At 43.0% G+C, this 144,179-nt stretch overlaps 5 protein-coding genes and 1 non-coding gene across 15 annotated transcripts; 2 read left to right on the top strand and 4 right to left on the bottom strand.

Annotated features, from left to right (window-relative positions):
• Positions 1–32,453: 32,453 nt before the first annotated feature.
• LOC112224769 (neurotrypsin) lies at positions 32,454–65,262 on the top strand. The gene is made up of 14 exons (XM_042306016.1): positions 32,454–32,739; positions 46,167–46,209; positions 55,499–55,741; positions 59,410–59,548; positions 59,691–59,869; positions 59,973–60,120; positions 60,255–60,433; positions 60,507–60,648; positions 60,878–61,101; positions 61,203–61,344; positions 63,098–63,385; positions 63,473–63,595; positions 63,790–64,061; positions 64,244–65,262. The coding sequence occupies exons 1-14, from the start codon at positions 32,602–32,604 to the stop codon at positions 64,864–64,866; spliced, it is 2,883 nt and encodes a 960-aa protein (XP_042161950.1). The 5' UTR covers positions 32,454–32,601; the 3' UTR covers positions 64,867–65,262.
• On the bottom strand, positions 46,262–50,000 carry LOC112224311 (E3 ubiquitin-protein ligase TRIM21). Its single transcript, XM_024387801.2, has 2 exons — positions 49,804–50,000; positions 46,262–49,169 (listed from the first exon to the last, which is right to left on the bottom strand). The coding sequence occupies exon 2, from the start codon at positions 49,165–49,167 to the stop codon at positions 47,515–47,517; it is 1,653 nt and encodes a 550-aa protein (XP_024243569.1). The 5' UTR covers positions 49,168–49,169; positions 49,804–50,000; the 3' UTR covers positions 46,262–47,514.
• On the bottom strand, positions 50,421–52,635 carry LOC112224312 (E3 ubiquitin-protein ligase TRIM39). Its single transcript, XM_024387802.2, has 2 exons — positions 52,491–52,635; positions 50,421–52,299 (listed from the first exon to the last, which is right to left on the bottom strand). The coding sequence occupies exon 2, from the start codon at positions 52,295–52,297 to the stop codon at positions 50,657–50,659; it is 1,641 nt and encodes a 546-aa protein (XP_024243570.1). The 5' UTR covers positions 52,298–52,299; positions 52,491–52,635; the 3' UTR covers positions 50,421–50,656.
• LOC112224820 lies at positions 53,876–53,928 on the top strand. Its single transcript, XR_002949501.1, has one exon. It is a non-coding gene; the product is annotated as a U7 small nuclear RNA (small nuclear RNA).
• Positions 65,263–75,608: 10,346 nt separating the features above from the next.
• Positions 75,609–113,386, bottom strand: LOC112224310 (calcium/calmodulin-dependent protein kinase type II subunit gamma). 10 transcript variants are annotated; one of them, XM_024387798.2, is made up of 23 exons: positions 113,143–113,385; positions 109,165–109,259; positions 105,689–105,748; positions 97,738–97,792; positions 97,578–97,643; positions 96,734–96,806; positions 91,173–91,275; positions 90,503–90,586; positions 89,888–89,982; positions 89,384–89,506; positions 88,779–88,862; positions 87,729–87,771; positions 85,814–85,873; positions 83,404–83,444; positions 83,128–83,211; positions 82,712–82,750; positions 82,580–82,625; positions 82,298–82,381; positions 80,359–80,508; positions 79,967–80,042; positions 79,780–79,874; positions 77,939–78,175; positions 75,609–77,856 (listed from the first exon to the last, which is right to left on the bottom strand). In XM_024387798.2, exons 1-22 carry the CDS (start codon positions 113,208–113,210, stop codon positions 77,943–77,945), a joined length of 1,857 nt encoding a protein of 618 aa, XP_024243566.2. In that variant the 5' UTR covers positions 113,211–113,385; the 3' UTR covers positions 75,609–77,856; positions 77,939–77,942. The 10 variants fall into 10 exon arrangements, with proteins under 10 accessions (XP_024243566.2, XP_042161942.1, XP_042161941.1 ...); XM_042306008.1 differs by lacking the exon at positions 83,128–83,211 and having other exon boundaries at positions 113,143–113,386; XM_042306007.1 differs by lacking the exon at positions 85,814–85,873.
• Positions 113,387–135,947: 22,561 nt separating this feature from the next.
• ptcd1 (pentatricopeptide repeat domain 1) lies at positions 135,948–144,127 on the bottom strand. Its single transcript, XM_024387797.2, has 8 exons — positions 143,226–144,127; positions 140,381–140,521; positions 139,429–139,647; positions 139,137–139,238; positions 138,303–139,058; positions 137,242–137,358; positions 136,661–136,843; positions 135,948–136,513 (listed from the first exon to the last, which is right to left on the bottom strand). Exons 1-8 carry the CDS (start codon positions 143,715–143,717, stop codon positions 136,328–136,330), a joined length of 2,196 nt encoding a protein of 731 aa, XP_024243565.1. The 5' UTR covers positions 143,718–144,127; the 3' UTR covers positions 135,948–136,327.
• Between the last annotated feature and the right edge of the window lie 52 nt (positions 144,128–144,179).

The following is a 144,179-nucleotide window of genomic DNA, read 5'->3' as shown; positions in this document are numbered from 1 at the left end:
TTTTTGTTAAAACGTCATTTAACTTTTAATAACATAACAAAAACGGCATTCATTTTCATATTTCATCTATTGTCATTACTACCATTTTGGCTGATGAAACATATTGTCCCACAGTCCATTTATTGCATGTTACTGTTCTGAGCCCATCATACATTCCCTTCCTCCACAGTGAGAGGACAAAGGGATTTTGTCTGCTGCCTTAAGATTTACAATGGGTGTGAGGTGTCATAAAAAAAAACACCTCCATACCTCTGGATCTCTCCCCCTCTGGCAGGTATGAGAGATGTCTCTTGTAGGAATGTGGTCCACTGTAACCTGACCCGAACAGGCCAGTCATGACACCAGTAAAATACTACTTGAGTATAATCCTAAAAGTATTTGGTTTTAAATATACTTAAGAGCCTGCTTGGTGTTAACATCCACTTCCTCATTCCCCTCTACTCCCACATGAGCTGGTACACAGAGGAACATCACAAATACCCCCCCATCTGTCTCATCCTACACAAGCACTGCGAGACCGCATACAATACATCCTGTCTGCTCCGAGACACAAATTAATTTAAGCTCATCAGCGCTGCACAGGAGTCAGAGCAGATGACTACCCTGTCTAGCCACACCTCCACCCACTCTGCAGCCCCGAGTATGGCCATCAACTCCATTGTGCAAACAGATAAATTATCAGTTGCTCTTTTTGTCACTGCCACCTTCGACACAGGAACACTAAAAGCTGCACCTGTCCTCCCTGTTTTACAATAAGAATATATGAATATATTCCAGAAATCTTAGTATTGTGTTCTTAAATGGTCACTTAAAACTGAACCTACTCCTTCCTCAACAGCTCTTATCCTCTCAAGCAACTCCAGATATATCACTGGCTGAGGGAGCAACCAAGGTGGAATAGTGTTGGGGTTTGTTTCCTTGTTCCTTGTCAATCATTGGCTCATTGATGAAATTAGCATTATGACAATATCTTTAATGAAATCATTCAAAAACCTTTATTAATGCAATTGCAGACAGAAGTTGACAACAGATATATAACGCATGTTTCCGAGTATGTTCTGCATCAAAGAAAAGGTCCCAAGTGTTTTTTATTAAACCCCAAGTCCAGCCCTAGTGATGTCACTGCCTACGTCATTATCTTTTACTCATGAGACCAAAACCATGTCTACTCAACACTAAAACTCTTGTTTATATAGCTATCAAAAAGCTTAGCAGTAAATGTCCAAGTTGATTTATAGTGGAATTTCTGAGTAATCTCTTCTCTTACACTCCCCTGCAGAGTTCTGTCTTCACAGTCACACATTTCTCAGAGGGGTCTCTTTATAAGAGCAAAGAGACTATAAAACAACTGTGGAACAATACTAAACCACTACAATTAATATTGTTAATCTGTAGTATAGGACCCTATTAATGTAAGGAGGGCGGGGTCTTATAAAAAAAAAATTATGATCATGTGTACTGTTATAGCAACACAATGGTTTCGGGAACATAAACTCGCACACAGTAACTCATATACTCAATCCTAACATTTTTTCTGGCAGTACCAGATCCTCAATGTTTAGTAGCACTGTCAGGCTATCTGGAGGCACTTTGCCTCAATAAGAGTGCCTCCTTTCAGGTGATTCTTTATTTCTTTCATGTTAACAATTTCTCCTGTAATAACTCCCTTCACCCATTGCCGTCCAGCTTGATCCGGCATGCTACTATCCACCACACGTTTACATACCTGCTTGAGTTTGAGCACCTTTAGCAGACACGACCACTCCTACTTTACCCACCAAAACCCTAGTCAACTCGATCATACTCACAGCCATGACTCCACCCTCGTCCTTAAATTTCACCAACACCTTATATCCACTTCTCTCAGTACAACACTGCGAATCCGAACCTCCCTCATCACTCCTCTCCTCCGACAAGACCTGCAAAGGCTCCTCAGGCTTCCTCCTCGTCTTAACTTTTACTCTCACTACTCTACATCCACCTTTTTCCACTCCACCACTACACTCCATGCCGTCCTCCTCAACTCCTAACCCCCCTACCTTTTCATCCATCTCTGCTCCAGTCACAGCCCAGTGTTGCTCAAGCACCTCCACTGGATTTCACGCTCCAAAACAAAAACCAGGCAGCCTTGTGCATGATTACTCTCATTTGTCTTGCCTGCGCAGTGGGTTCACCTGAACCAATTCATGATCAGCTCGCCCACCACACAATAACACTTAGGAGATAAATGCCGATAGGCAAACAGAATGAGAGACAGAAAGCACATTAGCTAGCTGGCAAAAATGTTACAAATATGCTTGGTTGTTGTTGTTGTTGTTCTTCTTCTTCTTCTTCTTGATTGGGTTGGTGGATCCCATCCAACTTAAAGGTGCATACACTGTCACCTACTGCACTAAAGTGTGAGGCCAGTCACAGCCTACCTACACAATATTGTCTTCATTATTCATGTTCCTAAAAGAAGAAAACATGTGCACCACCAACTAACCCTACGCCTATATACCACTATTTCATTATAATATAAATCACCACCCCATTAACTCTTCTGTCGTAAAATCTCATACACACAGGTACTTCTCTGCATTTGCCACCTACAATTAATAAAAACCCACTACCCCATTCCACTACTTTGACCCAATCTGCTCCTGCCCATGCCACCAGCCTGGGAGGACGGGACACCACCCCTCAACACACCCTGTAACTCTTCTTAATAAGTAAAATCTAGTACACCCAAATACTTCTCTGCAGTTGCCACCACAACATCTATTTTCTGTGATTTACTTTCCATTCCTGCACACTAAGAAGCCAACCTTACTGTAGCATAACTCACTGTTACCCTATCCCTCTGTACTGGCACAAATCTGTTACTTACTGGGATCCTCTCAACATAAGCACCCCAACAATTGACACACACAACTTTATCCACCAAAACTACACAATCCTCTGTGCCATGCCCTCCTTCACACTTCCCACATCTGGGAATCTCCCTCCTACACACTGCTGCATCATTAGCATAAACATTGTACCTGAAACACCGTAATGGGTTCGGGACAAAAGCTTTCAAGGTATAACTGACACATCCTAACTTGTCTTTATCTGGTAAAAACTCTGTATCAAAACTTAGCAGTACAGACTGTGTCTTCTCTGTTTTACCACACTCTCCACCGGGTCTGTGTGTGTGTGTGTGTGTGTGTCTGTGTCGGTTGTTAAAAATAAGAGATTTGGAGCTTTACTGATCAGTTACCATACCAACTGTCTTAGCCGTGGCGATTGGCTCATTTCAATGGGACGGTTTGGGGATGGGGAGCGTGAGCGGGGGGGGGGGTAATGGGTAGACCTGTGATACACACCCTAACCTCATAAAAACTTCAGATGTGTGTGTGTGTTAATGTGTTCTGTGCTCACTCAGCTTGTGTGTTAAGTGAAGATAATCTTCAAAGCTCTTGCTATTATTACCCAGTGACTATATCCATCAGAATATGACAGAAGCCGACTCGTGGCCTGATTCCACCCGCCTAACTCTAATTATTCAGTCTAATTCTAAATTATATTTCTAATGTATTCTACACATGTGATTAACCCTGGTCACATCCTACCCTGTCTAACAGTATGAGTGGTATTGTTCTGTTGTAGGTTCTCAAATCAATAATAGGAACTGGAGATAGCTCTCTCAACCAGTCAGATATGTAGTAAAGCCCTTGTGTTGCCATGACAACCGGGTGTTGGTAAAATCAGTACTGCACCATGTGGCTCTTGTAAAGCAGGCAAAGTTGAATTACAAGACAGGTATGTAACAACAGGAACATAAAGACATGGACAGGTTCTCTCTCTGTGTGTGTGTGTGTAGGGTTAGGGAATAACGAATTAGCCTACATGTACAGTACCAGTCAAAAGTTTGGACACACCTACACATTCAAGGATTTTTCTTTATTTTTACTATTTTCTACACTGTAGAATAATAGTGAAGACATCAAAACTATTAAATAACACATATGGAATCATGCAGTAACAAAATAAGTTTTAAACAAATGAAAATATGTTTTATATTTGAGACTCTTCAAAGTAGCCACCCTTAACCTTGATGACAGCTTTGCACACTCTTAGCATTCTCTCAACCAGCTTCACCTGGAATGCTTTTCCAACTGTCTTGAAGGAGTTCCCACATATGCAGAGCACTTGTTGGCTGTTTTTCCTTCGCTCTGCGGTCCAACTCCTCCCGAACCATCTCAATTGGGTTGAGGTTGGGTGATTGTGAAGGCCAGGTCATCTAATGCAGCAATCCATCACTCTCTTTCTTGGTCAAATAGCCCTTACACAGCCTGTAGGTGTGTTTTGGGTCATTGTCCTGTTGAAAAACAAATGACAGTGCCACAATGCAAACCAGATGGCATGGCGTATCGCTGCAGAATGCTTTGGTAGCCATGCTGGTCAAGTGTTCCTTGAATTATAAATCAATCACAGACAGTGTCACCAGCAAAACACCCCCACACCACCTCCTCCATGCTTCATGGTGGGAACCACACATCCAGAGATCATCCGTTCACCTCCTCTGCATCTCACAAAGACACAAGATTGGAACCAAAAATCAAATATTTGGACAGATTTCCACCAGCCTAATGTCCATTGCTTGTTTCTTCTTGGCCCAAGCAAGTCTCTTCTTATTATTGGTGTCCTTTAGTAGTGTTTTTTTTGCAGCAATTCGACCATGAAGGCCTGATTCACACAGTCTCCTCTGAACAGTTGATGTTGAGATGTGTCTTTTACGTGAACTCTATGAATCATTTATTTGCGCTGCAATCTGAGGTGCAGTTAACTCTAAGTAATATGTCCTCTGCAGGTAACTATGGGTCTTCCTTTCTTGTGGCGGTCTTCATGAGAGCCAGTTTCATCATAGCGCTTGATGGTTTTTGCAACTGCACTTAAAGAAACTTTCAAAGTTCTTGACATTTTCCGGATTGACTGAAACATTTCAGAACAAATACTAGTCTAATAAGACATGGGATAGATGATGAATTTTGGCAAATAGATTTATTCATAGACTAATACACTTGAAACAAATAGCCAAACCCGAAAACTAAACTGACAACAGAGTGAAGAGCAGAAATCTCAACTAGTAAGCAAGTCGCAGCAATGGAGAATTGAGTGTGTCAAACCACCATAAAAAATCAAATGAAACGCAGCCTGACGTGATCATTGACAGCTGCCTTGAAGGACACAAATAAAAAATGCTTTCTGCAACTTAGATCAGTGACATTTAGGCTAAACTGACAACAGAGTGAAGAGCAGAAATCTCAACTATTCTGGCAGGGGGTAGATTTTTGGCACAACCCCCGGAACAAAAAGTGAGAGCAAGAAGGGGTGACCTGCAGAGCTCTGAGGTACCATGGGGAAAAAAATCACTTTATAATGAAGCATTGCATATCATCGCATTTGAAGGTAATGGAATAGAGCAGTAGCCTAGAGTAGAGGCACTTACAGACGTTGCACACATGGGGAACATTTTTAATAGCCTAGGATCCCGGAAAAAAAATGTGTCCTTTTATCAAAGCAGCACAAATGAGTGACACTGACAAACAGAATCTGAGATCAATAAAAAACGATCATCAATAGCCTAGGCCTAGGTGTGTAGAGACACCCATATTGTAGGCTACAATATGAGGAGGAAATTACAGTCCTAAAAATGCCTGCCAGTTTCACTGACTCACCACCCAATGATGCACAGCTAACTCATGCATTCGTGCCAAAGGCCCATCTCTCTCATTTATCTTATTTTGGTAGCCTACAGCATAAGGATTAGTCTTCTATTTTCAGCAGGAGCCATTTGCTCTCCAACTTGTGTTTTCTTGTGATTGTAGGCTATTTGAAATATTGCAAATGGCCTTTTTTGTCTGCATGCAGTTCACCGACCGATTTGTCACAAGTTTCCGCCTGTAGGCTATGTCTTGTTATTGGGCTACAGTCAATCCACACCTAGGCACATTTTTTAAAAGAAGCTATTGATCCTTTGTGGCTAAATTATAGGCCTTCGTACGGTGTAGTAGGCTATTCTGAATTATTTAATTTCTTTCAGAAGAGACAGCAGTAATCTAGTTTTATAACTTTGGCAAATTTATCAGGGGTACTGCAGCTCCTCCAGAATACGTTGCCCGGCTATGATTCTATAGGCCTAAGAAAATAAATGAAGTTCAACACTGGAGAGATGAGAGTTGCAGGCTCATGTCTATCAGAGCAAAGAGAGGGGGAGCGATCATTTAAGGTGAATCTCATTCTAGTTCTGCGAGAGATACAGTTGAACTTCTCACACAGCCACGACCACGTGTTGGTCTCAAACATAGGGTTTGTTGTGCAAACCATAAGACTGGGCACAAATTAAGAGAAGAATTAAAAAAGACTCAACTCAAATGAACTCTAATCGCTTTTATTCGTATTTTGACAATACAAAAAGTGAAAATTATTTTTCAAGCGTGAGAGGTACCGGATCCGGCCAATCAAGTTCCGGAAATAAAACAGTCATAAAAGGAGAGGAACAGGATCTGGCTCAAATTAAACACTGTTGATAGGGACTATCTACATTCGTACGAATCCCACTGCTGCTCTCACATTTAGCTATTTGCACCTTAGGCATTGTGGTTGTTGTGGATGGCTGTTCACAAGTGTATAGCCTATTTGTATTTTAACACAATAATGGTTGAATTCAAGAAGTTTAAGCTGCCTATCAATCATTGTTTTTGCGAACAGTGGACAGCCAGTGAAAAACAGCGCAGTTACAAGTTCGAGGGAGTTCCTACCTTCTAAACTCCTCCGTGGTATTGTGCTCCATACTGTCAAAATGTATTGCTCAAGTTTATTGCTCAATCTAATTCGCACTGGGGGAAAAAATCCTTAGGCCTAAAGGACTCGCACACTTTTGATAGACTGTAGTTGCTACATCCATTTTTGGACTGATAAATGAATGATATACCTGTATACCCATTGATTCTTGAAGAATATAACTTATAAATGCCTCATGAGCTTAGTTCAACTGCTCAACTTCGTTCACACCATGGTAACTGAACATTTAAGCTTGTTTTTCCTCCAATGTTTGTAAACATTGTAAATGTAAACAAATACTGTATAGCCTCAAAACATGGTTATTAAAACAATAATTTTGATATCATTTGATATCCTTGCATCCATGGCTCTGTCTATTAATCTGACAGTGGTTACATTTCTCCAGGCCCGTGCCTGGAGGTGTCTTCTGTAGACAAAAACAACAAAACACATTTTGCTTCAAAATTCATGAGGAGTCCTATGCCCTGAAGTCTGTGGATGAAACAAAATCAGGAAAAAACACGAGTAGTTTTACTAATCTCTCTCTCTAAAAAAAGTTTCCATACTTTAATTAAAGGGGAGATCAAGCTGATCCTAATTGTTATAGGCCTATTTCTATTTTGCCCTGTTTATCAAAAGTGTTGGATCAACTGACTGGCTTTGTCACGGCCTGACCTTAGTTCCTTTTTTAAGTCTCTGTTTTAGTTTGGTCAGGGCGTGATTTGGGGTGGGCATTCTATGTTTTGTAGTCTAGGTTTTTGGCCTGGTATGGTTCCCAATCAGAGGCAGCTGTCGATCGTTGTCTCTGATTGAGAATCATACTTAGGCAGCCTGTTTTTCCACTATGATTTGTGGGTAGTTGTTTTCTGTCTCTGTATCCTTACTAGACAGAACTGTTTCAGTCTCGGTCATTCGCGTTTGTTGTTTTCGTCATCCAGTGCTCAGTTTCTTTATTAAATGTACCATGGACGCTTACCACACTGCGTTTTGGTCCGATCTTTCATACTCCTCGTCAGAAGAGGAGGAGAACCGTTACAGGCTTTCTTCATGTTTATAGTATTCTCTCTGGTATGGAATCTGGTTTCCGCTCAGGTTATGGATGTGTCACGGCAACCTGAAAGGTCCTAAATTATGTCACCATTGCCCTTGATTTTAAGCAATGTTGTGCTGCTATTTTTATTGACTTGGCCAAAGCTTTTGATACGGTAAATCATTCCATTCTTGTGGGCCGGCTAAGGAGTATTGGTGTCTCTGAGGGGTCTTTGGCCTGGTTTTCTATCTACCTCTTTCAAAGAGTGCAGTGTATAAAGTCAGACAATCTGCTGTCTCAGCCACTGCCTGTCACCAAAGGAGTACCCCAAGGCTCAATCCTAGGCCAAACGCTCTTCTCAATTTACATCAATAACATAGCTCAGGCAGTAGGAAGTTCTCTCATCCATTTATATGCAGATGATACAGTCTTGTACTCAGCTGGCTCCTCCCCAGATGTTTTGTTAAACGCTCTACAACAAAGCTTTCTTAGTGTCCAACAAGCGTTCTCTGCCCTCAACCTTGTTTTGAACACCCCAAAAACAAAGGTCATGTGGTTTGGTGAGAAGAATGCCCCTCTCCCCACCGGTGTAATTAATACCTCTGAGGGTTTAGAGCTTGAGGTAGTCACCTCATACAAGTACTTGGGAGTATGGCTAGATGGTACACTGTCCTTCTCTCAGCACATATCAAAGCTGCAGGCTAAAGTTAAATCTAGACTTGGTTTCACACCTCTTTCACCCCAGCTGCCAAACTAACCCTGATTCAGATGACCATCCTACCCATGCTAGATTACGGAGATATAATATATAGATCAACAGGTAAGGGTAATCTCGAGTGGCTAGATGTTCTTTATCATTCGGCCATCAGATTTACCACCAATGCTCCTTATAGGACACATCACTGCACACTGTACTCCTCTGTACACTGGTCATCTCTGTATACCTGTTGCAATACCCACTGGTTGATGCTTATTTATAAAACCCTCTTCGGCCTCACTATCTGAGATACCTACTGCCGCCCTCATCCTCCACATGCAACACTCATTCTGTCAGTCACATTCTGTTAAAGGTCCCCATAGCACACACTTCCCTGGGTCACTCGACTTTTCAGTTTGCTGCAGCTAGTGACTGGAACGAGTTGTCATGTTGTGTTGCTACTGTACCATGCTGTGTTGTCATGTATTGCTGCCATGCTATGTTGTTGTCTTCGGTCTCTCTTTATGTAGTGTTGGGGTGTGTCTCTTGTCGTGATGTGTGCTTTGTCCTATATTTTTATTTTATTTTTAATCCCAGCCACCATCCCCGCAGGAGGCCTTTTGCATTTTGGTAGGCCGTCATTGTAACTAAGAATTTGTACTTAATTAACTGACTTGCCTAGTTAAATAAAGTTTCAATAAAATACAAATAAATAAATATATAACCAAAACACAGGAGGTTGGTGGCACCTGAACTGGGGAGGATGGGCTCGTGGTAATGGCTGGAGTGGAATGGGTGGAATGTTATCAAAAACATCAAACAGATGGTTTCCATGTGTTTGATGCCATTCCATTCGCACCGTTCCAGTAATTATTATGAGCCGTCCTCCCCTCAGCAGCCTCTACTGACAAAAAGGATTATATTGCTTGTTATCACTTGCTTCATGTGTGGAACCAATGATGTATATAAAACCTAGATGACTTTCAGGGGCGCTGTATTAAAGCCACCACGCAGCCATTTTGGTACTTCTACTCCATTGTAAAAATGCATTTATTAATGTCTACATTACTTTTTGCCAAGTACATTCTATTACAGATGCCTTATTAATGCATACTTTTAAATTATGTTTTGTGAACTAAATATATACACTACCGTTCAAAAGTTTGGGGTCACTTAGAAATGTCCTTGTTTTTTAAAGAAAAGCACAATTTTTGTCCATTATAATAACATCAAATTGATCAGTGTAGTGTAGACATTGGTAATGTTGTAAATTACTATTGTAGCTGGAAACGGCATATTTTTTCATGGAATATCTACATAGGCGTACAGAAGCCCATTATCAGCAACCATCACTCCTGTGTCCCAACGGCATGCTGTGTTAGCTAATCTAAGTTTATAATTTTAACCTCTAGTGACTCCCCATCCCGCATGAGGGAGCGTAATCATCGACTGAAACTAATTAGCATAACTCAACGGACATAAATATTCCTAGAAAATATTCCTATTCATGAAAATCACAAGTGAAATATATTGAGACACAGCTTAGCCTTTTGTTAATCACCCTGTCATCTCAGATTTTCAAAATATGTTTTACAGCCAAAGCTAGACAAGTGTTTGCGTAAGTTTATCGATAGCCTAGCATAGCATTTTGTCCAGCTAGCAGCAGGTAACTTGGTCACGGAAATCAGAAAAGCAATCAAATTAAATTGTTTACCTTTGATGAGCTTCGGATGTTTTCACTCACGAGACTCCCAGTTAGATATCCAATGTTCCTTTTTTCCCAAAATATTATTTTTGTAGGCGAAATAGCTCCGTTTGTTCTTCACTTTTGGCTGAGAAATCGCCCTGAAATTGCAGTCACGAAAACGCCGAAAAATATTAAAAATTGTCTCCATAATATCGACAGAAACATGGCAAACGTTGTTTATAATCAATCATCAAGGTGTTTTTCAAATTTCTATTCGATAATATATCCACCAGGACAATTAGGTTTTCAGTAGGACCGATTGGAATAATGGCTACCTCTGTATTTTACGCGTGAATCACTCTGGGAGCATCAGGTGGCCACTTGCGCAATGTAGCCGCTTACGGGTATTCTTCAACATAAATGCGTAAAACTACGTCACAATGCTGTAGACACCTTGGGGAATACGGAGAAAAAGTAATCTGGTTGATAGACCATTCACTGCTCAATAGGGACGCATTGGAACGCAGCAAAACATGAGGCACTTTCGGATTGGATTTTTCTCAGGCTTTCGCCTGCAACATCAGTTCTGTTATACTCACAGACAATATTTTTACAGTTTTGGAAACTTTAGAGTGTTTTCTATCCTAAGCTGTCAATTATATGCATATTCTAGCATGTTGTCCTGACAAAATATCCAGTTTACTACGGGAATGTTATTTTTCCAAAAATGAAAATACTGCCCCCTAGTCACAAAAATTAAAAGGAAAGAAAACCCTTTTGCAATTATGTTAGCACAGCTGAAAACTGTTGTCCTGATTAAAAAAGCAATACAACTGGCCTTCTTTAGACTAGTTGAGTATCTGGAGCATCAGCATTTGTCGGTTTGATAACAGGCTCAAAATGGCCAGAAACAAAGAACTTTCTTCTGAAACTCGTCGGTCTATTCTTGTTCTGAGAAATTAAGGCTATTCCATGCGAGAAATTTCAGAGAAACTGAAGAACTCGTACAACGATGTGTACTACTCCCTTCACTGAACAGCGCAAACTGGCTCTAAGCAGAATAGAAAGAGGAGTAGGAGGCCCCGGTGCACAACTGAGCAAGAGGACAAGTACATTAGAGTGTCTAGTTTGAGAAACAGATGCCACACAAGTCTTCAACTGGCAGCTTCATTAATAGTTCCCGCAAAAAACAGTCTCAACGTCAACAGTGAAGAGGCGACTCCAGGATGCTGGTCTTCTAGGCAGAGTTGCAAAGAAAAAGCCAAATCTAAGACTGGCCAATAAAAATAAAATATTAAGACGGGCAAAAGAAAACAGACACTGGACAGAGGAACTCTGCTAAGAAGGCCAGCCTCCTGGAGTCCTCAACTGGCAGCTTCCTTAAATAGTACCCGCAAAACACCAGTCTCAACGTCAACAGCAAAGAGGCGACTCCGGGAAGAGTACTAATGCTAACACTGCAACACTAGACACTTTAATAATGTTTACATATTTTGCATTACTCATCTCATATATATATATATATATATATATATATATATATATATATATATATATATATATATATATACTGCATCCTATTCTATTCTACTGTATCTTAATCTATGCCGCTCTGACATTGCTCATCTACAGTTGAAGTCGGAAGTTTACATACACCTTAGCCAAATACATTTAAACTCAGTTTTTCACAATTCCTAACATTTAATCCTAGTAAAAATTCCCTGTCTTAGTCAGTTAGGATCACACTTTATTTTAAGAATGTGAAATGTCAGAATAATAGTAGAGAGAATGATTTATTTCACATTTGATTTATATCATCACATTCCCAGTGGGTCAGAAGTTTACATACACTCAATTAATATTTGGTAGCATTGCCTTGAAATTGTTTAACTTGGGTCAAACGAGCTGGTGTAACTGAGTCAGGTTTGTAGGCCTTCTTGCTCGCACACTCTTTTTCAGTTCTGCCCACACATTTTCTATAGGATTGAGGTCAGGGCTTTGTTGTCCTTAAGCCATTTTGCCACAACTTTGGAAGTATGCTTGGGGTCATTGTCCATTTGGAAGACCCATTTGTAACCAAGCTTTAACTTCCTGACTGATGTCTTCCTGACTGATGTCTTGAGATTATTATATCCACATAATTTTCCTTTCTCTTGCTGCCATCTATTTTGTGAAGTGCACTAGTCCCTCCTGCAGCAAAGCACCCCCACAACATGATACTGCCACCCCCGTGCTTCATGGTTGGGATAGTGTTCTTCGGCTTGCAAGCCTCCTCCAAACTTAAAGATTGTCATTATGGCCAAACAGTTCTATTTTTGTTTCATCAAATCAGAGGACATTTTTCCAAAAAGGATGATCTTTGTCCCCATGTGCAGTTGCAAACCGTAGTCTGGCTTCTTTATGGCGGTTTGGAGCAGTGGCTTCTTCCTTGCTGAGCAATATAGGTGTCGGTATAGGACTTGTTTTGCTGTGGATATAAATACTTTTGTACCTGTTTCCTCCAGCATCTTCATAAGGTCCTTTGCTGTTGTTCTGGGATTGATTTGCACTTTTCGCACCAAAATATGTTCATCTCTAGGAGACAGAACACGTCTCCTTCCTGAGTGGTATGACGGCTGCGTGGTTCCATGGTGTTTATACTTGCAGGCTATTGTTTGTACAGATGAACGTGGCACCTTCAGGCTTTTAGAAATTGCTCCCAAGGATGAACCAGACTTGTGGTGTTCTTCAATTTTTTTCTGAGGTCTTGGCTGATTTCTTTTGATTTTCCCATGATGTCAAGCAAAGAGGCACTGAGTTGGAAGGTAGGCCTTGAAATACATCCACAGGTACACCTCCAATTGACTCAAATGATGTCAATTAGCCTAACAGAAGCTTCTAAAGCCATGACATCATTTTATGGAATTTTCCAAGTTGTTTAAAGGCACAGTCAACTTAGTGTATGTAAACTTTTAACCCACTGGAATTGCGATACAGTGAATTATAAGTGAAATAATCTGTCTGTAAACAATTGTTGGAAAAATGACTTGTGTCATGCACAAAGTAGATGTCCTAACCGACTTGCCAAAACTATAGTTTGTTAACAAGAAATTTGTGGAGTGGTTGAAAAACGAGTTTTAATGACTCCAACCTAAGTGTATGTAAACTTCGGACATCAACTGTATGTTTCCGTGAACTTGATCAGTGATTTTTTTTCCAGACGTTTAGAACGTTTGCATAGAAATTATATGTGACATGCAACAATTCCATTGAACTGTCTTGTGTTTATAAAAACAGCTTGACTTTGTCACACCTTAAAAATATGTATTTTTTGCAAAAACATAGAATTTCGAGTAACAATGATGTGGTTGAAGTGTTTCCATTATCCTATTAGTCAAATTGTGCATTAATAAAGTGGTGAAACCCTGCCCACCTATCTTTCATGTCTCAGGTAGGCTGTAAAAGCCAGCATGGAAAGAAAGCAAGAATTGACTAATAGCTTATTTGTCATATTCTAATAATTCTCATGTGCCTACTTGTACTCACGTTGACCTAGATCTGAAGCAGTTGGATGAAGAAACTTAAAATATAATTCTGAAGCAATTTAGGCATTCTTGACAGTCTTTGTATTGAAAATAAATGTTATTTTATAGTTAAATAAATATATTTTTCAAGCAGTACCCATTTAGAATTAAATGTGGAGTGGAGCTTTATAGTTACGTGAAAATATCACTTGACCCACATTTTTATTTATTTTTTATTTCACCTTTATTTAACCAGGCAGGCCAGTTGAGAGCAAGTTCTCATTTACAACTGCGACCTGGCCAAGATAAAGCAAAGCAGTGTGACAAAAACAACAACACAGAGTTACACATAAACAAACGTACAGTCAATAACACAATAGAAAAATCTATGTACAGTGTGTGCAAATGTAGAAAAGTAGGGAGGTAAGGCAATAAATAGGCCATAGAGGAGCAATAATTACAATTTAGCATTAACACTGGAGTGATAGATGTGCAGATGATGATGTGCAAGTAGAGATACTGGAGTGCAAAAGAGCAAAAAAAAAAAGTAACAATATGGGGATGAGGTAGTTGGGTGTGCTATTTACAGATTGACTGTGTACAGGTACAGTGATCGGTGAGCTGCTCTGACAAAGGTTAGAGAGGGAGATATAAGACTCCAGCTTCAGTGATTTAAAAAAAATCATTCCAGTCCTTAGCAGCAAGAGAACTGGAAGGACAGGTGGCCAAAGCAGGTGTTGACTTTGGGGATGACCAGTGAGATATACCTGCTAGTGGAGCGCATGCTACGGGTGGGTGTTACTATGGTGACCAGTGAGCTGAGATAAGGCTGGGCTTTACCTAGCAAAGACTTGTAGATGACCTGGAGCCAGTGGGTTTGGCGACGTATATGTAGTGAGGGCCAGCCAACGGGAGCATACAGGTCGCAGTGGTGGGTAGTATATGGGGCTTTGGTGACAAAACAGATGGCACTGTGATAGACTACATCCAGTTTTCTGAGTAGAGTGTTGGAGGCTATTTTGTAAATGACATCACCGAAGTCAAGGATCGTTAGAATAGTCCGTTTTACGAGGGTATATTTAGCAGATGAGTGAAGGAGGCTTTGTTGCGAAACAGGAAGCCAATTCTAGATTTAATTTTGGATTGGAGATGATTAATGTGAGTCTGGAAGGAGAGTTTACAGTCTAACCAGACACCTAGGTGTTTGTAGTTGTCCACATATTCTAAGTCAGAACCATCCAGAGTAGTGATGCTAGTCGGGCGGGTGGGTGCGGACAGCAATCGGTTGAAGAGCATGCATTTAGTTTTACTAGCGTTTAAAAGCAGTTGGAGGCCACGGAAGGAGTGTTGTATGGTATTGAAGCTTGTTTGGAGGTTTGTTAACACAGTGTCCAAAGAAGGGCCAGATGTGTACAGAATGGTGTCATCTGCGAAGAGGTGGATCAGAGAATCACCAGCAGCAAGAGCGACATCATTGATATATGCAGAGAAAAGAGTTGGCCCAAGAATTGAACCCTGTGGCGGCGAGGCAAGACTATTGAGTCTGTCGCTAAGAATGCGTTGATTGACAGAGTCGAAAGCCTTGGCCAGGTCATGAAGACAGCTGCACAGTACTGTCTTTTATCGATGGTGGTTATTATATCGTTTAGGACCTTGAGCGTGGCTGAGGTGCACACATGACCAGCTCGGAAACCAGATTGCATCGTGGAGACGATACAGTGGGATTCGAAATGGTCGGTGATCTGTTTGTTAACTTTTAGAAAGATTTTAGAAAAGCAGGGCAGGATGGATATCGGTCTATAACAGTTTGGGTCTAGAGTGTCTACCCCTTTGAAGAGGGGGATGACCGTGGCAGCTTTCCAATCTTTGGGGATATTGCCATTAGGGAGAGGCATGTGTAGCCGGGTGATAATAGTGTCCAATGAGTAGCACTAGATGAGTCAGGGAGCCAATTCCGTAGTCGCTGCTAAGCTAGGTGAGCTGGAGACACGGCGATTCAGACAGCTAGCATCCGGCGACATGGTAACAGGAAGAGCCTGTTGAGACCACCTCGGATGGTAACGTCGGCAGATCAGTCGTGATGGATCGGCGGGGCTCCGTGTCGGAAGTACAGGGTACAGGCCAATTGGCAAAAGAGGTAATGTAGCCCAAGAATCCGATGATGGATCTCTTTAACTAGCCGGGAGATGGGCCTAGCTCAAGGCTTGCTCAGGGCTAACTGGTGCTTGCTTCGGGACAGAGACGTTATCAAGGAGTAGTGTTGGGGTTTGTTCCTTGTTCTGTGTCAATCATTGACTCATTGATGAAATTAGCATTTAGACAATATCTTTAATTAAATCAATCAAAAACCTTTATTAATGCAATTGCAGACAGAAGTTGACAACAGGAACATAGCACGCATGTTTCCGAGTATGTTCTGCAAAATAGTAAAAGGTCCAAGATATTTTATTAAGCCCGAAGTCCAGCCTTAGTGATGTCACTGCCTACATCATTACCTTCTACTCATGCCTACACAGCTAAACAAACAAGAGTTTCAGTGTTATCTAAAGGCTCAGCAGTGAATGTCCACTCCCTAAGTTGATTTATGGTGGAATGTCTGACTAGTCTCTTATCTTTTCACTCCCCTGCAGCGTTCTTTCTCAGTCACACATCTCTCAGACTGTTTATGAGGCAGAGACTAGAAAATACTGTGGATCAATATTAAACCTTATAATGAAATATATATATATATATATATATTGTTAATCTGTAGTCTTGGGCCCTATAAATGTAATTGTCCTGCTGTGTAGGCATGTTTTACTATGAATACAACATAAACATAATCAATTATCATAATACATAAAACATTTGGTACAGCCCCTATCATGGCCCCAAGGTGAACCCGACAGTAGCCACTCGGATAGCAGCTAGCTAGCTGCGATAATCCGGTGTAAAGGTTCAGAGATGCGGAGATGTGGTAAAGAAAAAGCAGTCCGATATGCTCTGGGTTGATATTGCGCTGTGCAGACTGGCAGGAATTTACCGAGTTGAGGCTGGCTGATGTCCGAGTTAATGGTGAGGACCGCTAGCAGTGGAAAACTGACTACTAGCTAGTAGCTAGTTAGCTGGCTAGAGCCTCTGAAGGGGATTCCGGTTCTAAAGTATAAAAATAGCAGATCCGTACCACATTGGGTGAGGTGGGTTGAAGGAGAGCATATTCAGTCCGTAGATGGGAAGTGAGATTAAGCGAGAATAAAATATATACAAAATATATACGAAGAAAACAATATATACTTGGGACAAGACAAAGACACAAGTCTGACTGCTACGCCATTTTGGAACAATTTTTCACATAGGCATACCTTCAAAATTATTCAGCTATCCTAATAAAAAAATGTAAACACTGTTTCCATCATCATCATCAATAAATAAAGTTTGACAAAAGACAAATCTACCCCGTAGAACGGATAAAAAAGTATTCTATCTCTAGAAAATTTCTCCTACACGGCTGTTTCCATTACACATGTCGCAATTATCTTTTTTGCAACATTGCTTTTGACAGACGAAACCAGGGTCCATGAAAACCTGCCTGACTGTAATTCAAAGTTACAGTCAGGGATGGGCAAGAAACTACAAATTATAAAATACAATTACAAAATAGCATTAAGATCAATATGTCAATATAAAAGAAGTAACTATCTGGCCCAAACAGTAACAATATTCTCAAAGTAACGGTTACCGAAATGTTTTACCGTGATATGTTGTTGTTTATCTACCTTAGTTGAATGCACTGACTAAGTCACTCTGGATATGAGTGTCTGCTAAATGACCAGAATGTACTGTAAATGTATATGTGAAAATGAACATACCAAAATTAACTGCATAGCACACTGGGTATTATTATTGACCGTATTTCAGGGCAGAGCTCATTGGAATCATACTCAGCATGCTTTGCAATTGTTCATTTTTACATTGAACAAAAATATAAATGCAACATGCAACAATTTCAAAGATTTTACTGAGTTACAGTTCATATAAGGAAATAAGTACATTTAAAATAATTTATTAGGCCCTAATCTATGGACTTCACATGACTGGGCAGGGGCGCAGCCATGGGTGGGCTTTTGAGAGCATAAACCCACCCACTTGAATGCAAACCAATTAGAATGAGTTTTTCTCCACAAAATGGTTTAGGACCTGATCTATGGCTTTCACATTATTAGTATTTTATTGTTCCCAGCACAAGGTGCACCTGTGTAATGATTATGCTGTTTAATCAGCTTCTTAATATGCCACACCTGTCAGGTGGATGGATTATCTTGGCAAAGGAGAAAAGGATCAACACTTTAAATGTTGCATTTGTATTTTTGTTAAGTATATTATACTTTTAGATAAAGAGAACAGACTACTGGAATGTGTGTTAGAATAATACTATTGCATCCATGTTTGGTATCTAATATGCACCTTGTTCTCTGAAGTTAACTTTGATTCCATCTATATGGATGTGTGATATGTCTTCAGAAAGTATTCATACCCCTTGACCCATTCCTAATTTTGTTGTGTTACAGCCTGAATTCAAAATGGATTAAATATATTTGATTCACCCATCTACACACAATACACAATAATGACAGATTGAAAACATGTTTTTCTCAATTTTAGCAAATGTATTGAAAATTAAATACAGAAATATCTAATTTACATAAGTATTCAAACCCCTGAGTCAATACGTATTCAAATAAGTCTCTAAGAGCTTTGCACACCTGTATTGTACAATATTTGCACATTATTATTATTATTTTAAATTCTTCAAGCTCTGTCAAGTTGGATGTTGATCATTGCTAGAATGCCATTTTCAAGTCTTTTCAAGCCACAGATTCTGAAGTAGATTTCAGTCAAAGCTGTAACTAGGCCACTCAGGAACAGTCAATGTTGTCTTGGTAAGCAACTCCAGTGTATATTTAGTGATTTAGGTTACTGTCCTGCTGAAAGGTGAATTTGTCTCCCAGTGTATGTTGGAAAGCAGACTGAACCAAGTTTTCTAGGATTTTGCCTGTGCTTAGCTCTTTTCCATTTCTTATTAGCCCCCCCAAAACCTCCCTAGTCGCTGCCGATGACAAGCATACTCATAACATGATGCAGTCACCACCATACTTGAAAATATGACGTGTGGTACTCAGTGATGTGTTAATGCTTTGTATTCATGACATAAAGTTTGTTTTCGGGACATAAAGTAATTTTTTTGCCACGATTCTTGTAGTTTTATTTTAGTGCCTTATTGCAAACAGCATGCATGTTTTGGAATATTTTTATTCTGTACAAGCTTCCTTCTATTCACTCTATCATTTAGGTTAGTATTGTGGAGTAACTACAATGTTGTTGATCTATCCTCAATTTTTTCCTATCACCGCCATTAAGCTCCTGCACTGTTTCAAAGTTACCATTACCATGGGGAAATCCCTGAGCAGTTTCCTTCTTCTCCGGCAACTGAGTTAGGAAGGACGCCTGTATGTGGGGTACATGGATGAGGTAGTCATTCAAAGATCATGTTAACACTCTGTTATTGCAATTTATGTGATTTATTATGCACATTTTTTCTCTTGAACTAATTTAGGCTTGCCATAACAAAGGGGTTGAATACTGATTCAAGAAATTTGAAATTGTTGCATGTTGTGTTTATATTATTGTTCAGTATATATATCTACTGTAGTTTATCAAATTGGTATATTTATGACATATTGGCCTTACCCAGGCCTCCTTTTAAGCACTCCATAATGTTTAATCTGTAAGTGTTACAAAGGAAATATTGCTCATATAATATTTGCTTTGTAGGTCTGTAATTTGTGTACTATTTTGATTTCAATAAAACATACCTTACATTAATTAATTAATTAATTTGGCTTATTTTTCCATATATATTTTTTGGACATACACTGCATTTAGAAAATATTTAGACACTTTGACTTTTTTCATATTTTGTTAGGTTATAGCCTTATTCTATAGTGGATTAAATAATGTTTTCCCCTCATCAATCTACACACAATACCCCATAATGACAAAGTGAAAACAGGTATTTAGAAATGTCTGCAAAAAACAGAAATACCTTATTTACATAAGTATTCAGACCCTTTGCTATGAGACTCGAAATTGTAACTCAGGTGCATCCTGTTTCCTTTGATCATCCTTGAGCCGTTTCTACAACTTGATTGGAGTCCACCTGTGGTAAATTCAATTGATTGGACATGATTTGGAAAGGCACACACCTGTCTACAGTCATGGCCAAAAGTTTTGAGAATGTCACAAATATTAATTTTCACAAAGTCTGCTGCTTCAGTGTCTTTAGATATTTTTGTCAGATGTTACTATGGAGTACTGAAGTATAATTACATGCATTTCATAAGTGTCAAAGGCTTTTATTGACAATTACATGAAGTTGATGCAGAGTCAATATTTGCAGTGTTGACCCTTCTTTTTCAGGACTTCTGCAATCGGCCCTGACATGATGTCAATTAACTTCTGGGCCACATCCTGACTGATAGTAGCCCATTCTTGCATAATCAATGCTTGGAGTTTGTCAGAATTTGTGGGTTTTTGTTTGTCTACCCGCCTCTTGAGGATTGACCACAAGTTCTCAATAGGATAAAGGTCTGGGGAGTTTCCTGGTCATGGACCCAAAATATCGATGTTTTGTTCCCCGAGACACTTAGTTATCACTTTTGCCTTATGGTAAGTTGCTCCATCATGATGGAAAAGGCATTGTTCGTCACCAAACTGTTCCTGGATGGTTGGGAGAAGTTGCTCTCAGAGGATGTGTTGGTACCATTCTTTATTCATGGCTGTGTTCTTAGGCAAACTTATGAGTGAGCCCACTCCCTTGGCTGAGAAGCAGCCCCACACATGAATGGTCTCAGGATGCTTTACTGTTGGCATGACACAGGACTGATGGTAGCGCTCACCTTGTCTTTTCCGGACAAGCTTTTTTCCAGATGCCCCAAACAATCGGAAATGGGATTCATCAGAGAAAATGACTTTACCCCAGTCCTCAGCAGTCCAATCCCTGTACCTTTTGCAGAATATCAGTCTGTCCCTGATGTTTTCCCTGGAGAGAAGTGGCTTCTTTGCTGCCCTTCTTGACACCAGGCCATCCTCCAAAAGTCTTTGCCTTACTGTGCGTGCAGATGCACTCACACCTGCCTGCTACCATTCCTGAGCAAGCTCTGTACTGGTGGTGCCCCGATCCCGCAGCTGAATTAACTTTAGGAGACTTTTTTTTTTTTGAGACTTTCTTGGGCGCCCTGAAGTCTTCTTCACAACAATTGAACCGCTCTCCTTGAAGTTCTTGATGATCCGATAAATTGTTGATTTAGGTGCAATATCTTTGCCTGTGAAGCCCTTTTTGTGCAAAGCAATGATGATGGCATGTGTTTCCTTGTAGGTAACCATTGATGACAGAGGAAGAACAATGATTCCAAGCAACACCCTCCTTTTGAAGCTTCCAGTCTGTTATTCAAACTCAGTCAGCATGACAGAGTTATCACCAGCCTTGTCCTCGTCAACACTCACACCTGTGTTAATGACAGAATCACTGACATGATGTCAGCTGGTCCTTTTGTGGTAGGGCTGAAATGCAGTGGAAATGTTTTTGGGGGATTCAGTTCATTTGCATGGCAAAGAGGGACTTTGCAATTCATCTGATCACTCTTCATAACATTCTGGAGTATATGCAAATTGCCATCATACAAACTGAGGCAGCAGACTTTGTGAAAATGTATATTTGTGTCATTCTCAAAACTTTTGGTCACGACTGTATATAAGGTCCCACAGTTGACAGTGTACGTCAGAGCAAAACTCAAGCCATGAGGTTGAAGGAATTGCCCATAGAGCGTTGAGACAGGATTGTGTTGAGGCAGAGATCTGGGGAAGGGTACCAAAACATTTCTACAGCATTGAAGGTCCCCAAGAACACAGTGGCTTCCATCATTCCTAAATGGAAGAAGTTTGGAATGGGCAGACCTGGCAGCCCGGCCAAACTGAGCAATCGGGGGAGTAGGACCTTGGTCAGGGAGGTGACCAAGAACCCGATGGTCACTCTGACAGAGCGCTAGAGTTCCTCTGTGGAGATGGGAGAACCTTCCAAAAGGACAACCATCTCTGCAGAACTCTACCAATCAGGCCTTTACGGTAGAGTGGCCAGACAGAAGCCACTCCTCAGTACAAGGCACATGACAGAGTTTTCCAAAAGGCACCTAAAGACTCTCAGTCCATGAGAAACAAGATTCTCTGGTCTGATGAAACCAAGATTGAACTCTTTGGCCTGAAGTGTCACATCTGGAGGAAACCTGGCACCATCCCTACAGTGAAGCATGGTGGTGGCAGCATAATGCTGTGGGGATGTTTTTCAGCAGCAGGGACTGGCAGACTAGCCAGGATCAAGGGAAAGATGAACGGAATAAAGTACAGAGATCCTTGCTGAAAATCTGCACCAGAGTGCTCAGGACCTCAGATTGGGCTGAAGGTTCTCCTTCAAACAGGAAGGCACAGCCAAGACAACGCAGAAGTGGCTTCGGGACAAGTCTCTGAATGTCCTTGAGTGGCCCAGCCAGAGCCAGGACTTGAACCCAATTGAAAATCTCTGGAGAGACCTGAAAATAGCTGTGCAGCGATGCTCCCCATCCAGCCTGATAGAGCTTGAGAGGATCTGCAGAAAATAATGGGAGAAACTCCCCAAATACAGGTGTCCCAGGCTTGTAGCATCATACCCAAAAATACTTGAGGCTGTAATCGCTGCCAAAAGGTGCTTAATTCAACGAAATACTGAGTAAAAGTTCTGAATACTTATGTATATGTGATTTTTCAGACTTTTCTTTAATCTTAAAACGTGTTTTTGCTTTGATGTTACGTGGTATTGTGTATAGATTGATGAGGATTTTTTTTATCCATTTGAAAATTTGGCTGTAATGTAACAAAATGTGGAAAAAGTCAAGGGATCTGAATACTTTCAAATATACTCTATAGCCATATCAAAGTTCCAGAGTGGCATCTTTGTTAGTTTTAGAGTTCTGTCAGGAAAATGGGGATATTATAGGATGGCAGGCAGCAGCCAGTAATGGGCTGTGTGTGCGTGCGTGCGTGCCAGTAATGGGTTGTTAAAAATAAGAGATTTGGAGCTTTACCGATCCGTTACCATACCAACTGCTTTATCCGTGGGGATTGTTTCATTTTGATGGTTTGGGGAAGGGGAGTGTGAGCAGAGGAAGGAGGGAGGGGGGATTGGAGCCAGAGCCTCTGGGTAGAACTGTGACACACACCCTACAACAACACCATCAAACCTCATAAAAGCTTCAGATGTGTGTGTGTGTGTGTGTGTGTGTGTGTGTGTGTGTGTGTGTGTGTGTGTGTGTGTGTGTGTGTGTGTGTGTGTGTGTGTGTGTGTGTGTGTGTGTGTGTGTGTGTGTGTGTGTGTGTGTGTGCGCATGTGTGTGTGTGTGTGTGTGTGTGCGCATGTGTGTGTGTGTGCGCATGTGTGTGTGTGTGTGTGCGCATGTGTGTGTGTGTGCGCATGTGTGTGTGTGTGTGTGCGCATGTGTGTGTGTTAAGTGAAGCTAATCTTCAAAGCTCTTCCTTTTATTACCCGGTAACTATATCCACCAGAATATGAAATAAGCCTACTCGTGACCTGATTTTACCCACCTAACTTTAATTCTACAGTCCAATTCTAAAATATAAATAAAATGACATATTCTACACAGGTGATTAACCCTGGTCACATCCTTCCCTGTCTAACACTATGAGTGTTATCGTTCGGTTTTATAATCTCAAATTAACAATAGGAACTGGCGATAGATCCGTCAACCACTCAGACGTGAAGTAAAGCCTGTGTTGCCGTGACAACCGGGCATTTGTTAAATCAGCACTGCAACTTGTGGCTCTTGTGCAGCAGGTACAGTTGAAGTCGGAAGTTGACATGCACCCTAGCCAATTACATTTAAACTCCGTTTTTCACAATTCCTGACATTTAATCCAGAAAAGTAGTAGAGAGAATGATTTATTTCAGCTTGTATTTCCATCACATTCCCAGAGGGTTAGAAGTTTATATACACTCAATTAGTATTTGGTAGCATTGTCTTTAAATTGTTTAACTTGGGTCAAACGTTTTGGGTAGCCTTTCACAAGCTTCCCAAAATAAGTTGGTTGAATTGTGGCCCATTCCCCCTGACAGAGCTGGTGTAACTGAGTCAGGTTTGTAGGCCTCCTTGCTCACACACGCTTTTTCAGTTCTGCCCACAAATCTTCTATAGGATTGAGGTCCATTTCTAAACGTAACCATGTACACACGTAATAGGAGCCACATGTAAAATGCCCCTTGTGGACATTAGGCAAATTGCAACATCACTTAGCCTGAATTTAAACAACTCTCCCCCTTCCCTCCCCCACCCCATACAATAGATTACAGTACCAGTAATTACAGTAATGGCATTGGTACCAGGAAACTTTTTTGTTTAATGTAGCTTAGTGGCAGCCAATTACCTGTAAGTGAGTGTAAAACAATGGTAATCATGATAATATTTCCCAGCATTCACTACTTGAGGTTGATTTTTAATATCTGTTATTTTGCATGTACGTGGATTAATCTTAAGCTACACAAATGTAAATAGCATACATGTTTCAAAACTAATCAAAGCAGTTATATTTTTTTGTTAGTGAAATGGTTGTTTCAGTTTAAATGGTTTAGTCACCTCACAATGTTTCCAACCCTGATAGTCATGTTGAGTGCAGGTCGCAGCTGAATAAAAACATTGAAATGTGGGATATCATAACTCTTTCTGGATTCCAATAGGAACCACACATCACTTTGCAAGCCAGCATAATGTGACTTTCAGGTAGGGTTGCAAAATTCTGGTAACTTTACCAAAATTCCAAAGTTTTCCAGAAATCCTGGTTTGAAGTTTTATGGAAACAGAAGCAGGCTAAAAGGTCAGTTTTTGTTTTATTTTTATGTGTGAGTTTTGGGAAAGTCAACTGAATTTTGCAACCGTACTTGCAGGCCTGGGGCCTCATTTATAACTGTTGAGTACATTTCACACTAAATATCTGCATGCGCCATTTCTGAAAAGACAGTGCATGTTCAAAACTTGGCACAGGCCATACATACGCATGTTCCAGTTTTAAATCAGACCCATCTATATATATATATATAATCTAATGTATATATATAATATATTCAAATATGTATAAATATAACATTATGCCAGTGGTGTAAAGTGCTTAAATAAAAAAATACTTGAAAGTACTACTTAAGCAGTTTTTTGGGGGTATCTGTACCTTTACTTTACTATTTATATTTTTGACAACATTTATTACATTCCTAAAGAAAATGATGTACTTTTTACTCCATACATTTCCCTGACACCCAAAAGTGCTCGTCACAATTTTGAATGCTTAGCAGATGGAAGACAGGAAAACGGTCCAATTTACACATCAAGATAATATCCCTGGTCATCCCTACTGCCTCTGATCTGGCGGACTCACTAAACACAAATGCTTTGTTTGTTAATTAGGTTTGAGTGTTGGAGCGTGCCCCTGGCTATCCGTAAAAAAATAATTAAAGTGAAAAGGGTGCCGTCTGGTTTGCTTAATATAATGAATCTGAAAAGATTTATACTTTTACTTATCATACTTCAGTGCATTTTAGCAATTGCATTTACTTTTGATACTTAAGTATATTTAAAACCAAATACTTTTACTGAAGTAGTATTTTACTGTGTGACTTTCACTTGAGTCATTTTAAGATGTCTTTCTAAGGTATCTTTCCTTTTACCCAAGTATGACTGTCACGCCCTGGTCTTAGTATTTTGTGTTTATATATTTATTTGGTCAGGCCAGGGTGTGACATGGGGTTATTTTGTGTTGTGTTGTGGTATTGGGGGTTTTAGTAGGTATTGGGATTGTGGCTGAGTAGGGGTGTCTAGCATAGTCTATGGCTGCCTGAGGTTCTCAATCAGAGTCAGGTGATTCTCGTTGTCTCTGATTGGGAACCATATTTAGGTAGCCTGGGTTTCCATTGTGTGTTTGTGGGTGATTGTTCCTGTCTTTGTGTTTTGTATTTCACCAGATAGGCTGTTTCGGTTTTCATTATTTCATTTCGTTAGTTTTGTAGTTTCTGTATGTATAGGTTTTCCTTCATTAAAATATATCATGAAGGCAAGGCAAGGCACCCTGGGAAATATTTGAGTAAGGCTTTACACTGAGCAGTGTGTTCATTTAACACTGTTCCGGTGTATACAGTATATGAGTCCAGACTCCACACTTTCAGTGTTGTTTTAAAACTCTCAGTGTTATATCTTTTTTTAATTTAACACTGGACAATTAAAGTGGGCCTAATAGTCCAGAGGCCAAAAAGACTAGAAAATATGAATCCTCATACAACCACTCCGTAGAGTGGTAGCAGGACAAGTGCGCAAGACAAAGAGACAATTACTTTTCCTTCAATTTATACTCATCTGAAGGTGTGACTTTTTCAAACCAAAACTGACCAATCAGACCATTCCCAGTTAGAGTAACATCAAACTAGCCCAATCTCCACACAGGTCACAGCATCCAAAGGTTTGTATGGGGGTTGAGACCAACGCAGATGAGGCAGAACTCCTATGGACAATAACACCTCTTGCATACGGTAGATACCAAGCATGGATGCAAGAGTATTACTCTAACACACATTCCAGTAGTCAATTTTCTGGATTAGTGGGAAATGACTAATCAGATGAGGGAGTGTGATGAGGTGTATGCCGACCGGTTTGCAGGGGCAGACGAGAGACATGCAATTCTTTAATCTAGTGATCCATTAATGATGTGGTTATTTAGTAGTTATAATAAAACTAGGGCTGCTACAATAATTCATCGAGTTAATGGCATTAGTTAATCGTGATTTTAGAGTCTGTTCAAATTTGCCATTTAAAAAGCAGTGCATTGAGATATAGGCATACTATGTTTTGATTGTAAGGGGGAAAAAGCCCTAAATAATCTGTATCAGAATGTTTTTAATGGCATTTTCATCGTAAACATCGTAAACAGCGTGCGCGCACACACACACACACACACACACACACACACACACACACACACACACACACACACACACACACACACACACACACACACACACACACACCCCAGTACGGTTAAAGCTTCAGGCATTCTAAATGAGTGTTCTCCCAGTTTCTGGAAGAAAAAAAAGCTGTCTTTATGGATACAAAGAACAAAGAGATTTTAAACCTGTCCAACAATGTTATGAATTCCACAGATGTCAAAACAACAGATCAGCCAGGTTTGATTTCATGCAAAATGTATGACAGCAATTAGATCTAACCTACATTATGCTACTTATCCATGTTCTTCAACATGAACAAGCCGCTACTACTACAATTGGAATAATTTGCCTAAATCTTTTGACCTGAGAACTACAACAAAAACAGTAGCTAAATGCAATAGATGTCCTGTTCAGATTTAAATAATTGTGGGAAGTTGCACCTTACAAATTGGAAATGAGCCCATTTACCAATATGTTGGTTGAAAGAAGCTGGTTGACAGAATGCCAAGAGTGTGCCAAGCTGTCATCAAGGCAAAGGGTGGCTACATTGAAGAATATAAAAAATAAAATATATTTTGATTTGTTCAACACTTTTTAGGTCACTACCTGATTCCATGTGTGTTATTTCATAGTTTTGATGTCTTCACTATTATTATACAATGTAGAAAATATTACAAATAAAGAAAAACCCTTGAATGAGTTGGCGTGTCCAAACTTTTGAATGGTACTGTATATACTGTATATATACTTTTTTTCCCCAAAAGTTTTGAGGTCCAAATGGTAGCTCACTAGTCCTAACTACACGCTAACTAGCTAGCTTTATGCAATACATATAGCTAGTTAGATACAAACAAGTGTCTGTGACTTACCAGGGATGAAGTGCTTTGAACACACAAAAATGTATCGCGTAACCAGAGCCTAAAGCTTTCCATCATTCCATTCGCTTAACCTGATCCTTGGGCAGTTGATAAAACTTAATTTGGTGGTCTTTTTTCCTACTATTGTTTAAACAAAATGGTACTGAACAGCTTTTCAGCATCTTAAAAGCAGGGTAGGTTAGCTAGTTGAAGAAAGTCTATTGGAATCGGCTCTTGGTGTACATTCCATAAGACAGTCTATCTGCTCATGCTAACATTTTTACGTGTTAAATGAAAGTGTTTTTAGGTATGATGTAGTTTGTTGATTAAGACGACATGGAAGTATGTCGTACTCGGTATAAACAGTCATACGAAAATGACTCACCTTTTAGCCAGGTAAATTTCTATGGCAAATTATCCATCAAAACTAACCTGCTCAGGGGCAGGCTAACTCCACTTACCCTGAATGTAATGGCTGAGCCACTAGTTGAGGACCAATGAAATCAGATTCCCTCCCTCTTGCAAAGATTGAGTTATCATCCCCTTCATTTGAGGAGACGATTGATTAAATGTTTTATTAATCTAATGTTTTTTGTGTGTTCAAAAATAGTAATGTTAAAATATATCACGTTACACATTTAGTAATGACAATGCATCTTAAACTTCACACACAGTAACACTTTTGGATGAGTTAATACAATTATTTAGTTGATGGGAGTGGGGGAAAAAGCACAGCAAAGTCAACATTAACCATTTGTATTTTTATTGTCTGAAGAAATTGCTGTTACAATATGTTCTTGTTGCCATCTGATGCACATTCAAATGGCATAAAAAAATCAACACTGAAAAGCGCTCACTGTCCTCTGCCGTGCCCTGATTCTATTACTGCTGATGATACAGTATCTGGAAATGTGCATGTACAACCTGGCCCGTCTACTATTGCTAGTCCCAATTCTGACTTGTGCTCTCGTAACAACCTGGGTTTTCTGCACATTAACACTAGAAGCTTATTACCTAAAATGTATCAATTGAAAGTGTGGGTTCACAGCTCCAATCCAGATGTGTTGGTCATTACTGAGACATGATTAAGAAAGAGTGTTCTGAACACTGATGTTAACCTTTCTGGTTATAACCTTTTTCGACAAGACCGATCTTCCAAAGGTGGTGGAGTGGCAATCTTTACGAGGGAACTCCTTCAGTGCAGTTGTCTACACCAATTCTGTCCCACAAAAGTTTATTAGCTGGTTTTAAGCATTAAGCTTTCAAATAGCTCTTTGTTGACAGATGCATCGTCCACCATCAGCATTGGCCTGTACCCTACCTGCCCTATGTTCTCTCCTGGCCCCTTACACTAAGTCTGAATTTTCCTGCTAGGTGACCTAAACTGTGACTCCCTAAATCTCTCTCAGATTATTACCAATCCAAGGTATGACTCGAAATACCCAGAAAAGGCTACTCTCTACTCTCCTCACAAATAATCCTGACAGGTATCAGTCTGATGTTTTGTGCAATGACCTTAGTGATCACTGTTTTACGGCCTGTGTTCGTAATGGCTGCTCAATTAAACGACCTGTCCTAATTTGTCATAGACACTTGCAGAAAAACGAATGAGCAAGCCTTCCTTCATGACCTGGTCTCTGTAAATTGGTATAGACTCAGCTTGATCCCCTCTGTCGAAGACGTTTGGCTTTTAAAAATATTTTCAGTGGTATTGTTAATAAGCACTCCCCCATAAAGAAAATGACATTTAAAAACAGCCCTTGGTTCGACCGTGATTTGTCAGAGTTACTCCACCTCAAGAACTGACTCACCAATAGATTGATGTTTCAGCAGTGTCTCAATGAAGAGTTTGGCATTCGAGTAGCCATGTGTGACATGCACACGTGGTTACAAGCCTGCTAGAGTTAGCGGCAGGCAGACGAGCAATATCCACAGTCGCAATACGGATTAAGCCTGAGCTGTAATGTGAAGCTAACTGAAGCTGTTTAGTTTAATAAAACCCTGAGGAGATATAGCTTGCTTCTTAGAATACCCCTCTGGTCAATGGCAACCTTTATCAAGCAAGACACATTTGGGATTTATCAAGTAAGACACACTTGACATCCTCGCACCGACATTGTGTGTTGTGCTTTGTTTTTTTTGCGGCTACAACCATTCTTACAAACAAACAAATCTAATTTGTACTGAAGTGATAACTGCAAGGATTGCCACAAGGATTACCACACTACACCAGATCATCACTGGCAAATTGTGAATTAATGTGTGTGTGATCACGACATAAGTGAAAGAACTTGAATTCCATTCCTAACCTCAATATGGCACCGCCCAGTACTCGTACAAAAAAATCTTTCTGAGGAGAACTATGTTACTGCTGAAACCTTATGAGAGACCCTTGCCCAACAAAATACTATGAAGAAATGATAAACAGACAGGATGTAACGGTCATCGGTGGAAGAAGGTGAGGACCAAAGCGCAGCGTGGTACTTGTTCATGTTATTTAAACTGAACACTATCAAACAAAGAAACAGAAAACCACAACCGAAACAACTCCGTCAGGTGCAAACCACACGAAACAGAAAAATAATCACCCACAACTCAAGGGTGAAAACAGGCAGCCTAAGTATGGTTCTCAATCAGGGACAACGATTGACAGCTGCCTCTGATTGAGAACCATACCAGGCCAAACACAGAAATAACAAATCATAGAAAAAATAACATAGACTGCCCACCCAACTCACGCCCTGACCATACTAAAACAAAGGCATCACAAAGGAACTAAGGTCAGAACGCTACACAGGAGGCCAACTTCCAATCTTTTATGCAGATTGTGTTAGATTCTGCAAACAACCAGATTGACGTGCTAGTCAGGGAAGTACAAGACCTTATTAAGACCCGTGTTTGCAAACTCCCAAAAAGCCATTAATGAGCAAAAATCAACGGGAAAAAAGCTCAATTACAATGAAACTCAAGTTCACAGTCTTGTCTCGACACCTAAAAGGTGTTCACCGAAATGTCTGACTGCCTTGAGAGACGTTACATGGAGAATCAAAGCAGGCACAACAACATTGTAATTGAGTGAATCGTGTCTGATCATGTGGCTGAAACACGAGCTGACACAGAGAGCAAAGTGCGGGGAGATGTTAACAAGCAATCTGAAGCTGGACTCAAAAACCATTGAAATTGAACATATGCATAGAGGAATGGAAAATTCCGATGGAATGCTGAAAGACCACTCCTGGTGGTGGTCAAACTGCTGAGGTTCAAGGACAAGCAGCTAATCCTCTCCAAGGCCAGAACATTCCTGAAAAACACACCCGTATGCATCAACAAGGACTTCTCCGACAGACTGCATAAGAAGAGAGTAGAGCTGCTCCCTGCTATGAGGGAGGCCAGCTGTCATCAGCGCGGATCCCTTTGTTGTTAGGCCCGGAATGATGAGGAATCGCAGAGAGTGGAGAGATCATGGATCCCCATCTCAACAGTGGTCATGAAAACATGACTCTGTATTCGGACTGTGTATCTCATTGTCAGTGATTATTATCAGTCACTTAATTTCATCGTAACTGATATCCACAATATTAACTCTTGATCGTGTCTGACAAATCACTACTCATTGCTTCCCATTACTGATGTGATTTATAATTCATGTTTCTACAATCTATGTGTGTTGAACCATTTTCCATCTTCTCAATGAGGAAGAGTTTGGTGTAGCAATGTCTGGAACATCTAGATGGAATATAAATTACACCAAATGCTACACATTCCATTGACCAATTCAAGATTGATTTGATAAGAGAAAATGACTCCCATAGTAATACTTTTTGATCTGGAAGTGACCCTGACATAAATTGTTTTTCTGGAATAAAGAGTCTTTTGTCTACCTGTAAGTATTATCTTGAGAAAGATTTAATTGCTGACATCACCCAGAAAAATATATTTTGACAGACTGCCTTATTTCTTTTGCATATAAATGCCTCCATTTTTTAAATAATCTTATCCTTGAATTATGTAGCATTATTTACAGTTTTTATATTCTTGGAGTTACAGAGACATGGTTGGAAAAACAGCCCCAGACCATTATTCCTCCTCCATAAAATTTTACAGTTGACACTATGCATTGGGGCAAGTAGCATTCTCCTGGTATCCTCCAAACCCATATTTGTCCATCGAGCTGCCAGATGGTGAAGCTTGCTTCAACACTCCAGAGAACGCGTTTCCACTGCTCCAGAAACCAATGGCGGTGAGCAATACACCACTCCAACCAACGACTTGGCATTGTGCATGGTGATCTTAGGCTTGTGTGCGGCTGCTTGGCCATGGAAACCCATTTCATGAAGCTCCTCATTCAAACGGTTCTTCTGCTGAAGTTGCTTCCAGAGGCAGTTTGGAACTCGGTAGTGAGTGTTGCAATTGAGGACAGACAATCTTTACGCGCTATGAGCTTCAGCACTCGCCGATCCCGTTCTTTGAGAACATGTGGCCTACCACGTCACAGCTGAGCCGTTGTTGCTCCTAGATGTTTTCCACTTCGCAATAACAGCACTTGCAGTTGACCAGGGCAGCTCTAGCATGGCAGAAATTTGAACTGACTTGTTGAAAAGGTGGCATCCTATGACAGTGCCACGTTGAAAGTCACTGAGCTCTTCTACTGCCACTGCATGTCTATGGAGATTGCATGGCTGTGGGCTAGATTGTATACACTTGTCAACAACGGTTGTGGCTGAAAGCTGAATCCACTAATTTGAAGAGGTGTCCACATACTTTTGTATATATAGCGTAGATGTATGTGTTTGTTTCTGTTCAGTAGAAGAGATGTGTGTGTTCTTCCATCACATCGAGAGAGATAGAGAGCGCGCGAGCGAGAGGGAGAGAGAGATAGAGAGCAAATGAGCCAGAGACAGAGCTCTCTTGGCATCCGCTGTCGAGTCCGTTCGCGGCAGAGAATAGCGGTCTTATGGGACAGAGATGGGAGAGGTGTGCCGTTTCTTTATCAGCCTATGACACTGACACAGCGGCCAGGATGGATCTAACCACCCGGAAAATGATGCTTCTGATCGGTCTCAGCTGCCTCTGGCTCCAAGTGCTTTCAGAGGTAAGCTACTATGATCACTTGCTGTATGTGTTTAATGGCTATAATTGCGTTCATTTTCAAGGTGCTCCTTATTTTCTCACCATTTCATGGCAAGCATGTAGCCTATGTTTACTCTTGCGGTTATCTTGGGCCGGGTCGAACTTACAAAACTGATTTAACCTAGATGAAATTAACCTGGAGAAATAGCTTACGTTAAATAAAACAACAATGCTCCTTTTTCTTTTCAAGGTGCGCCCCATTTTCTCTCCACCGACATAACGGTCATTATAGGCTAGGTGCTACACACTAAAAACAAATGGTTCAATATAGGGCCAAGTAAAGGTCCTTTGCTTATAACCATAGCAATACCCTTTTGGTTCTATATGGCACCTTTTTTGAAGGTTCTATAAAGCTCTGGAACAGCTGGGTGTCTAATTGAGAACTTCTGACTTAGTCAACCATTCTCAATCGGTCCAAAATGTTCTAATGAGTCACCACCCCCACCACCCCACATGTTAATTATCACTAAAAGGGTAAAGGACCCTTTTTGAACTGCAAATAACCATTGACGGGCTTAAAGGGTTGTTTGGGTCAGTATGGTTCCATATATAACCATCACTGTTCCCAAAGAACCCTTGAAGAATCCTCATTTTTCAGTGTGTAGCCTACATGTCATCATGGTTGGAATCACAGTATTATGGAACATCGTATATACGTTCAGTTGCGTTTTTTAATGATTTCCTATTTCAACAATACTTTATTTTAGCCTATAGCTCGGCTACGTCAAGGGGTAGAGACTAATGTGCTGGACAAAGCAGTTTGAATGTAGGTACATTCATTCCTTATTGGCGAGCGCGCGCACACACACACACACACACACACACACACACACACGGTTCCCTCATAATGGGCTATCACAGGAACTCGCCCCAGTGATGAACGGTAACACCACGCGCTATTGCCCTTTGTCGCAGCAATTCAATCAACCTCCCTCAGCCTTCCAACAGCGCATCTACACCATTTGCATCTACAATATGTATGATGTTGGGTTGTGGCCTGTTTATATTATAATCATAAAGCCTTATTGAGACGCAATGTAGCCCTATTGCCTATAGGATATGCTTAACTGTTGGGCCATATTCGAGGTTCTCCTTTCATACAGATCATTCAGAGTGGGTATTATATTACTGTCGAATGAATCTCTCAACGTGCATCTTTTAGATAAGGAGATTGGATGGAAATGGGGGGAGTGATGTGAGGTGGATTGTTGTTAGAATGGACACTAAAAGGCTTATTTGGGAATGGTGGGTGATGGTTCTGACTATTTGAGCCCTTCAATGGTTCTTTGCCGTTAAGAAAAGTGTTCTTTGCTCTTTTAGCGATAATTAAAATGTATGGGGCGGTGGCTCATTAGAATATTTTGGGGCGGGGTTTGCTCGCAGCTCTTTTTGTGCAATCGTGAGTGAGTGACATTACAGTTGACATCGTGTGTTGAGTTACGGGAATTTACGTTGAAAAAGTCTATGGTCAGTGACAGTTTCATGTATTGCCTCGTGTCAACTAAGAACAGTTGACTGATTCAGTGGTTCTCAAGTCTCTCCTCAGGGACCCAAAGCTGTTGTACAGTTAGCACGTAGTACTCAATTTGTTAATTTAAACAATAATAGGAATTTCAACAATATAATATGGCTAACCAGGATTAAAAGAAATGATGGTTCTTCAAAAGGATTGAAAAATGAATTTTGAGATTAGCAAAAATTCTTTAGAGAATCATTCTCCATAGAGATTATATAATGAACCATCAAAAAGGGTTCTCTTTATCCCCCAAAAGGGCTGTAACCATAGCAAACCTTTTTTTGGGGTGCTATATATAACCTTCTATTCATGGTTATTTATAGAATCTTAGGAATGGGTTCTTTATAGCACCATAAATCCTATAGTCCACAGGCTGTCATTGTATACAAATTTGTTCTTGATTTACCGGGACAAATAACGGTAAACAAATATTCCATTTAAAACCTAATGGTTTTGGTTCTTTATAGACCTTCAAAAAAAAGGTTATACATAAAGCAACTGCTTAGCAAAGACTTTTAGCTAACCCTTTACCTTTATTTAACTGGGCAAGCCAGTTAGGAACAAATTCTTATTTACAATGACGGCCTAGGAACAATGGGTTAACTGCCTTTGTTAACTGCAGAACAACAGATTTTTACCTTGTCAGCTCGTGGATTTGATCTAGCAACCTTTCGGTTTGCTAGGCTAACATGCTAACCACTAGGCTACCTGCCACCTCAGGTAGCCTAATTCTCCTAACCTGTGACGTTAATGCTGCTAACCTGCCATGAAAGGTCACTTTCATCCGTAGCTGTGTATCATAGTCAATACCTGTGTGGTGTGTATAGGCCATGGCTGGTTGTGAGAGGGTCAGGGTCATGGGTGAAGCCATGTTTCATCCAGACCAGGGACATTAGAAGTAGATCACCTCAGAGGCCAGATCAGCTGTGTAAACCATATGTTACAAGACACTGATTATTTGTCAATATTGTAGATTGCAATTCTCTCTAATCATCAATGCTGAGGAATTATAAACCCCTTTGGTTCCTCAAACCCTATGAGGCATATATCAATTAAATGGTCCATCAATTAATCAGTGAATTCATCTATTTTAATGTTTTATTTTTTCTGAATAAATCAGAAGGTTTGTAATGTATTATTTATGAAACCATGTAGATACGTGAGTGTTGAGTGTGGTGTTAATGTAACAGAGCTGGTTTGGTGAATCGTGAATCAAGTGAACACGTCCATGTGAAGAGAAACCTTGCCGTGAGACCTGAAGACTTGTCAATTCCCAGAGCTATTACTTGAGCTCCTTTGGCTTGGCTGACAGTCTTGTGGTGCATATCTCTGTGTGTGTCTGTACCGGTTCTGTGACCCCGTCTCTGTGTGGCTGTGCAGTCACCTGTGCCGTGCAGATTGAAGGCTACCACTATGTTCCAATACCAACACAATTTTACCGTTCAGAATGCATGCTCGATATACTGATTCATTCAAAGTGGTGTGCTAGTGTGGATATTGGAACAGATCGAGACTGTGGTGCGGTAACATCTGAATGCTTCTCTGTCAGTATGATAACCGTGACATTGATATGAGTGGAGATATCAGCATGTTAGATTTTCATCAGAAACTCCTGTTCACTGTATAGTATGATTAACCAGAGCAATGCCAAAGCACCCAGGACTGACTTTGGGGAAACTGTGCGAAATAACTAAATGCTCAATGTAAATCTGTGTGTGTCAGAGGCAAAGCAACGGAAGGGCCTTGCCCATAGGGTTGCCAACTGTCCCGTATTAGCCGGGATGTCCCTTATATTGGGCTAAATTGGTTTGTCCCATACCTGACCTCCCTTGTCCCGTATATTCATCCAATAGTAGCGTAAACGTGCCAATTCCTGCAAAGTTATTTCTGATGTTGTTCGGTCGGTTTGGCATATCAAGGAAATATGGATAAACCCGCAAAAAACAAAAGACTGCAGCTACAACAAACAACGGGAAGCAAAAAAGACGTGGGTTAAGGCTGTCAGTGGTGACTTGGCCAAAGCTTTCTGTACTTTATGCCGTCAGGAATTCTCAATTGGCCATGGAGGGGAGAGTGACCAAACTCCGCATGCATCCACAGAAATGCACAAGAAGGCCACGCTAGCTAAAGGTGCTAGCAATATCGGCGAATTCTTCGTGACGTCGACTGCGGAGAATCTTGTTTCTCATGATCTGTCAGGTTCCTTCAGGTTCCTTTTGGCAAACTCCAAGTAGTCTGTCATGTGCCTTTTACTGAGGAGTGGCTTACATAAAGTTCTGATTGGTGGAGTGCTGCGAAGATGGTTGTTCTTCTGGAATGTTCTCAAATCTCCACAGAGGAACTCTGGAGCTGTATCAGAGTGACCTTTGGGTTCTTGGTCACCTCCCTGACCAAGGTCCTTCTCCCACGATTGCTCAGTTTGCCCGGATGGCCAGCTCTAGGAAGAGTCTTGGTAGTTCCAAACTTCTTCTATTTAAGAATGATGGAGGCGAATGTCTTCTTGTGGACCTTCAAGGCTACAGACCTTTTTTGGTACCCTTCCCCCCCAGATCTGTGCCTCGACGCAATCATGTCTCAGAGCTCTACGGACAATTCCTTCGAACTCATGGCTTGGTTTTTGCTCTGAAATGCACTGTCAACTGTGGGAACCTATATAGACAGATGTGTGCCTTTCTAAATCATGTCCAAACAATTGAATTTACCACAGGTGGACTCCAATCAAGTTGTGGAAACAGCTCAAGGATTATCAATGAAAACAGGATGTACCAGAGCTCAATTTCAATTCTCATAGCAAAGTCAGAAGTTTACATACACTAAGGTTGGAGTCATTAAAACTCGCTTTTCAACCACTCCACAAATGTCTTGTTAACAAAATATAGTTTTGGCAAGTCGGTTAGGACATCTACTTTGTGCATGACACAAGTAATTTTTCCAACAATTGTTTACAGACAGATTATTTCATTTATAATTCACTGTATCACAATTCCAGTGGGTCAGAAGTTTACATACACTAAGTTGACTGTGCCTTTAAACAGCTTGGAATATTCCAGAAAATTATGTCATGGCGTTGGAAGCTTCTGATAGGTTAATTGACATAATTCGAGTCAATTGGAAATGTACCTGTGGATGTATTTCAAGGCCTATCTTCAAACTCAGTGCCTCTTTGCTTGACATCATCGGAAAATCAAAAGAAATCAGCCAAGACCTCAGAAAAGAATTGTAGACCTCCACAAGTCTGGTTCATCCTTGAGAGCAATTTCCAAACACCTGAAGGTACCACATTCATATGTACAAACAATAGTACGCAAGAATAAACACCATGGGACCACGTAGCCATCATACCGCTCAGGAAGGAGACGCGTTCTGTCTCCTACAGATGAATGTCATTGTTGTGTGTGAACAGCATAGAACCTTGTGAAGATGCTGGAGGAAACAGATACAAAAGTATCTATGTCCACAGTAAAACAAATCCTAAATAGACATAACCTGAAAGGCTGCTCATCAAGGAAGAAGTCACTGCTCCAAAACGGTTTGCAACTGCACATACTTTTTGGAGAAATGTCCTCTGGTCTGATGAAACAAAAATATAATTGTTTGGCCATAATGACCGTCGTTATGTTTGGAGGAAAAAGGGGGAGGCTTGCAAGCCGAAGAACACCATCCCAGCTGTGAAGCACGGGGGTGGCAGCATCATGTTGTGGGGGTGCTTTGCTGCAGGAGGGACTGGTGCACTTCACAAAATAGATGGCATCATGAGGTAGGAAAATTATGTGGATATATTGAAGCAACATCTCAAGAGGAATCTCAGTCAGGAAGTTAAAGCTTGGTCGCAAATGGGTCTTCCAAATGGAAAATGACCCCAAGCATACTTACAAAGTTGTGGCAAAAGGGCTTAAGGACAACAAAGTCAAGATATTGGAGAGGCCATCACAAAGCCCTGACTTCAATCCTATAGAAAATATGTGGGCTGAACTGAAAAAGCGTGTGCGAGCAGGGAGGCCTACAAACCTGACTCAGTTACTCCAGCTCTGTCAGGAGGAATTGGCCAAAATTCAACCAATTTATTGTGGGAAGCTTGTGGAAGGCTACCCAAAACGTTTGACCCAAGTTAAACAATTTAATGGCAATGCTACCAAATACTAATTGAGTGTATGTAAACTTCTGAACCACTGGGAATGTGATGAAAGAAAGAAATGCTGAAATAAATCATTCTCTCTACTATTATTTAGACATTTCACATTCTTCAAATAAAGTGGTGATCCTAACTGACCTAAGACAGGGAATTTTTACTAGAATTAAATGTCAGGAATTGTGAAAAACTGAGTTTAAATGTATTTGGCGAAGGTGTATGTAAACTTCCAACTACAACTGTATATAAATGAGGTATTTCAGTGTTTTTTGGTTGTTGTTTTTCCCCCCAAAATAATTACCTCATTATGTGGTGTTGTGTGTATATTGATGAGGGGAAAAATAATTTAATCCATTTTAGAATAAGGCTGTAACGTAACAAAATGTTTTTAAAAAGTCAAGGAGTCTGAATTATTTCGGAATGCACTGTATATTTAGTTCATTTATCAGCTGCTCTCATCACATCGTAGTACCATTACATTTCTGATACCAATGCAAGGTGAAAGGGGGCCACAAAATTGTGAACTGCTGTAAAAAAAATTTTTTTTATAGAATAAAAAAAAAAAACATTTTGACAATACATATTACAGTTCTCGAAAGTTTCTCATTTTAAAACAATGTAGTTCATCCCAGCGTTATACAAATGACAAAATACTCAGAAGTAATTTAAATATAAATTTAAAATGCATGTAACAAAAATGCTGCCCATATCTGGCAGCAGCGGCCTGTCTGCCAGGGTCTAGGACTTTTGCACTGAAATAATCACTTCAGGCCCCATGTGATCACTATCATAACTCTGTTATGGATGCTGAATTTACCTTGTTCATTCAGAAACTGCACCGAAAAGAAATTCCCATCCCTTATTGAGGTTTTGGACAGCTGCAGCCCTGACATTTTCCCTAACATCAATAGACTACTAAGGGCCATCATTGCCCTTCTTATGACTTCATGTAGTGTTGAGAGACTCTTCTAAACTACAAACCAGATCAAAACATCCATCAGATCTTGCATGCTGACTGCACATCTCAACAATCTAGCACTGTTGTACTTTGAAAGGGAACACAGTAACTCTTGTTGTTGACTGTCATGAAATAATCTCCATCTTTAACCAAGCCTACACACTACAACACGTGGGTTCCTCAAGGGAAGGGTGATGGTTCTATTTTATTTTTTATTATTTCACCTTTATTTAACCAGGTAGGCAAGTTGAGAACAAGTTCTCGTTTACAACTGCGACCTGGCCAAGATAAAGCAAAGCAGTTCAACACATATAACAGCACCGAGTTACACATAGAGTAAAACAAACATACAGTCAATACAATAATACAGTAGAAAAATAAGTCTATATACAATGTGAGCAAATGAGGTGAGATAAGGGAAGTAACGGCAATAAATAGGCCATGGTGGCGAAGTAAATACAATATAGCAGTTAAAACACTGGAATGGTAGATTTGACAGTAGATGAGTGTGCAAAGTAGAAATACTGGGGTGCAAAGGAGCAAAAATAAATAAATAAATACAGTAGAGGAAGAGGTAGTTGTTAGTGTTTCCAGTTTCAGAGATTTTTGTAGTTCGTTCCAGTCATTGGCAGCAGAGAACTGAAAGTAGGAATTGGCTTTGGGGGTGACAAGTGAGATATAAATGCTGGAACGCGTGCTACTGGTGGGTGCAGCTATGGTGACCAGCGAGCAGAGATAAGGCGACTTTACCTAGCAGGGTCTTGTAGATGACCTGGAGCCAGTGGGTTTGGCGACGAGTATGAAGCGAGGGCCAGCCAACGAGAGCGTACAGGTCACAGTGGTGGGTAGTATATGGGGCTTTGGTGACAAAACGGATGGCACCGTGATATACTGCATCCAATTTGTTGAGTAGGGTGTTGGAGGCTATTTTGTAAATGACATCGCCAAAGTCGAGGATCGGTAAGATGGTCAGTTTTACGAGGATATGTTTGGCAGCATGAGTGAAGGAGGCTTTGTTGCAAAATAGGAAGCCAATTCTAGATTTAACTTTGGATTGGAGATGTTTGACGTGAGTCTGGAAGGAGAGTTTACAGCCTAACCAGACACCTAGGTATTTGTAGTTGTCCACATATTCTAAGTCAGAACCATCCAGAGTAGTGATGCTGGACGGGCGGGCAGGTGCAGGCAGTTATTGGTTGAAGAGCATGCATTTAGTTTATTTGTATTTCAGAGCAGTTGGAGGCCACCCACGGAAGGAGAGTTGTATGGCATTGAAGCTCGTCTGGAGGGTTGTTAACACAGTGTCCAAAGAAGGGCCAGATGTATACAGAATGGTGTCGTCTGTGTAGAGGTGGATCAGAGACTCACCAGCAGCAAGAGCGACATCATTGATATATACAGAGAAGCGAGTCTGCCCAAGAATTGAACCCTGTGGCACCCCCATAGAGACTGCCAGAGGCCCAGACAACAGTCACTCAGATTTGACACACTGAACTCTGTCAGATAAGTAGTTGGTGAACCAGGTGAGGCAATCATTTGAGAAACCAAGGCTATTTAGTCTGCCGATGAGGATGTGGTGATTGGCAGAGTCGAAAGCCTTGGCCATGTCAATGAATATGTCTGCACAGTATTGTTTCTTATCGATGGTGGTTAATATATCGTTTTGTACCTTGAGCATGGCTGAGGTGCACCCATGACCAGCTCGGAAACCGGATTGCATAGTGGAGAAGGTACGGTGGGATTCGAAATGGTCGGTGTTCTTTTTTAAAACTTGGCTTTCGAAGAACTTAGAAAGGCAGGGTAGGATAGATATAGGTCTGTAGCAGTTTGTGTCAAGAGTGTTCCCCCCCTTTAAAGAGGGGGATAACCGCAGCTGCTTTCCAATCTTTGGGAATCTCAGATCACACGAAAGAGAGGTTGAACAGGCTAGTAATAGGGGTGGAACCATACTGATCATAAGAACCCTTTGAGCCCTTCAATGGTTATTTGCTGTTCAAAAAAGGGTTCTTTCCTCTTATAATGATAGATAATTACACTGGACCTTCTACAAACTGGAAACAACATATTTTGAGGCCGCATTTGTTTTAGCTGGGGACTTTAATGAAGCATTTTTGAGGAAAACGCTGCCAAAGTTCTATCAACACATTGCGCTTCAAAACTCTTGAACATTGTTACTCTCCCTTCCGTGATTGCTACAAGGCCCTCCCCCGCCCTCTCTTTGGCAAATCAGATCAGGACTCCATTCTGCTCCTCCCTTCCTATAGGCAGAAACTCAAACAGGAATTACCCGTGCTAAGGTCTATTTAACGCTGGACTGACCAATCGGAATCCATGCTTTTGTTTTGATTACACGGAATGGGATATGTTCCAGGTTGCCGCTGAGAATAACATTGATGTATACACTGACACAGTGACTGAGTTCATCAGGAAGTGTATAGGGGATGTTGTTCCCACTGTGACTATTAAAACCTACCCAAACCAAAAAACGTGGATAGATGACAGCATTCGCGCAAAACTGAAAGCGCAAACGACCACATTTAATCATGGCAAGGTGTCTGGGAATATGGTTGAATACAAACACTGCAGTTATGCCCTCCGTAAGGCAATCAAACAGGCTAAACGTCAGTACAGAGACAAAGAGGATTACAAAGGGAGAACTAGCTATGCCGTGACACCCCTGCCTTGCTTCCAAACAAGCTAAACACCTTCTTCGCCTGCTTTGAAAATAACACAGTGGCCCGCTCCCGAGGACTGTGGGCTCTCGTTCTCTGTGACCGATGTGAGTAAGACATTTAAGCTTGTTAATTAACCCTCGCAAGGATACCGACCCAGACGGCATCCCTAGCCGCGTCCTCAGAGCATACGCAGACCAGCTGGCTGGAGCGTTTACTGACATATTCAATCTCTCCCTATCCCAGTCTGCTGTCCCCACTTGCTTCACGATGTCCACCATTGTTCCTGTACCCTATGCCATCTGGACGAGAGGAATACAGTACCTACGTACGAATGCTGTTCATTGACTTCGTTCAGCCTTCAACACCGTAGTACCCTCCAATCTCATCATTAAGTTTGGGGCCCTGGGTCTGAACCCTGCACTGTGCAACTGGGTTCTGGACTTCCTGACGGGCCGCCCCAAGGTGCTGAAGGTAGGAAACAACACCTCTACTACGCTGATCCTCAACACAGGGGCCCCACAAAGGTGCGTGCTCAGACCCATCCTGTACTCCCTGTTCACCCATGACTGCATGGCCACGCACCTTTCCAACTCAATCATCAAGTTTGCAGACAACACAACAGTAGTAGGCCTGATTACCAACAATGATGAGACAGCCTACAGCGAGAAGGTGAGTTCCCTGGCGGAGTGGTGCCAGGAAAATAATGTCAACATCAGCAAAATGAAAGAGCTGATAGTGGACTTCAGGAGACAGCAGAGGGAGCACGCCCCCATCCACATCAACGGGACCGCAGTGGGGAAGGTGAAAAGCTTAAAGTTCCTTGGCATACACATCACGGACAGTCTGAAATCGTCCACCCACACTGATAGTGTTGTAAAGAAGGCGCAAAAATGCCTCTTCAACCTCAGGAGGCTAAAGAAAATCGGCTTGGCCCCTAAGACCCTCACAAACTCTTACAGATGCACCATTGAGAGCATCCTGTTGGGCTGTATCAACGCCTGGTATGGCAACTGCACTGCCCGTAACCACAGGGTTCTCCAGAGGGTGTTGCGGTCAGCCCAACACATCACCGGGGGCACATGGCCTGCCCTCCAGGACACCTACAGCACCCGTTGTCACAGGAATGCCAAAAAGATAAACAAGGGCATCAACCACCCGTGCCACGGCATGTTCCCCTACTATCATCCACAAGGCAGGGTCAGGTGCATCAAGGTGCATCAAAGCTGGGGCCGAGAGACTGAAAAACAGCTTCTATCTCAAGGCCATCAGACTGTTAAATAGCAATCACTAGCCAGCCTCCACCCAGTACCCTGCCCTGAACTTAGTCACTGTCACTAGCCGGCTACCACCCGGTCACTCAACCCTGCACATTGCTCATCCAATAATATTTATATATTTCTTAATTCCATTGTTTTACTTTTAGATTGTATGAATTGTTGTGAATTGTTAGATACTACTGCACTGTTGGAGCTAGGAACACAAGCATTTAGCTACACCCGCAATAACATCTGCTAAGTAAGTGTATGCAACCAATAAAATTGGGTTTGATTTGATTAAAATGTAGGGGCGGTGTCTAATTCAAATTTTTTGGGGGATGGTTTGTTGTCTGCTCTTTTTGTGCAACTGTGATTGAGTACCATCCCAGTTGATCTAATCTGCTGTGTTATGATATTACATGTTATATATGACAAAGGCTGGTGATGGTGCCTTGTGACAGACTCATGTATGACCTCGTGACAATTGAGAACAGTTGATTAAGTCAGTAGTTCTTAGTTCTCTCCTTGGGGACCCTTAGTGATGGGGAAATTAAGCTTCCTGAAGCATTGAAGTTTTCCAGCCAATTGTGTCGAAAATAGGTTAATTACGCGAGGCTTTGAGCGACACAGTGTACACTAGTGGCACATGCTGGTGTTATAGATGATGTCCCACACCCCATAGCGCACGTGCACAGCGTAGCCTTTTTGTCTTCTACCAAACCAATACCAAACCAATCAGGTGGTTGTTTGACAGAACGAAGCTTCGGACGTCATTGATCACGTGCTTCTGATAAAGTGATACAGGTATCGGCACACTGCTTTGAAGTACACTGCTTAGCAATTTCGACGCATGCCTCGGAGCTCTGGTATCAAACATGACATCACTAGGGACCCCCAGCCATTCCAGAGCAACTTGTTAATAAACACAATTATAAAACCTATGGAATTTTAACAATATAATATGGCTATTAAACCAGAACAACAAAACCAGTATGGTTTTACAAAGAACCTATGATATTGAGAATGGTTCTATAAAGAATCTTTCTCCATACAGGTTCTATTAAGAACCATAGAAAACGGTTCTATATTGCCCCAAAAAGGGTTGTAACCATAGCGGAACCGTTTTTTTGGTTCTATATAGAGCCTTTTTTAATGGTTCTTTATCGAACCTTCAGGTTTCATTTAGAACCTTATGACCATGGTTCTTTATAGAACCTTCAAAAAACGGTTCCATATACTGTAGCACCAAAAAGGGTTCTGCTATGGTTAGAAGCCAATTAACCCTTTTTGGAATCATTTGTTTTTAGTGTGTATGCGTCTATGCCTTGTGCTGTAAAACATGAAAAACACAAGAAAGATAAGCCCGTTTACTGTTTATTTATGATTTAGCCTAGTATTGTCATGCCAAACTTGGTAGTCCAGGCCTATATGTGTTTGATTCAAAGTGAGCTACAATGGAAATCAAGATGAAGAGGGTGAAACATTTATAGATGTTATCCGGTTTTATTCAGTATCAGCAGAAACAGGGGCCTCCCGAGCCTCGCAGCAGTCTAAGGCACTGCATAGCAGTGCTTGAGGTGTCACTACAGCCCCGGTTTCGATCGTGACCAGGTGTCCTATAGGGTGGTGCACAATTGGCCCAGCGTCGTCCGGTTTAGTGGAGGGTTTGGCCCGGGGGGGCTTTACTTGGCTCATCACGCTCTAGCGACTTCTTGTGGCAGGCCGGGCGCATGCAGGCTGACTTCGGTCGTCAGTTGAACGGTGTTTCCTCCGACACATTGGTGCGGCTGGCTTCCGGGTTAAGCTGCAGGTGTTAAAAAGCGTGGTTTGGCAGGTAATGTTTCGAAGGACGCATGACTCGACATTCACTTCTCCAGAGCCCGTTGGGGAGCGATGAGACAAGATCGTAATTGGATTGCAATTGGATATCACAAAATTGGGGAGAAAAAGGGTGTAAAATACCATATATATATATATATAACCGAGTTTTAGACCGTTTCAGATGATATCTGACAGAATGCTGTGTAGTGCAGTCTCTTAGAGTCACATAAACCAGGTCAGAGTCAAGAGGAGAGAAGGAAATTGAGGAAATTCTCTGACTGTTTCTGATGATACTATATATCTTTATTTTATACTTTATTTAACTAGGCAAGTCAGTTAAGAGCAAATTCTTATTTTCAATGACGGCCTAGGAACAGTGGGTTAACTGCCTGTTCAGGGGCAGAACAACAGTACAACGCTCTAACCACGAGGCTACCCTGCCGTATATAGTATCAGCAGAAACAGTCAGAGAATTTCCTCCATTTCCTTCTCTCCTCTCGACTCTGACCTGGTTTCTGTGACTCTAAGAGACTGCACTACACAGCATTCTGTCAGATATCATCTGAAACTGTCTAAAACTCGGTTATTCAGTACCAGAGGAGGCTGGTGGAAGGAAGGAGCTATAGGAGGATGGGCTCATTGTATCAGCTGGAATGGAATTAATGGAACGGTATAAAAAAAAACATCAAACATATGGAACATGTGAACATATGGTTCCATTTATTCCATTACAGCAATTACAATACTCCTAAAGCTCCTCACACCAGCCTCCACTGTTCAGTACCCAGGTCTCTGTGTTCTGTATGCTTGTGTGTCTGTAATGTTTGTCTATGTGACTGGTAGGGATTTCACCTGCATCATCGGCACGCCACAAGACAAGCCCACTGAGCTAAAGCCTGTAACAGGCTTCGGTTCTTAGGCAAGGTCATGGGGGTCTATATATAATTGATTTGTTCTGTAACAGATATGATGTGAAACATTGACAGTAGGTTGTGTTATCTGAAACTATGTCTGATGTGTTCCTCTTCTCTCAGGTGGTAGCTGATGACAGTTATTTAAACGAGGTGCAAAACACAGGTAGGCTAACAGTCACCTCTCTCCTCTTTTTCCTGTTCCCTGATCTATTTTGTGTTCTATAAAATGTGCCATCCCTTCTTCCCCCACTCATATTCTCTCCATTCCTACTCTCACTCCTCATGTTCTTATAACCTATATTCCCCTCCTCCTATATCCCCCATCTCTATTCTCTCTCTCTCTCCCTCTCTCGCTCTCTCTCTCTCTCTCTCTCTCTCTGTGTGTGGCTGGTGGTTGTGATCTGGGTGGGGTTCTCTCTCTCTCTCACTAGCAAAGACCAGCCAATTCATAATTTCTGGCCTCAATCCAAGTGCTCAAAATCTACAGAAGCACACACACACAAGCGCCCAAATCTCTACAGTGCTGCTGATTAATTGAGGCCTTTGAATGTTGTCACATCAAGGAAAAGAAACCCTGCCTCAACATCTGGCCAATCAGACAGCATGATAATCTGTAAGGCCCTCCTTGGCTTTGTTAGCGTACAGTACATCAGTGTGCTTTATTAATGTGTAGCTGATGTTGTAAGGTATGAGTGTGTCTCGTGTTTGTATGCACTGCCGGCATGTGTGTGAGGACAGACACATACCCACCCCCATATGGCTCAGCACTGCACGTGTGAACCGTGTCAAATACTCATTGTGGCGGGGGAATGGATTATGGGAGCTGAGAGAATGAGTGTTCCTGTGGTGATGGTTCCCATAGCGATGGAGGAGAGTCTGGTTGTCGTAGCAACACAGAGTGTTGGTTTCCCTAGCAATCAGTGTGTGACTAGGATGTTATGAGTTAATTTGGGTTTAGGTCAAATCTTTTGAGATCTGGCCGGATCCATCAACTAAAAAACATGATTTCCTTCGAAACAGCACATATTTCCAAATCATACGCAAGATTATTCTAAAATGTATTTCACACATGGTCTCACCACACTTGATAGAAAAAAGGAAAAATGATCAAATAACGAAAATGATCAGGTTAAAACCCATCATAAACATCTGATGTAAAAGATAAGGTGAAAGTAAATTACAACTCCTCTGTACTTTCAGTATGTTACAAACACACAGACACACCTCACGCCACTACAATTTAACACACCATTACATGCAACTATATCATATTATATCAAAGACATTACTCCCATCAACACATTTTACAATTCCATTAATGTATGTATGTTTTCTTTCAAGTGCCTAATTGAATAACACAGTCTGACAAATGACCAAATCATCATTAGGTTATACGGTCACATCTCTGACTGACAGCATTATGAATACATATGACACTATAAGCGCTGTGACCTTATTGGATCACTATTTATTCTGTGTGATTGACAGTAGAGATGACCAATGAGGCAGTGTTTTTACCACCAGCATTACCACCCGAGTTGAAGTATGTATAGAGCTTCTCGGTGAAGTTGCAGCTAGTGAAAGAGTGGATGTGAGATCTGGCCTTTACATCATAAAAGGAGACTAGACCCTCCTCATAATCCACAAACACCCCCACTTTTTGGGGTGTCGGGGGCTTGCCGGAGAAGAAGGGCAGGTAGAAGAGGTTATCGTACATGTTTGCACAATACCAATGCCGGTGGTACCCACTCTTCAGACCCAGAGTCCAGAATCCATTCTCAGGGGTCAGTGGAAGCCAGCCCTTCCTGTTGGTGGACTTTCTAGCCACCCCTAACCTCCACCAAGTCTTCCCCTCTACCTGCACCTCATAGTAGAATCTCCCAGAGGAGAATTCATTCTTTCCCAGGATAGAGGGATTATAATCAAACCTCTCAGGGTTGTTAGGAAGTTTCTTTAGTACGTCTCCCAGTGTCACTTGTTTTCCGTCCTCAGACACGTTGAGGTATGGAAATGCTGTATCAGGGTCCAGAGTCACATCCACTGCGTACTGCTGCATCCTCTTCAGCTTGATGTCAGGCAACTTCTCGATCTCATTATGAAGTGTCTCCTCTAGTTGAGACACAACTCTCCTCACATTTTTCACATGTAGGTAGTAGTGAACACTGATCTCAGACCAGTCCTTGGTGAATGTGGGGGTGCACAGAGATGGGGAACTCTGGAGGAGGTGGAGGTGGTCCTCGGTGTGTGAGAGCTGCTCCAGCTCGGTGCGTCTTCTCTTAAGCTCGGTAATTTCTTGCTCCAGCTCGTTAATCAGCCCTTTAGCCCGCCTGCCTTCGGCTTTCTGCTTCTCCTCAATCTCCACAATGAGCTCAGCCTGGCTTCTCTCAATGGAACGCACCAGAGCATTGAAGACCTTCACGCTGTCTGCTTTCTCTCTCTCTGCAACTGTCTTGCTGAGCTCTACAGAGTCTTTGATCTCCCTAACCTTCTGCCAGCGGTCATGGATCATCTGCCGCATTTGTGCTATGGAGTTCCGCAGTTGAGCCTTCTTCTTTCCAAACTCTTCCTCTAGAGGCACGGTGTGGTGAGTCTTGTGGTCTGTCTCAGTGCAGAACTGACACACACACGTTTGGTCAGTCCTACAGAACAGCTCCAGGAGTCTGTCGTGCTTCTTACACAACCTGTCTTCCAGGTTCTCCACAGGGTCGATCAGCTTGTGTCTTTTCAGGCCTGCAACTCTCTGATGAGGCTGCAAGTGAATCTCACAGTAAGAGGTCAGACACTCCAGGCAGGACTTCAGGGCTTTAAGCTTTCTCCCAGTGCAGAGATCACAGGCCACTTCTCCGGGCTCGGCAGGGGACAAATCTCTTTCTCTGTCACTCATTCTTTTGAAATGATCTGCAACATTTCTCAGTGTTATGTTGGTCTTTAACTCTGGTCTTTTGTAGAAAGTATGCTTACACAGTGGACACTGGTTCCGGCTAGTGGTATCCCAGTATCCACTAATACAGGCCTTGCAGAAGTTGTGTCCACATGGAATGGAGACTGGCTCAGTGAACACATCCAGACAGATGGAGCACTGGAACTGATCTTCAGACAGGAAACTGCTAGAGGACGCCATTTCTGCAACACAAAGAGCAAGAGCAACCATATAATTATGTTCTGGAAGGAGTACAACCACAATTCAGTCTCCTTTTATCCAGACGAGGAAGAGTTTAAAAAGATGATGGATTCAGAAAGAATATACTTTACACTAACCAACAGTATATAATATAATACCGATAAATGAATCAGTCAGATTTACACATTTCCATCATATATTCCCGGTTTAAAGAAGTGACCCAGTAGTGATTTATAAACTATATACTGTAGTGGATGTTTGTCAGAACTGTTCTGTTCGTTCTCCTGTTTGTAGACTGTGTTTTGTGGTTGTGAACGAAATAGTTGTCATACTCTGATGCTGATCGATATGTAATGTTACTGTTGTGACTATCTGTTTTTGCGTGTCTTTCCCTGAAACATGTACAACAAAAGTGACTTCTGTGGTCAATGAAATGTAATTCCAGGAAAATGTAATAAACGGATACAATAAATCATCTTCATAAAATTCCTCTAATATTGTCGACAGAGATCATGGCTTTTAGCCAAGGGCGTAGCACGTGAATACAGCTGAGGAAAACAGGAAGCACAGCGATTCTGGTAGAAATAAGCCATACCTGTTCGGGTAAAACCTCCCTCCAACTCGATCAGTACTTACTTGAGTTTGCTTGTGCCTTCTATTTCTCTATGAAAGGTGGACTCTGTGCAGGCTGCAGCTGTGTTGCTATCTTCGCGAGCAGGAACGTGCTTGTTACCGTGTGCAGTTTCCTGCTCTCAATTGAACTCTGACTTCAGCAAAGTGTCATCTCGTAACTCCTCCCTGCTCCTACTTCCCTATAGTAGGGAAGGTGTGTCATTAGCTTTAATCGTCCATAGTTATTTGCTTGAAAGTATACTGAAAAACCAAAAAAAGGTTCAGAAAATGCTCATTAACTCGTGGAGTACAATGGAACGGGGGATGAAGAGAAAGAAGGAGAGGGAAGTGTAATGAGATGAGCAGAAGGAAGAGACTGTGTGTACAGTAGGAGGAAGTGATATTCCCCAAAGATGATAGGTCAGTTTTATACAGGCCTCTACTATCGGCTGTGATATTCCCCAGAGATGATAGGTCAGTTTTATACAAGCCTCTACTATCGGCTGTGATATTCCCCAAAGATGATAGGTCAGTTTTATACAAGCCTCTACTATTGGCTGTGATATTCCCCAGAGATGATAGGTCAGTTTTATACAGGCCTCTACTATCGGCTGTGATATTCCCCAGAGATGATAGGTCAGTTTTGGCATTTAGTGGATTTATTGAGTCTTTTAAGGTTGTCTGGCAGTAAGCCAATACAAAAATACGAAAAACGATTCAGTACACCCAATATTCCAACACAGTACACCCCCATTATCTTACACAGCACATACATAACCAATACTATAATACATTATATTATTTACTCATCGTTGCATGATAAAATTATATCAACAAACTAATTGCACATAAAATGTGCTAAATTACGACATTTTATTCAGTCTGTGTGATTGACAGGACAAATGACCAATGGGGCTGAGTTTGGACCCTCAGAATTATTACAAGGGTTGAAATACGGATAGAGTTTCTCAGTGAAGGTGTTGCCAGTGAAAGAGTAGATATGAGACCTGGCCTCCACATTGTAGAAGGAGATCTGACCCTCCTCATAATCCACAAACACCCCCACCTTCTGGAGCTTCTCTCTCAGGGAAATGGGGACACGAGTATAGTTGCAGGCCTGGTACTTATTTTTACCTCTCATATACACAGTCCACCGTCCACCCTCAGGGCTCTCAGTTGTAGGTTCTTTTCTCATGATGGACTCTTTGGCCACTCCAAAAATCCACTCAATCTTCCCCTTTACCTGCACCTCATAGTAGAATCCCCCTGAGGAGAAGCCCTCCTTTCCCAGGACAGAGAATAAATACTCAAACCTCTTTGGGTTGTCAGTGAGAAGCTGTGGTCCTTGTTCATATCTCACTTGTTTCCTGTCCTCAGACAGGATGAGACAGCAATGTGCTGTATCAGGGTCTAGAGTCACATCCACTGCACACCTCTGCATCCTCATCAGCTCGGCATCACACAACTTCTCCATCTCTTTGATAACTGTCTCCTCCAGCTGAGACAAAGTTCTCCTCATGATCCCTGCACACAGTGCACTGTGAACACTGATCTCAGACCAGTCCTTGGTGTTGGTGGGGGGGCTCAGGGATAGGGAGCTTTGGAGGAGGTGGAGGTGATCCTCAGTGTGTGAGAGCTGCTTCAGCTCAGTGCTTCTCCTCAGTAGCTCATTAATTTCATGCTCCAGCTCTTTAATGAACCCTTCATCCCGCATCTCTGCTACTTTCTCCTTCTCCTCAACCACCTCAATGAGCTCAGCCTGGCTTCTCTCAATGGAGCGCACCAGATTAGAGAAGATCTGCACGCTGTCCCCTATCTCTCTCTCTGTGTCTCTCTTCCTAAACTGTACTAAGTGTTTGATCTTCTGAACCTTCTGCAGTCGCTCCTGGATCATCTGCTGCACTTGTGCCTCCGTCTTCCCAAGCTGAGCCTTCCTCTCTCCACACTCTTCCTCTAGAGGGACAATGTGGTGAGTCTTGTGGTCTGTCTCAGTACAGAACTGACACACGCATGTCTGGTCAGTCCTACAGAACAGCTCCAGGAGTCTGCCGTGCTTCTTACACAACCTGTCTTCCAGGTTCTCCACAGGGTCGATCAGCTTGTGTCTCTTCATGCCTGTAACTCTCTGATGAGGCTGCAGGTGAATTTCACAGAAAGAGGTCAGACACTCCAGGCAGGACTTCAGGGCCTTGAGCTTCGTCCCAGTGCAGACATCACAGGCCACTTCTCCAGACTCTGTAAGACTTTGGTTTGGGCTGCCGGGAGCTTCCACTTGAACTGACCTCCTGAACTGAGCAGCCATCTCAGAAATGAAGGTATTGACGAGTAGCTCAGGTCTCGTGAAGAACTTATACTTACACATTGGACACTGGCACAGGTCAGTGGTATCCCAGTATCTGCTGATACAGACCTTGCAGAAGTTGTGTCCACATGGAGTGGAAACGGGCTCAGTGAACATATCCAGACAAATAGAGCACTGGAACTGATCTTCAGACAGGAAACATCTAGGGGACGCCATTTCTGGAACACAACAGAACAAACACATCAAAAGACGTGCTAGAATGTGTCAGCATTTAGACAGTAAACTTTGTACTTGTCCTTTTTCTCACTCTCATAGTGACCTTGGTGTCTTCAGTTCAGTTCCCACTCTCACTCACAAGGTTTTGCTATCTCCCTATTAAGCATCTTCTCCATCTCATCTCGCTACTCACCCGAGTGTTTGTTATTCCCTTTTATTTCTCTATGAAAGGTAGACTGTCAGCTGCAGTGTTCTTTTTGGGAGTTGCTGGAGAAAGTTTGTTTCTGTGTGCAGATACCAGCTCTATATTTAACTTTCACTTCAGCAAAGTGACATCATTTAACTCCACCCTGCTCTGCTCTTTGCAAATATTTGCCCTTAAAGGGACAGTGTTGATATTTTACCAGCCTGTCTAAAGTCTCTTCTGATGTTTTTCCTCACATCATTTTGTATTGCAATTTGTTGATTATTCGAATCAGCTGTGTAGTTCTAGGGCAAAAACCAAAATGTGCTCCCCTTGTGGTCCCGAGGACCGTGTTTGGGAAACCATGCTCTATTGTGTGTGGGACGTCATCTAACATAATCATTTAGCTGCTATAAATTCTTGATTGAAGCCTTGGGTAATGAACCTGTTTATGACACAATTGTCTGGAAAGCCTCAATGCTTCAGGAAGCTTAATTTCCCCATCACTATTTCATACCAGAACGCAGAGGAATGTGTCAAAATTGCGAAGTAGTTTACTTCAAAGCAGTGTGTCGATGCTTGTATCTGTCAGAGTCGTGTGTATAGGTGGCAGGGAAGTCAGGAGCAGGAGAATCAAACTTAGTGGAATGGAGTTGTTTAATGACTTTAAACAAAACATAACTCCAAAACTATGAATAATATAAAATAAAGTGGGTACGAGGACCCGTCGCGCACCAATACAAACACGAAATCTGAACAACAAAGATTCTCCGACAAAGACATGAGGGGAAACAGAGGGTTAAATACACAACAGGTAATGAATGGGATTGAAACCAGGTGTGTAGGAAGACAAGACAAAACCAATGGAAAATGAAAAATGGATCAATGATGGCTAGAGAACCGGTGACGTCGACTGCCGAGCACCGCCCGAACAGGGAGAGGCATCGACTTCGGCAGAAGTCGTGACAGTATCACTTTATCAGAACCATGTGATCAATAACATCCAAAGCTTATTTTTGTCAAACAACTACCTGATTGGTTTGGTAGAAGACAAAAAGGCTACCCTGCGCAGGCGCTACGGTGTGTGGGACGTCATCTATAATAATTTGGCTGATCTAAATTCTTTTGACAAGCAGGTGCCGCTAGTGTACACTGTGTTGCTCAAAGCCTCAAGCAATGACAAGTTTCAAACACAATTGGCTGGGCCTTAATGCTTCAAGAAGCTTTGTTTCCCCATCACTAGTAAATACGACATCACTTAATTTGCATATACCCTGCCCATTCCCCTCCCCAATAATCACAATTTGTGCCACCCATAAGTGAAAGACCTACATAACCATAAGGTTATAGAAAAGAACAGAAGTGTGAAGTTAGTTCTACCTACAGGTCATGGAAAATGTGCTCTTTTAGTTTTTCTCCAGTAGGTTTTTTCAAGGAGAAAGCCCCAAACTTCCATGTCAAATATAATAAATCACTTTAGTAATTACTACAGTAATGTCCCCAAAAACACTATAGTAATTATTACAGTAAACCAAAACACTACAGTAAATATTACGGTATACTACAGTTTGCAAAAACACTACAGTAAATACTATAGTATATATTTCTGTTTTTTACTACAGTATTTATGCTATAGTAAACTAGAGAAAACACTACAGTGAATACTATAGTATTCCGACCGTAGTATACACTACAATATTTTTTCATGTGGGTCCCTCTCCTTTTTTCTCTCTTCCTCTTCCAGATTGGGATGAGGTATGATGGGTAAGGGCTACAGCCTCTGGAAAGAGAGAGAGAGTGTGTGTGTGTGTGTGTGTGTGTGTGTGTGTGTGTGTGTGTGTGTGTGTGTGTGTGTGTGTGTGTGTGTGTGTGTGTGTGTGTGTGTGTGTGCGTGTGCGTGTGCGCGTGCATGGCATGATTAGATGATGTTCAAGGACAGCCAAGCTGTGTGTGAGAGATAACACTGGTCCTGGCTATTGCAGCTCCTCTCTCTGTCCTAGCTATTAATCACAGGTGTGTGTGTGTGTGTGTGTGTGTGTGTGTGTGTGTGTGTGTGTGTGTGTGTGTGTGTGTGTGTGTGTGTGTGTGTGTGTGTGTGTGTGTGTGTGTGTGTGTGTGTGTGTGTGTGCGTGCGTGTTTGGGTGCGTGCATGTATGTGTGTGTTTGTTTGGGTCTGGCAGAGTGTGAGTTGCTTAGTTACTATGGAGTCTGATCCTGCTACTCAATGGAATGTCTAATACATCTCTCTCTCTCTCTACTAATACTGCTCTAATTACTGCCTGGGAGATTATTGTTGTTGTGTGTGTGTGGGTGGGGGGGTTGGGGTAGCATAATTTTCGTGTCAGCAGCAGTTTTATTTAGCCTTTGTTGTTTATGCCTCTTCCACTAATTCCCCCTCAACAGTACAGAGTGTACACTCCTTAGGGACCCTCAGACTACAGACTGTACCTTCCTTAAGGACCCTCTGCTGTGTGTCCTCCTTCATTTTGAGTAAGAATGGGAGTGGGAGGTGAAGGGATTTTAACATGGATCAGTTGAGTAACCGTATTACAGAGGTCCCCTGCTGTGTCATCGGAAAGTGGATATTAATACGTCTTGTAACTGTCTGTACATGAATATGGGAGAAGCAAGGCGATTTTCCATTTTGAATCAGGACTCTCCATCTCCCTCTCTCTCTTCAGCTCCTCTTCTCTCCCTCTCTCTCTTCAGCTCCTCTTCTCTCCCTCTCTCTCCAGGTCCACTGCCCTGCTATGAAGGGTTTACAGTTCTACTGTAACATTGTCCCTTTTCTCCTCACCTTCCACAACTGTCTTTCTCTATCTCTCCTCCAAGCTCCTTGCTCCTGTTCCAAGGGTTTTTCAAAGCTGGGTTACTAACATTATCCTCTCTCTCTCTCTTCCATTCTCTCTCTCTCCCCCTCTCTCTTTCTCACTCACTCTCTCTCTCTCTCTCTCTCTCTCTCTCTCTCTCTCTCTCTCTCTCTCTCTCTCACTCTCTCACTCTCTCTCTCTATTCAGCCCCTCTCTCCTGTTCGGAGGGTTTTACAGAGCTGGGTTACTATAATGGCTCTGTGTCTCAGACGGACTCTGGCGCTCTCTGCCTGCGGTGGACAGAGTTTCCAGACTACGTACTGCAGTACCCTGGCCGAGGCCTTGGGGAGCACAGCTACTGCCGTAACCCTGACAGAGAGTCCAACCCCTGGTGCTTCTTCAGACAGACCTCTGGGGCCATCGGCTGGTCTTACTGCGACTGCCACCAGGGTAGGTCAACAGCACATATGTGAAATAGGCATATTAAATAAATGCAGTAGTTTGTGTGTATATACAGTACCAGTCAAAAGTTTGGACACACCTACTCATTCCAGGGTTTTTCTTTATTTTTACTATTGTCTACATTGTCAAAACTATGAAATTACACATTTGGAATCATGTAGTAACCAAAAAAGTGTTAAACAAATCCAAATATATTTTATATTTGAGATTCTTCAAAGTATCCACCCTTTTCCTTGATGACAGCTTTGCATAGTTTTGATGTCTTCATTATTGTTCGTCAATGTAGAACACAGTAAGAATAAAGAAAAACCCTGGAATGAGTAGGTGTGTCCAAACTTATGTCTGGTACTGTGTAAATATATATACAAAACATTAAGAACACCTTCCTAATATTGAGGCACCCCCCTTTTACCCTCAGAACAGTCTCAATTCATCAGGGCATGGACTCTACAAGGTGTCAAAAGCGTTCCACAGGGATGCTGGCCCATATTGACTCCAATGCTTCCCACACTTGGCTGGGTGTCCTTTGGGTGGTGGACCATTCTTAATACACACGGGAAACTGTTGAGCATGAAAAACTCAGCAGCGTTGCAGTTCTTGACACACTCAAACCAGTGTGCCTGGCACCTACTACGATACCCTGTTCAAAGGGATTTAAACCTTTTGTCTTGCCCATTCACCCTCTGAATGGCACACATCCACAATCCATGTCTCAATTGTCTAACCTAAATTGTTTAACCTGTCTCCTCCCCTACATCTACATGGATGGAAGTGGATTTAATGTGACATCAATAAGGGATGATATCTTTCACCTGGATTCACCTGTGCAGTCTATGTCATGGAAAGAGCAGGTGTTTTTGATGTTTTGTACACTCAGTGTATATATATACATTGTGCATTCGGAAAGTATTCAGACCCCTTCACTTGTTCCATGTTTTGTTACATTAGAGCCTTGTTCTAAAATGGAATAAAATACATTTTTCCTCATCATTTTACACACAATACCACATAATGACAAAACAAAAACAGGATTGTGTCGAGGCACGGATCTGGGGAAGGGTAGCAAAACATTTCTGCAGCAATGAAGGTCCCCAAGAACACAGTGGATCTGGGGAAGGGTAGCAAAACATTTCTGCAGCAATGAAGGTCCCCAAGAACACAGTGGATCTGGGGAAGGGTAGTAAAACATTTCTGCAGCAATGAAGGTCCCCAAGAACACAGTGGATCTGGGGAAGGGTAGCAAAACATTTCTGCAGCAATGAAAGTCCCCAAGAACACAGTGGATCTGGGGAAGGGTAGCAAAACATTTCTGCAGCAATGAAGGTCCCCAAGAACACAGTGGATCTGGGGAAGGGGTAGCAAAACATTTCTGCAGCAATGAAGGTCCCCAAGAACACAATGGATCTGGGGAAGGGTAGCAAAACATTTCTGCAGCAATGAAGGTCCCCAAGAACACAGTGGCCTCCACCATTCTTAAATGGAAGAAGGGGGAAGGGTAGCAAAACATTTCTGCAGCAATGAAGGTCCCCAAGAACACAGTGGTCTCCACCATTCTTAAATGGAAGAAGTTTGGAACCACCAAGACTCTTCTTAGAGCTGGCCGCCCGGCCAAACTGAGCAACCGGGGGACAAGGTCTTGGTCAGGGAGATGTTTATATATCTGGCATTACTCATCTCAAATGTAGACACTGTATTCTATACTATTCTACTGTATCTTAGTCACTTAATGTTTACATATCTTGCATTACTCATCTCATATGTATATACTGTATTCTATACTATTCTATGTATCAAATCAAGTTTTATTTGTCACATACACATGGTTAGCAGATGTTAATGCCAGTGTAGCGAAATGCTTGTGCTTCTACTTCCGACAGTGCAGTAATAACCAACAAGTAATCTAACCTAACAATTTCACAACAACTACCTTATACACACAAGTGTGAAGGAATGAAGAATATGTACATAAAAATATATGAATGAGTGATGGTACAGAACGGCATAGGCAAGATGCAGTAGATGGTATCGAGTACAGTATATACATATGAGATGAGTAATGTAGGGTATGTAAACATTATATGAAGTGGCATTGTTTAAAGTGGTTAGTGAATATTTTTTTTTCATCAATTTTTACATTGTTAATGTGGCTGGAGTTGAGTCAGTATGTTGGCAGCAGCCACTCAAAGTTAGTGGTGGCTGTTTAACAGTCTGATGGCCTTGAGATAGAAGCTGTTTTTCAGTCTCTCGGTCCCTGCTGTGATGCACCTGTACTGACCTCGCCTTCTGGATGATAGCGGGGTGAACAGGCAGTGGCTCGGGTGGTTGTTGTCCTTGATGATCTTTATGGCCTTCCTGTGACATCGGGTGGTGTAGGTATCTTAGTCCACTCTGAGATCGATCATCCATAAGTATATAGTCTTAATTCATTCCAACTTAGATTTGTGTGTATTGGGTATATGTTGTGTAATTTGTTAGATATTACTTGTTAGATATTACTGCACTGTCGGAGCTAGAAGCACAAGCATTTCGCTACACCCACAATAACATCTGCTAGTCGCGTGTATGTGACCAATAAAATGTGATTTGATTTGAACCTGATGGTCACTCTGACAGACCTCCAGAGTTCCTCTGTGGAGATGGGAGAACCATCCAGAAGGACAACCATCTCTGCAGCATGCCACCAATCAGGCCTTTATGGTAGAGTGGCCAGATCGAAGCCACTCCTCAGTAAAAGGCACATGACAACCCGCTTGGAGTTTGCCAAAAGTCACCGAAAGAACTCACACACCATGAGAAAAACAAGATTCTCTGGTCTGGTGAAACCAAGATTGAACTCTTTGGCCTGAATGCCAAGCGTCAATGTCTGGAGGAAACCAGGCACCGCTCATCACCTGGCCTATACCATCCCTACGGTGAAGCATGAGGGTGGCAGCATCATGTTGTCAGCGGCAGGGACTGGGAGACTATTCAGGTTTGAGGGAAAGATGAATGGAGCAAAGTGTAGAGAGATCCTAAATTAAATTCTGCTCCAGAAGGCTCAGGACCTCAGACTGGGGCGAAGGTTCGCCTTCCAACAGGACAACGACCCTAAGCACACGGTCAAGACAACGCTGGAGTGGCTTCGGGACAATTGTCTGAATGTCCTTTAGTGGCCCAGCCTGAGTTCAAACCCGATCTCTGGAGAGACCTGAAAATAGTTGTGCAGCGACGCTCCTCATCCAACCTGACAGAACTTGAGAGGATCTGCAGAGAAGAATGGGAGAAACTCCCTCAAGAAGACTCACGGTTGTAATTGCTGCCAACGGTGCTTCAACAAAGTACTGAGTAAAGGGTCTGAATTATGTACATGTGATATTTCAGTTTTTTATTTTTAATAAATTAGTAAATGTTTATAAAAACATATTTTTGCTTTGTCATTATGGGGTATTGTGTATAAATTGATGAGGGAAAAAACGATTTAATCAAATTTAGAATAAGGCTGTAATGTAACAAAATGTGAAAAAGGTGAAAGGGTTTTGAAACTTTCCGAATGCACTATATATGACAAATAGCAAATTATTTGGACATAATATTTGGATTTGATGAGATTCCTGTCATGTGTCTTTCTTCCAGATTGTTGATTGGCTGATGTACCTGTCCATCTCTCCCTCTCCTAGGTGCAGCTCGGCTGGTGGGCGGGACATCGTCTGGAAGTGGACGTGTGGAGGTGTACCTGAATGGCCAGTGGGGGGCAGTGTGTGACTCTCATTGGACAGACAGAGATGCCAGTGTGATCTGCAGACAGCTGGGACTGGGGTAAGAGGGATGTGTGTGGTAGGAGTGTGTATGTTTGAGCGCCTCCTCATCAAGATTGGCATTGAAGTATCGCAGCATTTCCATTTCATCTGTAAGATGAAGATCTGTAAGATTGTGTGTGTGTGTGTGTGTGTGTCCTCAGTGAGATCGGCACAGCGTTGCAGCACTCCCGGTTTGGCTCGGGCTCCGGTCTCTTCCACTATGAACGGCTGGGTTGCCGTGGTGATGAGAGCTCCATCAGCCAATGCCGGAGCAGGACATTTGTTACCGGGGATTGTAGCCATGGAAACGAGGCAGGAGTGGTGTGTGCTCCACCAGAAGGTCAGTAGAAAGCATCGGGAGCTAGAGAGAAGGAAAGAAAGTGCATATTGTTACGTCTTGACTCTACTTAGCATCCATATTGGGTCATTGTTTCCTCCTCTAGGCAGTGGTCCTCCTCTACGATTGGTTGGAGGAGAGGAAGACTTTGAGGGGCGTGTTGAGGTGTTCCATGGCGGTAGGTGGGGCTCTGTCTGCGATGACCAATGGGACGACAGAGATGCAGAGGTGGTCTGTCGACAGCTGGGCTTCGGGTGAGTGTGTGTGTGTGTGTTTACGCGCGCACAAGAGAGAGAGGTGACAGAAGGAATCTGTAATAGCATTTATACTCAGCTAGAGGGAGAGTCATTATTGTGGTTTTGACACATTGATGTACACATGTGTTTAGGGGTGTGGCGAAGGCCTGGTCATGGGCCCACTTCGGACAGGGCTCAGGTCCCATTCAATTGGACGCCGTAAGGTGTACAGGAAATGAACTCTTCTTGGACCAGTGTCTTCATGGAGACTGGGAACAACACAACTGTGACCATATGGAAGATGCTGGGGTGTCCTGCAGCCCCTACACAGGTACACACACACACACACACATCCTGAAAACAGATATAACATGCACACAAATGACTGTGTGTGTGTGTTCCAGACGGTGTGGTCCGGTTGGTAGGAGGAGACAGTCCATGGGAGGGTCGTGTGGAGGTGTTCCACTCTGGGGACTGGGGTACGGTGTGCGACGACCACTGGACTCAACAACACGCACAGGTGGTCTGTCGACAGCTCGGATACAGGTGTGTGGGTGTGTACTTTCCTTTGCAGACATGGCCACACTTGGAAGAGACAATAGTGCCCGTGTTGAATTTCATTGTTGTTGATTCCTGTAACTAGGGAGTCTCCACTCTGTTCATGTTTTAAAGGTAGACTCAGTGATATGACATCATCATAAATGTTGGAGCTTTATGGTAATCAAACTACCAAGTTGTACCTTTAAGTTGAAGTAATTTCGTGGTCCACCACTAGGGGCCATGCTGACGTCATGGCTGACAGAACGTTTGGCGAGGGTTACGGGCTCATCCTATTGGACGACGTTCGTTGTGAGGGAACGGAGTCATCCCTGCTGGACTGTCACCATGGCATATGGGGCCGTAGCGACTGTTCCCATGGAGAGGACGTGGGCGTCCGTTGCAGAGCCGGAGCTAAAGAAGAAGAGACCAATGAGGTCCCGGCTGTTGCACCTGCCACAGGTGAGCCTGACAATATGGCCAAACTTCCATCCAGCCCTTTTTTTCTGGGGCCCAGTGACTACAAAGAAATATGTGATTTGTATCATGTCTGTGTGTTGCAGGTCCCCTGGTGCGTCTGGTAGGGGGTGGTAGCCATAAGGAAGGTCGTGTGGAAGTGTATCTCCATGGAGACTGGGGAAGTATCTGTGACTCAGGCTGGAGCAACCTGAACGCCGCCGTGGTCTGCAGACAGCTGGGCCACAGGTGAGTGTGTGTGTCTGTGTGCTTTACTGTGCAGACCTACAGTTGAAGTCGGAAGTTTACATACACCTTAGTGAAATACATTTCAACTCAGTTTTTCACTATTCCTGACATTTAATTATAGTAAAAATTCCCTGTATTAGGTCAGTTAGGATCACCACTTTATTTTAAGAATGTGAAATGTCAGAATAATAGTAGAGAGAGTGATTTATTTCAGTTTTTATTTATTTCATCACATTCCCAGTGGGTCAGAAGTTTACATACTGTACACTCAATTAGCATTTGGTATTATTGCCTTTAAATGGTTTAACTTCCACAAGCTTCCCACAATAAGTTGGATGAATTCTGGCCCATTCCTCCTGACAGAGCTGGTGTAACTGAGTCAGGTTTGTAGGCCTCCTAGCTCGCACACGCTTTTTCAGTTCTGCCCACAAATTTTCTATAGGATTGAGGTCAGGGCTTTGTGATGGCCACTCCAATACCTTGACTTTGTTGTCCTTAAGCCCTTTTGCCACAACTTTGGAAGTATGCGTGGGGTCGTTGTCCATTTCGTAGACCCATTTGAGACCAAGCGTTAACTTCCTGACTGATGTCTTGAGATGTTGCTTCGATATATCAACATAATTTTCCTGCCTCATGATGCCATCTATTTTGTGAAGTGCACCAATCCCTCCTGCAGCAAAGCACCCCCACAACATGATGCTGCCACCTCTGTGCTTCACGTTTGGGATGCACACCTCTTTTTCCTACAAACATAACGATGGTCATTATGGCCAAACAGTTCTATTTTCGTTTCATCAGACCAGAGGATATTTCTCCAAAAAGTACCATCTTTGTCCCCATGTACAGTTGCAAACCGTAGTCTGGCTTTTTTAATGGCGGTTTTGGAGCAGTGGCTTCTTCCTTGCTGAGCGGCCTTTCAGGTTATGTCGATATAGGACTCGTTTTACTATGGATATAGATACTTTTGTACCTGTTTCCTCCAGCATCTTCACAAGGTCCTTTGCTGTTGTTTTGGGATTGATTTGCACTTTTTGCACCAAAGTACGTTCATCTCTAGGAGACAGAATGTGTCTCCTTCCTGAGCGGTATGATGGCTGCGTGGTCCCATGGTGTTTACACTTGCGTACTATTGTTTGTACAGATGAAAGTGGTACCTTCAGGCGTTTGGAAATTGCTCCCAAGGATGAGCCAGACTTGTGGAGGTCTACAAAAAAATAATTCTGAGGACTTGGCTGATTTCTTTTGATTTTCCATTGATGTCAAGCAAAGAGGCCCTGAGTTTGAAGGTAGGCCTTGAAATACATCCACAGGTACACCTCCAATTGACTCAAATGATGTCAATTAGCCTAACAGAAGCTTCTAAAGCCATGACATAATTACTGTTATTAACTGTTTAAAGGCACAGTCAACTTAGTGTATGTAAACTTCTGACACACTGGAATTGTTATACAGTGAATTATAAGTGAAATAATCTGTCTGTAAAGAATTGTTGGAAAAATTACTTGTGTCATGCACAAAGTAGATGTCCTAACCTACTTGTCAAAACTATAGTTTGTTAACAAGTCATTTGTGGAGTGGTTGAAAAACAAGTGTTAATGACTCCAACATAAGTGTATGTAAACTTCTGACTTCAACTGTATGTGTGTTGAAGTAATTGTGTATTCAGTCTATCTAGCATTTTCAATGTTTCTTATCAATTATCTCAGTCTATCATCCTCACACTCCCACTCTTTCTCGTCCCCCTCTCCCTCAGTGGTCATGCGGTAGTGGTGGGTGGGTTCGGTCGGGGAAAGGGTCCCGTCCACCTGGACCAGGTGAGGTGTAGGGGGAAGGAGGACTTCCTGGGGGAGTGTCCATCTCTGGGCCGGAGCCCTGAGGGCTGCAGACAGAGAGAGGATGCAGCGGTGAGCTGTGACCCCGCCCCCCAGGCAACAGAGGGCCAAGTCAGGCCAAGTGAGCGCACCTGTGGAGTGAGGAAGGTTGTGGAGGAAGGGAACGAGAGGAAGAGTGGAGTGGGAGGAGGAGGAGAGAATATACTCGGGTAAGAGAAGCTTTACCTACTGTTCAGATGTGCAGTACAGTATATCATACATGAGAACACATATACACATCTCCCCCTCTCCTCTAGCACGTCGTGGCCGTGGCAGGTGTCAGTGTGGTTGGGTTCTGAGGGGAAAGATGGCCATCCTATTTGCAGCGGAACTCTGATCACTCCCTGCTGGGCCCTCGCCTCCGCTCACTGCTTCACCAGGTGAGAGCACTTCTCCTTGGTCTTTTCTCCTCTCTTTTCCGGACATTTGTTTGCTCACTAGTTTTTGTTGCTCACGTCTTCTTTCTCTGCCTACATTTCTCCCCATCCAATTATCTGTCCCCCTTTTCAAAACCCTTACTCCCCCTATCTCTCCTTTGTCTCTCGCTCTCTCTCCCTCTCACTCCATCCTCTAGGTTTGGTATTGACCCGTCCCACTACGTTGTGCGCGTGGGGGGTTCTCACCGAACTCTGACCCTGGAGAAAGTGGTGGTCCACAGGAAGTTCAGGTCAGATCAGGGCCCTGGGGGTCATGACCTGGCCCTGCTGAGGGTGCCCAGCCCCAAGGGTCACTGTTTGACTTTTGACCCCCACACCAATGCTGCCTGCCTCCCCACCCCGGAAACTGCGGGTGGCAAGACCCCCTCCTCCTGCATCGCTGCGGTTACCGCAGGCTGGGACGGCCCAGGTACGCCTCCCCTTCCACTCCCTCAACTCTGATCTCTCAACTACAACCTCGGAGGACATTGATTTGTGGTTTAGCATTGCCAACTTTTTTCTCTCTCTCTCCTTCCTACTGTACATCCAGTCTCCCCATTCGCTCACAATCTCTTACTCTTCTTCTAACCACGTCCCCTTGTCCCTTCACAGATGCTGTGCTACAGTCCTGGGTACCCCTCCTGTCGTCATGGCAGTGTAAGAAGCGTTATGGGGATGGTTACTCTTCCCACGGCACGCTATGTGCCGGCAGCCCCCCTGACACACGCCGTCTCCACAAGAACAACGGTTGCCAAGGCAACTGGGGTGGCGGGCTGGTGTGCCAGGGAAATGAGGGGCGGTGGGTGTTGACCGGGATTGTCTCCGGGGGTTACGGTTGCAGCGACCCCTCAACCCCGGCACTCTACACACGGGTCGGCCGGTTCCGGCGCTGGATCGAGGAGGTCACACAGCGGGAGCAGAACACACACAGTCAGGAGCACGAGGAGCTCACACACACGGAGGAGCGGAGCATACTCGCATACGTTTATGACGAGCTGCAACACACACACTCCCAAGAGCAGAGCACACACACTGATGATCAATTCATACACACACAGCACAACAATATCCATACACACGATCACAATGAGCATAAACACACTCACACCCACAATCTGCAAAGCAACACTCACAATGAGCTCAAACACACACACAATCAGCATGCACATACACACACTCACGATAAACACTCCCAGACCCGCGAAGCTGTCACTCACACACACGCCCTGGTCTGATCGATGACATGCCATTGGCTCACCGGCCGTGCCATGTGACTTTCCGAGGAAGAGAAGGAAGAATGGATGATAAAGGAGGAAGAGGACATGTTGGAAAAGAAGGAGGGAGAGAAAGAGGAAAAGACATCAGAGATCAGAGATCCTCCTCTCCCTCTCCCTCTCCCTCTCCCTCTCCCTCTCCCTCTACCTCTGCCTCTGCCTCTGCCTCCTGACCCAGACGATGTAAACCTCTAATATTCATGTCAACTCTGTCTGATTATTATCATAACTTAGCTGTGGTGTGTGTGTTACGCTAGCTGTGGGTTGTGTATGTTACGCTATCTCTGGTGTGTGTGTGTTACACTAGCTGTGGGGTGTGTGTGTGTTACGCTAGCTGTTTGGTGTGTGTGTTACGCTAGCTGTGGGGTGTGTGTGTAGCGCTAGCTGTGAGTTGTGTGTGTTACGCTAGCTGTGGGGTGTGTGTTACGCTAGCTATGGGTTGTGTGTGTGTTACGCTAGCTGTGGGGTGCGTGTGTTACGCTAGCTGTGTGTTGTGTGTGTGTGTTACGCTAGCTGTGTGTTGTGTGTGTGTGTTACGCTAGCTGTGTGTTGTGTGTGTGTGTGTTACGCTAGCTGTGTGTTGTGTGTGTGTGTTACGCTAGCTGTGTGGGTGTGTGTGTTACGCTAGCTGTGTGTTGTGTGTGTGTGTTACGCTAGCTGTGTGTTGTGTGTGTGTGTTACGCTAGCTGTGTGTTGTGTGTGTGTGTTACGCTAGCTGTGGGGTGTGTGTGTTACACTAGCTGTGTGTGTGTTATGCTAGCTGTGGTTTGTGTGTGTTACGCTAGCTGTGGGGGTGTGTGTGTGTATGTTAAGCTAGCTGTGGGGTGTGTGTGTTACTCTAGCTGTGGTGTGTGTGTGTTATGCTAGCTGTGGGTTGTGTGTGTTTTACCCTAGCTGTGGGTGTGTGTGTGTGTTACGCTAGCTGTGGAGTGTGTGTGTGTTAGCACTAGCTGTGGGGTGTGTGTATGTTACGCTAGCTGTTGGGTGTGTGTGTTACGCTAGCTGTGTGGTGTTTGTGTGTTATGCTAGCTGTGGGTTACGTAGCTGTGTGTTACGCTAGCTGTGTGTGTGTGTGTTACGCTAGCTGTGGTGTGTGTTACGCTAGCTGTAGCTGTGTGTGTTACGCTAGCTGTGTGGTGTGTGTGTTACGCTAGCTGTGGTGTGTGTGTGTGTTACGCTAGCTGTGGGTTGTGTGTTTAACGCTAGCTGTGGTGTGTGTGTGTGTGTTACGCTAGCTGTGGTGTGTGTTACGCTAGCTGTGTGGTGTGTGTGTGTTACGCTAGCTCTGGGTTGTGTGTGTGTTACGCTAGCTGTGGGGTGTGTGTGTTATGCTAGCTGTGGGTTGTGTGTGTGTGTTACCCTAGCTGTGGGTTGTGTGTGTGTGTTACCCTAGCTGTGGGTTGTGTGTGTTACCCTAGCTGTGGGTTGTGTGTGTTACGCTAGCTGTGTGGTGTGTGTGTTACGCTAGCTGTGGTGTGTGTTACGCTAGCTGTGTGGTGTGTGTGTGTTACGCTAGCTGTGGTGTGTGTGTGTGTTACGCTAGCTGTGGGTTGTGTGTTTAACGCTACCTGTGGTGTGTGTGTGTGTGTGTGTTATGCTAGCTGTGGGGTGTGTGTTTGTGTGTCTGTGTTAAGCTAGGTGGGGGTGTGTATGTGATATGCTAGCTGTGGGGTGTGAGTGTTTATGTGAGTGTTACGCTAGCTGTGGGGTGTGTGTGTTACTCTAGCTGTGGTTTGTGTGTGTTATGCTAGCTGTGGGGTGTGTGTTTGTGTGTCTGTGTTAAGCTAGGTGGGGGTGTGTATGTGATATGCTAGCTGTGGGGTGTGTGTGTTTATGTGAGTGTTACGCTAGCTGTGGGGTGTGTGTGTTACTCTAGCTGTGGTGTGTGTGTGTTATGCTAGCTGTGGTGTGTGTGTTTTGCTAGCTGTTTGGTGTGTGTATGTTAAGCTGACTGTGGGGTGTGTATGTTACGCTAGCTCTGGGTTGTGTGTGTGTTACGCTAGCTGTGGGGTGTGTGTGTTACGCTAGCTGTGGGGTGTGTGTGTTATGCTAGCTGTGGGTTGTGTGTGTGTGTTACCCTAGCTGTGGGTTGTGTGTGTGTTACGCTAGCTGTGGGGTGGGTGTGTGTGTGTTATGTTAGCTGTGGGGTGTGTGTGTGATGTGTGTGTGTGTGTGTGTGTGTGTGTGTTACACTAGCTGTGGTGTGTGTGTGTTACACGAGCTGTGGTATGTGTGTGTGTAGCTAGCTGTGGGGTGTGTTTGTTACACTAACTGTGGTGTGGGTGTGTTACGTTAGCTGTGGGGTGTGTGTGTTACGCTAGCTGTGGTGTGTGCTTGTGTGTTATGTTAACTGTGGGGTGTGTTACGCTAGCTGTGAGGTTTGTGTGTTACACTAGCTGTGGTTTGTGTGTGTTATGTTAGCTGTGGGGTGTGTGTGTGATATGCGAGCTGTGGGGTGTGTGTGTGTTACACTAGCTGTGGGGAGTGTGTGTTACACTAGCTGTGGGGGGGTGTGTGTTACACTAGCTGTGGGGGGTGTTACACTAGCTGTGTGTGTTACGGGGTGTGTTAGACTAGCTGTGGGGTGTGTGTGTTACACTAGCTGTGGGGGTGTGTGTGTACACTAGCTGTGGGGTGTGTGTGTTACACTAGCTGTGGGGTGTGTGTGTTACACTAGCTGTGGGGTGTGTTTGTTACGCTAGCTGTGGAGTGTGTGTTACACTAGCTGTGGGGTGTGCGCGCGTATGGGTGCCATATGAGTGTGTGTGGAGGGGAGGTGGGATCCTATATTGATCATGTTTAGCTAGACGACATGTCTTTTCTCTGACAGTGGGGTTGGTTTTTTTATGATTGGTCTTATGATGCCCTATTTAAAGTCCATCCAGACTGATTGGTTATTCCTTAACCAGTGGTAAAAAAAATGCTGTTCTTCAAAAGCTGTTCTGGACCATCTAATACCACGGTTGTATTTCTGAAGATGCTATTTAATTTACCTGGGAAATGGACTGGACTTTCTCTTCTTCGAATGTGAACTGGACAACTTCTTCTCTCCTTTCAAATAAACTGGACATTCTTGGGGGCTTAAAGCCGGACTCCTTGGGGGACAGCAGTTAAGCCTTGAAGTGTGGGCCAGTAACCTGAGCTTAATGGTTCCAGTTCCCAGATTGCATCTGCCGCTGTGCCCTTGAGCAAGACACTTTACTGTTAGATCAAATTGCTCCAGGGATCCTGCACTGTGGCATACCCTGTGCCTCTCAACCGCACTGCAACATCACAAAAAAAGGACAGTACAATTGTATGCTACTGTACTCTACTCTGTTCTATTCCTAATGTACTATGCTCTTCTTTCTCCTGTCAAAGCCATAGAGCCAAGGGATAGATGGATCATATTCATTATTTTCTACTGATCTCCCTGAACTGTTCTAGTTGTTAACATTGTCTGTAAATAGTTCTGATTGTTTGTGTGTTGCATTAATTATTGTCTTATTCCGATGGCCAAACAGTTAGACTTCCTGTAGTTGAATGTACCCGTCTCTGTTCTCTGAGCGAATGTGTGTGATCTAACCAGTAGACGGCTATGTTGTCGTATATTCAGAGCCATGATTTATCGTACGCTTGAGGGAGAAGTTGTCCCTAACCACCGATCTAGGATCAGATTAGCCAACTCCAAAGCTTAGCCATTGGGGAGGATACAAAAAGATATGACCCAGGAGCAGTGGTTAGGGACAATGGCTCCCAACCCCAGACAGTATATGACCATGATTGTTTTCTGTTCTTGTTTTTTACTGGATGGACTTCCTCATTCGTGTGCTGTGACCTGGTGTTGTGTAGCATATTGTATTCTATAACTAATTGTTTCTCTCAAACAGGAAATGCTCCTATGCCTCTTTTTTGAATCCTCTACAGACGCCTACCTATCCAGTAACAACATGATATGGTATATACTATATAATCGTTTCATGAGACTCCTCCCTGATGCTTGAATAAAACACTGTCCAGAGAATCATATTAAGTCAATGTAAATACAGTATTTCCATAGCTGGACATATTCCACCAAACCCGCATTGCATACTGTACACAGTGTCTGTACGCATATAGGCAGCAGTAGTTTCTAAATGCAGGCACTGTGTAAACAATGCTTTTGCGGGTTTGATTGAATCCCGGCCAGAGGATTCATGTCTCTGTTTAACGCTGTGAAGAGTCTGACTCAGTAGAAATGTTAAAATGGTCTGACCATCTGTGTGTTCCTCTGACGGGTCTGTCTCTGTGATGAAACATGGTGGACTATTAAAAGAGAGCAGGTCCTGTGTTGGTCTCGATGTGGACTTTTCTTTAATAAAACAGCTGCTTGATGGGTAGGTCCTGTGGTGAGCTGTATGTGGCTGTACTGGTCCTTACCTCATAGTAACACCTGGGGGGGGGGGGAACTGTCCCTTTTAAGAGCAGGAGTTGAGGGACACCGATTGGCTAAAAGTGTGAATGAGTGGTTTACGGGGGCGAAAAAGAAAGGAAACGAGGAGTAAAGTTGTGGTGGAAAACAGGAAACCTCTAGACTCGTTTTTAGTCGGAGTGATAGTTTTGGACCAATGTAACCTGGGAGATCCTTTTGAAGTCTAGTTAAATGTCATTGATGCGTTGGGTGACGTGGCGTCAGTGAGGGTCACAAGAAGTGGGTTCATTTGGATTTCATGTGTGTCTGCGGAACAGAAGAATCATACATTGGGCCTAAAGAAGATATATGAGTGGAATGTTTTGTGTATGGCTCTTCAAAGCAGAGCGCCTATAAAGGCGGTTCTCTCTGGGCCAGCCTATAAAGTGTGAAGATGTAACACCTAAGGAAGTAGGTGGAGTAGTTGGCGCATGCTGACTGACCCGTATGATAGATAAAATGAATTTATTCACTCTATCCATGTACAGATGAAGTCGGAAGTTTACATACACCGTCGCCAAATACATTTAAACTCAGTTTTTCACAATTCCTGACATTTAATCCTAGTAAGAATTCCCTGTTTTAGGTCAGTTAGGATCACCACTTTATTTTAAGAATGTGAAATGTCAGAATAATAGTAGAGAGAGTGATTTATTTCAGTATTTATTTGATCACATTCCCAGTGGATCAGAAGTTTACATACACTCAATTAGTATTTGGTAGCATTGCCATTAAATTGTTTAACTTGGGTCAAACGTTTTGGGTAGTGTTCCACAAGCTTCCCACAATAAGTTGAGTGAATTTTGGCCCATTATTCCTGACAGAGCTGGTGTAACTGAGTCAGGTTTGTAGGTCTCCTTGCTCGCACACGCTTTTTCAGTTCTGCCCACAAAATTTCTATATGATTGAGGTCAGGGCTTTGTGATGACCACTCCAATACCTTTTGTTGTCCTTAAGCCATTTTGCCACAACTTTGGAAGTATGCTTTGGGTCGTTGTCCATTTGGAAGACCCATTTGCAACCAAGCTTTAACTTCCTGACTGATGACTTGAGATGTTGCTTCAATATATCCACATAATTTTCCTACCTCATGATGCTATCTATTTTGTGAAGTGCACCAGTCCCTCCTGCAGCAAAGCACCCCCACAGCATGATGTTTGGGATGGTGTTCTTCAGCTTGCAAGCCTCCCCCTTTTTCCTCCAAACATAACAATGGTCATTATGGCCAAACAGTTATATTTTTGTTTCATCAGACCAGAGGACATTTCTCCAAAAAGTACAATCTGTGCAGTTACAAACCTTAGTCTGTCTTTTTTTTATGGCGGATTTGGAGCAGTGGCTTCTTCCTTGTCGATATAGGACTCGTTTTACTGTGGATATAGATACTTTTGTACCTGTTTCCTCCAGCATCTTCACAGGGTCCTTTGCTGTTGTTCTGGGATTGATTGCACTTTTCACACCAAAGTACGTTCATCTCTAGGAGACAGAATGTGTCTCCTTCCTGAGCGGTATGATGGCTGCGTGATCCCATGGTGTTTATACTTGCGTACTATTGTTTGTACAGATGAACGTGGTACCTTCAGGCGTTTGGAAATTGCTCCCAAGGATGAACCAGACTTGTGGAGGTCTACAACTTTTTTTCTGAGGTCTTGTCTGATTTCTTTTGATTTCCCCATTATCCACTGAGTTTGAAGGAAGGCCTTGAAATAGATCCAGAGGTACAATTGACTCAAATTATGTCAATTAGCCTATCAGAAGCTTCTAAAGCCATGACATCATTTTCTGGAATTTTCCAAGCTGTTTTAAGGCACAGTCAACTTAGTGTATGTAAACTTCTGACCCACTGGAATTGTGATACAGTGAATTATAAGTGAAATAATCTGTAAAGAATTGTTGGAAAAATGACTTGTGTCATGCACAAAGTAGATGTCCTAACCAACTTGCCAAAACTATAGTTTGTTAACAAGAAATTTGTGGAGTGGTTGAAAAACGAGTTTTAATGACTCCAACCTGTGTATGTAAACTTCCGACTTCAACTGTGTGAAGAGTCTCTCCCTTCTCATGTTGGGCTATACTGTATGAGTTGGGCTATATGAGATAGCCTGTAAGAGCCTTTGTGCACAAACCCCTTCAGTGCCATATATGCAAAAGATTTGGACACGTGTCAAGTGTATGCAGACAGGAAGAGAATCCAGTGGAGGAGGTGAAAAGAGTGGAAGGAGCGAGTAGAGCTGAAGACGCAATGGTAGGAGAGCCTACACCAGTGACTGTTTCTCAGCAACCGAGGGATCCTGATATATTGCATGTTAAAAAGGTGGACTACGTAACATTTATTGCAATGGTCTTAACCTGCACAGCAGAAATGGCGTCCCCCAGCAGTTTCCTGTCTGAAGATCAGTTCCAGTGCTCCAACTGTTTGGATGTGTTCACTGAGCCAGTCACCACATGTGGACACAACTTCTGCAAGGCCGGTTTTAGTGGATACTGACTTGTGCCAGTCACCACTGTGTAAGTGGCCTTCAAACAAGAGACCATGGGCCCTGTTTCCCAAAAGCATCTTAAAACTAAGTTTGTCGTTGAAACCATCCTTTGGTTCGAAGACGAACATAGACTTAAGATGATTTTGGGAAACCGGGCCCTGGTCTCAGTGTACATACTTGCTTTGCTGAGATTGCTGATCAGTTCAGGAAGTCCGTTTAAGTGTAATTGAAAGCTCCCGGTAGCACGGACCAAAGCCTTGCCAAGCCTGGAGAAGTGTCCTGTGACATCTGCACTGGAACAAGGTGCAAGGCCCTGAAGTCCTACCTGGAGTGTCTGATCTCTTTCTGTGAAATGCACCTGCAGCCTCATAAGAGAGTCGCAAGCATGAAGAGACACAAGGTAATTGACCCTGTGGAGAACCTGGAAGACAGGATGTGTAAGAAGCACGACAGACTTCCGGAGCTGTTCTGTAGGACCGACTACACGTGTGTGTTTCAGTTCTGTACTGAGACAGACCACAAGACTCACCACACTGTCCTTCTAGAGGAGGTTTGGCGAGAGGAAAGCTGAACTGGGGAAGACAGGCACAAGTACAGCAGATGATCCAGGAGTGAATCCAGATGATTCAGGAGCATCTCCAGATGAATCAGGGCATTCAATAGTGCTCAGTGCTCAGCAAGAGAGATGCAGAGAGAGAGAGAGGACAGATAGCATGCAGGTCTTCACCGATCGGGTGCACTCTATTGAAAAATTCCAGGCTAGATTCACTGAAGAGAAGCAGCTCTCACACACTAAGGACCACCTTCACCAAAGTTCCCCATCCCAGTGTACCCTTCCAAACACCAAGGACTGGTCTGAGATCAGTAATCACATTGAGCTGTGTGTGGTGAATGTGAGGAGAGTTTTGAGGAGCTCTGTCAGTCACATGGCCTAGTAAACTTGTTGAGAGGAGAACTGAAACTGTTCATCCTACATCATGTTCTGTTTGCCTAGCTATGTACACTGAGAGTACAAAACATTAGGGACATGACATAGACTGACTTGGTGAATTTTTTATTTAACACGTTCTCATTTGCAGCAATGACCTGTGGAATAGTTACAGGAGAGAGGAGGGGGATGAATGAGCCAATTGTTAAATGGGGATTATTAGGTGACCGTGATGGTTTGAGGGCCAGATTGGGAATTTAGCCAGGACACCGGAGTTAACACCCCTACTCTTACGATAAGTGCCATGGGATCTTTAATGACCTCAGAGAGTCAGGACACCCGTTTAACGTCCCATCCGAAAGACGGCACCCTACACAGGGCAGTGTCCCCAATCACTGCCCTGGAGCATTGGGATATATATATATATATTTTTTAGACCAGAGGAAAGAGTGCCCCCTACTGGCCCTCCAATACCACTTCCAGCAGCATCTGGTCTCCCATCCAGGGACTGACCAGAACCAACCCTGCTTAGCTTCAGCAGCAAGCCAGCAGTGGTATGCAGGTGAAAGATATGATCCCTTATTGATGTCACTTGTTAAATCCACTTTAAACAGAGTAGATGGAGAGGACAGGTTAAAGAATCATTTTTAAGCCTTGAGACAATTGAGACAATGGGCCATACAAAATATTTAAATGCCTTTGAACCGGGCATGGTAGTAGGTGCCAGGCACACCAGTTTGAGTGTCCAGAACTGCAACGCTGCTGGGTTTTTCCACACTCAACAGTTTCCCATGTGCATCAAGAATGGTCCACCACCCAAAGGACATCCAGCCAACTTGACACAGCTGTGGGAAGCATTGGATTTAACATGGGCCAGCATCCCTGTGGACTGCCTTCAACACCTTGTAGAGTCCATGCCCGGCGAATTGAGGCTGTTCTGAGGGCAAAGGGGAGCGCAACTCAATATTAGGAAGGTGTTCCTAATGTTTTGTATTCTCAATGTATATCAAGATGTCGAACGTTGATGGTAGACTGTTTCATCTAATGTGAAGGTTAAACAGAATACATAATTGACTAAGCTCTAAGAAGGAATGAGTGACTGGTATCGAGTTCTCTCTCGAAATATGTTATCTAATTCCACAGAATCATGCACCATTCATCTGACAGAAAGGGCAGGTTTTCTGCATTTATTGACACTAATCTGTTCCCTGTTCTTCTAAGTATATGAAGCGCTAACGCCCCCTTTTGGCCTCAGATAGTACTGTTCTTCAGTGGCTGACCTTGAGAGCTGCATTTTAGCCCAGGGCACCAGGTCAGATTGAACAATGACAATATGACTAAAGTTCCCTGTGGAGACCAGGGGTAATTCTCAATAGTCTTTCCTCTTCTGCTTGGACATTCAAGTGCTACTTGGATATTCATCCTTTGTGTATTGTCAGTTTTCATAGAGAGACGGTGTGTTTCTGCACTGTGATAGAGTATAATAGAGTAAAGTAGAGCAGGGAGTGGAATGAAGGGACATGTACTTTAATATCACGATCTAGTCAGTGAACAAGGAGAGTAATTCAAGCGTGTCAAGACTGGTGGAGGAGGACCCTCGGACCTTCTCTTTTCCCTCTGACATTTGGAGGAGGCGGGAAGACGACAAGATGAGAGACATGAGGAATGACTTGAGAATGAGCGCCGGCTTTCTATTCCCAGCTCGTCTCTACATGTCTGTGACCTTTGAGAAGACAGAAAAGGTAGAGAACAAGAGCGATAGAGGCAGATGGCCAGAGAGATAAATAGCATGCTGGAAAGGTGATGGTAGGTTGGTTGGTAAAACCTGTGTGTCAGTACTAGTATACGCGTGTGTGTTCATGAACGTGTGTATTTGATGGTGGTGGTGGTGTGTGTGTTGGAAGCTGACCTGCAGCAGTGTCCTCATTAATCACAGAGAAAGACAGGGGCCAAGAGACTTGTCCTACATCTCAGACACACACAGGAATACACACTCCGCCTTAAATAAGGTTACACACAGGAGTATACAGTCTGCCTTAAATAAGGTTCCAATACTGCCCTAAATAGGCATAGGCTAGAGTCACCTCCATGAAACCAGGACAGGAAAGCTTTAAATGATACTTAAAAGGCCAGACAGACACACTATTAATAGCTTTAGGGCACATGTCAAACTCATTCCACAGAAGGCCAAGTGTCTGCTGGGTTTCGCTCTTCCCTTGTACTTGATTGATGAATGACGGTCACTAATTATTGTCTCGGTCTTAATTGAAAGGAAAAACCAGCAGACACTACGCCCTCCCTAGCACACCACTTTGAGGCAATCTACTGGGCATGCATTCTTAGGGTTCGCAGGACATTGGAACACCTAGGCCTCGATTTAATCAGATCAAGCCTTAAAAATCGTTAGCAGTTTTGGAAGTGTAACTGCTGTGAGCTGACAAATAGGCGAGTGGCTGCTCACGCCACAAACCACTCCCTTATTATCCCTACAGTTAGAACTTCAAAACAGAGATAGAAATGGGAGACGTATGCATGCTATCATGTACATTTGGATGTGGGTGGATGTATAGCCTATCAGTCTAATCGAGGTGTAGACAACAGAACATCATACAATTCCGTTTTTGAACTTGTAATGCAGCTGCACAAATTAAGGCCACTGCATAGGATTTTGTCAGATTATAAAATTGGGTGGTTTCGTAGAATCCAATGCAGTTTCCGCGAAAAGCCAACGCTAGGAGCCGCTTGTGGATGTTACAGCTCTAACGCAGTTCCACCTCCAAAATATCCGCTGTGTGGATGGCGGCTAGCGCAGGCCTGATATCATCTAGCCCCTAGTTTTACGTTAAAAGAGACACGGAGACAAAACTGTGCTGAAATAGTATTTTTATTAAATACTTTCAAGATCCAAGTTTTGAAGAATAACAAAGCTATGATAAAGGACCTACTAACAATTAGACAAACATTTGATCGTCCTCAATTCATGATTTTAATTTACCGTACATCATGATCATGCAAAAAAACTCCAGCATCCAACGACTGCTGGGGAAAGAAAGCGCAGCCCGACAGGTTAACATCACAACGCAGGGAGAGTAATGACAATGAGCTTCATAACAAGCCAAGGCTCCTCAATCCTTTTTGTAATTAAATAGTATTTTTTTTGTTTATTTTATTATCTGTCACCTATTTAATATGCTGGACGGAGGCAGAGTTTTTCATTTTTCTTCATTTCAAAATATGCAAATATGATAGTTAATATATACCCTTATCCTCCGTCCTAGTTCAGGTAGGTGCACGGTGGAGATGCTTAAACTGAAACATGCATACATTGCTCTCTGGTTTTACTCCATAAATACTTCTCTGAACACTTCTCTCCACCTGAATGGGCAATATAAGGACTAAAATCCCACTGTCTGGGAGAAATAAAATGAATTTACTGGTAATCAATAAAAATTCAGTTGTCTCCTCGTTTACCCTCCATTTCCTCCTGTGTGTGTGTGTAACAGATTTATATTCTCAACAACTGATCTGAATTCAGTCCCTTCCATCCCTGTTATATTCGAACCAGCTAGGTCTGATCAGTTTAATAGTTGGCCTAACTTTAGTGTGTGCGCGTGTATAGAATGCAGAACTTTCCAAAAAGCAGAGTAACATTTTTTTTTTTTACTGTCAAGAAAACCCAAACCAACAAACAGAGACGCACACACATATATATATATATAAACACACACACACACACACACACACATTCACACAGATAAACAGACTGCTCAAACAGAGAGAGACAGTTACTAATGATGGGACGAAAACACAAACAACAGTGCCAGGGTTTCACCGTGGGCACTGCAGTGGTGAAGATAGGTTACAAAACCTGACGTCACAGTGTGTATTTACACAGGATATTATGAGACTGACAGCTCAGAACATCAGGTTGAAATAAGAATTTGGGAGGTGTATGTGTTGGTATCCATGTGTGTGTGTGTGGATGTCAGAGGTTGTCAAAATGGTGTCAGTAACATGGACATGGGACTAGAGCCGGTTAGCGTGTGTTAGACAAGTTTCCACCCCTTTGTCATGCACTCTGAGTGACTCCTAGACACACGTACATGCTATGTACAATCACACACACACACCATGTAAACACAGCCAGGGGGTGGGAGTGAGAAACAGAGAATGGAGGGACAAAAAAAAGGAGGACAAGAAAAGGGGAGAGGAAGAAGGAAAACATTTCAAATGCAGATGCCTTTCCCCCAAATTTGCCATCTCCCACTGCAGAACGATAAAACAGACAGCAGGTACATACTGCAAGTTCACTTTCACAAAACTTTTTTTTTTTTAACTCAGTCGCTTAAAATTGACTACAGACTCAGTCCACAGAAACGCAACATAAACACAAGGCTAAAAACAACAGAAACAGTGCTCTCGAAAGCACCACTACCTTCTCTTAAAAAAAAAAAAAAAAAAAAAAAAACTCGTACAAAGCCTAAAGTTCAACACTTTGGTGCTTCACCTTTTGATATTAAGTTTCTCGCATCAGGTTCTTACATATTTCTGATTGAAACAACTGTCCTTCCATATAGAATTCTGCTTGGGATTTCTCCATTTACATTCTCTGGGAAAGAGAGCAATTCCTGCTCCGGAGATCATTTTTTTCCAACATGTCATCTACTACCATCACACACTCTCCTCTCATCGTATATATAAATGCTTGTTAGGGTTGGGTGTTCTTGTACTAGTCATATATTACACTGTATACTCATTCTCATAACTGTCATCACAAGTTCATGAACCCGTTCCTCCCCGCTCCTCTCATCTCAAAATGGCGGCCATGGACGGGAGACAAAATGGCTGCCGGGTGGGAGGGGTCAGAGGTCAAAGGACGAGCCCTCCTATTGGCCGTCAGATGCATGCATCATCCCACAGGGGCGGAATCCACACTTGGCCGGCCCCCAGCGGATCAAAGGAGAGACTGGATTGGTTGGTGTTGTGGAGAGGGTGCAGTCTTGCCCGGCCGGGCTCCTGGCATTGGTCAACCCACAAAGAGGACACGCTCCCAAAACACACGCCGAAAACACGCCCCAAAACTCACACTCCAATAGCCTGGAGCGTTTGGACACCTGAGAGAAAGAGAGAGAGCGAGAACTTTTAACCCTTTGAATGTTCTAAAGTAAGTGTAAGTAAGTGTGTGTGTGTGTGTACCAGTTCACTGCAGCGGTGCGGCCGGAGCCCCAGAGCAGTGGAAGTGGACATTGAGCCACTTGCTGTCACGGCGATGCCACACCCTGGTCTCCTCCGATTGGCTGGAGCGGGGGCGTCCCTGACCGTCGACGAATTGCGTGAGGCGGATGTAGGCGATGCAGGCAGCCTCCTCTCCAATCAGGTGAACGTGGGGGTTCAGCAGGGTGGTGTGGACCGGCTTACTGTTCTTACTCAGCACTGTAGGAACACAAAGATAAAACATGTTTGGATCTTTCTGCTGAACTCATTCGTTGTATGGAAGTGTGTTTGCATGAAATTATTCAGACCCCTTGACTTTCACATTTTGTCAGGTTACAGCCTTATTCTAAAATTGATGAAATCATTTCTTACCCCTCAATCCACACACAATACCCCATAACGACAAAGCAAAACAAGGTTTGTGTACATTTTTTGCAAATGTATTAAAAATACAAGACGGAAATATCATATTTACATAAGTACTTTGAAGCACATTTGGCAGTGATTACAGCCTAGATTCTTCTTGGGTATGACGCTACATGTTTGGGACACCTGTATTTGGGAAGTTTCTGTCATTCTTCTCTGTAGATCCTCTCAAGCTGTCAGGTTGGATGAGGCGTCGCTATACAGCTATTTTCTGTTCTCTCCGGAGATGTATGATGGGGTTTAAGGGCTTTGGCTGGGCCACTCAAGGAAATTCAGAGACTTGTCCCGAAGCCACTCCAGCGTCGTCTTGGCTGTGTGCTTAGGGTCGTTGTCCTGTTTGAAGGTGAACCTACACCCCAGTCAGGTCCTGAGCGCTCTGGAGCAGGTTTTCATCAAGGATCTCTGTACTTTGCGCCGTTCATCTTTCCCTCGATCCTGACTTGTCTCCCAGTCCCTGCCGCTGAAAAACATCCCCACAGCATGATGCTGCCACCACGCTTCACTGTAGATGGTGCCAGGTTTCCTCCAGACAAGCTTAGCATTCAGGCCAAATAGTTCAATGTTGGTTTCATCAGACCAGAGAATCTTGTTTCTCATGGTCAGAGTCCTTTGCCTTTGGGCATCTCCAAAAGGCTATCATGTGCATTTTACTGAGGAGTGCTGTAGAGATGGTTGTCCTTCTGGAAGGTTCTCCTATCTCCACACAGGAATTCTCAATCTCTGTCAGAGTGACCATCGGGTTCTTGGTCAGCTCCCTGACCAAGGTCATACTCCCCAGATTGCTCAGTTTGGCTGGGTAGCCAGCTCTAGGAAGAGTCTTGGTGGTTCCAAACTTCTTCCTTTTAAGAATGGAGGCCACTGTGTTCTTGGGGACCTTTAATACTGCAGAAATAGTTTTTACCCTTCCCTAGATCTGTACCCGACCCAATTCTGTCTCAGAGCTCTACTGACAATTATTTCGACCTCATGGCTTGGTTTTTGCTCTGACATGCACTGTCAAACTGTGGGACCTTATAGAGACAGGTGTGTGCCTTTCCAAATCATGTACAATTAATTGAATTGACCACAGGTGGACCCCAATCAAGTTCTAGAAACATACCAGGATGATCAATGAAAACAGGATGCACCTGAGCACAATTTCGAGTCTAATAGCAAAGGGTCTGAATGCTCATGTAAATAAGGCATCCGTTTAAAAAAAAATCTATACATTTGCAAACATTTCTAAAAACCTGTTTTCGACTTTTTCATTATGAGGTATTGTGCGTAGATTGAGGGGGAAAAATGATTTAATACGTTTTAGAATAAGGCTGTAACGTAATGAGGAAGAAGTCAAAGGGTCTGAAAACTTTCCGAATGCACTGTGTGTGACAGAACAAAAGAGAGAGAGAGAGACTCACGGTTTTCAAAGTAGAACTTGTGGAAGTCCATGCCCTCCACCAGGTTCCCCAGAGCTTCAGGCTCAAAGGAGGTCAGACCTGGATCACAGATCCTCCTGATGGGGGAGGAGAAGAGCGAGCGAGAGAGAAAGAGACTAACGCTAGTAATTCAGTAGTCAGACGTGTGAAACAACATAGCTGTACTCACGTGTAGGCCTCAAAGTCTCCATTGTTCACAGCTTCAATCAGCTGTTCAGTTATCTTGATGATCTCCTGCTTACGAGCTAGAGGGAGAGAGAGGGAGAGAAAGGGGGGAAGAGAACAAAAATGGGAGAAGAGAGATGGAAGTTCAGCGATTTAGCTAAATAGGAGCAACTTCACTACTCACCCTCCACTATAGCTGTACGGTCTTCCCTCACTCTTTCTATGTATTCCACTCTCTCCCTTTTCTCTCTCTGACAGCTAACAATGGACAACTCCATACTAGTGGGTGCTCCAACTCTGTCATGGGTTTGTGTGTCTGTTCTATGTGGTGTGCATACAGTACCTTCCTTGTATAAGCGCATGTAACTGTGTCTCTCCCTTGGTGTGTATTCTTACTGTGCTGTGTGGTGGTATTGACTGTGACAGGGACAGTGTTGCTCCCTAGCAGAGCAGCAGGGGAAGCAGATTGAGCGTGCCCCGACTCGGGGTTGGAGCCTTGATCGGAGCTGTTCCACGCCATGCGCTTTACATCATGCAGAGGAACAGCTGGAACACACAACGCACGGTCAACACACACACACACGTACGCAGTCAGACGCGTGCACACATGAACAGTAATGAATGATGTTAGTTCGCTAAGACATTGAAACAGACAGACTGTTCGGGGGGCTCTGAGAAGCTCAGCTGATTAAGAAATTTACTGACTAGATCGCGTGATATTAAACTACATGTCCCTTCATTCTACTCAACTTCACTCTATTATATTCTATCACAGTGCAGAAACACACTTCTATGAAAACTGACAATACACAAAGGACGAATGTCCAAGCAGCACTTTGAGAAGCAGAACCGATGCCTGCCATTGGTTCAGCGCTTGCACGAGCACTGGCCAATAGGAGAGCAGCGTTGTGAGATGGGGGAGAAAAGAGCAACACTGTGGGAGGAAGATGAAAAGAGAGAAGGATAACACTAGAACACCGGAGGATGACGAGAGAGGAGAAGATGAGAGAAATAAGAGTAGAGACTGAATATCAAACCAGCCCCTCGCCCCAACCAACTCGCTCAGAGGGCCCTTTGTTAACACGCGAGGGTGACTTTCAGAATGGTGAGAAATCCAATAAACCCATCAACTTCCGGACACACTCATGACTTAAATTATGCAATTCATGTTTTACATTTAAATAATAATCAAGCATTAATAAATATATATACATTCCCCTTGTCGTTTTACAAGATATAAAACTTCAGTAAACAGTGAAATACTTAATTTGGGAGGTATTACATTTTGTCACGTGCCAAGCCTTGAAATGGGACGCAAACAAATGCAAGTGACAAAGTGACAAAGTGACAAAAAAAAAAAAAAGGAAAATCTACTCCAAAATGCATAAATGTAATTGTTATTTTCTTTTGAAACTCATCTGGAAATCGAGTTTCATTTTAATCTGTTCATTTCAATGACATCAGCCAATTCCATCTTAACCCCAAACATTTTTATGCTAACGTTACAGTTTCTTAGCTGACAACTAGGGCTGGGAATTGCCAGGGACCTCACGATACAACATTATCAAGTGACTTCGGTGCCAATATGACATGTAATTACGATTCGATACTGCGATTTCATTTTAGCGATTTGAAGTTCTAAATATAATGCTTACTATATGGCTGCTGCAGAGAGACAAGAGAACCATGAGAAAACCAGTTATGATCAGTCAGAGAAATAAGTGCTGAAAACATGTTGGCCCACTATTAAAAAAGATTTTTAAAAGAAAACAAGCTATAGGATGAAAAACACCGAAGTCAAACATCGATATATCATGCAAAAATAATATTGCGATATGTAACTGTACTGATTCTCCCCATCACTACTAACAATTATTATCATAGGGCTGGCTACACTTCCAGGATTACAAGCTAGCTAGGTAGTTACCAATGGAGTTCTCTCTGACAATCTGGTGAAAATCTACATCACTTGTTGTAACTTGTCACACTTTTTAAGATAAGAGTGACTCGGCAGGTTTTTATTTTCTAAAATGACTATAGTGGAAAAACTACTCAGCTTTGGAGCACTTGTGCATGTGGTGTAGGCAAGTGTGAATGTGCAAATGGAAGGCAGAGGGGTGAGAGGAAGGGGAAAGGAATGGTTTGGGAAACAGCAAAAAAAAAGGGGGAAAAAAGGGGGGTACAGGAGAGATTCCCAATGTTGAAGGCTCAGAAAAAAGAGGGACACACACAGGTCAGAAGACGCAGAGGGGAAAAGAGGCACAAAGGTCAGGAAGAGTGGGGTCTTTGCCAGGGACATCCCCGAAAAGTTGTGGTCGCCGTGAAAAACACTTACTGGCAGGCGAGTTGTCAGACGAGGTCAGAAGGGAGGGCATCTCCTCTGTAGCACTGCCCTGACTCATCATCACAACACTGTCCCCTAGATTAGAACCCACACACGCAAATAATGCACACACACACAAACATATACACAGGTGAGTCACACACACACACTGCTAGCTATAGAGCACAGGAAGATCTATCAGAAACTATGGTTAGATCACAGAGAGAGAACAAAGCAAAAGGAGAGAGAGAAGAGCAAGCAAGCGGAGAAGATAGATAAGTGTAATTTCCCTACCTTTCATATCCTCATCCTCATTTGTGTTGCAACTCTCTGTAGAACCCTAGAGAGAGGGGGGGGGGGGTTAATAACACATAGTGAGCCTTATTCATATGTTGTTAACCTAACTCTGCACACAAACACCCTCACCTTGATCCCATCAGTAGCAACCACTGTATTTTGAGATTCCTGGTAGAAGAGGAGCATAGAGTTACAAATCTGGTTACACACCCAGGTCTGTACAAGTGCCTGGGGGTTAGGGTTCGAGTTGATATTAAGATGTAGGCCGGTGTGGGAAGGGGTTAGAGGTTTGTGAAGGGTCAAACATGAAACAATCTTAGACTCCAGCCAACAGAGACAAAAGACCACTGGGAAGAGAATGGAGGTTAGGGGGCCGAGTTAGGGGGCTAGGAAGGGAGTATGGACTTTAAGGTGCTAGGAGGTTAGGGTGCTAGGAAGAGAGATACAATGAGGGTCATGGAGGGTGGAGAGCAGGCTAGGGTGCTAGAAGGTTAGGGAACTAGGAGGAGGGGAACATGGGATGAGAGGTGGTTAAGGTTCTGTACCATCTGTGAGGCAGCCATGCTGTTGTCCTTCATGGCATTTATAGCGCTCACGATGCTGTTCTTACTGTTGTTGTTGGTCGTGGGCTGAGACACACAAAATTAACAAACTGAAGAGAGTAATATCTTTCTTCATTTACCTCTATAAATACAACAGCCTTTAATTGTCCACTAAATCAAGAAATCAAACACTCTTCACTAGCCCTGTCAGCCAAAGAGAGAGAGAGAGGAAGAGGGAGTGTGTGTGACAGCTACATGACATCAGATTTCACCCATTACCTTAGCAGCGTCCGCCTTCTTGTTCAGTAAACTTTTGCATGCTGTAAAGAGGGGAATACAGCATAAGAGAGTTGCACTGGACTTCAAACATCTCTCCTATTCCCATCCAACCTGGTCCAAGTCAAGCATCAACCACTCCTAGACCGCAGTCTGATTCTCTACGCCTTCTGCCGGCAGTGTGCACTTAACTACCCTTTCAGGGACTTAAAAGCATTGGATTGGCGTGAACATGGACTAAAGGGAGCATCCCCACCATATTCCAGACACCAGAGGCATTCTATTCCACGAAGGGGAGGGAACAAGCGCACACTTCAGGGAGAATGAGCGTGCTATAGAAGAGGCGGATGTTTAGTCACATTACTGTAAACTATTGATTTCCTTTAGGAGGCTCCAGTCAGTCATCTCACTCCGGTCTCATCTAAAGCATTTCACTTTGCTGCTGTCCCAACTGCTTTTTAAGTGTTACTGACACACACACACGCAATTCTGGGATGCATGCAATCTCTTGGGGTTCCTTACCTTCCGTTAACAAGTGGGAGAGAGGGCGAAGAAAAGAGATGGAAAGAGAAGTCTCAGTGGTGCATTATCAGAGTGAGAGAAACAAGGAGAGGGAGGGAGGGTGGGAGACATGTTTTAGGCAGCAGGCATCAGTTGTCGGTGGTGGTTCGTGCACTGCTGGTGTGTGTGTTCTTACTGTGTGGCAGTATCGACAGGGAACAGTCTTGCACCCTATCGGAGCGGCGGGCGGAGCAGACAGCTGCTCCGACTTGGGGTTGCAGCCTTGATCAGAGCTGTTCCATGCCATGCACTTTATATATCACACAGCGGAACGGCTGGAACACGCAGTGGACCAGCCATGCAGCATCCACATCAACAACAGTTCCAAAGGTGCATAGCTTCCATTCAGCAAACAGCAGAACAGAGCTAGGCCTTGATTGGTTAACTTTTGACACGTCTTCTACCCAGCTACCCACAGGGCGGGCAAGCATGGTCCCTGTTCCAACATCTTCGTCGGACATATCGGTCACGTCACAGGCCAACTACATTGCAATGGTGCATTGCATCAACCAATGGCTGCATGCCAAATCCTCACAGTCGGGCATCAGATTAGCTGACATGTTAAAAACCTGAGATCTGGCAGACAGGCATTTGCAATGCAATTAACTAGAACGTGGCCATTGTCTAACATCTTCCCTTTCCTCTGTCCAGTCACCTCAGATCAGTGGCTATTTCAAGGAAGACAGGAAGTAACTTGTAAGTGTCCAAGTGTGCACTCATACCAATCATTTTACCTCTGGGAGGGAAAGTAAACGAGTGCACACTTCAGGGAGTAGAGAATGGAAGGGAAACGGATTGTATAGGGAATACAAGTCCACATGCAGCAAGTCAACATTGTTCACACTGTAATTCATCTGGGCTACAGTGTGACGATGTGACTGGTTAAGACGGAGGGTCATAAGCAGAGAGCAAAGTCTGCCTCAGCCAAACACAGTGGAGGGGAAAGCAGTGAAATCGCAGGGAGGCTAAGCTGCAGATGCCTTTCATAGGGCGATGATGTCATCCGTCTTCAGGACTTACTGGCAGGCGATTGGTCCACTCTCAGAGGAGAGGCCTGTGATTGGAGGGTTCTAGCGTATAGCGCTGTCAACCATCCTCATGCAGAACCAGAGCATCAATCGCACGCTCAGGGGAGACTAACTCCCCCACCCTTGTTATTGGGTCAATACAACTATTACCCTACTTCCTAGAGACACTTGTGTAGATCTGAAAGGATCTGATAGGTGTAAATAATATGGTAGTAGCTCCAATTTGCCCTATGATCGGCTGGGTGGAATTTGCTATGTTGCTTGCACCTATCCAACCCTTCCAGAAACATTATACCATTTCCTAGTCCGCATGGGATCGCTGACCTTAGTCCACCCACTCTCCCCCCTCTTTACCCAGGTCAGACGATGGCAGCATGCCTCCCCTGCTCCTGTCCATCCCCCAGTCAGTCGCCACAGATACACGCCCTCCCCCCCCATCCCGCCTCCCTCAACCCCCTCATGGCCGTAACCAAAGGAGGAGGGTGGGGAGGGGGTTGATGTGGTAAGGCTAATGAATTTGATGATTTCTGATGTTGACATGAGGCTAAGTGGTATTGTTGACAGAATGTGTAGAGTTAGATGTGTTTAGCCTGTGTGTCCATGGTATTAGCGCCATCCTTAAAAACATCCATATGGTCTCACATGAGTGTGTATGTGTTTCAGGCTAACGTGAGCTGCATTCAGGAAAGAAAGGGGCCAGAACCTGGTACTCCTCTTTAAAAGTAAAAAAAAAGCACATGGTGCTCCCTTATAGAATGAAGTGGGAGGGACTTAGACAGGAAGCGTGTGTAGAGGAAGTAAGAGGGCGTGTCTCTGTGACGTACCTTCCTGGGCCAGCGAGGCGGTGGAGGACACAGCAGCAGGGTTGGCATGCTGCCGGCCCACTATTGGACAGAAATACTCAGGTTGGGAGGAGCTATTCAAATCTGGGCTGGCCTAACCCAATACAGTGACCAATCTCAAATGACACCCTATTGTCCATATAGTAGCCAAAAGTAGTGCACTATATGAGGAGTAGGATGCCATTTAGGACGCAAAAATCCTATTCCCTTAAGGCCAGGTATTCATCCTAGGGATGAGCATCTTTCCATTTCAAGACAATTTGATAAGCATCTAGATACAAGGGCACCGATATGTTTTAGTTTGAAACGATCCGATTAGTGAACAAATCGATGCAGTAACATTTGTTGCATAAACACGTTCATTTTCCATTCTAAATTCAAATCTGATGCAGATGGAGCTCCTCAGCTGGGCCTCTCTGACCTGGATCTGTCTGTATGCGTGTGTAGATTCTGTATGTCTCGGGTGTATGTATATGTAGGCGCCTGAGATGAGCCATAAGGGAGACTAGGCATCTAGAACCCCACCCATCAGATTAAGGGGGGCAACATAGCCTACATTTTGTGCCCCCCCCTCCCTCTGTGGTTCTGAAATAACCATCACCCTCTAATTAAACTTGTCATTTTTGAAGATTAAGTGTTTGAGCTAGTAATGCATCAATATTAGTTTACGAATGAGCTATCACTATATAGTCATCTTTGGATTCCACCCTCATTTCAAAATCAAATGCTTTTGACCATTTGAAGTCTAGTGAGCTGCTTTTCGCCTCCCGCTTTTGCCGTGCAGCGCCTCGAAGTGATTCCGGACTTCTTATCGAAATCATCACCTTCACCCTGTATATCTAAAAACGACCAGAAACACTGATTGTTTAAACCAAACTACCAAAACTATTGCTGATGAACCTGAACAATCAAAATAAAATCTATTGTAAGCCCCGTTCAGCAGGTAGCCTATAGCCAGATGAGTCTCCGGTAGCTTACTTTTAACAGCGCACAGATAAATTACAAAGGTTGTCACATATCTAATAAAGCCTAATATCAGGCAAGCCATTTCAGCATTTGAATGCTGAAGGTGCCGCGTAGATGTGCAAGATCAGGAACAGGCCGCCTACCGTGCGAAGCTGGGCACAGTTTGACTAGGTCACTGACATTGCCTGGGGCTTGTTCGGCACGCAAAATGACTTGTAAAATCAATGACTGTCAATGCAGTTACATGCTTAGTTCCACAGAAGGAGAGGACATATCAGTTGTCATAAAATAGGAGGTATTTTCAGAAGGCAGAAAGAAATGCGTAACACTTGAATCGTTTTTTTTCTGACCGATGCATGTTTCATTTGGATCGGTTTGGAGTCCGCGGAACGATGCAGTCTAATCTTAAAGGTTTGAATCGGGGACCGATGGCCTATATTCCTAATAATTTTAAGTAGCAGAAGAGTGAAAGTAGAGCCTTTAAAATAGTGCCCTTTGTGACACCACACAGACATCCGCCACTCCTGAGTAAACAGCACACGCACACACTCCAGAGCCGACAAGGGGAGAGAGAGAGGTGCGTTAGAGACAGATACAGAACACACAGAATCTAAAACTCAGTACTGCTGGAATTCTAGAATCTAGAAAACAGTCTGCAATTCTAGAATCAATGACCTCCTTCTAGCACCTCTGTGCACTGACACCTTATGACATCCTGCTCAGAACTTGCAGAGGAGCTCCTTTCATCTCCTCCTCTCCTTCAGAACATGTGTCCTGAACACACACTTCTTTGAGTACTCACTCACACACACACTCGGCCTAAAAACCTACATTAGGTGGACTCCACCGAGGAGGAGAGGGAAGGAGGGAGTAGAGCTCCATCTGTCCTCCCCCCTCACTCTAACTGGAGCGAGGGAGGAGACACACCCACCTGAGAAGGTTCTGGACACCAGCATGGTGGTGAGGATCGCTCCCTAGGAGAGAAAGACAGAAAGGAGAGATGAGTATTAAAGACAGATGATATGTAAAGGGCAGTTAAAAAGAGGGGGTTAATGAGGAGAAGGGAGGATGTGGTCTGGGGGGGGGGTTATGAGGAGAAAGGAGGATGTGGTCTAGGGGGGTAATGAGGAGAAAGGAGGGTGTGGTCTAGGGGGGGTGGTCTGGGGGGTTATGAGGAGAAAAGGGATGTGGTCTAGGGGGTAATGAGGAGAAAATTATGTGGCCTAGGGGGTAATGAGGAGAAAATTATGTGGCCTAGGGGGTAATGAGGAGAAAATTATGTGGCCTAGGGGGTAATGAGGAGAAAATTATGTGGCCTAGGGGGTAATGAGGAGAAAATTATGTGGCCTAGGGGGTAATGAGGAGAAAATTTTGGCCTAGGTGGGGTAATGAGGAGAAAATTATGTGGTCTAGGGGGTAATGAGGAGAAAATTATGTGGCCTAGGGGGTAATGAGGAGAAAATTATGTGGCCTAGGGGGTAATGAGGAGAAAATTGTGGCCTAGGGGGTAATGAGGAGAAAATTATGTGGTCTAGGGGGTAATGAGGAGAAAATTATGTGGTCTAGGGGGTAATGAGGAGAAAATTATGTGGTCTAGGGGGTAATGAGGAGAAAATTATGTGGTCTAGGGGGTAATGAGGAGAAAATTATGTGGTCTAGGGGGTAATGAGGAGAAAAGGGGATGTGGTCTAGGGGGTAATGAGGAGAAAAGGGGATGTGGTCTAGGGGGTAATGAGGAGAAAAGGGATGTGGTCTAGGGGGAGTAATAAGGAGAAAATTGTGGACTAGGGGGAGAGGTATATAGGGAGCAGGAGGATGAGTGTGAATAAAGAAGGAATAGAGATGAGAAAAGGAGGTGGAGAGGTATAGTGAGCCAGAGGAGAAGGAGAGGTGTAGGGAAGAAGAGGAGGAACAGTATAAGGGGTGGGGGTAGCGAAGGAAAGCAGGAAGAGACGTGTAGGGGTCAGTAGCAGTAGTGTACCTTGAGCTTCCTCCGAGCGTTGAACTTGCGCAGACATTCCACTGTCTCCTGTCTGTGGATCATAGACGCCACGGTGGAACGTTGCTATAGGAGGTGAGAGAGAAGTATTACACAATTAGGGTTGTAGGCCATATGGTTCAAGAGAAAATAACCTAATTACTGAAGAAAAAAAAGCATCTAATCAACAATGACATTATTTTCAATTAACTCTGCAGCTACCGACTTTGACAACTGCCACCAGTTTGAAGCCAAATCATTTACAAAAGACAGACATGGTACAATAAAGGACATTTCATGCCGACACATTTACATCTTTATCATTCCGTTTCATTTCTAAAAGCATCTTATTTGATTATTTTAAATGTGATGAGGCCACAGAGTGCCAGACATAATTACAGACACCTGTGATAATCTGAAGTACCCAAAAAAGGGCACTAGACGTCATGTGATAAAACTCCATAAAAGTTTAAACAATATTGGTAGTACAGGTGAACTTTGAAAGTTACCTACAATAAAAACCGTCCCATTGCAACCCTATACACAAAGCAGTATGTGAGGCGAATGTGATTTTGTGTTGCCATATACAGGTTTGTGTGTGTACTTACGCAGATCCATGGGTGTTTGAGAGCCTGATCAGCAGTGATTCTCTTAGAAGGGTTAATAGTTAACATCTGGTTAATCAGGTTCTTAGCCTCTGGCGTAACAGTGTCCCATTCGGGAGAGGGAAACTAGAGATGAGGCAGGAAAATGAACAGAAATACAGAGACCAGCATTTGCATTATGTACGCAACACAAATGTACTTCTTCATGTTTCATATCATGTAAACAATGTCTTCCTATAATCCAGAAAGCTAAGATGCATGAAATGTGTGTGTATATGAATGTCTGCCATGTTAAATCTCAGTACCAGTCTTCATTAACTGTGTAACCGGAATACTAGAGACAAGGAGAGGATAACCCCTTGCACGCACACACGCACACACCCCTCTGCAATGCGTCAGGAGGCTGACGGGATCAATAGCTGAGGTGCAGCTCTCAATCGGACACTATTAAAAATTCACCAGCTGTGCAGCCAACCTCCACACTGTCCCCTACACAAACCGACTCACATCATAGGCCCCAGCCTTGATCTGCTGGTAGAGTTTGTGTTGGTCTTCATCCCAGAATGGAGGATAGCCAACCAACAAGATATACAGAATAACACCTGGAGAGGTTGAGAGAGACCGAGAGAAAGAGAGCGGTTAGATTGTCTGTAAAAACTGGTGTAAGATGTATGATCTCTGCACCATAGCCCAGCTTTAGATGCGTGCGTAACTATGGGTCAAAACAGACAGGGATGGCTTAGACTGTTGACATGCAACTTCTATTTTGTCTCCAAATGTTTATTGAAAACATAGTTGCACAACGAGCACTTGTCGCAAATACACCATTACAGTTGTTGGATAGCTAGCGATTTTTTTGTTGCCACATTAGTATTGACATGAAAATCAGTCAAAAACACCTAAAAACAAGACATTGTATCAATAACATGATAAAACTAGCTTAAACGAGCCACCTACGATTCCCCCCATGGCAGATTGTCATTGTTGCTAGGTAAAGTATCTGACTGTTCAGAATCAAAAAGCAGGCTTCAGGCCCCATCGATGTGCGCGCATCATTTTCGTGACGTTGTCAGCCAACACGTCTATTTGTTCTTCACCTACAGTTAGAGGTTAAAGGCTCACCACAGGCCCATATGTCCACAGGCTTGCCATAGGGGTCCTTCCTCAGGACCTCAGGGGACAGGTAGCCAGGGGTACCCGCAAAACCTGCCAGGCAGAAGAAAAAAGAAGATTTAGGTCTGATGAAGGTTACTCAAAATGTACCCACCCCTCCCTTTGCCTTCTGAACAGCCTCAATTCGTCAGGGCATGGACTCTAAGGTGTTGAAAGTGTTCCACATGGATGCTTGCACATATTGACTCCAATGCTTCCCACAGTTGTGTCAAGTTGGCTGGATGTCCTTTGGGTGGTGGACCATTCTTGATGCACACGGGGAAACTGTTGAGCATGAAAAAAAACAACACAGCAGCAGTTCTTGACACAAACCGGTGGGCCTGGCACCTACTACCATACCCCGTTCAAAGGCACTTCAATCTGTTGTCTTGCCCATTCACCCTCTGAATGGCACACATACACAATCCAGGTCTCAATCGTCTCAAGGCTTAAAAATCCTTCTTTAACCCGTCTCCTCCCCTACATTTATTGAAGTAGATTTAAAAAGTGAAATCAATAAGGGATCATAGCTTTCACCTGGTCAGTCTGTCGTGGAGAGAGTTCATAACGTTTGGTACACTCAGTGTGTGTTTCTTATGACAAAACACTGTCCATAAAGAGTGTGCGTGCGCGGTCTTACCGAACCATGCCTGTTGGTCTCCCTGCACCTCAATGGCCAGGCCAAAGTCTGCCAACTTCACCGCTGCGCCCTTCATCTTACTGGCCAGGAGCAGGTTCTCAGGCTGAAGGGGTGGAGAGAGAAAGTGTGTTTGTTTGTGTGTAAAGGGGGGAATATGGAGAGGGACAGAGATGCATTGGTCTATATGTAAACCCTAAATGTGCTTCGAACTCTTTGGCTTTGCCAACATTTATACATCCATATCCTGTCAATAAAAGATTATTCAATTCAGTTGGGAGAGAAAAAAAAAAGGAGAGTAAAGAGAGAAATGAAGGAGGGAGAGGAGTATTAAGTTTTTGATTCTCTTATGTAGCTACCTAAACAATGCCTTACATTGTACTAGGTCAGGGGTCAAACTTTAATGACTGGAAGCGACAAGTGTTGAGGTTGCCGCACAATACATTTTTGTCCTTTGCACGTGCAAGTGGCAATATATGATATTCAGCACCACGGATATCAGTCGGATCACATTACCACGAAATCTGGCATTCAGGGTCACAGAGCAGTTGTAGCATCTGACTGGTGAAGTTGCAGGGAGAATTGAATCTTGTGAACATACATTGATTTAAAAATAATAATTAAAACCTACCAAAGGAAATATTGTTCTGCAGTGATTAATTGAAATATTCACATAACGCTCTGCAGTGAAGTAAAATTTGTCAAAAACCCACCTTCAGTAAAAATACCCTAAAGTACTACTTAAGTACTTTACACCACTGGCAAGTGTGCCGATTTAATTGTGGTAGTGAAAATGGCACATATTTCTTACACACCCCTGAACCTACAGTGCTACCGCCTGTGCTTAGAAATACCATTGCGTTAGTTTTGGGGCTCTATTTAACAAACTTATCTTGGTATTTTGTTCATTAGTCCAAAAAATGTTTTGCATGTCGGCAGGGAAGTTTTCAAAAATATTGGACTTTCAAGAAGCAAAGTGTCGCCGGCCTCATGATGTAAAATACAGGGGTCAGCAAGCCGCGGCTCTTCAACATCCCCCTTGCGACTCCCTGGCTATTTATTTACTGAACATAAAATATAAATGCAACATGTAAAGTGTTGGTCCCAATATCCCCAAAAGGTACCATACGAACACAAGCGTAATTTCTCTCAAGTTTGTACCCAAATTTGTTTACATCCCTGTTAGTGAACTTTTCTCATTTGCCAAGATAATCTATCCACTTGACAGGTGTGGCATATCAAGAATTTGATTAAACAGCATGATCATTATACAGATGCACCTTGTGCTGGGGACAATAAAAGGCCACTCTGAAATGAGCAGTTTTGTCACAACATAATGCCACAGATGTCTCAAGTTTTTGGGGAGTGTGCTGTTGCCAGAGAATTGAATGTTCATTTCTCTACCATAAGCTCTACCATAGAGAATTTGGCAGTACGCGCTACCGGCCTCACAACCGCAGACCACACGTAACCATGCCAGCCAAAGACAGCCAGATTCTTGGCAAAGGATAAATGCTCACTAAAGAAGATGTAAACAAATTTGTGCACAAAATTTGTGAAGCGCTTAGTTCATATGGAATGTTTTTGGTATCTTTTATTTCAGCATGTGAAACATGGGACAAGTTGCATTTTATTTTTGTTCAGTGTAGTTAAAGCAGTATAATACATAGAGGACAATCAAACCTTCTGTTTCCATTATAATACTTGTGTATGTGTGTCGTTATTCAATTTCTTTCACTACATTCCTAAAGAAAATAAAGTACTTTTTACTCCATACATCTTCCTTGACACCCAAAAGTACTTGTTACATTCTGAATGCATAGCAGGACAGAAAAATGGTCCAATTCACACACTTACCAAGAGAACATCCCCTTTCATCACTACTGCATCTGATCTGGCAGACTCAATAAACACAAATGCATTTGTAAATGATGTCAGTGTTGGAGTGCCCCTGCCTATCCGGAAATGTTTTAAACAATAACATGGTGCGGTCTGCAAGGAATTTGAAGTGATTTATACTTTTGAGATATGAGAGATTTTTTTAAATGTGTTAAATTTATTTCACCTTTATTTAACCAGGTAAGCTAGTTGAGAACCATCATTTGCAACTGCGACCTGGCCAAGATAAAGCAAAGCAGTGCGACAGAAACAGAGTTACAATGGAATAAAACAAGCGTAGTCAATTACACAATAGAACAAAAATAAAGTCTATATACAGTGGCATGAGATTATCTCCCTCCCTCCAAATACTTTTACTCAAGTATCACAATTGGGTACTTTTTCCACCACTGGCACTTGCTAGCATTAGCGTGAAAGGGCTGGGTTTTCATGAACAAACAAGTCGAGGCTTAGCCCTCACTTGCCAATCAGAACGTGCTTCACGGCGAAATATCGGTTTGCTTCAAATTGTATATTTACGGTATTTTATGCATTGCCTTAGAATCAACTCCAATGTTAGTCTAAGTTTGTGAAATGGCTTACAGAAACAAAATAAAATGTAGACCTATCTTTGCTAAATACGTTAACTTGAACATTTGTAGTCCACATAACCACATCTGCCGCCCCATGTTTCAAATTATTTGTTCAGCCATGATGCAATTTACAGTAGGCCCCTATATCAGTGTGAATGCAATTGAAGCCATGCAATTACTTAGAACCTTGGGCCAGTAACCGAAATGTTGGATCAAATCCCCGAGCTGACAGGGTAAAAATCTGTCCTTCTGCCCCTGAACAAGGCAGTAAACCATCTGTTGCCCTGTGGTCCATCATTGTAAATAAGAATTTGTTAACCGACTTGCCTAGTTAAATAAAAGGTTAAATGTAAAAACAACACAACTTGTTTAAAAAAAAAGCCTGCGTCACACTTACAGGCACCATCATTTTCCCCCGTGGGCATATAATAATTACGCACATCCAAACTTTTCACAGGAGCTGGACAAAGATCCAATATGAAGAGAAAGGGAGAATGTCCACGCACTGTTACATTTCCCAAATAGGCCTATGTTTTATGAACATAAATCAGAACCATTTTGCAGGTAACTTCTAAATACGAGGTTCACCGGTATTCAGGTTCTCATCTCTCGTTTCACGGTGGGCATGGACACGTAGTCTACATCATGGAGAGGGTGTAATGCACGTCAAAAATTTTAACCTGGATGCCTAAAATAAATGTAAAAAAGGGAATGTCAGCTCACCGTTGTACTCCTCTCAAACTTGATATTTTAATAAAGCTTTGGTGATGATCTATTTCCAAGCGGTCTCAGGAGTCAAACTGTTTATCGACAGTCTTGACTACTTGGCATTCGGCAGACAAATAAAGAAGCCTTCATTGAGAGGAGGCCATGCTTGGTTTTAGAATGAAATAAACAGTGGGAAAACATTTGTTTTTATGTTTCTAAATACGAAGTATACATGCACCAAAAGCACTTTAGGCTACTCATTTCATGCACATATGGGCAGTATGTGTCACGGCTGGATAGGCTGCTTTTCCTGTGTCAAAATCCATGCCATAACCAGCTGAGTTATCACTAAAACCAGCTTTTGGTTAGTCTTAAATATTGCTATCAGTGCTGCCTGAAATTATCACTTGAGATCATGTTTTTCCAGCTGAGCTGAAGCGGGCTGATGTAAAATTGCCAAACCTGGCGTTAGGGCTGGAAAACGCCTGATTTTACATGATGAAATTGTAAACTAACGTGCGTTTTGACACCAGTGCCCCTTTAACGCCAACCAAATATAGAGCCCTTTGAGTGGATTTTGCCTTTAAGCCGTTTTGGAATTGTCCACATTTGACAGTGTGTGGGTCTCCATCTCTCCTACAATTATCTCTGCAGCCATATATTGACATATGGTGGTAGCCATGGAAACCACTTGAGAGTCATTTAGACAGCACTGCAGACCGCATGCGCATGCGTGTGTGTGTGTGTGTAAAGGACTGCAGTAAAAGCCCACTCAGGAAAAAAGGCCAACGAAGCAGACAGCACACAATAGGTAATACAGCTAACCTCAGTAGAGCGATTCAAGCGATGTCATACATATACATATATATATACATACACACATATATATACATATATACACACACACACACAAATACACACTGAACAAAAATATAAAGGCAACATGCAACAATTTAATTGATTTTACTGAGTTAAAGTTCAGATGAGGAAATCAATCAAGTGAAATAAATTAATTAGGCCCATATCTTTGGATTTCACAACTGGGAATACAGATACCTGTGCTTCACAATATGCCTCAGAATCTCATGGTATTTCTGTGCATTGTGTTGGTTGTCCATAGCTTATGCCTGCCCATACCATAACCCCACCATGGGGCACTCTGATCACAACTCTGACATTGGCAAACTGCTCGCCTACATGTGGTCTGCGGTTGTGAGGCCGGTTGTTTACATCTTTGTTAGTGAGCATTTATCCTTTTGCCAAGAAGCTGATTAACCAGATGTGGAAGTCTTGGGCTGGCGTGGTTACGTGTGGTCTGCAGTTGAACTTACTGCCAAATGGCAGAAAGGGGGGAGGGGGAGGTTTAAAAAAAAAAAATACAACTCAAAATTGGAGAGAGTACACCACAAGGTTGCACTCACTCTCCCAGCACAGTGAATTCACAATGCAGATGGTTTCTATCACCCTTCACGCAGAGAGAGAACATTATAATTTATGCTGCTGCGCTTGCTTTTCACAAGTGCCGCTTTCTATCATCCAATCACAAGTCATTAACCCAGCACTAGGCTACAGTCAGAGCTAGTGCCTCGGTGTGGCAAGTTATTAGGCAATATCTAAGGCTAATAAATGGAAGATGGAATTGTAATGACAGAACTAAAAAAGTTAACTAAAAGAGAAGGACAAGCTACAACACCAAGAGCCAACAGGTAGGCTGCTACTTAATAATCTGAATGGAGTGGTTGATATTAACAGTAGGTCGGAAGCTAACGTTAGCTAGCTTCTCTCAGTTTAATGTAGTCAAGACGGGCACTATGTAACAAGATGAGATAAATAACTAGCAATAAGTTAGTCTACCGGTGCGAGTGGACTTGGTTGCCATCTCCCTGCTCCCCTTGTCCTTCAGATACACACTGCCCCCTACCCCGCTCCCTGTATGAGTTGCTTCTCTCCCTGCAGTAGAGCTCCAGTTAATAAAGTAGCAAAGAAATACAAATAACATTACAACATTGTTGCATTACGTATTTGTTACATTCTTATTTTCCCTTTATGATGATGATGGGGACCTGTTAGTGGGAGTTTTGTGATAACAAAATGACATTCACAGTGCAGTTAAGATTTTTTCTTAACGTTAACCCAATCTCATTTTAAACATTCATACCCCTAGTGCAGAAGAGAGAGTGAAAAAGAGGCAGTGAGAAAAGACGAGGGCTAAAGAGGTCAACAGAGAGAGAGCGGGCCTTTGTGAAAGGGAGGGGAGCGAGTGGAGAGAGAGAGGGGGATAAAGAGGGAGATGAGAGCAGTGCGTTGCCATGGCCACGAACAGAGGTGTGTGTGTGTGTGTGGTAGTTATAGCAACACACACGCACACCACAGAAACACACACACCTTGAGGTCCCTGTGGACGATGTCATGCTGGTGGATATGTTGGACACTCTCCAAGATCTGGTTGATACACTGACTGGAGAGGAAAGGGAGAGAAGGGGGTTGAGCGTGAGAAAAGGAGAAAACAAATCAGTCATCTTTTCATCACTAAACACATGCCTGGTTTGTACAGAAAGCTCAACAGGTCTGACAAAGAAAGAGACAAAGTAGTGAGACAGATTTATTACAATAGTTGCTTTAAACTTTTCTTTACTGTACCCATATCACATTTTGCTATGCCTGGAGTACCCCCTCATAAGCATTTGACCAACTTGGCCTATGTTCTTTTGAGACTTCCCAAGTACCCCAAATGGATAAGCCAGCTAGCAAAAATACTGTTAAGACGGTCTGCTGGTTGTGAGGCTCAGAGGTGAAAGGTCAAATCAGTCTTGGGAAGGGCGTGTTGCTGACCCCATGTGGCTTGTAGAGTGCGTGTGTGTGTCTAAAGCCCTGGTCAGCACTAGTCAAATTATTTCATGGACACTTCCCTTAATGCAACAAAGAGCATCACCTAACAGCAAGATTGAGGAGAAGAGAGTGAGAGAAGAGAAAGGGAGGAGATAGGAAGGAAACAAAAGGGAAAGAGGGAGAGATGAGTGGGGAAGAAGAGAATGGGTTATAGGATATATAGGAAGAGGGAGGAGAGCGGGATAACAAGACATGACAATGCAGCAGACATGAATACAAGGAAACCCATAGTCAGCCTGTGTGTGTGCGCGCGCCACGTGAAATCACGCCACTCTCCCACGGTTTTGACCCGCGCTGTGCGGCACAGTAACCATGGTAACAGTAAATAGGGATTGCCCACCTGGCATCAGCCTCGCTGTAGTACTCCCTAGCAACGATGTCCTCAAACAACTCTCCTCCCGTCACCCTGAGAGAGAGAATCATATCTTATCATACAGAAACTTATCATACATACTAAAGCTCATTCACAAGCCTGAAATGTGCACGTGTGTTATACTTACAGATCAAAGACAAGGTAGTGAAAGCCTTCCTCTGAGATACTGTCATGTAGCCTCACTAGAGAAAAGAAAGGGAGAGAGGGTGGACAAGAGGGAGAGAGAGAATTGAGAGATTTTAAAAAGTGGAATATTACAGGCTAGTGGATAGGGCTCAGTTTTGTGATTCTAAATCTGACCTACTGTATGGTTTGTTTAAGGGTTCAGGTTTCAAGGTTAAAGGTGATGTAAAAAGGTAAATTTTGCTGTGAAATAAGCAGCAGGTCGGCCCTGCAGCAAGTACAGTACATGTGCTCATATCACTATCCCCTCCATCTCTCCCACTCTCTTTATCCAAAGTTTATAGGCCAAATGAGAGAAGGGGGTGAGAGAGGGAGAAGTAAAAAAAATAAAAAATAAAAATAAAAAAAGAGAACGAAAAGGGAGAGTGTGAGAAAAGGAAGGAGACCATGCCTGAGGGGCAGAGCAATCTGGGACACTGGAGAAAAAAAATATAATAATAATAAATAAGGAGGCAGAAAGAAGGTAGAGGGAGACATGATAGAGGGATACATATGAAGGACAGCACAAAATTGTCATTGACTCATTGGTATGGCCTCATCCCCCTCTCATATTTTCTCTTCCTCTACCTCATTGGTTCTCTCCTCCTGGTCATCTTTTCTTTAACCCCGAACTGATTTTAACAATAATTATTGTCCTCAAATCGATTACGTTTTCTAATCCTCAATTTGAAAACAAAACCAGTAGACAAACAAATAGAGGCTGACATCCAGACAGAGAGATATACACTCAGACATACAGATTGACAGAAACACTTAGAAAAAAAGGGTTCCAAAGGGTTCTTTGCAGAGGGATAAGGTTCTGCAGTGTATGTAATAGCATAACAGATTAGTTCAACTGGAATGACTCAACTCACGGTTGCCTAAAAATAGTTGTGCACAAAGCATGGCCCAAAATATTCTGAGTCACCGCCCCTACATTTTAATTACCACTAAAAGAAGAGAACCCTTTTTTCAACTGCAAAGAAGTAAAATAGTGTAATTTGCTCAGCAGCCTGATTAACTTGTGTTTATACGGTTTAGAAATTGAGAGTACAATCAAAAACGAAGTCTCCATCCTCGCAAAAGGAAACTCACACAGGAGAAAATGGCGGCTGTCAGTCGCCCACTGGCGGGTGGTCCCTAAAACACACCGTGTCGTCAGCAAGCGAATAAACGTCAAATTGGTGCGATGTGTTTTCTACATAACGAAAAGCCCTTCAACGGTTCTTCGCAGTTAGAAAAAAAAAGTTATTTTAGTGATAATTCAAATGTAGGGGCGCTGACTCAGAATATAATGGCCCGTGGTTGGTGCACAGCTTTTTTTGTGCAACAGTGAGAGAGAGTCATTCCAGTATAACTAATCTGTTAAGCTATTACATACAGTGCTTTCGAAAATACCTTTACTATTTCATATTTTTTTTACGTTACAGCATTTTCTATGACATTTACATAAGTATTCAGACACTTTACTCAGTACTTTGTTGAAGCCTCTTTGGCAGCGATTACAGCCTCAAGGCTTCTTGGGTATTATTTGGGGAGTTTCTCCCATTCTTCTCTGCAGATCCTCTCCAGCTCTATCAGGTTGGATGGGGAGTGTCACTGCACAGCTATTTTCAGGTTCGATGGGGTTCAAGTCCGGGCTCTGGCTGGGCCACTCAGGACAATTAGAGACTTGTCCCAAAGCTACTCCTGCATTGTCTTGGCTGTGTGCTTAGGGTCGTTGTCCTCTTAGGAGGTGAACCTTCGCCCAGTCTGAGGTCCTGAGCGCTCTGGAGCAGGTTTTCATCAAGGATCTCTGTAATTTGCTCCGTTCATCTTTCACTTGATCCGGACTAGTCCCCCCAATCCCTGCCGCTGAAAAACATCCCCACAGCATGATTCTTCACCATGCTTCATCGTAGGGATGGTATTGGCCAGGTGATGAACGGTGCCTGGATTCCTCCAGACATGACGTTCGGCATTCAGGCCAAAGAGTTCAATCTTGGTTTCATCAGACCAGAAAATCTTGTTTCTCATGGTCAGAGTCCTTTAGATGCCTTTTGGCAAAAATCCAAGCGGGCTAAAGAGTGGCTTACGTGTTGGTCACCCTACCATAAAGGGCTGATTGACGGAGTTCTTGAGATGGATGTCCTTCTGGAAGGTTCTCCCATCGCCAGAGGAACTCTGGAGCTCTGTCAGAGTGGCCATCGGGTTCTTGGTCAGCTCCCTGACCAAGGCCCTTCTACCCCAGATTGTTCAGTTTGGCCAGACAGCCAGCTCTAGGCAGAGTCTTGGTGGTTACAAACTTCTTCCATTTAAGAATGTTGGAGGCCACGGTGTTCAACCTGCAGAATTTATTTTGGTACCCTTCCCCAGATCTATGCAGACAGAATCCTGTCTCGGAGCTCTACGGACAATTCCTTCGACCTCATGGCTTGATTTTTACTTTGTCATGCACTGTCAACTAGAGGTCAACCGATTAATTGGAATGGCCGATTAATTAGGGCTGATTTCAAGTTCATAACAAATCGGAAATCGGTATTTTTGGGTGCCGATTTGTAATTTTTTTTATACCTTTATTTAACTAGGCAAGTCAGTTAAGAACACATTCTTATTTTCAATGACGGCCTAGGAACGGTGGGTTAACGGCCTTGTTCAGGGGCAGAACTACAGATTTTCACCTTGTCAATCTTGCAACCTTACAGTTAACTAGTCCAACGCAATAACGACCTGCCTCTCTCTCGTTGCACTCCACAAGGAGACTGCCTGTTACGCAAATGCAGTAAGCCAAGGTAAGTTGCTAGCTAGCATTAAAATTATTTTATAAAAACAAATCAATCATAATCACTAGTTATAACTACTAATCCAGGTTAGCAGGCAATATTATCCAGGTGAAATTGTGTCATTTCTCTTGCGTTCATTGCACGCAGAGTCAGGGTATATGCAACAGTTTGGGCAGCCTGGCTCATTGCGAACTAATTTGCCAGAATTTTACGTAATTATGACATAACATTGAAGGTTGTGCAATGTAACAAGAATATTTAGACTTAGGGATGCCACCCGTTAGATAAAATACCGAACGGTTCCGTATTTCACTGAAATAATAAACGTTTTGTTTTCGAAATGATAGTTTCCGGATTTGACCATATTAATGACCAAAGGCTCGTATTTCTGTGTGTTATTATGTTATAATTAAGTCTGATTTGATAGAGCAGTCTGACTGAGCAGTAGCAGGCTCGTAATCATTCATTCAAACAGCACTTTTGTGCGTTTTGCCAGCAGCTCTTCGCAAGCACAGCGCTGTTTATGACTTCAAGTTTATCAGCAAGTTTAATGGCTGGTGTAACCGATGTGAAATGGCTAGCTAGTTAGCTGGGTGTGCGCTAATAGCATTTCAAACGTAACTCGATCTGAGACTTGGAGTAGTTATTCCCCTTGCTCTGCAAGGGCCGCGGCTTTTGTGGGGCGATGGGTAACGATGCTTCGAGAGTGGCTGTTGTCGATGTGTTCCTGGTTAGAGCCCAGGTAGGGGCGAGGAGAGGGACGGAAGCTATACTGTTACACTGGCAATACTATAGTGCCTATAAGTACATCCAATAGTCAAAGGTATATGAAATACAAATGGTATAGAGGGAAATAGTCCTATAAATACTGTATTAACTACAACCTTAAACCTCTTACCTTGGAATATTGAAGTCTCATGTTAAAAGGAACCACCAACTTTCATATGTTCTCATGTTCTGAGCAAGGAACTTAAACATTAGCTTTCTTACATGGCACATATTGCACTTTTACCTTCTTCTCCAACACTGTTTGTGCATTATTTAGACCAAATTGAACATGTTTCATTATTTATTTGAGGCTACATTTATTTTATTGATATATTATATTAAGTTAAAATAAGTGTTTATTCTGTATTGTTGTAATTGTCATTATTAACACAAAAACAAAAAAAGGCCAATTAATCGGTATCGGCTTTTTGGGCCTCCAATAATCGGTATCTGTGTTGAAAAATCGGTCGACCTCTACTGTCAACAATGGCCTACTGACAAGTGTGTGCCTTTCCAAATCATGTCCAATCAATTGAATTTACCACAGGTGGACTTCAATCAAGTTGTAGAATCAAGAATGATCAATGGAAACAGGATACACCTGAGCTCAATTTCGAGTCTCCGAGCAAAGGGTCTGAATACTTATGTAAATAAGGTATTTCTGTTTAATACACTTGCAAATATTTCTAAAAACCTGGTTTTCGCTTTGTCATTATGGGTTGTGTATATAAAAATAAAATGTAAATACATTTTAGAATAAGGCTGTAACGTAACAAAATGTGGAAAAGGGGAAGGGGTCTGAATACTTTACGAATGCATTGTATAGGACTATGTGACGGTGTCTTGTGAAAGACTCACGTATGGCCTTGGATCAATTGAGGTCGTTTGACTAAGTATGGGTTGTAACTATAGAGGAACCCTTTTTTGGTGCCATATAGAACCTTCTTTTATGGTTCTTTATAGCACCATACAGGTTCAATTTAGAACTTTATGAGCATTGTTATTCATAGAACCTTTAAAAGAAAATCCATATAGCATCAAAAAGGGTTCTGCTATTATCACAAGCCAAGAACCCTTATTTGGCACTATATAGAACCATTTGTTTTTAGTATGTACCAAGACCCTTTTTCATCCTAAGAACAGTTTTTGGAAGAAAGGGTTATTTGATGATTCTTGGAAAGGCAAGAAGGATTATTTGGAAGGCAAGAAAGGGTTCTACATAAAAACCTTTGGAATCAGTTTTTTTTAAATTGTAGATAACATTTTTTATAGTGCTTAAGCATTAGTGTAAAACTCCTGATATTAAAGTTTAAACATTGAGGCAAAGTATTCTGATAAGTTTAACATGATAGGTAGTTTAAAAACATTCACACATCTATGTTATGGGTATATATCTGGTATTCTGTTAATAATTTTACATATACAGTACTGGCATAGTTGATAACTTTGTCATGTCTGTCTTTAAATATTTACTGTAATTTTATTGAGCAGAGAGTAGGAGAATAGAAGGGAGTCAGTGACCCAGCAGTGTAATAATTTAGCCCAAACAACTACCTCTCCCCCTACTGTGTTTATTTAGCTCCTTTGCAATAAATTATTTCTCTCTACCTAGCACATTCTTCCACTGCAAATCTACCGTTCCAGTGTTTTACTTGCTATATTGTATTTACTTCGCCACCATGGCCTTTTTTGCCTTTACCTCCCTTATCTCACCTCACTTGCTCACATTGTATATAGACTTAATTTTCTACTGTATTATTGACTGTATGTTTGCTTTACTCCATGTGTAACTCTGTGTTGTGTCGAACTGCTTTGCTTTATCTTGGCCAGGTCGCAATTGTAAATGAGAACTTGTTCTCAACTTGCCTACCTGGTTAAATAAAGGTGAAATAAATAAGTGTATTTTTTGGTAGACAACAAATTGGCCAGTGTTACCAACAGTTTATCAGTGTAACATGTCTAGTGTTGTTTCAGGAGTTAATTTAACACTCAGGTGACTGCGTGGTGTTAGAGAACCCCAGTGTTGGTGTAAATAACCAGAGTTGAGTGTACACATTTTTACTCTGAATTAGGGATGCAAATTCTGGTACATTTTGCTGCAGTCTAACTGACACTTATTAACCAGTCAACAAACAAAGTTCTCCAAACAGTAAAATGACGTGATCAACAGAGATCTGTATATGATGACGAGATGCTAATGTTTCCGCACTAACAATGGGAGTCAGGCGAAGGCAGGCGACAAGTTTAGGCCCAAAATAAGCCCATAGAAACGCATTGGTCTTATTTTGGCGGGAATGAAACCTCTCGCTTTGCCTCTTCCTCTCTGATACTATGCATGCATACAAGGACCAGACATTTTTCATTAAGCGCTTATTGGAAACATGCAACAATCTTACTCAAAAGGCTATGGCCTATTATTGAACATGCAACTCCTGTAATGAAGCAGCAAATTAAAACGGAATTTAACCATTTGCGAAAATGCAATTTGAGTTATACACTGTTCTAAAACAGCACACCTAATGCGAGCAGTTGTGAGAGATAAATCTCCGTCAGAAACTTCTAAAGACGGGGAATCGAAGAGCAGCAACTAGGATGTGTTGCTGATATGACAAGGATTGTGCCTTTGGCTTCTGGACAACGAAAGAAAGTTGATATGAAAACCAATAGAAAAGGAGAGAAATGCTGGTTAATGGCTGGAGGAAGTCTTGATAAAATAATTGCCTCCACATTTCTATGGTTGGATTTTGGCAAGGCTACTCTGAAGCAAAGACAAGACATGCCCCATTATTTGAAGTAAAGTCAACTGTTCACGTTTCAAACAATTATACTGCCTCTAGCTCACATTGTAAAGTGGTGGTTGACACGCTGATAGTAAACAGTAGGCAGACTATAGCCTACACACCCATATGGCGACTGGGAGGCGCGCCTTAATTACGAGCGGAGATTGAGAAATAAAAATAGCTCCTTTTAAAAATGGTGGCCACCAACCTTAACACACGAATGCATTTAGAATTGTTACTGGTTGGGCAATGACTAGGCTTATAAAAGCCGGTTTCAAAAATACACAAGCAGCAATTTTATTCCACAAAATTATGCAAATGAACCTATAGACTGATAAGCATGACAGGTCAAATGTGTTTTAAGCGACTAATGGATTAACGGGTAACATCCATACTCTGAATTGAGTAATACACTCAAAACCACATGCATTATCATATTACCCAGCATGCTCTATTGCAGGTTGATTTTCAGAAATGTTTCTTTCAATATCTTTTTTTTTTGCATGTACATTGATTGGTTGAGTCATCTTATGAAACACAAAGATCAATAACAGATTTTTTTTAAACCAATCTTTTAGCAGTTTTATTTATTAAACCCGTTACTGAGACAGTTGTTACAGTTTAGATGATTTAGGTAGTCTCAGTAATCAATCTGCCTTCTCTGGCAGTCATTCTGAATGCAGGTTGCGGTGATTAAAGGTAGTCAGGAAAACATTATTGCGATGCGCAAGATGCAAGACTTCGCTCTCACAGTCAAACACAGTATATGAGCAAGTGGAGAAGATTAGCATCGCGCTCCAACGCTTTCAGTCGTTGCAGAAATTGGACCACAATGTTGGCTTACTTTGTGCATCTACATCATATCGCTGACTCTACATTTAAAAAGTTCCACTTGTTGGATATCCTTACTTTGGCTGGATTCCAATTTGGAATTACACATCACTTTGCAAGCCAGCATGACGTGACTTGCAGGCCTGATGTGGCCTATAAACCAGGAGCTTCAGACCACTGTGTTAGGGTATAACTAGGCCTTCAAAGAACAGCCTTATATTATATGTAATGTCATAAAGACTTTACCAAGTACCAAAAATATGTTATCTTATGAGGAAGTCAAAGAACCCTATATAGTTCTACTTTTAGCACCTTTAAGAGTGTAGAGAGGGGCCTCCCGGGTGGGGCAGTGGTTGTGCCACCAGAGACTCTGGGTTCGCGCCCAGGCTCTGTCGTAACCGGCCGCGACCGGGAGGTCCGTGGGGCAACGCACAATTGGCCTAGCGTTGTCCGGGTTAGGGAGGGTTTGGCCGGTAGGGATATCCTTGTCTCATCGCGCACCAGCGCCAGGTGCACAGTGTTTCTTCCGACACATTGGTGCGGCTGGCTTCCGGGTTGGATGCGCGCTGTGTTAAGAAGCAGTGCGGCTTGGTTGGGTTGTGTATCGAAGGACGCATGACTTTAAACCTTTGTCTCTCCCGAGCCCGTACGGGAGTTGTAGCGATGAGACAAGATAGTAGCTACTAAAACAATTGGATACCACGAAATTGGGGAGAAAAAGGGGTAAAATTCAAAAATAAAATAAAAAGAGTGTAGAGAGATAGAGACGACAAACCTATGTTGGAGTGTTTGAGAAGACGGCAGATGCGAGCCTCTCGATCCAGCTTCTGGTGATCTGAGGAGAATACCAAAAAATTAAAAGTTAGAGAAAGATTCTCTAATATATACACATACATACACACACACGACTGTATAAGGTGTGAATGTTTGTGGAGGTGACTCGCAGCTCCAGCTGTGGAACATTGCTATGCCAGCACTTTGTCTAGCAGGGGACACATGATGAAATTGGAACACACACACACACACACACACACACACACCCCCCCGCCCCTCGTCGTCACTGTTAGCAAGGCAGTTGCGAGAGGTTAGAGGTAATCTGGGGTAAACCTAGCAACGGCATAGAGAGTGAGTCAGAAGTGTGACTGCTACAGGGCTCCAAAACAGAGGGAGAGCATGCACACAGACAGCACTTATTTGCATTAATTAAATCTGAGTATTTGATACTGCAACACTGAATATCTTAAACTCAAGAACTGGCAATTTCATCTGAAACCCTGTCTAACAAACAAACACACATTAGACCCACGCACAGACACTGCAATGCACACCCATCCTTCTTTCTCTTCACATTATACATTTCAGCCAAACAAATGCGGCACTCCTATACTGCTGCTAACCAGCCTTACAGCCGAACACAGTTCCCCCACCCCCCCCTCTACTATTCCTTAAGCCTTCCACCTCCCCCATCACTGCTCTGCCTTCTTCCATTCCTGATTGCCTCTCTCCCCTTCCATCTTTCCCACTACCACTCTCCTTTTTCTCCTCCCCATGTAGGCTATAGATTCTCTCTTCCCCTTCTGCAAAGGGAAAAAGTACAGAAACTTGTCTCAATTCACTACTGGCACAGAGAGCAAGAAATAATTATATGAACTTTCCATTTGTGAAAAGAGGTAGGGCTGGGCGTAATTATATCATCACTGAGTTTCTCATTTTTGACAGTATTTGGTGTTTCTGAATAATAACAGTTCAAATATGCTTTATGGGTAGTGCATGGGAACAAATTCATTCTAAGTGGTTTTAAGGGCTTTCTCCCTTCTGACTGCATTATACTGTTCAACCAAAAACAAATAGGACAAAACTGACAGTGAAGTACTCCTATTTGTAGAACATTGCATAGGAATCAAAATCCTCTTTTGTAGACGACTCAAACTCTGGTACGACTCAAACTCTGGTACTGAACCAATGGTTTTTTAATTTGTTCAATTCCAGCATTCACTTCAAGCATTTCAATAAATGTCTTAATTTGCTGCACTAATTTGTTAACATTTACACACCGTCAGGTTCTTCTTTTGTCTTTGTATGCCTCTATTTGACAGAATAATTATTCTCCTCAGAAGGCATTTTTGCTTCAACTTCACTTCTTACTTCCGCCACTAGGGGTAGTCAGACGATTTTCTGGGATCCATTTGGCAAGCTTGCCCTCCAGAAGTTGTTAACTTGTGTTAGCTAGCAGCCCTCAGTTGTAAGCAGTTTTTTTAAATAGTTTTTTTAACTGGCGACAATCTTCTGTCCTCTTTTAGAGTCATTAGTGAATTATTTAATGTAACATATGAAATACTAAAAAACTATTGTAGACGGTAAAGTAAAACTCCAATCTGGTCTGTGAATGAATGAATAGCGGGATATAGTTTACAGTTTACCACCCAGCCCTAGAAAAAAGGATCACAACTTCCCATTGCATGTGTGGTGCGTGTTCAGCACAGCATACTACAGCTTTTGCTGATTCCTTCGATTATTTCTTGATGTGTGCATGTCTGTGTATGGGCGTGCACAATGCATGTGTGTATGGCGGTAGTAGATGGGACAGAGAGTGCTGCAGGGTTAACTCATTACTGGCACTTCCTGCTGTTCTCTAATTGGCCATCTGCTCCACCGGGAGGCGGGCCTATAGCCATGTTACATCAGGGAGAAAAGGAGAGGCAAAACACACACACACACACCACTAGCCTGCCTCAGATTATGACGGTGTTTAGCAGAGCTTTAAGAGACTTATTACCCATGGGGCAGTGCGCTAGGTCAAACAGGCCCAATGGTGCTAAAAACGACACTTAAATCCTTAAATCCTACCAGGCACACTGCCACCGGTGTACACACACTACGTATAGACGGGTTGCCTGACGTCGTCACAAAAACGATGGCCGCGCAACGCACAGGCACTAGGCTGTGTGTTATGTTTCTGGACGGTCAGATAGCTAACAACGATAGCAAGAAGCTGACCTGGTGAATCTTGGGTAGCTCGTCGTATCTTGTTATTGATTACATGTCTTGTTTTGACTCAAGTCACATCTACGCTAATATGGCTCAAATTCACTAGCTAGCTAACCAAGAACTGTAATGATGTATTTGAGAGACAAGGGCTCATTGTGAAAGCGTATTCACGTTTCCAATATTCATTGAGAGGAAATAGTTGACATGTTGTCAAAAATCCTTTGATTCTAAGCCTACTCCATCTGTTTTCCCTCAAGGGTTGCGCACGCATTGTTTTGTTGCTAAACAACCCACCCATCTATGGCTATTCCTCTAATCTCTCAAATTTTCCCCTTCTCACTATTCCTCCTCCTCCTCCCTACACTCTCTGTCTGCATCTCCCTCCACCTTTCCTCTCCATCTCTAGACACAGATCACTGCAAGACCGTCTGAGTCCCTCCCATCCTGACACACACACACACACACACACACACACACACACACACACACACATTTAAATTCTGTACAAAGCTTATCATTTGACTGCTACCATGACAAGATTGTTTCAGAATACCAAATACCTTCCCTAATGTGACACTATTAACACACACGCAGGCACAGAGAACGAAAGGGCTAACAGGGAGGTGTGTATGATCCGTGGGTTCTTAGACTAAATATATATCTCATCAGGGGCTAACTGGATTAGCCTCGATACTGACCAATCCGCTAGCTACTGACGGGTGGGAGGAAGTGAGAGAGAGCAGGAGGGGTATCGAGCAAAAAGCCAGGACTGCTCAAACTGAACAGAAAAAAAAAAGAACGGGCGAGCGAGAATGCGTGCTGACTGCAGAGGAGGGCAGCTCTGAGCTGAGGCAGCACACAGTCCCCAGACACACTGTCTATGTGTGTGTGTGAGAGAGAGAGAGGTCTGTATGCTTAGAAAAGTCGTGACCCCGTATGCCTACAGCCCACAGTGGAGCTCGGCCTCCTTGGTAAACATAGTTCCCACATAACTTACCACCCCCTCCCTCCCCCCACACAATCTTAGAAACAAAATCTTGAGTATGCAGAATATTTGATCAAAGTTAGAATGTATGATAACATTTGTCACAAGAGATTACACAAACATGACACATTAGCTACTCATGGTCAACTGAAGACATCTGACAGTCACCAATTTGTACAGCAGATCACTGACAGCTCACAGGGATGAACATCACACCCCTCCCCACAAATCTACAACTGACCGCTGTGTGTGTGTGTGTGTGTGTGTGTGTGTGTTACCTCTGGCTGAGAGTTTCTTGGTGTTGATAATTTTGGCAGCAAACTCCTGACCTGATGACTTCTTCACACATCTGCGGACCACTGAAAACGCTCCCCTGAAAACAAGGCAAGCAATGATCAGTTCTGGGTCAGGGGGGGGTTTGACATTTAGTATACTAACGCCCAGGTAAACAAACACACACAGAGGGGTTGGCCATCAACACTGATACACAGCATGGAGCCATAAAAATGAAATTGACAGTGTACTGCAGGGCTCTCCAACCATGTTCCTGGAGAGCTACCATTCTGTATTTTCACGCCAACCCTAATCTAGCGCAACAGATTCTAATAATTAGCTAGTTCATAAACTGAACCAGGTTAGTTACAACTGGGTTTGGGACGAAAACATACAGGAAGGTAGCTCTCCAGGAACAGGTTTGGACACAGATTGCAGAGCGCTCTCTCAAATACAGGTCTACAACACTGCTGGTTGTTCCTTCCCCTCTAATCGGGTACTGATCCAGATCTACGACACCGAGGTCATGTTCAGTCGGCACAAGAACATTTTCCAAAAATAGATTGAACCGAAAAGGTAGGCTACTATCGGATCTACTCCAATAAGAAAATACATTTGTTTCCCATTGCAAAAAGTTTGATACTTTGTTCCCTAATGAACACGTCCCTGGTGAGCAAGAGGACTTTGTTTAATTAATGGAATTAGATTGGTCAATTAATCAACTAACTACTAGGAAGGCCTAGTAGAGAAAACTAGTAGTAGTGCAGACCAGGATGAGATTGGCTGTAGTGTACACTAAAGTCTAGACACCAGTACTAGCGTATGTACAGTACCAGTCAAAGGTTTGGACACCTACTCATTCAAGTTTTTTTTTTTAAATGTACAATTTTCTACATTGTAGAATAATAGAAGCCATCAACTATGAAATAGCACATTAGGAATCATGTAGTAACCAAAAAAGAAGTGTTAAATCCAATCATATTTTATCATGGAAATTCATCAAAAGTAGCCACCCTTTGCACACTCTTGCCATTCTCTCAACCAGCTTTTAATCATTTTTTTTTTCACCTTTATTTAACCAGGTAGGCCAGTTGAGAACAACTGCGAACTGGCCAAGATAAAGCAAAGCAGTGCGACATAAACAACAGAGTTACACATGGAATAAACAAAAGTACAGTCAATAACTCAATAGAAAGGTCTATATACAGTGTGTGCAAATGAAGTAAGATTAGGGCGGTAAGGCAATAGGCGGAAGTGGTGAAATAATTACAATTTAGCAATTAAAACACGAGTGATAAATGTGCAGAAGATGAATGTGCACGAGGTAGTCACCTGGAATGCATTTCAATTAACAGGTGTACCTTGTTAAGTCCATATTATGGCAAGAACAGCTCAAATAAGCAAAGAGAAATGAACAGTCCATCATTACTTTAAGATATGAAGTTCAATCAAGTCGGAAAATTAAAAACTTTGAAAGTTTCTTCAAGTGTAGTCGCAAAAACCATCAAGCGCTATGATGAAACTGGCTCCCATGAGGACCACCACAGGAAAGGAAGAACCCGAGGTACCTCTGCTGCAGAGGATAAGTTCATTAGTTAACCGTACCTCAGAAATTTCGGCCCAAATAAATGCTTCAGAGTTCAAGTAACAGACATCTCAATATCAACTGTTCAGAGGAGACTGCGTGATACAGGTCTTCATGGTCGAATTGCTACAAAGAAACCACCACTAAAGGACATCAATAAGAAGAGACTTGCTTGGGTCAAGGCCAAGAAACATGAGCAATGAACATTACACCGGTGGAAATCTGTCTTCAGATTTTTGGTTCCAACCACAATGTCTGAGACGCAGAGTCGGTGAACGGATGATCTCTGCATGCGTGGTTCCCACCGTGAAGCATATGATGGTGAGGGGGTGCTTTGCTGGTGACACTGTCAGTGATTTTTTTTTTTAATTCAAGGCACACTTAACCAGCATGTCTACAGCAATACGCCAACCCATCTGGTTTGCACTTAGTGTGACCATCACTTGTTTTTCAACAGGATAATGACACCTCCAGGCTATGTAACGGATATATAACCAAGAAAGAGTGAAGATGATGTTTCAGATGACTTGTCCTCCACAATGACCTGACCTCAACCCAATTGAGATGGTTTGGGATGAGTTGGACCACAGAGGGAAGGAGAAGCATTTGTGGGAACACCTTCAAGACGGTTGGAAAAGCATTCCTCATTAAGCTGTTTGAGAGAATGCCAAGAGCGTGCAAAGCTGTCATCGAAGGGTACTTTGAAGAATCTCAAATATAAAATATTTTGATTAGTTTAACACTTTTGGTTACCACATGAGTCCATGTGTTATTTCATAGTTGACATCTTTATTATTACTCTACAATGTAGAAAATTGTTTTTTTTTATTTTAAAACTTGAAAGAGTAGGTGTCTCCTAACTTGACTGGTACTGTACAACAGAGCAAGGATGGCCAACTCTCTCCTGGAGTGCTACTGGGTGAGCATGCTTTTGCTCCAACCCTGCTCTATCACACAGCAGCTCAGTCTTGATTAGGATACAAGCTAGTTAAAAATGTAGCAGGTGTGCTAGAGCAGAGCTGGAACCAGGTTCAACCCTGCAGACCCAAGCCTGTAGCCCTCCAGGAGGGTTGGCCACACCTAAATTAGAGGACAAACAGAAGCAGGTTTAACTACTCTCCCAGCTCTCACTGGAAACAGCCACTCTGTAGCCCAACATCTACCTGTGTTAGTGCTACAGTATATGGGTAGCTCAGTTAGTACAGCAGGATGAACATAACACCAGATGTGGGTTTGATTCCCACTAGGGACACCGATAAGAAATGTATGTGCGCAGTACCTGTAGATCAAATCTCTTAAGTGGCATATGTTTATAGCTATATTATACTAGTATGTACCAAGAGGTCTGGGGCTTTATGGCAGTGTGGCCAACTCTGGTTGTTCTTCCTAGATGACTAGACTGTTTATGTTGATCATGATAAGAGTAGCATGTGTGTCAGAGAAGCAACTGTTCTACATACACTGCTATCTGAACATTCCACAACGTTGAACTACTCAACGCAGCCCAGGTGTGTAAACTGATAAACCAATCATGGATCAATAGAATGCCAGAGAGAGACGCCCAGACACTGCGACTATAGCCAGGGTCTGGGGCTAAAGAGATAGGAATACAAAACAACCATCAGAGTCGAGAGGATCGAGCCACCGACAGATGCCCGTAATAATAATAATAATAAAACGTCCCGGTTCTCTCAGAAAAAAAAAGCCATCGAGATTCTGAGAAACCGCATCACGCTCACCCTTGCACTTTTAAGCCACAGCGACAGAGTGTGTTAGGAGGCTTATAATGCTACTTATGGCATTTATATTTACGGCTGCTGTATGAAGGGGTGCAGGGTTTTACATAATGTGCCAACAATATCGCTTTCGGAGGAGTCCGTGTGGGCTATAACTATAGATCTATGTTCGACACATCAGCTGCAGACTTATACACAGCTAGCTAAAACCGCAGTTTAGACAAATTACCTAATATTGTACAGCCACAGACAGCTAGTAATCATACATGTTAACATTCAGCACAGTCAAACAGGCTGCTAACGCAACGTGCCGTGCCAGCAAACGTCAGTGTTTTCGCTCAAACGCTTCCTGGCTGGCAATTTTCAGCAGACCAAAAGACAAGGCGTTGACACACCAACGTTACATTGTTAGCTAGCTGTGCTATCGCATATACACACAAAGTGCATTAAATACATACATTGTAAACTCTGTCCCTAACCTACGACAAGCAAGCTAGCTGCCTTCTGTCAACAACCAGCAAAACACAATAGGGTCAAGCTATCGCAGCTAGCTAGCTGGCTAAAGGAGAAAGTTAGCATACGGGGGTGGGGAGAAGGAAAGCCAGAGAGCAAGGCACTGTGCATTAGCAAGCTAACGTTAGCAAACGGCGACAGTCGCTTACTTCCCAAGCTCCTCGTAGAGTTGGTATTCATCTGTAAAGCGTGTGGATGTAACGATAGTAGTAGCCATGGCTGAGCGGGGGGGAAGGGTCTCCAAGCCTCGGTCAGGGTACGGCAGGCTGGGTCTAGGGGAGGACTGTCACCCTCCTGTACTAGCTACCGCACTGACAGGCTGGAAGAGAGATAGCGAGAAGGGAGGGGTTGCCAGAGACAGAACCACGCGAGATGTGAGCAGGGTTTTTGAGCGGAGTCATGTAAATCAGAGTGGGGCAGTATTCGGTGATTCAGCGGTTCGCGAGCTCTAACAAAACGTTTGAAGACTTAACAACCCCTCCCCTCCCGCCTTGATTTGGGTGCAACCCAATATAAGGAAGGTGTTCTTAATATTTCGTACACTCAGTACAACATTTGAAGGATTCAAATGTTTAAAAAATCTATACATCCTTAAAAATGAACACAAAACATCACAAACCGATAAACACAAAAACACAGTTTTACATTCAAAGAACCAACATTTGAAAAGCTTAAGAGTATCAACAACATTATTTTTCTTACTGACCTTATTATTCAATGTGGCAAAGTAATTTAATTCAAACCTTTAAAAATATTGACTGATAGTGTTCTTAATTTCATTTTATAGATGTAGTATTTAGCAAGAATTAAACAAATGAATTACATGCTGTTCGTTAGTGAAGAATCTTGGATTATCAAACATAAAAAGAACATCATAAACTTGCAGATGGATGTCTTTACCAAATATTTTTCCCAAGTCCAGGTGAATGTCTACCCATAAAATAATTACATGCACTGTAAATCCTTTCCTGTTCTTGTTACAGTAACTTATAGGCAGCCAGTTGCCTGTAAATTACTGTGAAATAGGTACAGTATGTTACGTACTGTATTTTATGGTGTCCAATACTCACTAATATTTTTTATTGTTGTTTTTACAGTAACTTACAGGCAGGCAAGTTACTGTAAAACAGTACAGTGCATTATGTAACATTTTTACAGTAATTGTAACAAATTAATGAATGGATGGATTAATGAAATTCATTGAGGGGGGATGGGGTTTGTATTTTACAATATCTTACCATAACTGCATGGGATTGGTGCAAGCAGGTTGGCTGCTAGGTAATGTGTTCGCACATTACAGCATGAAAGCCAGTTTGGAAGCCTTTGTTAAGGCTTTTACAAGTGCAGAGTGATATAAATAAAATACAACATGTTGGTATTTTATATCACGTGCACTTCTAGTGGCAACCCGTCATTTGTATTTATTTTTCCCTGTTTTGCATGTTATTTTGTCATTAATACATGTCACATATCAGTTTGCAAACAATATAAGTAAATATTAAAACATTTAGTTAATAAAGCCGCATACAAACACAATCTTTTTTGCTTTCTTGAGTAAGGCAGCTCCAAAATGTAGGTGTTTCAGCCTAGCTCAGTGCTTTCTGTGGTGGTGGGGCAGCCAGCAGAAAATACAGAGCGTAGGGGTTGGTAATATTTTCTAGTTGTCTCAGTGTTCTGGCTCAGTGTTCTGTCACTCAAGGGTAAACTACATCACCGCAAAATCAATGGGGAGAGCTTGAAAATTCAAGCCCCTTGGGTGCTGCCATAGAGTTACATTAGAAGTGGCCATCCAAGAAGGCTCAAGGTCATTGGCCACAGATAAAATGATGTCAAATCAAATTATATATACCATAGCTTTGATTGGACCGATCATAGGTGAGACCAAAAATTTCTTGTATGCTGCTGCATAAATGATGTAATATGCCAGGGAGATATGTATACTGTAGCTAAGAAAGTAATACTAAGTGTCTGTTGGGCTAGTAACAGCTTACTACACATGTGCCTCACCCTTATCATTTGGTCCCTTTCCCCTCATAACTTAGCCTACTGTTCTGACTTGGTGGTGCACACGTTTTAGAGAAATGTCTTAATCAAAATTATGGATAGCCCCTTATCCGCTCGGAGTCCCCTTATGCCATAGTTTGTACATCTCAATTGTCAGTAGAAAGCACATTTGTTTAAGCAAGTCAGGCATATCAGCTATGTTTTTTTCAAAGGCAGTAAATGTGGCTGAATGAACTGTTTCACTGCCAGACAAGGCTCTGCTGGTAGCCAGATGTACTAATGGTAAGGTGGTGGGACTGCTGTTGGGACTCTGCTGTTGGGACAGCTTTATCACCGTTGTAGTGCAATTAATATTTTGTTTATCCTAGCCACCGTGCTTCTACACCTGCATTGCTTGCTGTTTGGGGTTTTAGGCTGGGTTTCTGTACAGCACTTTGATATATCAGCTGATGTAAGAAGGGCTGTATAAATACATGTGATTTGATTTGATTTAATGTTGTGTTGTGACTTTGTTGGCATGCATCTAAACATTCGTTTTTTTTTCTTTTGCGCCACCAAGATTTACGTGCTACTGCCCCTATACACATTTAATTGTTGGGGAACTACTACCACATACCAGTGAAATTGGTACAGCACTCTCACTAACAGGTTGCACAAATTAAGCCTCAAAATATCTTAATAAGCCTGTAATGTTGTCTGATTCACAGCAATAAAAAGCTAGATAAAACAGGTTCAAACTATTAAAAACTGAAAATAACTAGAGAAACTGAAGCCTTTATTTCTTTGTACACCTTAAGAAATTCAAACAGTATAGAGCAAAAATCAAAATTATATTGTATCAATGTTCAGGCAAAGACAACAACAAAAACACTATTTTCACAATGACCCAAACCTGTGAGTCCATAACTAAGGTTGTGTCCGTAAATTCAATCTGGAGTGCCAGAGTGCGTGTTAAGAGTGCGCTCTGGGCGTTCGTAAATTAAAAGCATTGTTATATTGTTTGTAAATTCAGAGCGTTTCTGACCTCACGTCAGTCAAGCACCCAAGCAAACTGGCTTTCGTTGGCTTACTTCCAGAAACAAACGAGAGAACGCCTCACTCTGACCAGTTTACGCGCCATAGCAGAGCTATTTAGACTGCTTTCATGTTATCCAGAGCATTGGTGACTAACTGTGCTGCTGGCAATAATTTAATTACGCTTTCTTGCCGACGTTTACCGCCACCAGCCTTAAAAAGTAAAGAATATCAGTGTGGCAATAAAATCAATAAGGAAAAAAATATTGATCTCACCGTGAGATAAGACAGGGAAAGGGGGGTACCTAGTCAGTTGTCCAACAATGTATTCAACTGGAAATCCCCCTTAGAATGTGTATACTCTCACTGTTTTGAGAGGTGCACCTGACACATAACACAAATCTATACAAACATTTGACATAATAATTCTCAATAAAAAAAACCTTGGAACAGACTCAGGAGCGGCATTACTCTTTTTTCTGGTGCAAACCAACAGGCCTTCTACCACACATCATAGACCAGACACACCCTTAGTATCTGTTGGGAAAATATCAGTCTGAGTATCATTGTTCTTTACACACAATTATTGGTCTAGGGATAACCTTTTACCCTTTAGTTAGATTACCATGTATGGTTTTCAGTTAAAGATCATTTACACAGGCCTATATGATTTGTTACATAGGCTGTAATAGGGTATGCATTTCACCACATTGACAGAGTTCTCTTTCCCTACTGGGCTGCCCCATTCATCTCGGTAGTTCACTGGTCATAGTTTCTTTAACACTTTAGCTGGACCTGCCCACTTTGGCGCTAGCTGTGCCATGTAATTGTCTATGGCCTTAGAAAGACTCAATCTCCCAGTTGGAATTGCGCATCCTTCCTCCAAGAATTGTAATATTTAGCTTGTTTGGCTCAGTGAACACCCACCCGGTGAACCTCTTCTGCTGTCTCTCAATCAGATTGTGAGCTGCTTGTTGTGGCAAAGGAGGCTTGTAGATCAGTCTCTCAAGGGGACCTTTCAGATGCCACCCCAGTGCCAACTCAGCAGGAGCTTTTCCTGTGGTTTCCAGTTGAGCTACGTTTTGGTCCCATGTTCTGTGATGCTTTCCTATGAAGGAGGCAATCATTGTCTTGACACCAGAATTTCCTCCTTCAGCATCTTGGTGATGTGGTGTGTTTTGCTGTCTCTCAGAGGGAACATCTCGATCCACTTGGTGCAATAACCAACTATGACCAGCAGGCATATATTTCTGTTCCTCTTACTGGTTAGAATCAGATCAACCAAGAGTGTTTCCTGGTACGTTTATCTCAGTGGTCTGAAGATGTTGTTGTATGCTTTGCACTGTCAGCAGGTGTTGCAGCACTTTATGTGCTCCCATACAACTTTACCCACACTGGGCCGCCAGGCAACTTCCAGAACAAGTATTAAGGTCTTCAGTTGTCCTAGATGACCCCTAGAAGGTTCTCGTGGAAGTAGTGTAGAGAACTGGAGATCAGTGCTTGGGGAACAACCAACTGTTACTTTGCCCCATCATCCTTCAAAGGAACTCTACGATAGAAGATGCCTTGGTGGTCTTCAAACCCAAAGCATTCTGGTCTGCTGTCCATCTTAGTGTTTTTTGACATATGTCACACACTTCTGGGTTGTTGTTTTGATTTCAATTAGTGTGTTGGGCAGATCACAGCGACATTTGGTGGAGACGACAGCCAGACATGGAAAGACAGCCCCAGTTGCGGGTTCAAAGGCTCTGGACAGAGCATCTGGGCCCAGGTTAAGGCAACCTTTCTGGTGGTGTACCTTGAAGTGGAACTGCTGAAGCCTTAGGATCCATCGAGTCAAGCGAGATGTGGTTTTGGGGCAGTTGAACACCCAGGAGAGGGCAGCATACACCTCAAACTCTACTCCTTCAAGGTAGTGCCTCCATTTCTCTACATCACAGACAACATCAAAACAGTCCTTTTCAGAGGTAAAATAGTTACATTCCGCTCCATGGATACCTCTGGAGGCGTAGGCGATCACCTTCTCTCCTTCTAGTGTGGTCTGGGTTAAGATGGCCCCCAGCCCCACTTCACTTGCGTCAGTATGTACTTGAGGTTCAACTGAGTCAACACAGTTGGGTCTTGTGTAACAGTATAGCTTCCGTCCCTCTCCTCGCCCCTACCTGGGCTCAAACCGGGGACCCTCGGCACACATCAACAGCTGACACCCACGAAGCATCGTGGGTGAACAACTACTTCAAGGCCTCAGAGCTAGTGACATCACCAATTGAAACACTATTAGCGTGCACCACCCCTAACTAGCTAGCCATTTCACATCGGTTACACTCATCCCCCTTTTGACCTCCTCCATTTCCGCAGCAACCAGTGATCCGGGTCAATAGCATCAATGTAACAATTTTGCTTCCGTCCCTCTCCTTGCCCGACCCGGGCTCGAACCAGGGACCCTCTGCACACATCAACAACTGGCACCCACGAAGCATCGTTACCCATCGCGCCACAAAAAAAAGCAGCCCTTGCAGAGCAAGGGGTACAACTACTTCGAAGTCCTCAGAGCGAGTGACGTCACCGATATTAGCTATTAGTGCGCACCACCGCTAACTAGCTAGCCATTTCACATCTTTTACACTTGCAAGACACCCTTCAGAACATCCACACATCCATAATACTTCCGGTGCCAATTGAGATGGCCGCCTTGCTTTGCGTTCCTAGGAAACTATGCAGTATTTAGTTTTTTTACGTGTTATTTCTTACATTGGTACCCCAGGTAATGTTAGGTTCCATTACATACATTTGGGAGGAACTACTGAATATGAGAGCAACGTCAACTCACCATCATTACGATCAGGAATATGACTCTCCCGAAGCAGATCCTGTGTTTTGCCCACCACCCAGGACAATGGATCGGTGGATCCCAGCCGGCGAACCTAAACAACGTCGCCGTAAAAGGGGCAAAAGAAGCGGTCTTCTGGTCAGGCTCCGGAGACGGGCACATTGCGCACCACTCCGTAGCATACTACTCGCCAATGTCTAGTCTCTTGACAACAAGGTTGATGAAATCCGAGCAAGGATAGCATTCCAGAGAGACATCAGAGACTGTAACGTTCTTTGCTTCACAGAAACATGGCTCACTCGAGAGACGCTATCGGAGTCGGTGCAGCCATCTGATTTCTTCACGCATCGCGCTGACAGAAACAAGCATCTTTCTGGTAAGAAGAGGGGGGGGGTATGCCTTTTGATTAATGAGACGTGGTGTGATCATAACAACATACAGGAACTCAAGTCCTTCTGTTCACCTTAGAATTCATCACAATCAAATGTCGAACGCATTATCTACCAAGGGAATTCTCTTCGATTATAATCACAGCCGTATATATTTCCCCCCAAGCAGATACATCGATGGCCCTGAACAAACTTTATTTGACTCTGTGTAAACTGGAAACTACATATCCTGAGGCTGCATTCATTGTAGCTGGAGATTTTAAAAAGACTTATTTGAAAACAAGACTCCCTAAATTCTATCAGCATATCGATTGTGCAACCAGGGCTGGTAAAACCCTGGATCATTGTTATTCTAACTTCCGCAACGCATATAAGGCCCTCCCCTGCCCTCCTTTCTGAAAAGCTGGCCACGACTCCATTTTGTTTCTTCCAGCTTACAAACAGAAACTAAATCAAGAAGCTCCTGCGCTCAGGTCTGTTCAACGCTGGTCCGACCAATCTGATTCCACGCTTCAAGACTGCTTCGATCATGTAGATTGGGATATGTTCAGCATTGCATCCAACAACAACATTGATGAATACGCTGATTTGGTGAGCGAGTTCATTAGAAAGTGCATTGGCGATGTCGTACCCACAGCAACTATTAAAACATTCCCAAACCAGAAACCGTGGATTGATGGCAGCATTCGTGCGAAACTGAAAGAGCGAACCACTGCTTTTAACCAGGGCAAGGTGACCAGAAACATGACCGAATACAAACAGTGTAGCTATTCCCTCCGCAAGGCAATCAAACAAGCTAAGCATCAGTATATAGACAAAGTAGAGTTGCAATTCAACGGCTCAGACACAAGAGATATGTGGCAGGGTCTACAGTCAATCACGGATTGCAAAAAGAAAACCAGCCCCGTCGCGGACTAAATAACTTCTTTGCTCGCTTTGAGGACAATACAGTGCCACTGACACGGCCTGCTACCAAAACCTGCGGACTCTCCTTCACTGCAGCCGACGTGAGTAAAACATTTAAACTTGTTAACCCTCGCAAGGCTGCAGGCCCAGGCTTCATCCCCAGCCGTGTCCTCAGAACATGTGCAGACCAGCTGGCTGGTGTGTTTATGGACATATTCAATCAATCCTTATCTCAGCCTGCTGTTCCCACATTCTTCAAGAGGGCCACCATTGTTCCTGTTCCCAAGAAAGCTAAGGTAACTGAGCTAAACGACTACCGCACCGTAGCACTCACTCCCGTTATCATGAAGTGCTTTGAGAGACTAGTCAAGGACCATATCACCTCCACCCTACCTGACACCCTAGACCTACTCCAATTTGCTTACCGCCCCAATAGGTCCACAGATGAAGCAATCGCAACCACACTGCACATTGCCCTAACCCATCTGGACAAGAGGAATACCTATGTGAGAATGCTGTTCATCAATTACAGCTCAGCATTTAACACCATAGTACCCTCCAAACTCGTCATCAAGCTTGAGATCCTTGGTCTCGACCCCGCCCTGTGCAACTGGGTACTGGACTTCCTGACGGGCCGCCCCCAAGTGGTGAGGGTAGGTAACAACATCCCCACCCTGCTGATCCTCAACACTGGGGCCCCATAAGGGTGCGTTCTGAGCCCTCTCCTTTACTCACTGTTCACCCACGACTGCGTGACCATGCACACCTCCAACTCAATCATCAAGTTTGCGGACGACACTACAGTGGTAGGCTTGATTACCAACAACGACAAGACTGCCTACAGGGAGGAGGTGAGGGCCCTTGGAGTGTGGTGTCAGGAAAGTAACCTCAACAAATCAAAGGAGATGATCGTGGACTTCAGGAAACAGCACATCGACGGGACAGTAGTGGAGAGGGTAGTAAGTTTTAAATTCCTCGGCGTACACATCACGGACAAACTGAATTGGTCCACACACACAGACAGAGTTGTGAAGAAGGCGCAGCAGCGCCTCTTCAACCTCAGGAGGCTGAAGAAATTCGGCTTGTCACCAAAAGCACTCACAAACTTTTACAGATGCACAATCGAGAGCATCCTGTCAGGCTGTCAGGCAAACTACCTGCCCTCCAGGATACCTACACCACTCTGGTCCGCTCTTGCATGAGTGACCAGTGTCCAAGACAGCCTCTCCCTTCAATCCACCCACATCCATAGGCACCAATAAAAGTTACGGTCCTACTTTGGGTACTTCTCCCCTGATGCACCATATTGATATCTGCTGGTGGTCTACAGTGTCCTCCCTTTTCTTGGTTCTTTTTTTTGTCCCCTCTATCCTTGTCCCTTTGGTAGCCCACTTTCTGCCAGTACTTTTTAGAAGCTGAACAGTCTTTCTCCACCATGGTTCATACCTTCACCAGCTGATCCACAGTCTTCACTACACCTCTCAAACAGCCAGTCACTTGTGTATTGCAGTTATTCAGTATCTCACCAGGTCATCTTCTGAGATGTCTGGCTTCCATTTGAGACAGAGAACCCTATAATCATAGGTGAAAACATGGAGGCACTGGTTAGGCTCTTCGACTGTGTTTTTCAACTTCTCCTCCACTTCTGTCACATAGTCTGTGGGCAAGAAGGCTGACTGGAAAGCCTCTTTGAAAGTGGCCCAGTTGTGGACTTTAGTATTTTCAGCCAACCACCAGCTGCGTGTTGGCCCCTTTAAGACAGCAGAAAGTGCTTCCATTAGTTCAACATCAGCGAGAAGTCTTACATGGAGAAAGTTATCACACTGCTCTATGAAGTTGAGCACCTGCTTCACTAGACTCTCCAAAGGTAGGGAATTCAAGACTGATCGGAGGGTAAGTATATAGACGGTCAGCACCGGCCAGGTTACTGGGAGTCATGACTGGGATACGACTCAGACCAGGGGTGTATAGTAATGATACCTAAGTATGATTCTCAATCAGAGACAACTAACGACACCTGCCTCTGATTGAGAACCATACTAGGCCGAAACAGAAACCAAACATAGAAAAACAAACATAGACTGCCTACCCCAACTCACGCCCTGACCATACTAAATAAAGACAAAACAAAGGAAATAAAGGTCAGAACGTGACACTATTGGTCTATTGCCAATGTTATCTGATGATGTATGACTTAATGGCAACATCGAATGTCCACCGAGTGAATATCTTTGTACATCAAAAATATGATGTTGCCTGCTTACACGCTGTAGGCATCCATTACAGAGGGGATTGGCTACTATGGCACCTTGACAGTCTTGTAGTCAACGAGATAAGCTTTCCAGGGACATGCAGTTGAACTGGGTGGGACAAAGCAAGGCCTAAACCTCCGTAATGCGAGCTATTGCTACCTGGCTCAGAAACTTGGAAACGTCCATGACCACACCTGGCACCACCACTAAAACATCTGCCCATTTCTAGTTGTTAGGTCTATCAATCCCATTTGTTTTGTCTGATATTGTTCACATGTTGTGGAAGCCATCTGATTGGTTTCCAGCTCTAGTCATCAATAATTCACTTATAGCTAGTCAATGAAAGATGACTAGATTAGGATTTTTAAACCTTGTTTTGAGACATGGATTGTGTATGTGTGCCATTCAGAGGGTGAATAAGCAAGACAAAAGATTGATGTTCTTTAGAATGGGGTATGGTAATAGGTGCCAGGTGCACCGGTTTGTGTCAAGATCTGCAATGCTGCTGGATTTTTCACGCTCAACAGTTTCCTGTGTTTATCAAGAATGGTCCACTACCCAAAGGACAACTCAATATTCTTAATGTTTTGTACACTCAGTGTATAGGCTGCATGTGTTGGCGCACATTCATTTCAAGAACCCTCCCCCACATGCCTGTAGAAGGGTTGCTGTGTGTTATGGGAGTCACTGTTGTCGTGTCTGGACTTTTATTAAAGGTGAAGACTTATTTATTTTATCAAATCAATTCTCTAGGTTTAATTATTACGTGATTGAACTAATCATGTAAACATGAATTAACTAGGAAGTCAGGGCACCACGGGAAAATGTTTAGCGTTAGAGTTACAATTTCCCAAATATAACTCTTCAGATATTTTAATATCTTATCAATTAGTCTTCCATTAATGATTTTTAATTGCCTCATCAATTATCATTACTAACGTCATAAAATTCTTGGTTATCTGCACGAACCCTAGTTTCCATAACGAATCCGCAATATACAAATTGGCTTAATTATTTATTTACTAACTAACTAATCACAGAAATACAATACAACAATACAACAAACAAACAGTAGATATTGGTTACTAACAATGATAGAAAAGTTCCTAAGCCGATATGATGGCTTGGTAGACAAAGGAAAGGGGTGGGGACTGAGAAAGAGCGGGAAAGACAAAATGGATTCACTACACACAGTGGATAATTGTACTCATGTTAATACTTTGCACATGAAACGCCTCTCATTCTGAAAAAAATTGCAATGTACATATTTATGTATGTCGTTGTTGTCTCTCCATGTTGGAATCCTCGATTGTCCTGTGTTCATCAGAGTCTCTGGTTAACTTTCCCAGGAGTCACAATGTATTTTGTGGTTGTAGGTGGTTAGATAGATACTTCAGAGTACCATTTGGAAATGTTCTCATAGAATAGGTGCTTCGGCGGTTGGCGGTATTCTCGTTCTAGACTGACATAATTTCTAGCTGCAGACTAGTAATTATACATCTAAGATTTGTTCTTATTCTGTAGTGATCGATAGTCTCAGAGTTTAACCATTTCAAGCCATGTAGCCAAAACTACAGCTGTATGGTCTCTATGGCCTATAGAATTGTAGCCATTCCAACGTGGGGACTCTGTCCTGGCGTTCTCTGACTTCTTAACCATTCGAGACGTCCGGCACGAAAGGTACATTTTGTCACGGGTGATTTTCTACTCTGAAGTAGAAAAGGGCAGTTCCATGACGCCAACGTAATGTTTATGCTCACGTGGGCGTGGCCACTGACAAGTTAATCTATATATGAAAATCCATACTCTCATTTAGAAGGTTAACATCACATTACATCTTTTCATAAATAGTTTAATGTTTAATCACATACGTTTCACAATATTTAGATGTAAACCTGACAGCTGGGAAATGTACACTTTAAGAGATTATGTGTTATGTGTGTTACAGATTACAGTTATGTGTGTTTCCTGTCCTTCATGAGATCACCAAATGAAACACACTCAACATGACTGTCCCTTAAGTGTCCACAGACCATTCCCACATTCTCAAAAGTAGAAATATTGTTTAGTTCTCCCATTTTGGGGATTAGGAGTTTTGAACTAAGAGAAGCTCTTTGTTCTGGTAGAATCTCTCTCTCAATACTGCATGGCAGTTTCTACCAGGTATTCATGACCTGTCTTGACACAGGGCATGTCATGACACTGTTTTCCGTCTGGGTAGATTTCGCCCATATTTTCAAGTGCTAGTTATCAAGTGTTGCCGACAGTCTTCTATTTATATTTATTTAACTTGAAAGTGGATACACTGGTAAAGTCAAAAGTCACGACACATTCTAAACTGCTCTGGTGACGAACACTTTTTTCCTTTTCTCCATTTGTCCACATGGCTGCTGGCTGCACTTTGCAACCACTGAAAATATTGTGAAGATTGCCCATTATTTAGTTTTTGTAAGGACCCCAAAAAACGGAGGCAGTGGCATAACCTATTCAAGTAAGTAAATACCTTTTTAAAATGTTAAACATTTTATTATTAGCTAGCTGGCTACAGTTGGCCACTTTGTAGGCTAACTCAACTGAGCTGCTAGCTAGCTAGGTTTCTAACTTCATACACTGTTTACTTAAATTAATTAAATGTCATCAGCTAGCTAACTTCCTATTATCATGATGTAAAACAGTTTCCAAATGCATTTGTACATAACAGTGAAATTGCAGCTCCAGCTGTCAGTAAAGGCTACTGGATAGGGCAGGTAATTTTGTGGGAGGACATTCTGAAAACATTCTGAAGTTCCAGTCCCTAGAGCAGGGATCTCCAACCATGTTCCTGGAGAGCTACCGTCCTGTAGGTTTTAGCTCCAACCCTAATCTAGCACACCTGATTCTAATAATTAGCTGACTGAAGCTGAATCAGGTTAGTTACAACTGGGGTTGGAGTGAAAACTTACAGAAAGGTAGCTCTCCAGAAACAGGGTTGAAGAGACCTGCCCTAAAAGGGTTAAACCTTGAGGACAGAGATATATGGTATTGAAGGCTAAGCTCATTACAAAGCTTACAGCCCTGGGTCTGAACTCCTCCCTATACAACTGGGACCTGGACTTTCTGACGGGCCACCCCCAGGTGGTGAAGGTAGGCAACATTACCACCTCGACACTGATTCTCAACACGGGGGACCCACAAGGGTGTGTCCTCAGGCCCTCCTGTATTCCCTGTATACACATGACTGTGTGGCCTCACACAGTTCCAACTCCATAATCCATTTTGCTGATGACACAACAGTAGTAGGCCTGATTACCAACAATGACGAGACAGCCTACAGGGAGGAGGTAGGCACTCTGACGGGGTGGTGCCAGGTAAACAACCTCTCCCTCAATGTTAGCAAACCAAATGAGTTGATTGTGGACTTCAGGAGGAACCAGGTTGGATACGCCCCCATCCTCATCAACGCGGCTACTGTGGAGACGGTCATTAACTTCAAATTCCTCTGTGTCCACATCTCAGAGAAGCTGAAATGGTCTAACCACATGGACACCATGGTGAGAAAGGCATGACAGCGACTCTTCAACCTCAGGATGCTGAAGAAATTGGGCTTGTCCCCAAGGGCCCTCACAGTGTTCTATTTTATTCAACTTAGGCTCCGATCTCCAACATGCAGGACTAAGATGTTCACTGTACCCTGCAATCACACCTGCAACCATGTACACGTGACTATTAAATATGAAACATTCTGAATCTGAAACATAATATTCAGTGCTGTCTAATTTGAATATAATGAAACCTGTGTCTTTGATGTTTTCTGTCCTCATATATGGAAAGCTGTGAAAGCCTGTTTGCAGATGAAGAGAGAGGTCCCAATGAATGCCCCAAGAAACTTAGGGTATATTCTATATGCCAGGGGTGTTCAACTCTTATCCGATGAGGTCCTCCTGGTTTTTTGTTCTACCGGATAATGAATTGCACACACCTAGTGTCCCAGGTCTAAATCAGTCCCTGAATAGAGGAAGACAATGAAAAAATGCAGTGGCACTGGCTTTGATGTTCAGAGTTGAGTTTGAAGGCTATATGCCATGGCCTACCTATGTTAGCAAATGTTGTATACAATACAGTTAAACATCCCAAACAATGTATAAACGTATTACAATTGTCACACCCTGATCTGTTTCACCTGTCTTTGTGATTGTCTGCACCCCCCTCCAGGTGTCGCCTATCTTCCCAATTATCCCCTGTGTATTTCTACCTGTGTTCTCTGTTTGTCGGTTGCCAGTTCATCTTGTGTGTCAAGTCAACCAGCTTTTCACCCCCCCTCAGCTCCTGCTTTTCCCAGTCTTTCTTTTTCTTGCCCTCCTGGTTTTAACCCTTGCCCGTCCTGACTCTGAGCCCGCCTGCCTGACCACTCTGCCTGAGCCTGCCTGCTGTCCGGTACCATTGCCCCACCTCTGGTTTACTGACCCCTGCCTGCCTTGACCGGTCTATTGCCTGCCCCTGTTGGATTATTAAACCATTGTTAGTTTGATATTGTCTGCATCTGGGTCTTACCTTCATACCTGATAACAATTGGAGCAGGCCAACCCTGCTGGACGTCTGCTGGGTGTGTAGGTTCTGTTTCAGCCCGGCAATAACCCACCTGATTCACCTGGCCACCGCCAGTATGGAATTTTTTTGTTCACCTGAAATTACGCTTTAGTAATAATAGCCTACTTTTTCACTACTCGATTATCTATTGTTGTTTAGACTAAGATGTCTAATCTTTACATACGAGTTTGCTTATTTGTACATTTTGAAGTGTTAATTCTTAGATGTGAATTGTTTAAACTTGTTGTGATTGTTCAACTATTATTCAAAATGAACTAGTGCAAATGTTGATTAAATCACAATCCTGCAAAAAGAGGGGAAGGGGCTCTGTGTCTGTGTTTCTGTGTTGTGTTCTCAAATGAACGTTTCATTTTTGTCTAACTGTAAGATCTCCAATCTGTTATATTTGATTGTCACTCTCTCTCAGTATATCAGCTATGTGAATCCATTTAGCAAATTATCATATGACATGCATCGCCAAAGCAGCCTTCGGCCTACAGTATGATGGCCTTATGGGCAGCTGTCATCTGAAGCAGATAATAACTAAACTCACACATTGTTTATATATTGAGCTATACAGTATGTTCTCAGTTTAAAATGATACCAGTAGACAATGAATGAGGCAAACCATATACCAGATTTTGTACATGCCTTTTAAGTGCGGACATAACATTGTTTAGCGCAAATCTAACCCTTGTAATTTAGGTACAGTATGAAAATAAGGAGATAACAATTAGGCTACAGGAGATGAGCATTACAGGTAACACTTTTTGAGGTTTGATTTGATTTAATTCACTTTAGCAATGTTTGCAGTTGTTCCCATGGATAGACAGCACAGCAAACATTTTAGGTCAATAATATGCTGGTTTTATTCAAATGTTATTCAAACACTTTATAATTGTGAGAGAAATATAACTAGATAGTAGCTAGCTAGTTAGCTATACCTTGGTAGCTTAAAAGGTAGCTGACTTTTCTTTTTTTTTACTCATTGTGGCTAGCTACTTGTCCCTCATGCTAGCTTTAACTGACAAATATCCCTTCAGAAACATTAAAAATAATAATTTATATGGCCAGCATTGTAGACTGTTTCTCCCCTCTTGCTGCTTTAGCTCTTCTCGAAATAACAGAGAAAGGCTCTTATAAAAAAGAAAATGTCACTAGTGCTTGTATTGTTGGCAATTTTTGTCCTCACACACTGTTGGTCCTACGGCACAAATCTGGGGAGTACATATGGAGCTCCACCGAAGCAAGGCATTTGATTGGTTTGACGTGTTTGCGAGGCATCACTGATTTACACCAGTTCCGACCCCTCTTTAGCTGATTTCTGCCATGGAACTGTTCGCGACGAGGCTAGGAACAGATGATACCAAAAAATATGTAAAGCCATTTGGAAGTTCTAATAATTCTTTACAAATATTTCTATTTTAAATCTGAATTTGAAAAAGTGTGGAATTTTTGAATTGAAAGGTACTGATATCGCTGAAGTTTGCAATATTCCAGTCAAAGACACTAACTTATTTAGGGGTAAAAATGACAAATTAAAAGGAGAGAATGAAGGACCTTAATCTCTCCACAGTTATCTCAGATATCAAAACTGAGTTGAACTCATGATTAGGCAGAGATTTGTTCACTTAGACTGAAGGTTTGTCTCGGGCATCTTATTTGTTCTCTTGTCGAGACAGTTCCAAGTATATTTGTTCCCAATTAGATAAAACACTAACTTTATATAGAAAAACAAACCTCAGAAAGTAAAACAATATGTTCTTACTAACATAGTGTGTGAGGGCGGTCTTAATGTTTTGGACTTCACTACTTTCAACCAAGTTTGAAAGATTTGTTGGATAAAGCGTTACTTTAAGCTATTCACTTTCTGTACCACAGGAAATGTTTTAGGGAAACACTCTTGTTAGGTTAAACCACAGAAGAAGAGTAGCCAGCACTTCGCTAGGCCTACTCTGTCTGGGGTGGAAAGCTATATCTAACGTTTGAAAGTACCATGATCAGATTCCTAATGACATTTCAGATTTGTATTATTTTCAAACATTCTTAGCCTGTAATTTTGATAGTTTGTGTGGTCTTAAAAACAGATTCCGCTAATAATGTATGCAAAATTACGTAGAATTGCATGACATTTTTATAAAAATGTCATTTTTTTCTCAGACTTGCAAGTATGATGATTCATGCAATGCTTGTACTATAAAGGAGATCTCTACCCTTGTCCACAGGGGTCTGCGAACCCACAACCTTCTGGTCCGCTAGCAAAATTCCTGCGTTGCCATGTAATGCAAATAATTGTTTCTAAAATTACATATTTAATACTCTGCTCTGTGCAAGAAGTGAGGGTAAACAATAGACATGTTCTTTGCTATCCATATTGTTTTTATTATTATTTTGGTTATAGAGGTGGGTCACTTGTATTTTGTTTAAGCATTCAGGGAGGGTTTAGGTCAAATATATTTTGCTGCAGGGATGGCCATCCATTTTCATTTCAGAGAGGTCAGATTTTCTCCATGTAACCCGTATTATAAACAACTCCCTTATTGGGACCTCTTGGGCCTTCTGTTGAGAGGCCTAAATATTTATTCTAACGGCCCTTGTGACTCCAATCTCCATCCATTTTGATTACTTGAGGTGATCTGGTTTGAAATGCTCAATCTAGAAACAATTGATCCTTGATTGGGATACAGCTGTGGAAACCTTGAACACCCAACTTAATTAGTCTATTATCCTAAAATAACTTTACAAATACAAAAGATACACTTACTGTTAGGCGTTTTACCACATTGTTTTGTAGTGTAACAGCTTCAAGCCAATGTTTTTTGTGTTCCCTCCCAAGTTTCCATTAGTTCAGGAAGTGTCGTAGTTCAGGTAAATGTACGCAAAACACCTCCATGGTAATCTGTGTTAAAACATTGCACAGGAAGAAAATTATTTTGGGGTGATATGAAAGTAGTTTGAGGTTTCCAAAACTGTATTTCACGCAATGATTATTATTCTTAACAGTTAGGCGGAGCACTGTTGTACTCATTGGCCTTGCGGTGGTCAATGGATCGAATGAGTACCCAATGGCTGTGTCCTCTCCTCATTCACATAAACACATGCGTGCGTGCGTGCACACACACACACGCTCACACACATTAACCAGAGATCAATATAGATCAATGGGTCTGCTCTCAGACAGGAGACCCTTCTGGCCCAGCGAATCAGAAAGAGATAGAGAGAGAGAGAGAGAGAAAGGTACATTATTAGGTTTCCATACTGTTGAAGCTGAGTGCTGCTAAGAGATGATGTCACAGAGACCCAGAGTGCTTTGCTAAATGTTTAATGTGCCATTTGCAGGAGACCATCAGAAGTGTGTGTGTGTGTGTGTGTGTGTGTGTGTGTGTGTGTGTGTGTGTGTGTGTGTGTGTTGAGTGCTTCCTGAGTAGCATTGCTCTCTCAGCAGTCTCAGTGGAGGGACCATAAACACCACAGAACCAGGCACGGAGTAGAGAGGACTCAGTACAGTTAATATTAGAGCTTCAACTGAGAAAGAAAGTTTGTCTTACAGAGAGAAGAAAAAGACAGAAGGAAAGGGGCAGTAAAAGAAGCTCAGACCCAGTTCACCTCAGAAGCCCATACAAGTTGTGCAGTTATCATGTAGTGATGCGGCCAACACTGGGAGGTGTGCGTGTGTGTACATAGCACTGCAATATGGTAGTTTCCTCCCCCTCCTTCAACTACTTGCCGACCTTGTCCTCTTCCTCCTCCTCCTCCTCCTACGATGTTTATGTAATAGTAACTCCTTTAACTCACCCTCCTCACATACTCTGAGAAAAAAAACAAAAAGAAGAGAGGGTGGTAAAAAAAAAGGGCGTAGGAAAGAGATTTGTATAATTTCAGTTGGGTTCATGAGAGAGAGAGAGAGAGAGAGAGAGAGAGAGAATGTAATAGCGTTTTGCTGTTAGACCTAATGCCACCTCAATTTCTACATCACATCAATAATGCATCAGATGTGCCTCTCACAGTGCGTGTTTGTTTGTGTGTGTGTGTGTTTGTGTGTGTTTGTGTTTGTGTTGCTGTGTCATATTGAGTTGTCTTGCTTTAGTGTATTCTGTGAAACCGTGACTTCTCTTTCACAGCAAAAGAGAAGGGCTACGGGCTGGGGCTGCTTGACTGGTTCTGGGGCTGGGCCTGGGCTAGGTTGAAGTGAGCCTCAGGACTGTTGCTGGTGCTAGGGCTGCAAATCTAGAGCTGCACATCCTTACCATTTTAATAACCAGGCACACAATGTTTCATGCTCTTTCTGTCACTTTCCCCCTAACTTACCGCTCTTCCTTTGTCCTAGGACATGGTGATCAATGAACCAAGAGCAGCGTTTCCCAAACTCGGTCCTTGGGAGTGCAAGTTTTGTTCTTTGCCCTAACACTACACAGCTGATTCAAATGATCAAAGCTTGATGATTAGTATGGTTATTAGAATCAGCTGTGTAGTGTTAGTGCAAAAAAGTAAATCTTCACCCCTTGGGGTCCCGAGGACCGAGTTTGGGGAACCCTGTCCTAGGGGCTCACGGAGTGCAGTATCCCCCTCCTCCACACACACACACACACACACACACACACACACACACACACACACACACACACACACACACACACACAGAGGAGAATAGGAATATACAGTGTGGTCTTAAATTATTGACACCCTTAATAAAGATTAGCAAAAATTACTGTAAAAAATAAATAATTCAAATACTGAGCAATATTGTATGCTCAAAAAAATCTGGAAATTATATTATTTTATAATAACACATTTGCTCGGAGAAAGAGATTTTGTATAGCAAGAAATATTTTTTCTCAAAAAGGTAGGGGTAAAAATGATTGACACCTCTGTTTTCAATACCTTTCAATACCTCACCTTGCAATGATAACGGCACTGAGACTTTTTCTAACAAGTTTTATGAGTTGGAGAACACATTGGGAAGGATCTTAGACTATTCCTCAATACAGAATCCTTCAAGATCCTTGATACCCCGCAGGATCAGTGGAAGAAAAATAGCCCCATAACATCAAAGATCCACCACCATATTTTACAGTAGATATGGGGTTCTTTTCTGCTCATGCATTCTCATTTTGACGTCAAACCCAGCACTGGTATGCATGACCAGAGAGCCTGTATAATTGGTTCAATCCAAAAACATTCCTAAACCTCTTAGTTTGATGTGCCTGAAAGACAGGGACTCTGCTGCCACCTGCTGCCAGACAAACTGAATTTAACACTCTTTTTCAAGTACAGAATGAATCCCAACGACTCCATAACTGACCTCCTGTAAACCCCATCCCTGCTGTTGAGGTAAAGTGTAGTTCAGAATTTCAACTTTTCAGCTCTACAGACTTTAATTGATACATAACACAACCCTAGGATTGTCTATATATAGATATTGGAATTTAAAGTAATACAAGGAGAGAATAGGGAACTTTCACCAAGCAGCAACTTTCATCAGCAACTTACCCTCAGACAGACTCAATTCGTCGGGGCATGGACTCTACGAGGTCTCGGAAGCGTTTCACAGGGATGCTTGTCGACTACAATGCTTCCCACAGCCCATTTTTGTGGGAAGTTGCTATAGACCATCAAGTGCTAACATTCAGTATCTGGATAACATGTGTAAAATGCTTGATAATGTATGTGATATTAGAGAGGTATATTTTCTGGGTGATTTAAATATTGACTGGCTTTTATCAAGCTGCCCACTTAAGAAAAAGATTCAAACTGTAACCAGTGCCTACAACCTGGTTCAGGTTATCGGTCAACCGACCAGGGTAGTTACAAATTTCACAGGAATGAAATCATCAACATGTATTGATCACATCTGTACTAATGCTGTAGAAATTTGCTTTGAAGCAGTATCCAAATCCATAGGATGTAGTGATCACAATATAGTAGCCATATCTAGGAAAACCAAAGTTCCAAATGCTGGGCCTAATATAATGTATAAGAGGTCATATAAGAAGTTTTGTGGTGATTCTTATGTTGATGATGTAAAGAATATTTGCTGGTATGTGGTGTGTAATGAGGAGCAACCAGATGCTGCACTTGACACATTTATGACATTGCTTATTCCAGTTATTAATAAGTATGCGCCCATTAAGAAAATGACTGAAAAAACTGTTAAAACCCCTTGGATTGATGATGAGCGGGATGAGGCAAAAGGTATGGAAAATAAGTCTGGCAGCCCAATCAATTGGCAAACGTACTGCAAATTCAAAAATCATGTGAATAAAAATAAACTATACTATGAAACAAAAATAAATTATATAAAGAATGATGGAGCACCTTAAATGTAATTTTGGGAAAAAAGGCAAACTTGGATTCATTAATTGAATCAGATGGCTCATTCGTCACAAACCCCACTGATTTTCCCAACTACTTTAATTACTTTTTCTTTGGCAAGATAAGCAAACTTAGGCATGGACATGCCAGCAACAAACGCTGACACTACATATCCAAATTAGGAAAGACAAGCATTGTACATTTGAATTTAAGCCTACTAGAAAGTATATCCCCTCATGCCTGGATGGAAGCAAAAGTAATACCACTACTCAAGGATAGTAAAGCCCCCTTGACTGGGTCAAATAGCTGACCATTCAGCCTGTTACCAACCCTTAATAAACTTCTGGATTTTTGGGGGGACCAGATACAATGCAATTTTACAGTAAACAAATTGACAACAAACTTTCAGCATGCTTATAGGGAAGGACATTCAACAAGCATAGCACTTACACAAATGACTGATGATTGGCTGAGAGAAATTGATGATAAAAAGATTGCAGCTTTTGACATTATCGATCATAGTCTGCGGCTTGAAGAACTTATGTGTTATGGCTTTACACCCCCTGCTATATTGTGGATAAAGAGTTACTTGTCTAACAGAACACAGAGGTTGTTCTTTAATGTAAGCCTCTCCAACATAATCCAGGTAGAATCAGGAATTCCCCAGGGAAGTTGTTTAGGCCCCTTACTTTTTTCAATCTTTACTAATGACATGCCACTGGCTTTGAGTAAAGCCAGTATGTATATCTATGGGGATGACTCAACCCTTGGCCCCCCCTTGGGTTGTGCTGTGGCGGAGATCTTTGTGGGCTATACTCGGCCTTGTCTCAGGATGGTAAGTTGGTGGTTGAAGATATCCTTCTAGTGGTGTGGGGGTTGTGCTTTGGCAAAGTGGGTGGGGTTATATCCTGCCTGTTTGGCCCTGTCCAGGGGTATCGTCGGATGGGGCCACAGTGTCTCCTGACCCCTCCTGTCTCAGCCTCCAGTATTTATGCTGCAGTAGTTTATGTGTCAGGAGGCTAGGGTCAGTCTGTTATATCTGGAGTATTTCTCCTGTCCCATCCGGTGTCCTGTGTGAATTTAAGTATGCGCTCTCTAAATCTCTCTCTTTCTCTCTCTTTATTTCTCTCTCTCTCTCGGAGGACCTGAGCCCTAGGACCATGCCTCAGGACTACCTGACCTGATGACTCCTTGCTGTCCCCAGTCCAGCTGGCCGTGCTGCTGCTCCAGTTTCAACTGTTCTGCCTGTGGCTATGGAACCCTGACCTGTTCACCGGACGTGCTACCTGTCCCAGAACTGCTGTTTTTAACTCCTTAGAGACATCAGGAGCGGTAGAGATACTCTGAATGATCGGCTATGAAAAGACAACTGACATTTACTCCTGAGGTGCTGACCTGTTGCACCCTCGACAACTACTGTGATTATTATAATTTGACCCTGCTGGTCATCTATGAACATTTGAACATCTTGGCCATGTTCTGTTATAATCTCCACCCGGCACAGCCAGAAGAGGACTGACCACCCCTCGTAGCCTGGTTCCTCTCTAGGTTTTTTCCTAGGTTCTGGCCTTTCTCTGGAGTTTTTCCTAGCCACTGTGATTCTACACCTGCATTGCTTGCTGTTTGGGGTTTTAGGCTGATGTAAGAAGGGCTTTATAAATACATTTGATTGAACACTATACACGTCAGCTACTACAGCAACTGAAATGACGGCAACACTTAACAATGAGCGGCAGTTCGTTTCAGAATGGGTGGCAAGGAATAAGTTAGTTAAATATTTCCAAAACTAAAAGCATTCACTAAAACCTAAACATCAACTATATCTGGTAATGAATAATGTCGAAATTTAGCAAGTTGAGGTAACTAAAGTGCTTGGATTAACCCTGGATTGTAAACTGTCATGGTAGTGACATGCGCAGGTACCATAGCAGATATTTCTGGTTTATGCAGTCCAAACACTTATAAGTCATAAAACCCACTGTCTTTGGTCAAGCATACACAGTAGACTTGAGTGGTATAACGTATAATGGGGTATTTGGAAAACCCCACGGGATATTTTTTCAACTGATGAAACTTCCTTTTATTTTTGATAAATTTGAATATTTGTTGCTAAGTAAATACCTGCAGTCAACTTGTGCAAAACATTAGGAAATAAAGATTTTTCACCTGTCGCAATTTTTTATTACGAAGCTTACCTGTAGTCCCCAGTCGTGGTGTTTATTTACAAGCACACAAGGAAGAGAGACCGGAGCCTCACTGTTGTGCAGCACACGCCAGGTGATCTAGTTACAGTATGGAATTCACAACTAAATGTTTGCCTGCTAGATATCTTATAACTATTAAGTTAGCTGTCTAAAATGTGTGAAATGCTCTGCAGTTGTGCATTTGGCTTGCTTCGCTTGGTAACAGCAGAAAATTCCCTCCTGGATCAAGAGCCTTGCTGTTTAATATTTGTTTTGTGCATGTGCATGCAGCAAACAGTGAGTAGCATTGAGTTACTTGTATACTTGTTTAGTTCAGAGACTGTACATAATGTTCGCAATGTGCTTTTTAGCATTTAGTTTGCCTTCTCTATGAGAATGTATATGTAATTGTTATCATTGCTAACCTTTGGATTAGAGGGGTTTGAAAACAGCGCCCCTTGTAGGTATGAAGGTATGACAATCTTGATACTGCCCAAGCCTAATACACAGACCAAGTTTTATTACTGTAAGTTTATTACATAAAAGAAACATAACAGTTTACATATATTTCATTGGAGGCTGTTGGGAGGAGCTATAGGATGACAGACTCATTGCAGAGGCTGGAATGGAAAAATGAAACGGTGTCAAAGACATCAAACATATGGAAACCACACGATGGACTCTGTTCCATTTACTCCATTCCAGCCATTACAAATGAGCCCATCCTCCTATAGGTCCTCCCACCAGCCTCCTCTGATATTTACAGAACACGTGACGACACTTAAGAGTAACAGCATCATGGCTCTGGGGTTGTAGACGCTCACATTTACAATGCTTGCAGTGTGTGTGTGCGAGCGCAAGTACAAAAGTGTGTGTGTTCAGCTGTGTTGCTTGCGGTGTCGTCTTACTGCTGCTGCTGCCTGCTGATGTCCATCTTGTCTCGTCTCTGCCGGGTGGACTCTCTCAGGTCCTCCTGTCTCCTGGGCGGGCATGGTGGTCAGCCACTGGTGGTAGTAGCCACGGAAACCATCAATCTGAGACAGGTAGGTATTCCTAAACTTATACTGACAGAGAGAGGGAGAGCGAAAGAGGGGTAGGGAAAGAGAGAGAAAGATGTGAGACTCAAACACATGATCTGTTGTTTCTGCACTTGTAATGACAAGCCGATGGACATGATTAGATACCACGCGCACATGCCCTCTCCTCCCTACCTGGTTATAGTTGGGCGGGTACTGGGAGGCGTGTTCTAGCTGAGTGATGATGATGTCATTAGGTGGGACGTTGTGTTCCCTCATGGCTCTAAGCACCAGCCTCAGATACACATAGTCCAGCCTCCTGCTGGCACAGCCAATAAGAGCAGAGAACACCTGCACACTGGGCTGCACCCCCGCCGCCTGCAGGAAACACAGAGGGGATTCTAATAAACTGGCCCGGATGATTGCATTTGTTTTGGAACCGGGTTGCCTCCCAGGTGAGAGACGGACGTCCCGTCGGCTTAGGTTATGCACGTGGTGTAAGGAGTAGGATTGTGTTTTCACATGCAAAAATGATTGCTCTGATAAAAACACTTTTATTTATTTATCTGCCTTCTCAATGAAAACTACTTAGAAAATTCAGACATTTTATGGAAAGGAGTTGTTGATTTATTGTGAACTATGCTGCATTGTTGACAATATGATCGAGCAGTAGGGCGGGCCTCTCCCACCTAGCTTCACCCCCGTCACGTGACAGACCATAGCTCAGTTCAACCCGGGGCAACGTAATCATGTGTGTGTGTGTGTGTGTGTGTTACCTGCATGTCCCCCAGCAGCTGTAGGGCATCGGTCTGTCTGTTGCAGCCCAGAGCCAGACTGCCGTACGTCCGTACATCCGCACGCACACGTCTTTCCTGCATCGCACACATCACCGCCTGACACACACACACACACAGTTGGAAAAAATGCACACCTTGCAACAACATTGGTATAACTTGAGAGCCCTATACTACGTAAATGGTTTGAGGAGTTAAGTGAGGTAACTTTGGTCAACTCTGAGTTCAACTAGGGGATAACAGATACCACGAAGGGGGCTCACCTTTTAGCCAGGTACATTTCTATGGCAACGAATCCTTCAGAACTAACCTGCTCCGTGGGAGGCTAACTCCACTTACCATGAATGTAATGGCTGAGCCACTAGTTGAGGGTGAATGAAATATAAGATTCCCTCCCTCCCGCAAAGACTGCATCATCACCCCTTTCATTTGAGGAAGACTGATGAAATATTTTATTAATCAAGTTTTTTTGTATTTAAAAATAGTCATGTTAAAATTCTTATCACATTGCACATTTAGTAATGACAGAATGCAATTGAAAGTTCACGCATAGTAAAAGTTGTTTCTAACTTGTTATTTTATCGATAGGAGTGGGGGAAAAAAGGTGCTTGTGCAATGATAAGATGGCATTAACGAGATGTGATCAAATAAAGACAGCACTTCAACAAACCTATTTCACACCATAACCTGCTGAATTTGCAAGATCTCTTTTCCTTCATCTTGCTTTCCGCACAAATAAAAATGGTGCACCGACTCGCCCATAGATTGACGTTTCAGCATCGTCTCGATGGAGTTTGGCGTTTTGACTAGCTGCGTGCAACCTGCACACGCAGTTACAAGCCTGCTAAAGTTAGCGGCAGGCGGAAAGCAATATCCAGCGTCGTAGTACGGTTGAAGCCTGAGCTGGAAAGTGAAGCTAACTGAAGCCGGCTAGCTTTAGTAAAACCCTGAGTTGATCTGGTTTAAAATGTAGTATACCTCTCAGGTGTGTGTGTGTACATAGTGATGGTGTGTGTACACATAGTGAAGGTGTGTGTGTGTACCTTAGCCTCTTGTAGGTCTCCAGCACGTGCTGCCCTGCGGATCACACTGTTGTAGAACGCTGCGTCCAGCTTCACACCGTGTTGCTTAGCGACCGCCAGCAGGCTGTGCAGTGATTGGATGCCGGGCTCCATGGTGTCAGCTAATAGTGTGAGAGTTCTGATGTCTGGGCAGAGCCCCGCAGTGGCCATCTTATCCAGGAAGCCCTGGGCCCCGCCCATCAGCGCCAGCCTATCGAACATTCCGCTCACCACACCAAGCGAGACCACACCCCCCTCTTTAGCCCTGCCCACTGATAGGTCCAGCAGGTTGGGGGGGTGGGAACTGGTTCCTGACAGACTGGGGAGAGAGCCAATGGGAGCCTCTTGCTCTCCTCCCTTCCTCACCATCACCAGTTGGGTTGTTATCGGGGCGACCACACTACTGTCCAGGTCGCTATGGTGACTGAGGATGTTGCTAGGGTCATTGCTATGGTTACTGGGGTCATTGCTACAGTGAGTGGCGTCATTGTTATGGTGACTAAGGTCGTTGTCGGGGTGTTGTGTGAACAGTTGACTCTCCAGAGCGTCGACGTCCAGCGGAGCCGACCCCTGACCCCTGACCTTTACCGCTTGACCTTCCTGGCCGCAATCAGAGGTCAGCAGCAGGGCAGAGGCCACGGCGGGGTTACCTATCCCACAATCTCTAGCCGCGCGGAGCAGCAGGTTGTAGTTCTGGACGTCGGGACGAATCCCCATCCTCAACATCTGACGATACACCTAACACACACACACACATTATACACACACACACACAACAGTTTTAGAAGTTTGAATACATGTGTGTGCGTGTGTTACCTGCAGGGCCTGTCTGAAGCCAGTGTCTCGGTCTCTCACACAGCCCATCAGCAGGAAGTGGAAGGTCTCCTGAGTTACTGCATGACCAGCCTGTAGCATGTCCTACAAACAAACAAACGCACACACTTTGTTTGGATGTACAAAGGCCCTGAATATCTCATAAAGATAAACATTTTAAATCTAATATGGTCTTATGTTTTTATTGTCTATAGAAGTCAAGGGATAAGTGTGTGTAGATAGGCTCTGAGGTGTTTGGTGAGGGAAAGTGTTAGAGGTCAGGGGCTAAAGTTACCCGTAGTGTGTGTAAACAGGCTCGAAGGTGGTTGGTGAGGGCGTGTGTCTTCAGCAGGGCATGGTATGTGATGTCACTGAGGGGATGGTTCTTCCGCCGCAGCTCCTGCTCCAAGTGGATGGCTTGCTGCAGCCCGGCTTGTTTCCGTGGTGACTCGGCACAGGCGTTGAACAGAGCGGTGTAGGTGGCGTCGCTAGGAACCAGACCTCTCTTCTTCATCTGTCACCCACACAAACACATCACATTAAACACATACACCATAATTATCATCATCTGGGGGGTGAGGGAGAAACATATGTGTGTGTCTGTGTGCGTTTGAGTCACTGTGCATGTACAGCGTTTCCCTATAGTGCACCGCTGCTAAATCATGGCCGCCACCGCAAAAATAAATACAATTTATTTAAAAAATTGGGATGGTGTAACATTTTCAGTGTTAAGTTAAATGACTAAAACTAGATATAAAGTGTATAGAAAAGATAATGGATCTATATATTTTTTAAACAAGATCATCTCTGAGAACTGGACCATCAGGGATAATATAACATGTTAATGCATGGCATGGGGGCCCCATTGATTTTGTTATGTTTGAGTCACTCAGATAGCACAAGAACAAAGTACAAAACATGGCAAAATGTGTATAATTGCAGAAATCTTGCTTTAAAACAGCAACATTTTGTCTCTGAGGTCAAGAGGGCCTCTAAAACGGCGCCATAGGCCATGCCCACCATCTCCCTCCCCCGCTAACTTTGCCATCGCTGCTGAAAAGAATCCTAGTGAAAACACTGGTGTGTGTGTGTGCACGGGGGTGTGTGTGTGTGCCCGGGTGTGTGTGTGTGTGTGTACGGGTGTGTGTGTGTGTGCACGGGTGTGTGTGTGCACGGGTGTGTGTGTGTACGGGTGTGTGTGTGTGTGCACAGGTGTGTGCACGGGTGTGTCTGGTCTCTATACGTACGTCGTTGTAGAGTTTGAAGGCGTGTTTGAGATGTCCTGCTCGCCCACAGCCTCCTATCAGGACAGTGTAGTTATATTCCTCAGGTGGGAGTCTCTCTCCCTCCAACATCTCCCTCTGGAACATGGACAGGGCCTCAGACAGCTGAGGGTTAGAGTTCAGGGGTCAGGGGTTACAGGTCAGAGCAGTATAGTTACACTTTTCAGTTTGGAGCCTCTTTACCTCCAACATCTCACACAGGAACGTGAACCGCAGACATTAAAACTAGTAGATAGTGACGTCATCCACGTATTCCTATGGAAAACCAGATGGCACAAGAAGTATTTGAAGTGCACCATATTGCTGAATTGCAACCATAAAACGCTGGGGATAATGGTGAAAGTGGCCGTAACTAGCAATGGATCATGGTCAATGTAGTGGTTTTCATCCTGCCTGAGACTCAACTTGAGCCTCCTTGTAGCCTGCCGTCCTCTGTGACGACAAATGTATATACAGTACCAGTCCAAAGTTTGGACACACCTACTCATTCAAGGGTTTTTCTATATTTTTACCTTTTCCACATTGTACAATAATAGCAAAGACATCAAAACTATGAAATAACACATATGGAATCATGTAGTAACCAAACAAGTGTTAACCGAATCAAAATATATTTTATATTTGAGATTCTTCAAAGTAGCCACCCTTTGCCTTGATGACAGCTTTGCACACTCTTGGCATTCTCTCAACCAGCTTCACCTGGAATGCTTTCCCAACAGTCTTGAAGGAGTTCCCACATATGCTGAGCACTTGTTGGCTGCTTTTCCTTCACTCTGCGCTTCAACTCATCCCAAACCATCTCAATTTGGTTGAGGTTGGGTGATTGTGGAGGCCAGGTCATCTGATGCAGCACGCCATCACTCACCTTCTTGGTGAGTGATGGCCATTACACAGCCTGGAGTTACACAAATAGCCATTACACAGCCTGGAGTTGTGTTGGGTCATTGTCCTGTTGAAAAACAAATTATTGTTCCACTAAGCGCAAACCTGATGGGATGGCGTATCGCTGCAGAATCCTGTGGTAGCCATGCTGGTTAAGTGTGCCTTGAATTCGAAATAAATCACAGACAGTGTCATAAGTAAAGCACCCCCACACCACCTCCTCCATGCTTCACCGTGGGAACCACACATGCGGAGATCATCCGTTCACCTACTCTGCATCTTACAAAGACACGGCAGTTGTATTTCTAAAATGTGGACTCATCAGACCAAAGGGCAGATTTCTACAGGTCTAATGTCCATTGTTTGTGTTTCTTGGCCCAAGCAAGTCTCTTCATCTTATTAGTGTCATTTAAAAGTGGTTTCTTTGCAGCAATTCGACCATGAAGGCCTGATTCACACAGTCTCCTCTGAACAGTTGATGTTGAAATGTGTCTGTTACTTGAACTCTGTGAAGCATTTATTTGGGCTGCAATTTCTGAGGCTGGTAACTCTAATGAACTTATCCTCTGCAGCAGAGGTAACTCTAGGTCTTCCTTTCCTGTGGCGGTCCTCAGGGGAGCCAGTTTCATCACAGCGCCTGATGGTTTTTGCAACTGCACTTGAAAAAACTTTCAAAGTTCTTGAAATTTCCGTATTGACTGACCTTCATGTCTTAAAGTAATGATGGACTGTCGTTCTCTTTGCTTATTTGAGCTGTTCTTGCCATAATATGGACTTGGTCATTTACCAAATAGGGGCCATCTTCTGTATACCACCCCTACCAAATTTAACAAGGCACACCTGTTAATTGAAATGCATTCCAGATGACTACCTCATGAAGCTGGTTGAGAGAATGCCAAGAGTGTCCAAAGCTGTCATCTAGGCAAAGGGTGGCTACTTTGAAGAATCTCAAATATAAAATATATTTTGATTTTGGTTACTACATGATTCCATATGTGTAATTTCATAGTTTTGATGTCTTCGCCATTTTTCTACAATGTAGAAACCCTGGAATGATTAGGTGTGTCCAAACTTTTCACCGGTACTGTAGTAGGCAGAATGGATCACTATTTAAATATCTTCATTTGTAGCAAACTTTAAAATAATTCACAGTGGGGATCGAACTTGATCATGCTACACTAATTTTAGAGCCCAGAACCTTCATAACATAACCGCAAATGTATTTTGTGGCTTTTCTGGCGTCCGTAATTTACATAGGCTTTCTAGGGCAGATCAGTGCTTTTGGCACTGCTAGGTTGCTATGCAGTAGCTGACCAACAGAGCTTGTGACTTAACGCTCCAGAACAAACATTGGGGGCCTGACAGGAACAGTTCCTCCGGCAGCTGGGGGTTGGGGTCAGAGGTCAGGGCAGTGTAGTTCTACTCCTTAGGTTGAAGCCTCTCCCGTTCTGGAACATGGACAGGGCCTCAGACAGCTAGGGGTTAGAGGCCACAACAGTGTAGTTATACTCTTCAGAGTGGAGACTCTCCTTCCAACACATCACTCTGGAACATAAACAGAGCCTCTGACAGCTGAGGGTTAGGGATCAGAGGTTAGGGGTCAGAGGACTGTAGTTATTAACCTACTCTTCAGGTTGGAGTCTCTCTCCATCCAGCATCTCAGCCTCAAGCATGGGTTATGCTCCCCTGCTCAGACGTTAATGATGCATGCCAGACCTTACAATGCCTGAATAGGTATTTTAAGTATCAGCTAACCACATCATGTTATAGCAATCTGGTGGCTGTCGATGACGTTTCACGCAACCATTCCTCCCTCCCTACCTCATTCTCTTTCTCAGGTGTCTGATACAGTGACATAGGATGAGGGGACAGAGAAAGAAAGATGAGAACCAGAGGGGGTGATTGATAAAGAAAGAGATCGCTGTACCTTGTTCTCCTTGATGAGTCTTTTACACTGGAGGAAGTACCAGTACTGTGTGTTCCTCCGACCAGTCCTAGATCTGAAGACCTCCGGCTCCCTCTCCTCCTCCTGCCCGGCCGCCTGCCTCTCCTCCCGGTACAACATATCCTGCAGCTCTGGGGTGGTCTTCCGGAAGGCCCGTCTGGAGGAAAAATCAGCGGAAAGAGATCCGAAGTCCTCAACGCCCAGGTCGCTCCCAGCCCGGCCCATGCGGGCGGGAGCGGTCGGTGATTCCTGGACATCCCTGGTTCTTCTAGAACTCACCGACACAGACCCTGTGAAGGCTCTTCGGTTGATGTCCGTTACCGGGTGAACCGACCAGGAACGTGGAGCTCTCACAGTGCTACCGGAGCCCATGCTCGACAGACCTCGTGCTGTCTGAGTAGAGCCGTATCTGACGACGTAGTCTACGATGCTTCTCCCGTTCCTCAAACACGACCGAGACACACACTGCAACATCTTTACAGTCCTGGGTGTACAGTAGCTAGCTAGAGTTAGCTAATCTCGGGGTTACTGTTGGTAGCTAACGTTAGCCAACTGTTAACAAGCTTGTAACTCGTTAGCTATCAACCGTTCATATTACACGAATAAATGCAGTATGACAATTCTTCTTCAAAATCCTACTGTGTCCGACAGTTCTACCGTGTAGAAGTCTAATGTTTTGGTTCCAACCATGTTTATTTATGTCAGAGTAAACACAGCCGTCGTCAACTCATGAAGACCTGCAAGGAAAACGCAAGCATGTTTTTCCATATATCTACCAGACAAAACAGGTCAATAATCGAGTAAAGTCTTGTACTGGTAAAACGTCTAACAATGTATGTATTTGAAACGTGTTGCTGAGATGACCATACATAGTGTACAGGTTCCGTGATTATTAAATGTCTTCATATTGACGTTGTTTCTGATAAATCAGACCGA

This window comes from Oncorhynchus tshawytscha, linkage group LG25 (genome assembly GCF_018296145.1).
Source record: "Oncorhynchus tshawytscha isolate Ot180627B linkage group LG25, Otsh_v2.0, whole genome shotgun sequence".
NCBI lineage: Eukaryota > Metazoa > Chordata > Actinopteri > Salmoniformes > Salmonidae > Oncorhynchus > Oncorhynchus tshawytscha.
This window is presented reverse-complemented; position numbering and strand designations above follow the sequence as displayed.

Coding starts and splice junctions, on each gene's coding strand:
- LOC112224769 (XM_042306016.1), top strand. CDS start 32,602: ATGGGACAGAGATGGGAGAGGTGTGCCGTTTCTTTATCAGCCTATGAC. Junction 59,870..59,972: donor GGTGTGTGCTCCACCAGAAG/GTCAGTAGAAAG, acceptor TTCCTCCTCTAG/GCAGTGGTCCTCCTCTACGA. Junction 64,062..64,243: donor CGCAGGCTGGGACGGCCCAG/GTACGCCTCCCC, acceptor GTCCCTTCACAG/ATGCTGTGCTACAGTCCTGG.
- LOC112224311 (XM_024387801.2), bottom strand. CDS start 49,167: ATGGCGTCCTCTAGCAGTTTCCTGTCTGAAGATCAGTTCCAGTGCTCC.
- LOC112224312 (XM_024387802.2), bottom strand. CDS start 52,297: ATGGCGTCCCCTAGATGTTTCCTGTCTGAAGATCAGTTCCAGTGCTCT.
- LOC112224310 (XM_024387798.2), bottom strand. CDS start 113,210: ATGGCTACTACTATCGTTACATCCACACGCTTTACAGATGAATACCAA. Junction 83,212..83,403: donor AGAAGGCGGACGCTGCTAAG/GTAATGGGTGAA, acceptor TGTGTGTCTCAG/CCCACGACCAACAACAACAG. Junction 80,043..80,358: donor CAATACCACCACACAGCACA/GTAAGAATACAC, acceptor CTCTCCCTCTAG/CTCGTAAGCAGGAGATCATC.
- ptcd1 (XM_024387797.2), bottom strand. CDS start 143,717: ATGTTGCAGTGTGTGTCTCGGTCGTGTTTGAGGAACGGGAGAAGCATC. Junction 137,359..138,302: donor GAGACCTACAAGAGGCTAAG/GTACACACACAC, acceptor TGTGTGTGTCAG/GCGGTGATGTGTGCGATGCA. Junction 136,844..137,241: donor AGCTGCTGGGGGACATGCAG/GTAACACACACA, acceptor TGTTTCCTGCAG/GCGGCGGGGGTGCAGCCCAG.